At 36.5% G+C, this 141,493-nt stretch overlaps 14 protein-coding genes across 31 annotated transcripts in view; 9 read left to right on the top strand and 5 right to left on the bottom strand.

The window, feature by feature from the left end:
- Positions 1–3,240, top strand: part of LOC127810020 (aldo-keto reductase family 4 member C10-like) — a 9,197-nt gene extending 5,957 nt beyond the window's left edge. The window contains exons 3-4 of one of the 3 annotated variants that reach the window (XM_052349239.1): positions 2,499–2,642; positions 2,931–3,240. In XM_052349239.1, coding sequence (XP_052205199.1) covers positions 2,499–2,642; positions 2,931–2,990 — 204 coding nt within the window. In that variant the 3' untranslated portion in view covers positions 2,991–3,240. The other 2 variants (XM_052349238.1, XM_052349237.1) reach the window with 2 other exon arrangements.
- Positions 3,241–7,081: 3,841 nt separating this feature from the next.
- On the bottom strand, positions 7,082–10,889 carry LOC127810019 (phytosulfokine receptor 1). The gene has a single exon (XM_052349236.1). The coding sequence runs from the start codon at positions 10,444–10,446 to the stop codon at positions 7,393–7,395; it is 3,054 nt and encodes a 1,017-aa protein (XP_052205196.1). The 5' UTR covers positions 10,447–10,889; the 3' UTR covers positions 7,082–7,392.
- A 21,874-nt stretch (positions 10,890–32,763) lies between these two features.
- LOC127810611 (phytosulfokine receptor 1-like) lies at positions 32,764–35,256 on the top strand. The gene has a single exon (XM_052350172.1). The coding sequence runs from the start codon at positions 32,861–32,863 to the stop codon at positions 35,006–35,008; it is 2,148 nt and encodes a 715-aa protein (XP_052206132.1). The 5' UTR covers positions 32,764–32,860; the 3' UTR covers positions 35,009–35,256.
- A 6,330-nt stretch (positions 35,257–41,586) lies between these two features.
- On the top strand, positions 41,587–48,553 carry LOC127810609 (uncharacterized). 2 transcript variants are annotated; one of them, XM_052350171.1, is made up of 6 exons: positions 41,587–43,068; positions 45,636–45,691; positions 45,793–46,023; positions 47,298–47,589; positions 47,768–47,964; positions 48,112–48,553. In XM_052350171.1, the coding sequence occupies exons 1-6, from the start codon at positions 41,761–41,763 to the stop codon at positions 48,137–48,139; spliced, it is 2,112 nt and encodes a 703-aa protein (XP_052206131.1). In that variant the 5' UTR covers positions 41,587–41,760; the 3' UTR covers positions 48,140–48,553. The 2 variants fall into 2 exon arrangements, with proteins under 2 accessions (XP_052206131.1, XP_052206130.1); XM_052350170.1 differs by having other exon boundaries at positions 48,090–48,553.
- Positions 48,554–50,113: 1,560 nt separating this feature from the next.
- Positions 50,114–51,900, top strand: LOC127810613 (UDP-glycosyltransferase 92A1-like). The gene has a single exon (XM_052350174.1). The coding sequence runs from the start codon at positions 50,154–50,156 to the stop codon at positions 51,687–51,689; it is 1,536 nt and encodes a 511-aa protein (XP_052206134.1). The 5' UTR covers positions 50,114–50,153; the 3' UTR covers positions 51,690–51,900.
- A 465-nt stretch (positions 51,901–52,365) lies between these two features.
- Positions 52,366–71,793, bottom strand: LOC127810615 (uncharacterized). 3 transcript variants are annotated; one of them, XM_052350178.1, is made up of 6 exons: positions 70,669–71,793; positions 69,548–70,033; positions 68,629–68,751; positions 66,662–66,761; positions 66,061–66,158; positions 52,366–52,841 (listed from the first exon to the last, which is right to left on the bottom strand). In XM_052350178.1, exons 2-6 carry the CDS (start codon positions 69,848–69,850, stop codon positions 52,626–52,628), a joined length of 840 nt encoding a protein of 279 aa, XP_052206138.1. In that variant the 5' UTR covers positions 69,851–70,033; positions 70,669–71,793; the 3' UTR covers positions 52,366–52,625. The 3 variants fall into 3 exon arrangements, with proteins under 3 accessions (XP_052206138.1, XP_052206139.1, XP_052206140.1); XM_052350179.1 differs by having other exon boundaries at positions 52,366–52,835; positions 70,669–71,792; XM_052350180.1 differs by having other exon boundaries at positions 52,366–52,832; positions 70,669–71,792.
- A 93-nt stretch (positions 71,794–71,886) lies between these two features.
- On the bottom strand, positions 71,887–76,044 carry LOC127810614 (UDP-glycosyltransferase 92A1-like). Of its 2 annotated transcripts, XM_052350177.1 has the most exons (4): positions 74,222–76,044; positions 73,869–74,008; positions 73,518–73,586; positions 71,890–72,134 (listed from the first exon to the last, which is right to left on the bottom strand). In XM_052350177.1, exon 1 carries the CDS (start codon positions 75,906–75,908, stop codon positions 74,412–74,414), a length of 1,497 nt encoding a protein of 498 aa, XP_052206137.1. In that variant the 5' UTR covers positions 75,909–76,044; the 3' UTR covers positions 71,890–72,134; positions 73,518–73,586; positions 73,869–74,008; positions 74,222–74,411. The 2 variants fall into 2 exon arrangements, with proteins under 2 accessions (XP_052206136.1, XP_052206137.1); XM_052350176.1 differs by having other exon boundaries at positions 71,887–72,134; positions 73,518–74,008.
- A 2,436-nt stretch (positions 76,045–78,480) lies between these two features.
- LOC127810616 (2S seed storage albumin protein-like) lies at positions 78,481–79,204 on the bottom strand. The gene has a single exon (XM_052350181.1). It carries the CDS (start codon positions 79,145–79,147, stop codon positions 78,698–78,700), a length of 450 nt encoding a protein of 149 aa, XP_052206141.1. The 5' UTR covers positions 79,148–79,204; the 3' UTR covers positions 78,481–78,697.
- Positions 79,205–82,424: 3,220 nt separating this feature from the next.
- Positions 82,425–86,754, top strand: LOC127810612 (inactive leucine-rich repeat receptor-like serine/threonine-protein kinase At1g60630). Its single transcript, XM_052350173.1, has 3 exons — positions 82,425–84,276; positions 84,415–84,572; positions 85,834–86,754. The coding sequence occupies exons 1-3, from the start codon at positions 83,111–83,113 to the stop codon at positions 86,493–86,495; spliced, it is 1,986 nt and encodes a 661-aa protein (XP_052206133.1). The 5' UTR covers positions 82,425–83,110; the 3' UTR covers positions 86,496–86,754.
- Positions 86,755–88,463: 1,709 nt separating this feature from the next.
- Positions 88,464–93,822, top strand: LOC127809509 (uncharacterized). Of its 8 annotated transcripts, none has more exons than XM_052348343.1 (7): positions 88,464–88,651; positions 91,235–91,327; positions 91,444–91,540; positions 92,798–92,907; positions 93,070–93,120; positions 93,220–93,296; positions 93,420–93,822. In XM_052348343.1, exons 1-7 carry the CDS (start codon positions 88,631–88,633, stop codon positions 93,511–93,513), a joined length of 543 nt encoding a protein of 180 aa, XP_052204303.1. In that variant the 5' UTR covers positions 88,464–88,630; the 3' UTR covers positions 93,514–93,822. The 8 variants fall into 8 exon arrangements, with proteins under 8 accessions (XP_052204303.1, XP_052204305.1, XP_052204304.1 ...); XM_052348345.1 differs by having other exon boundaries at positions 88,465–88,651; positions 92,825–92,907; XM_052348344.1 differs by having other exon boundaries at positions 88,470–88,651; positions 92,729–92,907; positions 93,220–93,300; positions 93,420–93,821.
- A 2,019-nt stretch (positions 93,823–95,841) lies between these two features.
- On the top strand, positions 95,842–99,823 carry LOC127809439 (uncharacterized). 3 transcript variants are annotated; one of them, XM_052348225.1, is made up of 7 exons: positions 95,842–96,285; positions 96,919–97,018; positions 97,845–97,943; positions 98,032–98,128; positions 98,397–98,574; positions 99,175–99,246; positions 99,565–99,823. In XM_052348225.1, the coding sequence occupies exons 1-6, from the start codon at positions 96,113–96,115 to the stop codon at positions 99,233–99,235; spliced, it is 708 nt and encodes a 235-aa protein (XP_052204185.1). In that variant the 5' UTR covers positions 95,842–96,112; the 3' UTR covers positions 99,236–99,246; positions 99,565–99,823. The 3 variants fall into 3 exon arrangements, with proteins under 3 accessions (XP_052204185.1, XP_052204186.1, XP_052204187.1); XM_052348226.1 differs by having other exon boundaries at positions 99,175–99,250; XM_052348227.1 differs by having other exon boundaries at positions 99,175–99,254.
- Positions 99,824–101,943: 2,120 nt separating this feature from the next.
- LOC127809940 (uncharacterized) lies at positions 101,944–113,414 on the top strand. Its single transcript, XM_052349122.1, has 8 exons — positions 101,944–103,121; positions 104,258–104,357; positions 106,968–107,024; positions 107,786–107,903; positions 109,593–109,675; positions 111,541–111,602; positions 111,683–111,779; positions 112,894–113,414. The coding sequence occupies exons 1-8, from the start codon at positions 102,796–102,798 to the stop codon at positions 112,948–112,950; spliced, it is 900 nt and encodes a 299-aa protein (XP_052205082.1). The 5' UTR covers positions 101,944–102,795; the 3' UTR covers positions 112,951–113,414.
- Positions 113,415–114,651: 1,237 nt separating this feature from the next.
- On the top strand, positions 114,652–118,383 carry LOC127809627 (photosynthetic NDH subunit of lumenal location 3, chloroplastic-like). 2 transcript variants are annotated; one of them, XR_008025163.1, is made up of 4 exons: positions 114,652–114,750; positions 115,130–115,167; positions 116,712–116,946; positions 117,747–118,383. XR_008025163.1 is itself a non-coding variant. In XM_052348573.1 (3 exons), exons 2-3 carry the CDS (start codon positions 116,716–116,718, stop codon positions 117,852–117,854), a joined length of 339 nt encoding a protein of 112 aa, XP_052204533.1. In that variant the 5' UTR covers positions 114,958–115,167; positions 116,712–116,715; the 3' UTR covers positions 117,855–118,381. The 2 variants fall into 2 exon arrangements, 1 of the variants encoding a protein (XP_052204533.1); XM_052348573.1 differs by lacking the exon at positions 114,652–114,750 and having other exon boundaries at positions 114,958–115,167; positions 117,747–118,381.
- A 1,258-nt stretch (positions 118,384–119,641) lies between these two features.
- On the bottom strand, positions 119,642–135,942 carry LOC127809626 (protein SHORT ROOT IN SALT MEDIUM 1). 2 transcript variants are annotated; one of them, XM_052348571.1, is made up of 22 exons: positions 135,780–135,942; positions 135,498–135,612; positions 134,215–134,418; positions 133,061–133,351; positions 132,792–132,892; positions 131,784–132,542; positions 131,639–131,684; positions 130,676–130,768; positions 130,532–130,587; positions 130,074–130,191; positions 129,471–129,682; positions 129,309–129,372; positions 127,259–127,432; positions 123,580–123,610; positions 122,320–123,482; positions 122,117–122,191; positions 121,850–121,924; positions 121,270–121,722; positions 120,446–120,649; positions 120,280–120,321; positions 120,118–120,180; positions 119,642–120,027 (listed from the first exon to the last, which is right to left on the bottom strand). In XM_052348571.1, the coding sequence occupies exons 2-22, from the start codon at positions 135,573–135,575 to the stop codon at positions 119,938–119,940; spliced, it is 4,392 nt and encodes a 1,463-aa protein (XP_052204531.1). In that variant the 5' UTR covers positions 135,576–135,612; positions 135,780–135,942; the 3' UTR covers positions 119,642–119,937. The 2 variants fall into 2 exon arrangements, with proteins under 2 accessions (XP_052204531.1, XP_052204532.1); XM_052348572.1 differs by lacking the exon at positions 135,780–135,942 and adding an exon at positions 135,697–135,744.
- Positions 135,943–141,493: the final 5,551 nt, after the last annotated feature.

Raw genomic sequence — 141,493 nt, 5'->3', positions numbered from 1 at the left:
AAGATAATGACTGGATGTCATGGATCGAGGTCTCATATATCTAGATTTGGTCTCAAATGTATACAAGTACTAATTTTACATTTATTATTTTTACATATTGGTAAGGAAAATATTTATATTAACAAATCTATAATTAAAAAAAATAAAATATTTTTTGTTAAAAAAACCAAGCACTAAAAAATTGACAATATCGAGTGTATAAGTGTGACATAATAATGAAGTTTAATTTTGACAAAATTAAAAAAATAAAAAAACAAAATTTTTGAAATCTGTTTTTGTATTTTGATGTAAAATATTTGCTTTAAAAATTAATAGTTTTTGTTATCCAAACACTGAAAAGTAATTAAAATATTTTATGTCCAACCAATTATGGTGTTTAGGAAAAAACTGGGGTCTAAAAAACAAGAGGAATACTAGATATGTCCGTTTGTTTTGAAGTAAATGTTTCATTTTTTGGTGTTTGGATAACAAAGAAATGAGGAAAATATTTTGTAAACAAAAACATTTTATATAAAAATGTAAAAAATGTCTTGCCAAAATTTTTTGGTAAGTCATTTTTGGTTTTGAGACTGAAATTAACACATACACCATTAAACATTATTGGGCTATCTAGTGCTTGACCTTTTTTTAGAAAGTGAGCCTTGATGCAACGATAAGGTTGCTCCATTGTGACCTGGGGGTCACAAACTCATAGGTTCAAGTCAGGAAAATACCTTTTTGTTAAACAAGGGTAAGGTTATGTACAATTAAACTTCCCTATAGCTTGCAATAATGGTGCCTCGTGGACTAGGTCCCCCTATCTTTCAAATTTTTTTAAATAAAATATTTTTACATAAAAATAAAATGAAAACATTTTTTTTTTTCAAAAATAATTTTTTACACGAAATATTTTGTAAGGAACAATATTTTCTCAAACAATATGTAAAATATAGTTGTTCAACGTACATATTTTATATATGCAAATGCTGTACTATCATTTGTATACATTTGAGGGTTGATTATTTTTTTAAAATACAAGCCAAACATATGAAGATAATATGATAAATAATTTCTTTTAAAAAATATTGTTATATGAAAATTATGTAAAATATTTCACATTGAAACAAATAGAGCCATGGACAGAATTTTTATATAAAAATTTTATTTAAAATAATGTAGCATCATATCCATACATTCATAATGAAAAACTCACTAAAATGAATTATAATGGAAATCAATGTAAGTGTTACATTATTTTTGTAAATTTTATATTTAAAAATTATATAAACATGTTTTTTTTTTTTTTTTCAATTATTGTACTAAGGTATCTGTGTTTCTTGTGCCTGAACAGTAGAGTGTGTCCCCGTGCTCCTTACAAGACTTGCTTTGACCTAAGTTGCTTCGGCTGCCTCCTCAACCACTCAGCCCACTCAGCCTCTGCAACTGCCTTGACATATTGCACAATGTACATGTTCGTGCAGCCATCTTCCTAGAAGTAGTAACCTTGAGGATTTCAACCTTTCCATCATGTCCCACTTTTAGAGAGTTTCTGAGAAATTGCTCTAGCTCCAACTTGACCATGCCATGATTTTGTAGTGGGAAATGTATCATATGCAAGATATAAAAACTATTATAATTGCAAATTAGTAATTTCCCCACTAGTTTGAGAATTATAAATAAGTGCTAGTTGATGGAATACAGAATATATTGCTTTTGGAAATAAAAGATAATTCTTATTCTTTTAGTTTCAGTTTTTTCCCATGCATATTTTCGGTTGCATATAATTTCCGAACTGACACTCTTAATGTTTTCTTGTTTATAATATTTGTAACTCTTGAGATGGACTTTTCAGCAACAACCGAGGTATTTGCACATTTTGGCAGCAAGTGTTTGCACTTACGAATTAGAGTTTATATGCTGTGGGATGAACTTTGGCTTTCTCAACTCAAGCTTCTTATGGCTTAAGTTGTAATCTGCCCTTTTAGATTGAATGTTCTAGTTATATCATATACTCATGTTCATATGTATACAAGCATGCAAAATGCTCTGTATGTGTCAGCACAAGTATATGATATAACTGAAACATTCCATCTATCTGTAGATTCTTATTAGTTGCTTCTCTATAAGTTGAATTTCGTTTGAAATGATGTTTGTATCTGCAAATTGTTCATGGGAATATCATACTTGAAACTTTAATGGAATGTTGTTTTAGGGACTTTGAAACAGAGGAAATCCTCAGAAGTTCCTATCTCATCTTCACACGTCACTTTTCCTTTACAAGTATGTGTTTACAGGGACCTACATTTAGGACAGTCTAAAACTATGAGCAATCCATGAAAAACTATAGCACTCTGAAACTAAGAAGATTCTTGCACTTTTCATTGCATTATGCAGTAGAATTGAGGTTGTGACAGCATGTGGCACAGAGTTGCACCCATACTCGTCACTTCCCATGCATAAGAACTCTACAGTCAAAACGATGCTAATACCTTTTTGGTTATTCCTTTGATCTATTGTAGGTTATCCTGAGGTGGGGCATACAGAGAGGAACAAGTGTCCTGCCATGTAGTGTGAGGCTGGATCGGATAAGGAGAAATATTGACATTTTCAGTTGGTCTTTGTCAGCTGATGAATTGAACCGCTTGAACCATATAGAGCCACAGGTTTGTCTGTTTGGACATGTCCCTCTGAATACTCTATCAGATAGTGGGTTTATGCCTGGAAGTGGTCCCCTTCAAGCTGTGCACGAAATGGAAGATGATGTGGAGTCCAACTCTTGATGTTTAATCATATTTGTGTGAGATATAGTGTCATCTAACTCCAACTATGTCTTTATGCTATAATGCCTTATTCCTGTTATTTGTAACATATTCTCTTTGTGGATGCTGAATATAAAGTAAAAAAAACACATTATAGTGAATATAGATATAACATTTCCAATTTTCTTTCAGGGGTGTGGTTTGGTGGCATGTGGAGAAAGAATGATACTAGTGATGGCATTTTCTATGTGATCCATTATACTACTTGTGGAACCACCTGAAATTTTATTCTGACTATCATCCAATTATCCATACCCACTTGAAGATACTGACGGATTAAGTTGTTTAGGGTTTTTTTTTTTTTTTTTTTTTATCATTATCATTACTTTGATGCAGCAGATTTGGATTGTATAGGAAGTCCACTCATTGAGATTGAAATTAGAACTTAGCACTATTGTGCCTTTTAACACTATTGTGCCTACCCATCAACCAACCTATCCTGTTACCCAAGTTAATGGTTAGAAGTCATTTACTTGGCTCCTTATTCTCTGCTGGATTTCTCACTTTTCATAACATCAAACATCAATCACCATTACACAAATTTCTCCTCTCTGAAAGTCTTCATACCATTCTTTGTTGCCTGAATCCTAGTAAGAGACAATCATGACATCGAGAAATTATTATTTTGCGCCTCCAAGGTGCCACGTCAGCAACAAACAAACTGATGATTTGCTGTCACGTAAGTGTACTAAGGGTAAATTTATAAATACATTCACATCATATTCATAGTTATGTGAATATGTTGAATGTATCAACAAATTTACCCTTATTGACAAAATCATTTATTTGGTGCACTAAACTTTGCTGATTGAAAACATAAAATGATTTCACCTGAAATAAGCAATTGTGGTAGTGATTAACTTGCTGGTGCCGACCCTGGTATTCCTTGGTAGCAATGAGGGCAGGAAAAGAGCCATGATTGCAATTTGACTTGGATCTCTGTTTTTAACCTTGTCAAATGGAGGTGGTTGATTAGCCCTTACCTTTTTTTTGTCATCATGAGAAGGAATAATAATTTGACTATGGTCTCCCAGTTTTTATCTTATTCTGATGCTGGTTGATGAAGTTGTAATGATCTCAAATGCCACTTCCACCATCTTTACTCTAAAGCCCTTCTTTCTTAAGGCCGAAGCTTCACAAAGTCACAGGAATGATTTGTGGCTCTGTGGGGGCAACAAGCCATCAGTGATGTGGAGGATGAACTTTACATTATGATCTTTTGTGTATGGATAGATACACAGGCGCGCGCGCGAGCGCACACAATTATATATATGGTAAAAGGAGGGTACGTAGATAGGGATTCAAATTGACCTTGTCAAGATTCATTTAACAGTTTCTATGCACCTTCATCTTTCATATGTAATTAGAGATTATTTTTAACAACATTATCCATTGATCTTACTTAAAACTCTTATTACATGATGTGAGATCACTCAAATATATGGAGATTAAAATTCCAACTCAAAATTCTAAACATGCCATGTTAGTGAGCTACCACCTGGATGAGTGGTGATTATATGTTTAGCAGAAGATTTTAGGAAATTGCCATGGCAGCTTCGTTATCTGTTAGCTATTATTATTATTATTATTATTATTATTATTATTATGCATCGTGGGTCCTTTGTAAAAGTTGATTTTTATTTTAATCAGAACTGAACACGTGAGCCAATGATACTGGTTTGTAAAAGAGACGGATCAATTTAACTATAAAACAGAAAACCTAAACACTGGGACTGGGGTATAAGAAAAGTTCTTCTTTATGCACTGCTTACATATTAATAAGAAAAGTATTAAGAGACGATTTGAGATATGGGTGTCCATTCAATCGGTTCAATTAACAAATCGATCGAATTACTCAAATTAAATAGATCGAATTTTTTTTTTAAAAATTAAATTGAATTGACCGAATAGTTGTTCAAACTGAACAAATAAAAAAATTAAAAAGATAGAACTGACCAAACAAAAAATTTAGTAAAAAATAATGTCGTTAACTTCAGTTTACGATGACTTTGAAATTATATAGAATATATTTGAATATAATAGGTATATTGACTTTAGTTTACGATTATTTTGAGATTAGTATAATAGGTATATATATATATATATGAATATAGATGTAGATTAAACTACTAATTTTAGTATTTAATTAATTAGATGATGTAATGGAGAGTTTGAAAAGAGAGAGTCTTGAAATTCCAAGTTGAAGAAAGAGAAATGCAAGTTGAAAATGTGCACACGGGTAATGACCAGTTGTTGCTTCCTTCCTCGGACTTCTGATCTGATCCTTAATTCCAGTCTCCATTTGCGGTTTGGTCAAATCAATTACCTTAAATTAACTCATTAGCATAATCAATCTCCCTATTTATAGAACAACCGTTCAACCACCAACTTCTGCAGTGTCAGACGGTTTGGTCACCCTTAAGATTTTCTCTCATCTTCATTCAGCTTCTTTTATTATATTTCCTCTCCTTCAATGAACAAAATCTCATATTCACGTGGCTATTTCTTATATATTCATCGTCCAAATCTTTAGTTGGCTATTCCTTTTTCTTCTTTGCTTGTTAGTCGGCTATTATTTAATTTAGATTATCTTATAAATTTAATTTAATCTCATCGACTCTCTCAGACATTAAATTTATATTCTGAACGTGACATAGTTATTAAATTAAATTAATTTAATCGATTGAATGATAAACCAATTACCACGTTGGTCTAATTCAAAGCTAGTCGATCTTTGTTTTTCTAAATCTCCATATCAAATTGGTGAATGGCTTTAATTTTTAATTAAAAATGCTAAGTAGTCTCTAATTTTTAAATTTTTTTTCTTTTGTAAAAGATAAATTAGTTCATAAAAATTAAAAATGAACAAGGGTGATGGGTCAGTCCATGTCTACATAGACTGCCACTGTTAATTTCTACTAAAAATGAATAATATTATTTAATTAAAAATAAAAAAGAACATGGAGGTTCCTTAAAAATTAATCTACTATGTTATATATATATAAAAATTAATGAACAAGTGGTTTGACCAATGAGCCATTGATTGAACTAAGTAAGTAGCTTGACCGGCGGCCTGATTTTAATAGCTATGGTTGTAAATTTAATCCTCTTGATTATGATTTTCTGTATTCTGTTATAATATGACCGAAAGGAATTTAGGATTGAAAGTTTCTTTCATTTTCCTAGACAATTTTCTCTCCCTTGACAGATCCACAGTGCTTGAGCTTCTCCTTCCTTAGCCCTCGGATGGCAACGCCAACCAGAAAAGAAGGTTCAGGTTGGTGAGAAAATCTCTTCAAATGTTTAGCTAGCTGGAAACACACTGTTCACCTAATTTCAACAGCTGGCTTCTTTCAGGTGAATGAACATGATCACAGCCCTAATTATCCGAGTCAATAAATTCATATTTTGAAACCCAAAACCCACAGAAAAAGTCAATGAATCCCCCCAAATTTCCAAGCTTATTCATGAACCTTCATCAACGCATACACATTCATTGAAACCAACCTGTATGGAAGGAAAAACAGCAAGATGACGACTAGGGGAGCGAAAACTCCAGCGTTTTCCTCACGGGTGACGCAGAAAACGAGCTATGCAACTTTCACAGCTTTGAAAAAGTCGTGGCTAAGAGAAGATAACCAATTCATGCACTCTTCACAGTGTCATCAATTTACATTCTCTGATAGTTTTTTTCTCAGACTAAGAATAATCATGCTCGGCGAGCTGCTGCAACGCCGCTTGCACGAACAAGATCAGACAAAGTAATGCATAAAATCAACAAAGTGGTTCAGAAATGGGGAATGAAAGGGATCCCAAGAAACATAAGCAATCCAGAAATGGGTTCACTAACCATGCTGAAAGTCAAGTTTTCGTTCGTGCTTTCTGGTTTTTCCAGGTCAACCATTTAGCTAAACTGTTGCAATCTCTAAGATGTCAACAGTTGCACATTTTAGACTTTTTTTGTCCACTGTAGGACCAGTCTAACTACAGTTTTCTTCACTTCCCTTTGTTCTAGTGAAAATTTTCCGCGTTCCAGATGAAACACTCTGGTTCTTGATAGCTACCTTCTACTAACTGATCTAACTCTGAACAACTATATTCGAACGACACACCCATATCACACAAGGAAAAAAGGAAGAAACAAAATGTGCGGAAACAAACAAACCCATATCGAACACTTTTGGACCGTAGATTTTGTAGACATGCAATGGTAATACTATCTGAAACAAATAAAGATAGATAACCAAAATGCAGAAATATGAAAAGAAGTAAGCCTCCTGCTGTCTGTAAACTATGGAGCACCATGAAATAGAGAAAAGTAAATCCTGGAAATTTATTTTATACATGTTCAAGAACCAAGCTTCTCCTCCATGAAAGTAAGTAAAATAATCTAACAACTGAAAGCTTACAAAATGTTTTTTGTGCTTCTGTAAGATCCCTCTCTCGTTCCAACTTCTCAAGTGTGTGGATAGGTATTTACATCAGGATCTCAGTTATCGAAGATGCAACTTCTGATATGAAACAACAAATTTTCTTGAAAAGGAATGTGGGCGATGATTCTTTAGCCAAAAGGCGACAAATTCACACCATAATGTCAATAAGCTAGATCGAGATCAATGTTGTCAAGCCAAGAAACTAGCTGCTGAGTAGAAGGCCTAAGTTTAGGGCATTCACATAAGCAAAGGCAAGCTATCTCCAGAACCCGCAACATCTCCTCACTATGCTGTTTATCGTACACAAATGGATCAAATACCTCACTTTCCCTTTTCTCTCTCTTCATTTGGAGTACCCATGAGATCAAATCCCGGCTTCCTTTGGGCCTGCACATATCCATTGGCCTCTTGCCAGTGAGAAGCTCCAAAAGGACAACCCCGAAACTGTACACGTCTCCTTTATAAGTTGCAACAGAGGCTTGGCCATACTCAGGAGGTATGTAGCCTAATGTCCCAACAAGATCAGTAGTGACATGGGTGTCATATGGAAGTATGAGCCTCGCAAGACCAAAATCAGCTAAGTGAGCCTCAAAATTCTGATCTAGAAGGATGTTACTAGACTTGATATCTCGGTGAAGGATATGGGGCTCGCATGATTGGTGCAAGTAAGCAAGCCCTCTTGCTGCCCCTTGAGCAATTTGAAGCCTCGTATCCCAATCTAGGGACGAAGGCCCATCAGGTTTCTCATGTAACCAATAATCCAAACTTCCATTCTCCATATACGAGTATATCAGAAGCCTGTCACTTTTATAATTACAATACCCCTGAAGAAGGACGAGATTGGGATGCTGAGCCCTTGAGAGAGCTTCAACTTCAGCTCTAAATTCTCTATCCATCTGACCATACTCACCAGAGAGCCGTTTTATAGCAACTTTCCTCCCATCAGGAAGTACGGCTCTATAGACCAAACCGAAGCCCCCGCACCCAACAATATTTGCTTGATCAAAATGGTTGGTAGATTTCAGAAGGTCGTCAAGGGAGAGCTCTTTATTGCTGTCCTTATTTTGGAAAAGAACCACTAAACTTGATCCAAGTACTTCCAAATCCTTTACGCCAGCATCAACCTCCTCCTTTTCAGGATCCACCTCCCGTCGATTAGTAGCACGACACAAAATTAAAAGCATAAGAGCAAGAAGAAAAGCTGTCCCAAATCCGATCCCAACAGCCATTCCAATAACGGTTCCTTTTCTTCTCTTTGACTTTCCAGAATATACTTGAGGAACTTGTTTACTATTTGCACAGGGGGCGGCGTGCTCGCCACACAGACCTTGGTTCCCATCGAAGCTTGAATTAGGAAAGGTTGCAAACTGGCCTCCATAGGGGATCAGACCAGACAGTTTGTTGTAAGCAACACTGAATTGTGAAAGAAAGCTGAGGTTTGTCAACGAGACAGGTATAGTTCCCGACAGATTATTATGGGACAAATCGAGGGCCTCAATGCTTGACATATTTGATAAAGTTCCAGGAATGCTTCCAGATAAATTATTCCATTTCAGATCCAACACGTGCAGCTTTTTCAGGTTTCCAAACTCGGGCCAGATTGATCCATTCAGAAAGTTATTGGCGAGGGCAAGTGTTGGTGGAAAGCTCCCAATGTGATTATATTGGAATCCTCTACCACTTTTGTTTCTTTTCACGAAAAAGGGGAAAACCAAAGGATCTTGCAAGGAGACATCCCTGAAGATGAGACTCTGTAATCCAGTCAGGTTCTTTGGAATTTCTCCGGTAAAAGAGTTGTTTGACAAGTCCACATAAAAGAGAAACTCATAATTTCCCAACCAGGGTGGAAGCGATCCTTGCAACCGATTCCATGACAAATCCAACAACTGCAATTTTCTCAACCCACGTAACCACTGGGGGATCAAACCAGTGAGACCGCAATTGGCAATAATGAGAGCCTTCAGACTTTTGAACTGCAGGCTGGGATCAGAAGGCACCTCCTCATCGTGGAAGTTCAAGGTAAGAACCAAAGTAGTCAAATTCTGGCAATGCTGTAGAATTTTGAGGGCATCTGAAAGGTTATAAATGCTTGAGTTCGAGAGAGAAAGGTGCGAGAGGCTCTGGAAATTCCTGAAGCTTTCTGGGATTTGGCCACCTAAATTGTTCCGTGCAAGGTTTATAGTTTTCAAACGTGGACAAAGGGAAAGATTACCGGGAACAGGCCCGGTGAATTGATTAGTAGCCAAATCAAGCGAGACCAGATGGCTCATTGCCGAACAATTAACATCAATTGGACCATTTAAAGAATTGTTTCTCAGCCCTAGTGCAGTAAGAGTTCTAGAATTCGACAGAGAAGGCGGTATCCGGCCAGCAAAACCATTGGATTGCGCAAAAAATTCTTCTAACTTTGTAAAGCTATTAAACACATCTGGGATAGGCCCTGAAAACCAATTTCCAGATACATCCAAGTGATCAAGGTTAGAAAGATTACCAATGCCATTGCTGAGCCCCCCCGAAAGCCAGTTATCCGGAACAGCAAACTTGGCTAATTTTGGCAGCCTGAACAGATCTTCTGGCAGATTCCCAGAGAGGAAATTGGAGCCAAGGCAGAGGCTTTCCAATAAGCTGCAATTCCCGATTGATGATGGAATTCTACCATGCCAGTAACTAAAAGAAAGATCAATGACCCGAATTCGAGTCAAGTTGTTCCATATACCCTCTGGAAGGGATCCGCGGAAACCATTCTCAGAAATGTTGAGAATTAGGAGTGAGGGAAGGTTGATTTGCACTGGAATGGAACCTGAAAGATCATTGTTGCTCAAGTCAAGGTTCTCCAAATTGGGCAAATGAAACAGTGATGGTGGAATTGAGCCTTTGAAGAAATTGTGGGAGAGGTTTAGGGTTCTGAGCTGGTCCAAGTGGCCCAATGATTCAGAGAGGTTGCCTCTCAACTTTTGCCTTGAAAGGTCCAATTTGACAACTCTGCTAGAATTGCAGGTAATACCTAGCCAGTTACAGCAATTGGGAGAAGAAGAAGGAGAAGATGTTGAATTGCTTTCCCAGCCATTGATGATTCCCGACTCCAAACCAACCAAGAACCCCTCGAGCGCCTTGAGATCGTTGGAATTGCAAGTCAGGTTTTGGGAATTTAGAACCTGAACCCGTAAAGAAAACAAGAGAAAGAAAGAGATTGCGCACAAATCCAAGAAACCCATCTCAGCAACACAACATGTCCTGCAATTATATATATTTATATATCTAGAGAGAGAGAGAGAGAGAGAGAGAGAGGGAGAAAGAAATTAGTATTGAGGAGAACCCATTTGGGAGAGGACGAATTGTGATCCGGGTTTTATTGGTTTCAGCATTTCCGTGCTTAAGAATCAAAGATGAGGAAAAAATTGATGGCTCCGTGACAAAACAGAGCGAAATAGGGGGAGGGTTTTGTTGAAGCACAGTGAATGAAGGAAGAAAGATGGTAGAAGCAAAGCACAAGGGTAAAGGAAAGGACAGAGGCTTCAGAGAGAGAGAGAGAGAGAGAGACAGAGAGAGAAAGAGATGGCTTGGGTTATGAGTTTTGACTTTAAAAAAGGAAGGCTTTTGGTAGTCTAAATGAGATTGCTCTCCTCTTTTGTGCTCTTCCAGCCGTTGGCACTATACACCTCAGGGAAAGTGTTGCAGAGAGAGAGAGAGAGAGAGAGAGAGAGTTTAGAGTTGTTCACAGTAAACAAGCCGTTGGAGGGGGGTTTGGAATAATAATAATAATAATAATAATAATAATGCCAAAGACAGACTAATTTGGTTTTGCACTGAGAAATAATGATTAAAATCTTATGAGTTTTTTAAACGCTAATACTAAATAGTTAAAAGTGTCAACAAATATATCTTATTTTATATAATACGAATTTAATTATTATATTATATTATAGTTTAATTTTTAAATAATTTTATTAGTTATTGATAGACATATTGTATTTTAAACTATTTATTTAATTAACAAAATTACTTAAATACCACAATTATTTCATGAAAAATTAATGCAAAAGTAATTATAATTATTATATATATATACAAAAAGCTATCTTTAATATTTATTACATATACTCATAAATAAAAGTCAAAAGGTAGGTGATGACACGTGCCGGGCCGCCTCTCTTATCTCATGCACAGCCACACCACACCACACCCCCACCCTCACCACCCCCTCTGCTTTATGCATTATTTAATGCTTCTATTTGGACAAAGTTTGATCCAATGCTTACTGAATTCTCTTGTACGTGTAGTGAATTCTATTTGAGATTTAGGAAATTTTAATATCTAATAGTTAATGATGAGATACTTGCCTCCTAAAAAATTGAATTTTGTAATATTAATATATAATTAATAAAATATTTAATTCTTAAAAAATTACTTCTCTCTATAAATTAGGAGTTGTATTATATAGACGGTCAAATTTTATTCTTCTAAATGAGTCTTAACTAATTGACAATGTAATATGGGCGTGAACTTGAATTTAGACCTATTTTTTTGAGTCGGAATTATTGTTCTATTTGAGATAACTTTAAGTTTGAATCTTGAATTTATTATGAATTCAATTCTTAACTCTTTAGACTTGATTTTTACGATTGGGCTTATCGGGTGCTTAAATTAAATCTAGGCCTTCGATTTAAATCTTTTATGAGTGAGGAGTATTTTGGTGTTCCCCCTTTCGTGCTAAGATTTCCTTTAATCGGTTAATTTTTAATATTTCAAATTTAACGTTTAACACTACATACTAAATTAATGAGAATTTAACACCCCCAAATGAATTTGGAACCCATTAAATTCCCCAATCATTATTGTCACTTTCTCCCTTTTTTTTTTTTTTTTTTTCTTTGGGTGCCCAAACAATGCCTACGAGTTTGCGTTTGTGCGGCTTGACTTTTATTTTCCCCTAAAACTCGAATTCAAGATTTTAAATGGATTAATATTATCGTCTGTCACTAAATTAATTACAAATTTAATGGTTATTACAAATTACTCTAAATCATATTAATTATACATATATAAATGATCATCACTTATAATATTATATATATTATTATAAGTGGTATTAGACACTTTAGGAAACTTTAATTTATAAATCTTAAAATTATCTTAATTAATCTAATAGTTTACAAATCTTAAAATTGGGATTGATAATAATGTTATAAGGCTATATAGATATAAGGGTGAGCATAAAATTGGTTTAACCGATTAAATCGAACCGAACCGACTGATTCGGTTCGGTTAGCCATTGTTAACAATTCGGGTTTGTTTAATATTTGATAAATATTTTGATTAATCGGTTCGATTATGATATTTGGGCAAAAATACCTGTAAAATCGAATTGATCGACTCGCAGCACTACCTCACTTCGACTTCTATCCGTTGTCTTTCTTCTTTCTTCTTTCTTCTTTCTTGCGCAGGGGTAACACACCCGATAGCAATAGCCCTAGTCGAGAGACCGCGATCGCCTCACTCAAGTCACCCCTACCCGTCGTCAACCTTCAGGCCTTTCACTATCGACTTCTCCCCCAATCAACACCCAACCCCTACACTCGAACCCGATAGCCCGAGACCTAGCCCCCTCACCCGTGGTCGAAGCATCGACCCTAGCCCTAGATCATTGGTGGCTAACCCTCACCTCGCTGTCGCCGTCAGACCCAAATGCCTTCACCATCGATGATAACTTATCCCCCACCCAACACCCAGCCCACCCCCTACCCTGTCGAACGCGACAACAAACCCTAAGCCATGTCACCCTTCTCACCTCACTGTTAACGATCTTGCGAGTATCACTGTCATCGATTTGAGAAGGTAATACAATTTCGACAACTTAATCGTCGTGTGGTTTTGATTGTCATGTCCGACCTAGTTGATTTCCCTTGCTGTATGTTTAATCTTTCAATGCTTTGACTTGGCTTTGCGAATTCGTTGTTTAACTTGTTTCTGTTTTGTGATTTGGTTCGTTGTTTACTTGTTTCTATTTTGTGTTTTGTGATTTGGTTATGTTTCAGTGTTTTGTGATTTGCTATTTGTTTAACCTATAGATACCTTCCATGTATGTATTGGTTTTCTTCCATGTATCCAATGTTGGGATGTCCGTGTACTGAATGTTGAATTGATCACAAAATTAAAAAACGCAAAGAGATTGCAATCTCGTGGGGCTGTGATGGGTGAATATAGCAATCAATTTTGGAACAAAAAGCTTTTTATTGGATGACGAGGAGGAGGAGATTGAGGATGATGCCCCCATACTTTTGTCTAACTTTGAGCGATTAAGTTTTCCTTAGCGTATGCTCTCTGAAAAAGGAATTTGAATTTGGTTTCTTAGTGTAATAGGAACTCAGTAATCCACTCTAATTGTCATGAGTCAAAAATCATCTCAAATGTTTCTGTTTTGTTGATTTTCTATTGTTGATGATAGGTGGTTAGGAACTTAGAAATCAAGATGTATTGGGTTGGGCTGTTTTTCGGTTTAGTTTTTGGTTCGATTGGTTTAAAGGCTAAATCGATTAATTCGGTTCAATTTTTGGGCTATTTTTTTGGTTCGATTTTCGATTTGGTTAGTTTAAAGTTCAAATCGGTTAATTCGGTTAGTGTATCAAGTCGGTTTAATTCGATTCGATTATATTCAATGGGGTGGTTCGGTTCGGTTCGATTCAATTATATTCAATGAGATGTTTCGACTCGATTCGATAAGGTAAAGTCAGACGATTCAGTTCAATTATAACCGAATGAACACCACTATATAAATAGATAGATAGATAGATAGACTATACAACTTGAGTTGCTTATAATTAGGGTTGACGAACTGATAAATAGATAGATAGATAGACTATACAACTTGAGTTGCTTATAATTAGGGTTGACGAACTGAGGTTGAATGGCCAGAGATCGATATTCAGAATAAAGTTTAATTTTATCCTATATATAAAGTTTAGTCTACATAATTACAACAAATAATCAGAATAATATATATATAGATGTGACAGTTTGAGCTAGCGTTGAGTGTTATGAATTGGTAGAATTGAATTGAATTGAATTGAACGTACAGCTGCTGGAAGGCCCACCATGCATATATATATATATATATTGTCGTTGTTTTTCACCCTCTTTCGCTTCAGCTTTAAAATTTTCGACCTTATCAGCTTTGTCTCTGACATTACCCGGCCCCGACCCAACATACATGCATGCATGCAGATAATTAATTAATTAATCAACACAACTTATATATATATATTAATATATATATATTGGTGACAAATCGATCATTTGGCGAACAAATATTGACCAGATTATATCTAAAAGGTTAATTAGGTTGACTTTGGGGGCGGGGGAGAAACGGCTAAATTTCAACTATGGCTGCTCTCTCTCTGTCTCTGTCTCTGGATATATATATATATATATATCACCAGCTAATTAATAAGGACTGAGGCCGTATGGGCAAGGGCTACCTGTAAACTGCCATTAAAGCTCACATTTATTTCAACCGTCTTTGACATGTCGAAAAGTCTTGCATTTCTTTCTCTTCCACCTAACCAGTCCCCACAAACCCTAATCCTGATTAATCCCCCCCTCCCCCCTCTCCTCTCTCTCTCTCTATATATTGTCGACAGAGTTTCATTTCATTAATAAAAGCTTGTGTATTTATTGATTAATATATATTGATAAGTATATATATATATATATATATCGTGTTCTCAAATATCTCAACAACCAGTAGAATTAATTAATTAATGGTTTGAAAATAAGATATGCTAAATTATTATCATTTTAAGGTTACAAGATATAGAAAAATTCTAACACTATATTTATATAATTAAACACACAAGTAAGTAATGCTAATCATTATTGTCTTAAGCATTATTATCTTTAGGGCAATGATTAATATTTTACTTTTATGGGTGGTGTGGTTGGTCCTATCCTAATTAAGCATTTAACTAGCTACCAACATAATTAACCTAAATTAATTAAGCATTATATATTAACAATTCACATGGCACGCAGGTTTTCTTGGTTTAATATTTAATTTTATTTGTATCAAATGATATGAAAAAAGGTACCGAAATTAATAGCATGAACATTGAACAGTATTTAATTATAAGCTATATATATATATATCTACATATTCTATATGACACTATGTATATATAAATAGAAAAATGAAAGAAAGGAGAGAAATTCAACTGCTTTATGTCATTTTAGTAGACTTTTTATTTTTTTTTTTGTTTGAATAAAAATTATAGAGTGTATGTCGAGTCAAATGAGAGAGAATATAAAATAGAATCGAGATAGGTAAATAGGATAAGAGAGAGGTGACGATTAAGAGAATGAACGCACAAGCCTCAAACGAATGAAAAACAAGACCGATGATAGAAAGAATGAACGAAATCTAAACGTTTCCTCCCTTGACGGGCAACGAAACAAAATTACTGAAATGTTTTTTTCTCTTTTTGGTTACTTCACTTTAAAAAAAAAAAAAAAACTTTTGATCAACTAATTAAAACTGTGTATAATGTGTGACATTAATATAACTTTATTATGCTCTACCGACTGATCATTTCTCACTTCTAATTAGTTAGAGTTTTGACCTGCAAAAAGGGGATCAATTATAACAATAAAAGCTAGCCACATAATATTATATTATAAATTAAACTTTGATAAAAGGAAAAAAAAAGAAAGATAGAACAGTGATTTATTAATTATTAAAAGTGATATTGATACCTTTTGAGGATATATATATATATATATTAATTATATGTTCTGGTGAAAAATTCTACCCCCGGATCAGCTCCTTTTAAGAATTATCTATTAAATAAAAAATTAAATGATCATTTTATTCTTTTATCTCTCTCTATCTTTGTTTCTCTTTCTCACTCAACTCTCTTCTAAATTAAAATAGTTGAAATAAAAATATAAATAAAAAAAATGCAATAATGATTGTCGGCACCCATTTAAAGAGAAAGAAAGAAAGAGAAAAGAAAGAGATGACGACGACATGTTGGCCTAAGTATTGTGATGAACCTAGACCATTGTCTTCATCCACAACAAACCTAATCATCACTTGAGGGTTCATCTACGATAAACTCTGATTCATCATAAGAGGGAGTGAGAAAGAGAGAAACCACGATGATGATGATGAGGAATTCAAATGATGAACCCATGCTAGATTTGGATTTATCACAATAAACCCAAATTCATCACACAAATTAATGGGATGAAGATTTATCGTAGAGGGAAGAGAGAGAGAAATTTATTATCGTCGCTGTTTTCTTTGAACCATCACCTTGATTCCATTATTGTTTAGAATTTCATATAATTTTAGATGTGGAATAATTGTTTAGATCTAAAAAGACAATGAACTCATATCAAATTTGACTTCATCAAAGAAAAAGAGTTATCGTTGCTATCATTTCTGTCGTTCAAAACATTTTACATCTAGAATGATTGCCCAAATCTAGAATTTGGAACAATTGTAATGCTATCATCTTTGTTGTTGTGATCCACCAAAAGAGAGAAAAAGACACAAAAGGAGAAACTTGAGAAAATAAAGAAATAAAAATAAAAAATAAGAAAAAAATCTTTAAATATAAGGGCATTTTCATCAATTTTTAATGTTTAATGGGGCTAACTAACAGTATAAAAAAATTACAACATAACATTAAATCTTATTGAAACTCAAATGTATTTTTTCAAATGTTAAAAATACTTTTTATTATTATTTTAAACATAGGAATATCACATATAATTAATGTTTCCTACAATTTTTATATATATCATACACAATATTAAAATGACATCAAAATGATTATGAATTATAAAAAAAATTTACTAACATGACATTATTAATTATTCTAATGAGATTTAAAAAAAAAAATTACAAGGATGTGCCATTAATTTTCCCACAAAATGAGCCCCCAACACACAATTAATATAGATAGATATGTAGTGTAGTGCTTGGATATGTAAAAATAATTGTGAGTGGGGGGTAATGATAATATGTAGATGGAGCACTGAGGAATATATATATATTTATTATTATGCATTATATATATATATATTATAAACACAACATCTATTAATTATTATTAACACACACCACTTTTCTCTCAAATCAAATGTCCACCCAACACCAGCTAGCTAGCTAGCTGCAGGTTGCTTCTCAAATATTGGACAAAAATGGGCATTAATATTTGTTAGATTATTTTGTGGGAATAATTCATGTCAACCTACAATCATCACCCTTAATTGTGCCTATTAATCATCATATATATATATATATATATATTCTTGCAAAGGATCCATCTTATTATGGAAATGACAAATAATTAATTCACCATTATTATTATTTCAATATATATATACTAAATAATAAACTCATTAAACATATATTATAATAATTAATCAATCTCCTAGACATATACCTAATTAATAATTAACATGTTATGTACGAGTTGATCGAATCTTATTTATTAACTTGTCTCAAAAAAATAAAGAAAAAAAAATCCTTGATCTCGAATGATTCGAGATCATTGTAAGCATTTATAATATTATACAAACTCTCAACTCTTGAGATAAAAAAAAATTATATACACACATATATATATATACTCGTGTATATGCGTATATAATGGGGAATGAATGAATGTTGGTCTCTTTAATTAATTTGGCACTAAGTGAGTGTATGGTGGGGGATATATATATATATATATATATAGGGTTGTTTAATTGAACCCATCGAATTGGTCCATGCATGCACTGTGGTAGCACATTAAGTGAAGGAGATTGAATTTGCAGCTTCATGGTGGTCCACCTAGCCTTACTACCTATATATATATATAGTCACTACTACTCAATATATATATATATATATCTTATTCACAACTTTCTTCTTCTTCTTCTTTTTATCTCATGATAATGGCAGCCGCCGCCCATTGCATGCCGTCTACTCCATGGACACTCCATTTTACACGTTTTGTATAGATTATATATATATATATATGATACTATATATACTTTGATTAATTTTGCCTAATAAGTATAAAAATTAAGTTACGACTATTAATGTTCATCCAATCCAATAAACTTTGTATATGTGAAACATCAACTACATCTTTAATATATATATATATATATACATGTTTATATATATTCTCTTATATATGTTGAGTTATTTAATTATCTCGATCTAATTATATTTCAAAAAACCTTAAGATCATATTTAATATGTGTTCCCATTTATTTGACCCTTTTGGATTTCGTGTGTTTCCAAGTCAATTTTAGGTTGGTCAAACATAAGAATATTTTGTGCTTGGCTTGAATTTAGTTTTATCTTTTTGTGTTTGTTTTATTTTATTTGCAAAAAAAAAAAAAAAAAGTAAACCCTTTATTTGGTGGTCAATTTAGGGGAGGTGAGACCCTTTTTTTTTTTTTTACCTAAAAGTTGGCATATACCATTCCCAAATTAATATGAATAGCATAGAAATTAGCTACGCGATTGGACCAAATTGTTACTTGACCTTAAAGATGATATATATATATTAATTATACATGAAAAAAAAATTAAGATCCCACGCACATTTCTCTGGTTGCTTAGTTAACTAATTACCTTCTAGATGGTGTGGCAAATTAAGATCTCACCCACACCCAATGCTTGGCGCACTGCTAGCTTAGTAATAGCACAAATTACTAAGTCTCTCGGGTCACAATTAAGTCTATCAATTTGAGCTATCGAGAATTATACCTTTAAGAGAATGAGAAACGATTATATCTCTTAATTTAATCTCTCGAGAATTATACTTTCAAGAGAATGAGACAAGATTAAGTCTTTCAATGATTTTTGATGCTCAAATTAGTAATAGCACTCAAATAAAGTAATGATCAATTTCTAATTAGATAATTTTTTTTTAATCTATAAAAATCTTTCATTTATATAGACCAAAAGAGATGAGAGGAGAACATGTGGCATCTATTCTGAGTTTCTCAAGTGACATATTTTGAATATATTTTCAATATATTCGTGACATATTCCGTAAAATCTCAAAATATTTTTGTGGGTCTCGAGGAGGATTTCGGGTTCAGTAGGGTGGGTCTCTCAACAATAAGGGAAGCTCCTTAGGTGCATGATCACCATAACTAAATGGGCACTCGGTTATGGCGGAGTTGTGCTTTTTCCTCTGACTTTTCTTCCCTAGCTTGAGGATATATTTTCTTTCTTAGTTTTTCCTTGGCTTTTGCTTTCTCATCTGTTTAATTTGCTTTGTTTTTACTCACCAACGGACTATCTTCATGGCTTCTTATCTTTATGAGTGAGTGACCACTTGATCATGACATTGCATATCAAATTTGAAATTAAATTAAAATACATCTATCAAATTTGACTTAAGTTCTTTTAAATTGATATACTAGAGTTAGATTTGGAACGGAGGAGATGACATATATTTCATTGTCTGACCTGAATTTCAGACAGGTGACAGGGTTGAATTGGCATTCAAACTTCAATGTTCAAAATCAAAATTATTTTAATTTTTATTGGACTTAATCCAAACGGGTTGGGTTGCGCACTACCCTTTGTAAAGGTAGTGAGTTGGGTACTTTCTCCACCACCATTTCAATTTATTTAAGTATTTCTATATATATATATATATGTGTGTGTGTGAGAGAGAGAGAGAGAGAGAGAAAGAAGATCCATCCTTCCCTTTTGTTCTTTAACTTAGAGAGTGGAGGCTCAACCTTCATTTTATAATTATGCAATTTGCTTACCTTTTTGAAGCTGATAGTCAGCTTTGTATTTCTCTAATCTGATTGTTAGGTAGTAGGAAGGTAAATTCCTCACCAAATTTCAATTTATAGTTAAAATATTATTAAATTTTAATTTAGAATATAACTCCACAACTACTATTAATTGCCTTTAAAAGAGTCTAACGAAATACTGACGTTTTTATATTTTGATGCAAAGTTCAGTGATCTTTTTACATTCTTATGAAAAATTTAGTGACCATTTGTGTTATTCTATTCACATTGTCAATTACGTCAATATTCCGTTAATTTTTTTTTTAACAATAACCGACAATAGTTATGGAATTATATATTAAAATAAAATTTAATAATTTTTTTATACTTTTGTGCAAAATTTAATGACTATTTATGATATGTAGTTGGCCCATTTAGATGCTTATTGTGAGGTACTAAGGCTCCAAAATATTTTTTTTAAAAAATACCCATAATCGTATTTTTTGGATTTGAGTTGCATTTTTTTTTTGGGGGGGGGGGGGGGAAATTTTAAGAAAAAATTTACCCTTAAATTCAAAGAAATTAGGAGTAGAAGAGAAAAAAGAAACAAAGAAAAGAGGCTGGGCTGCTCGATGAAGCCCAAGAGTTAGCTTTGGTTGGGCAGCGGGCAGCGGCCTATTGGGCCGGCCCGAAACATATGTTAATTTGTTCATTTTGATTATCATTGTCCATCCATTCGAACATTAATGACATACTCCACGTAATAACGTGCATTTTTGAGAGTATTTTTGAAATATCAATAAATATTTATGGGCTACTTTTATAATTGCATAAATTTTGTGTGGGTGTTTTGTAATTTTAGAAAAATATAAAAAATATATTTTCGATTTGGAAACATATTTTTATTCATGAATAAAGATAAAAAAAATTATTTCTAAATTAAAATTTTTATTTTTTTAAATTTGTTTGAAAACTTTACGAAATTTATATTTATTTTTAGATTGAATAATTATTTTTATAATTTTTTATATTAAAAATTATATTTACAAACAAAATTATATTTTCAAATTTTGTTTGAATGCATGATGGAATTTTTTTATTTTTTTGATATTAAATTGATAAAAAATAAAAAATATATATTTAAATAAAAAATATCAAATGGTTTATCAATTTGAAATTCATAAATTATTTTATTATTCACACTAAAATGAATAAATTATTTCTTTTATCCTTGTCAAAATATATTTAGTGTATTTATAAATGTTATTGCTTAGATACAATAATAAATTTATAGTTCGAGGAGAATATTCGTCTTTGAGAGATTTGTAAAAGAGAAAACAATTAAGAACATGGGTGTCTCTTATGTAGACTCTCTAATATTTAAGTTAATTTTTTCGAAAAAGTCCGAAAACAAAAATATTATAATTTGAGTAGAGTTTTAGTTTTACTTTAACTAAACAAATCACTTCTTATTTATAGAGGTCGAAGTTGATAAGTAAAAAAATATTCATATCTTTAAAATCACTTGTTTTGAATTTTTAGGTAAATATATTGAAAGTGAGTTTAACATATTTTTATACTTTCGAGAAGGGCCTCCAAGATACTCGAGAGAGGCCTATATATGAAAGAGTTTTTGAGAATAATTTTGTCAGGAGACTTCTTTTTTAGTTTGTGGTGATGTGGCAATGCTGAGGAGTGAGGTGTCAGCGATGTGGCAGTGTGATGAGGCAAAGTTAACGTCTCTGTTAACGTCGGTTAAGCTAGGAATTAAAAGTGTATAAAATTATTTTGTCTAGGGATGAATAGTGAGCATAATTTAGTTGATATCCTTAAAACTATTTTTTTGATTAATTCAGAGACTAATATATGTATTAAGCCTAATTAAATATATTTATACATAATATATATATATACATGCATGGACACACAAATACATGCAAACACATATATACATGCATATACACACTTATATATATTATATATATGCAAACACAAATATAAATACATAGACTAAACCCATATTTCATTAAACATATAACGCATGTGTGATTAAGCAAGTAAACAACTGATCAAATATCTGACTGATCAAATTTATTAGCGGCTTTAAGTGTCAATTTATATCTCTTAAATATCTTTGCCTCTTTCCTTTTTCTCATCTCTCCTTGGGGTTTTGGTGCTCCTCTCTAATAATGAAATTTGTTGTTCATTTTTCCGAATTTTATTGCTTGTTCTTGCAATTGAAATTGAAATTAGAACCAACCCTAAAATTTTGAAGACGAGGATGATTAATGGAGGCCGTTCCCACTGAGTAGGCCATCCCGCGCTGTATTTGCGGCGAAACTTCTGTTTTGAAAGTAAGTTAGACAGATTCAAATCCCGGAAAGAGGTTTTTCGGTTGTCGAAGGTACGAGGTAAGTGATGATTTGTTGTTATTTTGAGCAGTTTGTTGACATTGATGTGCGGCTTAACTGCTTCAAGATTGAACCTAATTTTGTTGTGCTTCATGTTTTGTGCATAGACAGCAGGTGCACGTCGTTTTATTATTATTATTTTTTTGTGATTGGGCACTCCTATTCCAGAGCACATAAAGCATGTTATTATTGAACTGTTGAGAAGGGTTAAAGAATATGAGGATGAGAAGGAAAGGTTGAAGTCACTGAGTTTGAAGTGGCTGGTTGTAGCAGTGATAGTACTGTTGGTTTGTAAGGTCATTGTAAATTGATAATGTAATTAGTGGAGGTCATTTGGTTTTAGGTGAATGGGTGATTGACAAAAAGGTAGGTTATTAGTAATGGTGCTAAGTATTGAAAAAAAACAGCTAACTTTGTAGTGATAATTGTGCTGTGTCTTGAACAATCACTAATTTTGTTTAATGAAACGAAAGTTTTTGCCTCAAGTGTTCTTTTGAGTCCAATACTGTGCAATTCAATTCTTTTGATTGTTGGATGGTTTAGTTGCTTAGGTAATTGGTGTACAATTGGGAAATTGTGAGCTTACTTGTACCAGTAAGAAACATGTAGGTTCCTTTTGATCATTTATGTTTTTGGCTACTGATATAGTGGGAAGAAGAGCACTAGATCTGCCTTTTGGATCATTGTATTTCTTCAACTGTACATGAGTTCTGGAAAAATTTATGCAAGAAATTGAAATTTAAAAGGCTTCAATATAACAGTGAGACAGTACTTAACAGTGAGTGCCATTGTAGATTCAGAAAGCTGTGGATGACATTGCAAATTCTTCATCTAATCTACAAACTCCTGCAGATGACATTGCGGATTCTTTACTTCATTCATGAGCCATATTGAAGACTTGACTTGCTGAATGATATAACTTTCTAGTAGTATGGGATTGCTTCAAAACACTAGCTGATAATTGAAAAGAATATCACACATCAACCAAACCCAAACACTAGTATATTAAGAATTTATTATATAAATTATGCATGGTTAATATAATATTTAAGAAAATTGAATTCTGTCAATCAATATCAATTGATAAGATCAATTACTTAATAAATAAATAAACCTTAATTTAATAACCTAAAATTAAAAAACTAGGAGAATCTAAATCAAAACTTTCAGATCATAATTTGCTAGTCAAACATGAGTTACAGTGTACCATTGTTAACAAAAATAAAATATAGGTAACATTTGTAATTAAATAGCCAAAAAAAATAGCCCAATGTAATATAAGTAAACACTTGTCATTGCAGAGCCAACAAAAATGAGTCCTGCAATATTAATCTATCCAACAAACACTTGTCTGTAAACAAAATGGGGGTAACTTCAAAATATTTGTAACACTTCTCATTAAATAGCCAAGAAAAAGGTCTGAATATCTAGTTAACTTCAGCCACTTAATTCTTTATGCATTTGCACTGTGTTGTGTGCTTCCTATTCTCAAATGGCCTTCTATCTGATGCATTGGTTGATGCATTTGTTTGACTTCCTTGTGTAGCAACATGTAGCCTCCTGTTCATTTGTTGAATATCCCTTTGCTCCTGCAATTGTCTGGCAGTGAGTCAGCGACAGCAGGTTTGTTTGCCATTTAAGCTCATGTGGTTTGGGCCCAAAATCTCCAGTCACTTCAGGAGATTTTTGAATGTTAGCATGCTGGTTTGCGACTCTTGAAACTCCATTAGGATACTGCCATGCAAAGAATTGAAGTGTTCAGCAATTAACAATTAACTTGAACAGTATAATGGCATTATAATTTAGCAATTAAAAATTAGTAACTTAAAACACTTATATCAAAGGTTATCACCCCTCTGCTATCATTATAATTTAGACCATATGCTGTGGTAGTCTTGGATTTCTTGGCTAATGGTGGCTGGCTTGAATTTTTGGCTCCATTACTTATATTACTAGTTGATTCCATATTGTTGCCTGCACTACCATTTCTAGAGGCTTCTACCCCAACACTTGTAGAATGTGCATCTCTACCACTACCATTAAATGCTGTCTTTCCTCTACCAACCCACCAATTCTGCCTTCATACCTAGTTGTACTTCTAGATTCACCATCATAACCCACATCCGCATCTGTCTCACCTAAAGGAATTTCACTAACTACATCTCTTTTTCCTTGAGATCTTTTTTTTTTACTTATTGAGATCTTCTTTCCCTGTAATTTCTAACATTCTCCCTAGCAACTACGTACTCTTCATCAACATCACTCCCATCAATAGGCTCGCCCCTCACAACAGATCTCTTCAACACTATCAACTTCAGATGAACTAGCATCTGACTCAGATTCATTGCCTTCTTCACTGTCTACTTCATCTTCCTCAGCATCACTTTCTTTCTCACTACATTCTTCAATAGGGACTTGAACTTCCTTTCATTCATTATCTTCACTTGCACTATTTACTCCCTCTGCATCAAGATTTAATCCACCATGTACCTCTTTATCGATATTTACTCCAACATCTTCATCATTCAATTCAACACTTGCAATACCAACTTTAGGAGCAACCCTGTTATTCCCATCTGATTCAGACACATCATGGATCTCAACTGGAACAACAATTTAAATGTTTTGACATATAGGTGAAACAATTGCCCATCAATAACATTTATGAAGGTTTGGAACACAATTAAATCACACCACAACAATAAAAAGTCTTCATTACCATTCCCATTTACAATCTCAAATAGATGCCTTCAACATCTGTATACCTAAAAACCTTAGCATAATGATTCGAGTCAAATACAGACAGCTAATATGGATCCACATTCTCCCACAATGCCTCTTATCTTCCACTAATGTACTTAGGATTACCATCATTTACAAATGTGTCACCATAATGACATCTGAGGTGCACAATGCGATCTGCCATTCTGGAGAAATAAATAACATATTAATAAAAAATCAATATGGGGACCACATAGCACTAAATTTAAACAAAAGATTCCACATCCATTGAGAGGAAGATAAAATTCATTCTTTTCCAGCATGTAAAAGACCAATACCATTTCACTATAAAAAAAAATCTTAATCTGTCTATGTTGTTGCTAAAATATAGCAATTGAAATTTGTAGTACGAGAACGTTGCAAGCTTGCAGCCACGGCAGAGCAAGGCGAATAACTGACAGATGTTTACTCGTAGAAATAAGTAGCACATGCCTTCTGTCTCTAATTGTCTGGTAAGGGTGGTCTAGAAGGATGCCATGGCTCAGGAGAATCACCTTGCTATATCCGTGGGGTACCTCTAGTTGGGATATGGAATGAGCCTTCGGGTGAGATCCCAGATAAGGCTTCGGGTACAGTTTTGGTAAGTGATTAATCTGTCCAGGAAAAACTTCATGTGTGTTTCGGGCAGAACTGCACTCCCAAGAACAAGTTAGAAGGCATGTAGGGATTTCTCGCCCACGCATGCCATTTGATGCTTAAGTTAGTATATGAAGAAAAATGTTTATCTAGGAGAACCTATATATATTGGTTTCTTTGGGTGCACAAAAAATGAATAATGCAATTATTGAATATAAAAGATGTCCCTTATAGTCACATTGACCTTAAACGTAGAAGGTGGACACATGTCACTTGTGTATGAGGGTTGTCCTAGGTCAAACTCAGATGGGATTAAGAGGAATCCTCTCGGAGGACTTAGTGGCCTGAGAAGTCCTCCAAGAAAAGGTGACCTTATGGCGAGCTGCGAAAGCAGGTTTTAGCCTCTAAATGGCCTACCTAGGAGAAATTCTGAGGTGACAGAGGATATTTTCAAGTGTTATCTATTATTCTAGGATTAATATAATATCTCCAAGAAAGATTATAGCCTTGTTGTCTAAGGTATGGATTTTTGTAGTAAAATGTGGTTTATCCTGCGTAAATGTTATAGTATAAAATAAGATAGGATGCTTCCAAGTAAAGGAAATATTTTCGAGTGATGCAATGAGTCTTTGGAGAGGGATTAATTGTAGCAAGAGGAAGGAGATGGTTGCACAGATGAATTTCCTCTGGATGGAAGTGTGTTCCACCCTAAGGGATCTATTCTTCTTCGGGTGGAAATGAAGAGAATGTCCACCCAAAGGAATACGACTTAGGAGAATGGAAGGAGGTGGCAGACAAGTGGGGGCCACGCATGGCTCTTTATGGGATGAAGTCTCTGTTGGAATTAATGGGTCTTAAACGTGTGAATTGGAAGAGTCTCCAACTTGTAAAATGTCCTTTAATGTGGGAAAAGAATCCCGTATTGAAAATGTCTTATGATGCGCTCTAGTCACTAAAGTTGACTTACAGGAAGCTGGAGTCGACTGTCATCCGAGTAGGAGTCGATTGTCCAAGAGAGGCTCTAGATTAGATTGACTCTGCATAATAGGTTCTCGGCTAGGTTGACTATGGCTTTGCTGTAGTTGACTTTGACACATTTGGAGTCGACTGCCTAAGAGAGGTTTTAGGTTAGATTGACTCTATATAATAGGCTTTCGGCTAGGCTAATTATGGCTTTGCATAGTTGACTCCAACACATTAGTAGTCGACTATGGATGTAGGGAGTTGACTATGGAAGACTGGAGTCGATTATGGATGCAAGGAGTCGACTCCCAGTCCAGTTTTTGGAGAAAATTTTTCAAAAAATGCATGGTCAAGCGGCTTGATGACGTGGAAAACGGACTGACGTGGCAATGATGTGGCATAGGCATCTAGGAGGTGCATGCTTGGCGTGCCTCTATGCAGTGGGGTGCCAAGTGGGTGTTGAGTGGACACAAGTGTTCATACGGGATACGGGTGAGTGGACACGTTCGTTCGAATGTGAAAGATGCAAAGGAAGAGATATGTATCTTCGCGAGAGGATGCAATCTAGACCATTAGGTTGTTTCCAAATCTGAAAGGATGCGATTTGAAGATCCAAATTAATCTGGATGAAATGACATGACCTTTCATGAGTAGACACTTGGAAACTATAAATAGTATCCCCTAATTTCATTTCGATCATCCAAAATCAATTCGAGTTTATTGACTCCATACATTTCTTCTCCAATATACATTTTTGCTACATTAATCCTCTATTACGTCTACGTGCAAGAGTTTCTAATATCTTTTTTTCGGTCAAGAATAGTACGATCAAGTTTGGTTTTACTTGACAAAATTAGTATTGTGTTATACTAATTTTTGGAATAACTGTTATATCTTGAGAGACAGAAGTCTATTGATCTTTTAGCACCATTGAGGAGGTAAAATCTGTCTCAAGGAGATTTAGTTTGTCTTTGCTCACTTTCATTCAATTTTATGTTCCTTTTCCAAATCTTCTTTTATTATATAATTATAATTTTGTTTTATTATTAATGTGTACATTTTCCTAGTCAAAATTCAGATTTAAAACAACGGCCTCCGGGCAGAATCTCACATGGGAGGAGGGCCGTGACCGAAGCAGGCCGCATGCGCGGTTGGATGCTCGAGGGAAGGCCAGATGACCTTCCGAGTGGCAACAATTAGAGGGGAAGGTGGTCTGCACGTGCTGCCCCTTTAAAGGGAGAAATGGCATAAGGAAATTGGCAGATAGGTGAGACCACCCACCCATGGAGCACTTAACGGGGAGAAAACACCTTGCATGGAGGTAGGTGTATTTCAGGAGAGAAGGTCGCAGGCATGCGCTCCCCGGGTGGAACAATTCCACCGGGAGGAAATTTGGCCTTCCGGGTGGAACAATTCCACCCGGGGGAAATTCAGCCTCCTGGGAGGAAATTTGAGCCTCTGGGAGCAGCTCTTCCTCTCCCCCCACTGCGTTATTTGACTTTGCTATTTATATAGAGTCAGCCTTGTCAATTTTTTTAGACCATCCTATAATATATTGAACGAGAATACTTAGTCAAAGTATTTTGTTAAGTGGCGATTAATGGTAATTTATTTATTTTTTAAATTTATATCAAATTAAAGGTAATGATTAATTAATTATTAATTTTATTTTAATAATTATATTATAGTCTTAAAAATATAATATCTTAACAAATTCATAAAAAAATATTTAAGGTAGTCAAATGTTTAGATTTTTTAATACTAATTAATATTTAAAATATCACATTTTAAAACTATGGAAGAAATCAAAATTCACATTTTCAAAGTTTTGTTGTCATTGAAAAGCCCATATATTGAAAAACTCATTATTCCTCACATTTAAGAGTATTAATTTATATTTATAAAATTTATAAATCCTATCCTATAATAATAATAATAAAATAGGATAATCAATCAAAATATTTTGTCAAGTGACAATCAATGGTAAATTTTTTTTCCTTCAAAACTTACATCAAATCAAAGGTAGTGATTAATTAATTATTAATTTTATTTTAATAATTATATTATAGTATTGAAAATGTGATATCTTAACAAATCCATAAAAAAATATTTAAGATAGTTGTTATGGATATTTATCGTATTACTTCTTATGGACTAGGCATAATCCAACAGATCGGCCCAATCGCCTGAAGCCCAATAGGCTCAAAACCAAGTTCATCAAAACAAGCTCACATATCGTTGAAACCCGAACTTAGATTGCAGAAACAAGCGAGCTTCCAACAAGCTCATAGTAAGACTTCCAGCAAGCTCTCAGCGATATATCCAACGAGCTTCTTGTAATACTTCTAGCTCGCTAGCCTAACCGTTCAGTTCGTCGGTCAAACTATCCAACTCGCATAACAACATTGTTGCTGAATAACTAGAGGTAGGGACCCATTTACTTTATTTGATACAAACTAGATCCCTGGTAATATGGAATCCACTCCCGATTTTATGGAATTGATAAGGACATCTAACCCCCCTAATGTCATCTTTATACTTTTGTATTTTATGCAATTGTAAACACCATTCACTATAAATAGAAGTCAAAAATACCATTGTAAAGAGGAGATACGATAATAACATATTGTTGCTCTATCGGAATACTTAGAAAATAATCGTGGAGTAGACATCGTTCTGGTCGAACTACGTAAAAACCTCTTGCGTACGTTATATTTCCTATTCCTTGCATTTAGGCTAATTTCCTCATTACAGGTTTAAAAATCACGGTCTGTTGATTCTGAACGTTGACAATAGTCAAATGTTTGTGTTTTTTAATACTAATTAATATTTAAGATATTATATTTTCAAAACTATGGAAGAAATCAAAATCTATTTTTTTAAAATTTTGTTATCATTAAAAAATCCATGCATTGAAAAACTTATTCTTTCTCACATTTAAAAAGTTTTAATTTATATTTATAAATTTTATAAATAAATATAATATAATAAATAAAAAATAACCAACATCTTTGACGGTTATTTATAAATAAATATAATATAATAAATTAAAATTTTTATAAGTATTTTACCAAGTGACTATCAATCGTGAATTATTTTTTTTTTTCAAAACTTGCATCAAATCAAAGGTAGTAATTAATTAATTATTAATTATTAATTTAATAATTATAAGAAAACCATTTATTATATTATTATAGTCTTGAAAATATAATATCTTAATAAATCCATAAAAAAATTATTTAAGGTAGTCAAATGCATAAATTTTTTAATGCTAATTAATATTTAAAATATTACATTTTCAAGACTATAGAAGAAATTAAAATTCATATTTTCACTGTTTTGTTATTATTGTAAAAATTAAATTTCAATAGTATAAATTAAAAATTCGATCTTATTCTTATTAATATATTAAAGTAGGATAGTCTGCTAAAAGTATTTTGCCAAGTGACAATCAATGGTGACCTATTTTCCCTTCAAAATTTGTATTAAATTAAATATAGTGACTAATTAATTATTAAAGTAAAATTATTTATTATATTATATTTATTTATAAATATATTAGTATTGAAAAACCCATGCATTAGTATTAAAAATATAATATATCAAGATTTTTTATTTTATATAATGTTATGTAATTTAATAAAAGTTTTTTTTTTTAAATAACTTTTCAAAATATAGATGAAAGGATTGATTTTGTTAATTAAATCAACACTAGCAAAACATAATGGACATTGAAGGTTTGAGTTATGAGAGTTTGAGAGATTTCATATTTTGAAGATAAGTCAAAAACTTATAGCATTGCCAAAGAGATTATTTTCATAGATGAACTTATTTTTTTTTCTATCTCTTATAAATTTATTATTAATTATTTATATAAATTTTGTCATCAAGTTTATAGGATAGAAGAATTCATGCAACAATCAAACATTAGTTGGTTCGATCTTTTAAAATATTAATTTGTGAAGGACAATTGTATTTTATGCCTAATTTTATACTTATATATAATAATATAAAATATAAGACTATAAGTTATAAGTATAAGATAAACTTAATGTCAAAGACTATTGTTGTAGATGCTATGGACGAAAGTTTTTCAATATAAAATTTTATCTTTAGATCATTTACTAATATTTTGAGTGTAGTTGAACTTGAGGAAAATGAATTGTTTACTAAGTATAAAATTGATTATCCAATTATTTATACCCTTATAACTGATAACATTTTTTTAATTTTATTAAAGATATAATGAGAAAGATTGTTGGCAAAGATATTGCTAAGTGTCAATAATCTTGTGGAAGGACAAGCGATAAAATATGACAACCTACTTAATGTATTAATTATTCTTTAATGTTTTGAATGTTGATACATTGAATTAAGGGTATTCTTCATCATTACATTGAATATTAGACATTTAATTAAACTTAAATTTTGATAAAATGTTGATTATTAAAAGAAAAAAATTATAATTATCGGTTCTGTTATAATCATTTAAAATAAAAAATTTAGATTTTTATTCTTAAATTTATAAATCTATTTTGATTATATCTCCCGTGCATTGCACGGGTTTAACACTAGTTTTATTCTCAAATTAATTATTATTATTATTCATTCATTCATTATTATTTATTATTATTATTTTTTAAAAAAATACTTCAACTTATAACTAATTTTTTATTCCAACATACATATATAAACATATATATATATATATACATGTACACATAAAACTAATTTTTAAAAATATTTTACAATATAAACTATTGTTACCAAGTTACAACAATAAAACTTATTTGTCTCGGGATCGATATGAGTAAAAGCATCCACCACTATCAAGGGTCCAAGATATCATCAGTGGGGCTTCAAACAGATTTAGATTGAGTCGAAGTTGGAATTCAACAAGACATGAGTCTGGAATAGTCTCTAGAATCTCCTCTGTAAAGTGCCTGGAAGGGTTTTCGAGTGACAAGTGACGTGAGACCCTGAAAGGGTCTTCAATAGGTTGGTCTCCAAGGCTAAGGGCAAGCAGTCCAGGATTTAGCTTACGGACACAACAACAGTTAGAAGACCACGCGGGAGAGTCCCTCACGTAAGCTCTTTGACGACCAAGTCGGACAACGTTATAAGAAATATGTTTAAATGCATATCACAGATAATATGCATGACATTATTGATGTATACATAAATAATAATGAATGAATAATAATAGTAATTCCATCATGAATAGCACAGTTAAAATAATTGACTGGCTCCTGAGAATCGACTGGGCCTAAAGAATCGATTGACCCCTAAGAACCAACTGGACTTTAGAATTCTTGAGAGCAAAATAGAGTCATTATCCAAAAATGAATCCCCTGAGTGAGAGACAAGCCGACTATTTATAGAGGAGGGAGAGGGGGACATGTGACAACCCTTTCGAATTTTTCAAATAGCATATTTTTGAAATATTCCTAACATATTCTACAGTATATCCGACTCAAGAGTTTGAAGAAACACATGACTCTAAAGAGGAGATCTCGGTTGGCCACATTTGAACTGAGATCCACTCGATTTATCTCACTTGTGGCCACACCTGAAACCGAGATCCACTCGGTTATGAATTTCGGTTGGAGTGGGGGCCTTTAACCCAAACGGAGAGAGTCCTCTCGGCTGCATGCTCTTTCACTTTTGCCTCTTTCCTTGCACTTCACGGATTGCATTTGTGGGCCACTTAATTAAATATATTGGAAGGGTAGGCTTAATTATTTAATTCTCATGCTTCAATAAGCTTTCACGGGTATGGATGGCTCTCAACTTCAATTGCCAACCTTTAATTATTTAATTGATATCAAGCCTCAATTGTCAAGCTTCTTCCAATTATCTTCAAATAATTTTATGAAAAAATTAGAATAATTAAGTCCTGCAATTTGAATCATAATTTTTGCGTGTCAAATATTAAATTAGGATTACTTAACATTTTTTCTCCAAAGGAAAATAAAATAATAATAATACGATAAGGACAGAAGAACGTACGTTTCCAACGACCAAGCCCTCTCCCCCACCGAATGAAAACAGAAGACTTCTCTCTTCAGCAGAAGACTACTGCCGCTACTCTCTCTCTCTCCTCCGTTCTGTCCATATATAAATATGTATATGTATAACTGTGGGGATGGCGGCATGCTGTGTTGCTGCGATGGGTTTCTTGGATTTGTGGGCAATCTCTTTCTGTCTCTTGTTTTCTTTACAGGTTCAGGTTCTAAATTCCCAAAACCTGACTTGCAATTCCAATGATCTGAAGGCGCTCGAGGGGTTCTTGGTTGGTTTGGAGTCTGGAATCATCAATGGCTGGGAAACCAATTCAGCATCTTCTTCCTCTTCTTCTTCTCCCAATTGCTGTAACTGGCTAGGTATTACCTGCAATTCTGGCGGAGTTGTCAAATTGGAGCTTTCAAGGCAAAAGTTGAGAGGCAACCTCTCTGAATCATTGGGCCACTTGGACCAGCTCAGAACAATAAACCTCTCCCACAATTTCTTCAAAGGCTCAACTCCACCATCACTGTTTCATTTGCCCAATTTGGAGATCCTTGACTTGAGCAACAATGATCTTTCAGGTTCCATTCCAGTGCAAATCAACCTTCCCTCACTCCAAATTCTCAACATTTCTGAGAATGGTTTCCAGGGATCCCTTCCAGAGGGTATATGGAACAACTTGACTCAAATTCGGGTCATTGATCTTACTTTTAATGACTGGCATGGTAGAATTCCGTCATCAATCGGGAATTGCAGCTCATTGGAAAGCCTTTGCATCGGCTCCAATTTCCTCAATGGGAATCTGCCAGAAGATCTGTTCAGGCTGCCAAAATTAGCCAAGTTTGCTGTTCCGGATAACTGGCTTTCGGGGGGGCTCAGCAACGGCATTGGTAATCTTTCTAACCTTGATCACTTGGATGTATCTGGAAATTGGTTTTCAGGGCCTATCCCAGATGTGTTTAATAGCTTTCCAAAGTTGGAAGAATTTTTTGCTCAATCCAATGGTTTTGCTGGCCGGATACCGCCTTCTCTGTCGAATTTTAGAACTCTTACTGCACTAAGGCTGAGATACAACTCTTTAAATGGTACGATTGATGTTAATTGTTCGGCAATGAGTCGTCTGGTCTCGCTTGATTTGGCTACTAATCAATTCACCGGGCCTGTTCCCGGTAATCTTGCCCTTTGTCCACGTTTGAAAACTATAAACCTTGCACGGAACAATTTGGGTGGCCAAATCCCAGAAAGCTTCAGGAATTTCCAGAGCCTCTCGCACCTCTCTCTCTCGAACTCGAGCATCTATAACCTTTCAGACGCCCTCAAAATTCTACAGCATTGCCAGAATTTGACTACTTTGGTTCTTACCTTGAACTTCCACGATGAGGAGGTGCCTTCAGATCCAAGTCTGCAGTTCAAAAGTCTGAAGGCTCTCATTATTGCCAATTGCGGTCTCACCGGTTTGATCCCCCAGTGGTTACGTGGGTTGAGACAATTGCAGTTGTTGGATTTATCATGGAATCGGTTGCATGGATCACTTCCACCCTGGTTGGGACATTTCGAGTTTCTCTTTTATGTGGCCTTGTCAAACAACTCTTTTACCGGAGAAATTCCAAAGACCCTGACTGGATTACAGAGCCTCATCTTCAGGGATGTCTCCTTGCAAGATCCTTTGGTTTTCCCATTTTTCGTGAAAAGAAACATAAGTGGTAGAGGATTCCAATATAATCACATTGGGAGCTTTCCACCAACACTTGCCCTCGCCAATAACTTTCTGAATGGATCGATCTGGCCTGAGTTTGGAAACCTGAAAAAGCTGCACGTGTTGGATCTGAAATGGAATAATTTATCTGGAAGCATTCCTAGAAATTTATCAAATATGTCAAGCATTGAGGCCCTTGATTTGTCCCATAATAACCTGTCGGGAACTATACCTGTCTCGTTGACAAAACTAAGCTTTCTTTCACGGTTCAGTGTTGCTTACAACCATCTGTCTGGCGAGATCCCGGATGGCGGGCAGTTCACAACGTTTCCTAGTTCAAGCTTCGATGGGAACCAAGGTCTCTGCGGCGAACCAGCCGCCCCCTGTTCCAATAGTGGACAAGGAGCTCCTCCTCCTCCTCAAGTAGATGCCAAGAAGCCAGAGAAAAGAGGAGGCTCTGATTTTGGAATGGGTTTTGGGATTGGATTTGGGACAGCTTTTCTTATTGCTCTTGTGGCTTTTGGGTCCAACCAGTTCTGCCTGTCTCTCTGCTTCCCTTCCTTTGTTAGAAAGTACCTCGAAGGAGGTTGATAAAGAATACAGGTTTTATCAGTGCTTTTGCTTCAACGTTAATCGCTGGTTCTCTAGCTTTCTGCTCCTTTAGAATCATCCAAATTATAGTTCGTTATGTACACAGCCCTAGCAGTTGCATATTCTCTCTTTGCCAAACTCATTTCTCTCTTTTCTCCTCCTTCATCCATTACAGTTTAATCTTCAAGGTGAAGACTTGTCGCGAAGAATTTGAGAGAGGTTCCTTGGAGACATATAAATATATATATTTTTTCTCACAAAGTTGGGATTTAGGTTGGTTTTTATGTTACATTAACTATTAATAGAATTATTATATTATACACTTCAAATAACATAACAATTGTCCGATAATTGTAGAGATGGGATTCTGAACGTGTCCCTCCCTCGATTAATATCGTCAGACAACAGATTACCTTTATAATTATCAATTTTTTTTTGTTTTAAAATTTAATAGTAATATGTAAATAATAAATTTTTAAAATCAACCCTAAAGTGTAAGCCTTAAAAAACCTAAGAAAACAAGAAAAAATAGATTTTCCTTCCAAGATAATGGAATTTTATGAAAAAAAATAAAATAGAAAAGAAAGGCAGAAATAGGGCTTTCCAGACCGGTCTACTCTATGACCATCAAGCCCAAGGCTTGGGTTTGATTGGCAAAGGCCCATTGGGCCTAATATCCTAAAGTTTCAGTATTAAAAACTTCGGGCCGGCCCTAAACTTCATGCTTTTGCTTCTTTCCGTGAACAGTGGTCTTAACAATAACTAGAGGTGGCATGGGTTACGTGCGAGTAAGTAAATAAAAATAAATGCGATGTATCTTGAATCACGCTCTGCTAGTAAAAAAAACATTAATCTCAAGAAGAAATAATTCCAAAGAATTTTAAAGAATAAAAAAAGAAATCACAAAAGATGAGAGAGCTTCTCGTCTAGGCCTCTTAGAGACCCTTTATGAACTTTCGTTCAAGTATTAAGGAAGACTTTATGAAAGAGTGATAAGTCTCCTAGAGACCTTTTAAATGCGGTCTCAATTAAAGCATGCTAACAAATCTCTAAAATTGATGCCTTAAGAGGTAGAATAAATGATTTAAAAAAATATAGATATTTTCTTATCTCTAAGATTCAAATTTTATAAATACAAAATAATCTACCCCTCACTCTATAGATATGCAAAAAGTATTATATAAAATACATTATTTTCTTTTTTAATTTCTAACAAATTTAGATTAGACATCAGAGGGCTTACTTGGGAGACACCTCATCCCCGTTAATGATATTCTATTAATAAGATTCTTAAAAATTGAATTCTCTCGTAACTATAAATTTATTGTTATATCTTAAGAATAAAAAAAAAAATTAAAATTAAAATGTTATATTTAAGATGTGATGTTTAATTTTTGTTTATATAAATAAATTTTAATGAATAAATAAGCGTTGATATAATGGAAAGTCATTAAGTGGAGATGTCCAAGGTGGTTAGAAAAGGTAAAAGTGAATTAAATGGCCATAAACTAAGACATGAAAGCAACATCCTTCATGAAGACCCACCCAAATTCCCAAATTCCAAGATGTTGAAAGGACACGTTGTTGAATTAATACCCATTAAATAAATTGATTTTTTTTTTTGAATTAATTCGATGAATTATCAAAGGAACACCCAACCGTGTACCATCAATCACGTCTCTTTTTTTTTTATATATATATCAATTTCTTTATATTTCAATATTAATTAATTAATTAATTAAATTCATTATGAATCCTTCTTCAAATCCATTTAAAAGGGAATTTCTCAAGGTAAGTTAAGGTAAGGTAAGGTGGGGTTGGTATTTAGAGACATCAATATATACCCACTAACTTAATGACTATGGGTTAAAGAGATGATTTGAATTTAAGCATAGGCTTAGGGAAAAAATAGATCTTCCTTCCAAGATAATGGAATATGAAAAAAAAAAAAAAGAAATGAAATGAAGAAATGGGGCTTGAAAAAAAAGAAAACAGACCGATTTACTCTATGGACCATCAAGCCCAAGGCTCGGGTTTGATTGGGCAAAGGTCCATTGGGCCTAATATCCGAAAGTTTCACTATTAAACACTTCGGGCCGGCCCTAAACTTCTTGCTTTTGCTTCTTTCCGTGAACAGTGGTCTTAACAATAACTAGAGGTGGGATGGGTTACGTGCGAGTAAGTAAATAAAATTAAATGCGATATATCTTGAATCACGCTCTGCTAGTAAAAAAAAAAATTAATCTCAAGAAGAAATGACCCCCAAAGAATTTTAAAGGATAAAACAAGAAATCACGAAAGTTGAGAGAGTTTCTTGTCTAGCTCTCTTAGAGACCCTCTATGAACTCTCTCGTTCAAGCATTAAGGAAGATTCTACGAAAGAATGACAAGTCTCCCGAAGACCCTTTAAATGTGGTCTCAATCGAAGCATGCTAACAAATATCTAAAATTGATGCCTTAAGAGCTAGAATAAATGATTTCAAAAAATGTAGATACTTTCTTATCTCTAAGATTCAATTTTTATAAATAGAAAGTAACTTGCCCCTCTCACTCTATAGATATACAAAAAGTACTATATAGAATATATTATTATTTTTTTTGATTACTAACAAATTTAAATTAGGCATTAGAAAGTACTATATAGAATATATTTTTTTTTTTAATTACTAACAAATTTAAATTAGGCATTAGAGGACTTACTTGAGAGACACATTGTCTTCTTTAAATGTATTCTATTAACAAGATTCTCAAAACTGAACTCTCTCACAACTATAAATTTATTGTTATTACTCAACAAGATCAAAAAAATTTAAAATCAAAATATTATCTTTAAGATGTGATGTTTAATTTTTGTTTATATAAATAAATTTTAATGAGTAAATAAATGTTGATATAATGGAAAGTCATTAAATGGAGATGTCCAAGGTGGTTAGAAAAGGCCAAAGTGAATTAAATGGCCATAAACTAAGACATGAAAGCAACATCCTTCACGAAGACCCGCCCAAATTCCCAAATTCCAAGATATTGAAAGGACACGATGTTGAATTAATACCGGTCAAATAAATTGGGATTTTTTTGGAATTAATTTGATGAAATGTCAAAGGAACACCCAAACGTGTACCGTCAATCACGCCTCTTTTTTTTTTATCTCAATTTCTTTATATTTCAATATTAATTAATTAAATTCATTGTGAATCCTTCTTCAAATCCATTTAAAAGGGAATTTCTCAAGGTAAGGTAAGGTGGGGTTGGTATTTAGAGACATCAATATGTACCCATCTAACTTAATTACTATGGGTTAGAGAGCTAATTTGAATTTAAGCTTAGGTTTAGGGGAAATTTTAAGTGCAAATCCTAACCTATATATAATTTAAGGAATGGATTTCTTTTGGGGATCCTTGAATTCAATGAGACAAAATTCGGGTTGAATCTTTTTTTTTGATTAAATTCAGGTTTTGAGTTTGAGAATGAATTTGAGGGTTCAAATTTAAGGTTGGAGATGACACTCTAAGCCCTGTCCGATTGTCAATCGTATTGGTATTGAAAAAGTTTGTCCTAAAACTTATCTTGTCTAGTTGGGGATAGAAGTTCCATATTTTTTCATTATTTTAAAAAGTTTTAATTATATATATATATTTCTTAATATATATTTAATAAAAAATATTTTTAATGTAATTTTTAAAACATAAAAGTACACCTATAAGTTAGTAGAAAACACAAGTCAGTTTTTTTTTTAAAAAAAAATATTTCACAAAAAAATTAAAAACATTACAAATACAAAAAAAAAATCAAAATAAAAAAGAAGGATCTTTAAAAAAAGGTGATTTTTTTTTAAAAATTAGCTGAAATCTTAAATACCTAAACTCAATTAGGAATAAGCATTCAGTCAGTTTGATATTGAATTGTTTAAATTAAATAAATAATTTTTTTAAATTTTTTTTTAATCAAACTGACTAAATAGATGCCCAAATTAAAAAAATAAAAAAATTGAACTGTTTGAAAAAACTAAAAATACTAAAAAATTAGTACGTCATTTTTTATATTTTAATTAATTTAATTTTTTTAACACAAAAAATAAACCAAATCAAAATAATTAAAACATTCAAATTTAAAAACCCAACCAAAGCAAAAACTTGAAATACAAATGGAACCAAACTCAAGTATTAATTTTAATGAATTCAATTTAATTATTTTGATTTAACGGTCACCTTAAACTGAACTCAAGTGCCCCAATCAAATGTGCACAACCTCGGAAACAGCTAACAGAAAAATCAGACAGTTGTCCGTTCAGTTGGCTCTGTAATTGGTCAGTAGTTTAAGTATTATAAAATTACCTTAAAAGGCTTTAAATAGGATATTTGTGTGAAAAATATTATCGGTACATCATAGTGTATATTTTAGACTATATAATGATGTTCTAATATTTAAAATACCATCATTCAAAGTGTTGAGACACAATGAGACGAGACACATGACTAAAATATCCCTCATTCAAGGTAATGAGACGACAAGAGACGGTGATGTACAAGGGATATTTTTATCATTTATGATGTATGATGTAGCTTATGAAATACCTATAACGTGATCCTTTTGAATATGTACATATATGTATCGTATAATAAAAGTAAAAATATACAACACGATGTTGTACAATAAAAAAATAATTAATGTATAATGATAGATACTATAATTCAAATTTAACATTTGAGATATTGATGAATTGCTTGCCAAACCATGAGTCTCCTTTTTAGTATTATTAATTATTGACAATGGATGAGCTTTAATAATTTCTCATAATCATCTCACGCGTTTTCATCAATTAGCCAACAAATTAGCCAAAAGTTGCTTTGCAACCCAAAAGAAATTTTGTTAGTTGAAGCAAAGATGGCACCATTTGATTACAAACTTGATTGCTAATCTCTCATTAAACTCTCTCCTACTTAATTTTTCATCAAATCCCGCGATGAAAACCCACATGATATTTATATATATATATATTAATACAAATTTTAAAATTATTTGGTTGTAGGGTTTAAATTAATTTTAATATGAAGTAATTTTAAAATTTATATTAATATAAAATTTTAAATTCTTAAATAACATCACTTAATTAATATTAAGTAACGTTGGTGTGGTAATTCAAATATAATGATGTGTGAGTCATTCTATCAAGTTGTTATGTTAAAAGATTTAAATAAATAAATATAACGTAATCATTATATTTAAATTATCATATTAATATTATTTAATATAAATTAAATAATATTAGTTAAGAGATCACCTATCGAATATTAAAAAAGAGCTTATAAAAAGGTTGTGTTTGAAGAGGTATTTGCATTTGCGGCCAAATAATGGCTTTCCTTGCGTATAAATATATAAATAATATATATATAAATAATAATAGCATAGGCTGCAGTAACATAGATAAACATAATTTTAAAAGTTTACAACGTCAGATGTACCAATAAGAAATGTACACGTGGAAGGTTGTGACATGGTAACATAGGATATAATATAATTTAATTAACCAAGGATAAAATCTAGTAGTCTGGTTTGGTGAATCACACGATGAAAATGTCTTTAGGACTTTCAGAAAGGATGCTGACTGAGTTCGTGTCAACGAATGAATCAGACCTCGGACGTGTGCGACCTCCCCAACTCAACCCGACCCAAATTAACCGTTACCCAACTGCTTTTTCTTTTGATAATTTAGTTTGAACTTTTAAATTAATTTTAAGTGAATTTCCATTAATTGGTTTGGATATTTTGGGATGGGGTGGAAAGGGAATTTTCTAAATTTTGAGCCCCAAAAATTAAGAAAAATCCAATCCAACGCTAGACCAGGTCTCAGACTCAAGCAGGCTCTAGCAAGGGCAAGTTCATCCCGTGGCTGACTGTTTCAAATCAATGGAAAATCGGTCATTTATTGGTAAGAGAAAATAATATTCAAATTAATTAATTAATGATATTTAAAGTAGAGATTTAATTTAAGGTAAGTGAATTTTTAACTTTTCAGTCATCTTTTAATTTATGTTTATTATAATAATATCATTATTATAATAATTATGTCCTGCCTGAACATAATATTAGTGGATGAATCTCATAAACAATTTTACATAAATTACAATTTATGTAAAAAGGAAATCTCATTAATTAAATAGAAATGCTATTCGTAAATAGAAGCAGGAGGTGGGACCCATCCGGCATTATATAATTATATATATATATAACGGCCGGCGAAGATACGCTGACGTCAGGCGGCCGGTTACTTGAGAGCTCGACTTACCCAAACAGGAGACGCACTCTCCATGGGGCAATATCTCTTTGACTCGTTCTCTCTCTCTCTCTCTTCATTAAGCCTTGTTTGGTTGCACAAAAATTCATTTTGAATATGAATGTGATGGAGACTAGGAAATTTTGATACTAATATAAATTCAAGTGGGGATGGGATGGGAAGAAACAAAAATTGAAGTTCAATCTCTAATAAAACTTATAATTTTGTTTTATTTTCAACCAAACAAGGCTTTATGGTTTTGGCCATTCACCACCCGGCCCTTCAAATAGCAGTCCATTTGTCAGCCTCCTGTAACCGCCCCCCCCCATCTCTCTCTCTCTCTCCCCCCGAAGTCCATAGTTTTCTTCGTTGGGTTGGGGTAGGGGTTTTGTGAAATCTTCCTCTGCTCTCACAGTTCCCTCATCATTTTCTTGGCTTTTCTTCGTCAAGATCAAAGCAAGCAAAGCTCCTTTGTGGAATGGATTTATCGGTGCAAACGGAGAATGGGAATCTTGGTGCTACAGCCAAACTCGACGGGCGGAGCCCGGGGAAAGATTGTCATTCCGACGCCGGGAAATATGAACTCCAAAATGGAGATTCTGGCGGTACCAAAATTTCCCGAGAAAGTCCCAGGAAAGGGGAAAATCTTGTCAACGGAAACTTGGGGTCCGCCAACGAAGGAGTGGGTTTGAAAAGATATGATGCCGAGAATTTCTCCGATTCCGTTGGTGTGTCCCAGGATTCTAATTGCAATCTTGGCAGTGGCCTCCAAGAGATTACAAATGGTGATGATCACAGTACAGCTTCGGAGTTCTCCGATATCGTGATCGAGAAGATTGAGGGGGAAGTTCGCGCTGGAGAAGCTGGCGAGGAGATGCCCGCGATGGCCGGCCGGGCAGAGGAAATGGACGTCTCTGGAGAAAATAGAGACGATAGTCTGAAAACAAATGGCAACGTCGTGGAGATGGTTGGCCCTCATTCGCATCTCCCAAAGCCGGAGGCTCCGCCGGGAGTGACTGGCTCTCCGGCGGATACGGACGAGACGCCACCGATATCACGGTCTCAGTCGTGGCCGGAAAATTCCACCGTCGACGTGCCGGCTATTGGGAAGTTCATCCGCGAAAAGAGCAACAGTTTGTCGGCGGCTCTTGCGAAAAGGCTGTTGTCCCTAAAAGACAACCACGACCCGAAGCCCTATTCGAATTCGAATTTGAAATCGAACGTGACGGAGTTCAACCTGTCGGGACTCAAAGTGATCGTCAAGCAGAAGAACGGCGACAGCGACGACGCCAGAGGCGACCTCGAACTGAAAGGGCGCGTCAGCTTCTTCTCTAGGTCGAACTGCCGAGATTGCAGCGCCGTCCGTTCGTTCTTCAGAGAACAAGGGTTGAAGTTCGTCGAAATCAACATCGACGTGTATCCGACGAGAGAGAAAGAATTGGTGGAGAGGACCGGAACTTCAACCGTGCCTCAGATTTTCTTCAACGAGAAGCTGTTCGGAGGCTTGGTGGCGCTGAATTCTCTCAGAAACAGCGGGCTTTTCGAGCAGAGATTAAAGGAGATGCTCGGAAGGAAATGCCCAGACGACGCGCCGTCGCCGCCGGTGTACGGATTCGATGATCCTGAGGAGGATCGGACGGACGAGATGGTCGCGATCGTTAGAGTCCTGAGGCAGAGAGTGCCCATCCAGGACCGTCTGAGGAAGATGAAGATCGTGAAGAACTGCTTCGCGGGGGCGGAGATGGTCCAGCTCATCGTTCAACACTTCGACTGCGGGCGATCCAAGGTACGTCGACCGTCCGATCTTTAACTTATGCTAGGCCGCGGAGCACTTGATCTCTCCTTTACCCCGTTAACCTTTACTGGATATTTGTCTGTTGAATTTCAAATCTACCAAAACTTTTAAATTATTAGAGATCGCTGGCCGAACCGCACCGCTCAAAAAACGTACCTTTTTTGTCTCTTAAAGGCTTCATCTTGAGTTCACAGTCACATGGGTGGAAAAGATTTTACAAATCTCTTTTCTGTCCGATTATTAGAACACCATCTTTCATCATCCTCTTGGGATATCATCATATCAGTGAACTGAAAGCACCCTTCTTAATTCTATAGACCTGTACATTCATTTTGATCCCTCCCGTTACTAAATGTGGCCCAAGCAAAGCATTAGGAAACGCCTGTACTTTTATGACAATTTAACCCTATTTGACTCATTTTATTATTATTGTTATTATAATAATATATATATATATATAGATTGATAGATATAGAGTATATATAGTCAGTCTTCTTTCACTCTTTTCTAGAGCCAACATTAATAATGACAACCATGCATGCTGCATGATAACTCGGCCCAAGAACTTGCTTTAATGGCGGCAACGAACGGAGATTATAATATGACATAATGGGCCGGCACTGCTTCCTTTCTTTCATCATTCGGGAGATATTATTATAAGATAAGCCATGGACAAGTGATTTATTTTGCCAATCTTCTTCTTAATCATCATATTAGTTTACAGATTCTACTGGACTGGACGCAGTCAATTTTTGTTGTGGCTCGTATTAGCATGCATTGTAAATTGTTGCCGGCGTTTGTGTGTCTGTCTCTTCGAATTATCAAGGTGTTAAATGCTTCTTCGTTACTTAATGCATTTATCATTCTTGAATTTCGTTGGAATTAATATTGTTGAGTTAAGACTATGAATATTTGGTCATGTTCATATTGTTTCTGATGGTACTATGAAGTGGGAAGAAAAGGAAATGTGTGAAGAATTAAGAAAGGAAGAAAAATAGACGGCTCAACCACCCCGCCAACAAGAAACTAAAGGCTACAACTTTTTATTTGAATTTTGTTTTTCGATTCTACCCTTCTTCTCATTGACTCAAATTAACCACCCAACTCTAGCATTGTTACTGAGCTGTTGTTGATGAAACTTGTTCTTGCTTCTTGACTTCCAATTCATAGGTTTCAGAAAAGGCCGCTTTGCGGTTCACTGTATCCAGCCCATTGTTTTTAAAATTTTCTAAAATGGACTTCAACCTCAAGAGACCACTACTGTCATTGTTTTCCAAAAGATCATGCCCTTTTATCATAAGAAAGAAAGCCCGCCCCCCGCCCCCCAAAACTTGAAACTCACGAAAGGAAAAGGCTGAGGCGTCTAATTGCTAAAGGTTTTTTATGAGTGGTCCCTGTACGTACGGTCATGCAAAGTGCCTTAGGTCCACTGCCTTCTTCAGAAAAATTGTTTGACTCCCCTCTGTTCCCCACATGATTTTTCAGTTTCACAAGGCTGCAGGTTCTGCACCCATTTTAATCAATTGAGATGATAATGGGTGGATATTTTATTTTTTAATTTCTTACAACTAGTTACTTTACTCGATTTTTTAGGTTCTGCCAATTTAACAATATAAATATATTAGCTAAAAGGGTCCTCTCTCTCTCTCACACACACACACTCACACACATATATATATGTGTGTGTGTGTGTGTGTGTGTGTGAGAGAGAGAGAGAGAGAGAGAGGATAATATGAGTCAAAAGAGATTTGTCAACCAGAATGTAGTGAATCTGAGGATTAAAATGATGTGTATTTTGTTGATGCATCAACATTTAGGTATTGAACAGTGAATAAGAGCTATTGAAAGTGTCCATGGCCCATGGCAAAGGCAACACAAAATGCTTTCATCATTGCACTTTGCCTTGCCATATTTACTCTTTTCACTATGTTGACTATAAATTGATTTTACGTTGTAATGAAATTGAAGAAACTCTGGAAAATATTTAAACAGAGTCTTTGAAATGTTGGAATTTTAGCAGGTACACGTTTATGGATGGGATTGGGGGACAATAGAGAGCAAGCACTAATCCTGACACTTGAACTTGAGAGTAAATAATAGAAATGTACACTGAGGCCTTACACTTGATTCTAGCCACTGTGTGCGCTGAGGAAGTGGCGGTTCACTACTATGAATACGAGAATTAGATATTTCTGTTGATGGAAGGGACTTGAGGTGTGAGAATTTCTGTATGGTGTCTTAACAATGCTTGACAGAATGGAGGAAACCTTCGGGAAAATAAAATGGAACAGAGGAAATAACTTTTCTTAAGTAGAAACCATGTTTGTTTCCAACAACAGTAATATCTAGTTATGAAAATTTGGATTAACTTCCATCAATTTTCAAATTCCAAGTAATAATGCACTAACCAGTAGATGGTTGCTACTTTGTTTTTCTAGGATTATCAATCTTAAAAATTTTCTTCTGCTTTCTGTATTACAATTGTGATTCTGCTTGGACCAGTTTTACATGCTGCTTGTGTCCTTATTGCCTTTGCATTGTGAATTACCAAAATCCAGGCAGTTGCTATTGGAAAGGAACTTCTGAGAAAGCACTTCATCCATCACATCTTTGGGTAAGAGCTCTTCAAGAATTTTCCTGTAAGTTGGATTCAAATTTTTATTCCTAATTGTAGTTTTTAACTCTATGTATCTTTGCTATTGACCATATATACAGAGAAAACGAATTTGAGGATGGAAACCAATTTTACCGGTTCCTTGAGCATGAACCCTTCATTCCCCGTTGCTTCAATTTTCAGGGATCCCCAAATGATAATGAACCCAAGTCGGCTGCTATAGTTAGCCAGAAGCTCGCTAAGATAATGTCTGCTATACTTGAGTCATATGCTTCTGAGGATAGGCGCCATCTTGATTATGTTGGTATCAGCCACAGTGAGGAATTTCGGAGGTAGTTTTCAGAAACTTCCTTTAGTTTATTTTATTTTATCTTATTCATTTGTTGACGAAGTTACCTTAGCAGTAATCTGAAAAACTGCCAGCTTCTAGGAAAACGTAAAAAAAAAAAAAAAAAAAAAGATTTTCCTTACTCATGATTTCTGTGAAAATGTTTGATTGTCTTCAAATAAAGGGTCCCAGTTATGGGTTAATTTATAGGATTAGGAATGATTTATTAATAATTGATGCATCTCTATGATGTTGGGTGAGTGTATACTATCAGCTATCAAGTATGAATTAGTGAACACTATACCCCAATAAAACAAGAAAAATGAATAAAATAACACAATATAACAAGTTACATAGAAAGGCCTTGCTATTCGAGAGCAAAGCCAGACCTCCACTATCAATACTTACAATAGTTAGAAAGGATCTGGAAAATGGGTAAACAAGAATGAGGGATAACAAAAGAAAAGGGAGTAAGACAAGGATAATTCTTTCCCTTCCCCATTCTCTCTTGACAGGTTGTACTCTCTCAGAATGTTCCTTTTTGTTTCTCTATAAGGTGGAGACAGCTAGCTGGTACAATCGCCTATTGTTGATTCCATCTACTACAAGCCACAAACATTACAACATCAACCATTTTCTGATATAAATCAGTTACCTAATCAAATATCAAGATTCTGTGCTTGAGGAATGACAAGAATGTTATAGAAATCTTATTTGACAATACCCTTTTGTGTTTTGTGAGGGGATAAAAAAGATCCTTGATTTTAGGTGTTAATCTTTTGTGTCTGTTGAATGTCTCTTGCCAAGACGATAGATCTTTAACTTTTTTGTACCTCTTGCGTTGGGAGAGAGGAAAAGAGGATAAAAATATTGCATTATTCCCTATTTATGTTATTGCTCAAGTTTTGGTTATACACTTGAAGGGATGTTTTTCCTTGCTTAATTCATGTACCATTAATTGCTGTTTGTTTGTGGAGAAAATCATATTTTTATTATAGTTTTCCTTCTTTATTGGAGGATGTACACTTGTTAATAGTAAATTGACACAGAACCCATATTTGTCCCATGATTCTTCAATTTTCCCTCTTTGGTAGGGATGTCGCATGTCCTTTCCCTCTTTATCGGAGGGTTTTTATGCAAGTCTTATTTCAAGCAATTTCTTTGGCAATATTACCTAATTCGAATCTTATGATGACTGGTTGCTACTTTCATATCTTGTTTGTTTTATCCATGTAAATACAAGCTTCTCTAAGTTTACTGCTTTGATAAAAAATGCAGATATGTAAACTTGGTACAAGATCTTCGCAGATTGAACATTATGACACTCTCCACAGATGAGAAACTTGCCTTCTTCTTGAACCTTTACAATGCCATGGTGATTCATGCTGTGATTAAGGTAGGCCATCCTGGGGGTGTTATTGATAGGAGATCTTTCTTCTCTGATTTCCAATACTTGGTTGGAGGCTATCCTTATTCCCTTGCCGCAATTAAGAATGGAATCCTAAGAAGCAATCGGAGACCACCATACTCTTTGGTTAAATCCTTTGGTCATGGAGACAAGCGTTTAGAGGTAAACAGTTAGTTGTTCTTCTGGATTTTTTCTTTTTTTCTTTTTTTCATGAATATGATTCATGGACTAGACCTGTCTGCTCAGTATTTTTCTTAAAACTACTCTCTGAGCTTTTCTGGATATAAGTTTGGAAGGCATTGCCAATGCTGATGATTTCCTTACTTTCTGCCTACTCCAGCTAGTTTGTGCAAAACTCAATCCCCTGATTCACTTTGGAATCTGTAACGGGACAAGGTCGAGCCCAATCGTGAGATTCTACACTCCCCAAGGAGTCGAATCTGAATTAAGGTACGCAACGAGGCAGTTTTTCCAAAGAGATGGCATAGAGGTGGATTTGGCAAAGAGGACGGTATACCTCACCCGGATCATGAAGTGGTGAGCCATCACTCTCCTCCATAGATTCTCAGTTAGTTGCTTGCTTCCATTTTGAGATTTAAGGTTCCAGTGCATAACTTGAGATATCATCATCTGGGGCTCTGTTGTGTTCTTCCTCTCTGCAGGTTTAACATGGATTTTTGCCAGGACAAGGAAATGCTCAGATGGACATTAAGTTACTTGGATGCAACTAAAGCAGGTCTTTTGACACATCTTTTGGCAGATGGAGGCCCCATCAGTATCTCTTACCAGAACTATGATTGGTCTGTGAACTCTTAAACCCATTCATAGTGAGTGAGTTTTTTGTAGATAAGACCATACTTTTTTTTCTTTTCTTTTCTTTTTTTTTTGTCTTGGGGGGGGGGGAGGGGGGAAGATTAGTGTTATGCACCCTGCATTCGACCAGAGGTATTGGTAGAGAAAGAACAAAAAAAAAAAAAAGAAAAAAAAAAAGAGAAAGAAATTGATATAGGTTTCAAATGGTGTGGAAAGTTTATTTTAGTTTTGTTATATTGAATTCTATAAATGAACTTAGGCACCTACAATTACAGGTTCCCAATCATACATGTGCTTATAAATTTTAAGCAAATCTTTGCCTACACCTTGAAGGTGACTTTGTTGGTTATATTTTTGGATTATATAAATGATATTTTGTCTATATTTATGGTTTGGAAGATCCAATGATTTTTATGTTTGTTATTTGCTACCAAAGAGGGCAAATTTTGGTGATAATAACAAGGGTAATCATGGGTTTGGATTAATTAATTAATAAGACTAATATCTTAACAAAGACAGACAAGTACAACCCTTTTAACAAATTTATATAAGATGGAATCTTTATTATGCACTAAAAATATCTTCTTCTTCTTCAGCTTCCAACAAGGTACCTGTCCGTACGTACCGTGGCCGTTGGATTAGAGAATATCATGTTATATAGTATATATAATAATATTTTAAATTTGTTTGGATTGTAATGTACTATATAGAAAATACAAACATACGTATTTTAGAATATATCTTTTAAATATATTGATTTCGAATTGGAATTCGAATTCAAATTCAAATTCGAATTCTATAAAAATTGATTCCAACCAACTAGTCTTGATCTCTTGTTTGCATTGGACATTTCTTATCTTAACCGAAACAGATGTGACAACCCTTACTCTTCACATACATCCATGCATATATAGATATAATTTTATATTTTTTAAATATTATTATAAATTATTATTTAAATAAATTATTAATTCGGTTAAATTTATAGTTACTTTAATAATTATAATTATAATCATAATTAATAATTTTTTTTTAATCTTAACAAAATTTATATATATTTTATGTCTTTTTTAACTATGTTTACCAAATAAGAGTGTAACCGAATCGATTAAATTACTCAGAGGGATTTGACATGATTTAATTTAGAGGGAACAAAATAAGGGGTTTAATTAGAGGAAAATTTTAAGTTTGTTATTGGCTAAACTATGTCAGTGTCGAACAACATAAGCGGTTATATATGAATGTAACCGAATTGATCAAATTACTCAAATTGAACATATATATTTTTTTTAAAATCAAACCAACTTGATCGAATAGATGCTTAAATCAAATAAATTGAAAAATCTAAAAATTAAAAATATCAAACCGTTTATGTTGTCCGACACTGACGTAGTCCAATCAATAATAGACTTAAAATCTCTTAAATTAAATTCTCTATTTTGGCCTCCCTAAATTAAATCACGTCAGATCCCTTTGAGTAATTTAATCGATTCGATTACACTTTTATTTGACAAATAAAACTAAAAAATACATAAAAAGTATATAAATTCTATTATGATTAAAAAATAAATAAATTATTAATTATTATTATAATTGCAATTATTAAAGTAATTATAATTATAATTGAATAAACTAAAATTAATAATTTATTTAAATAAAAATTTATAGTAAAATTTAAAAAATATAAAATTATATGTATGTATGCATATATGTATGTGGGGATGGGGGGAGGGTGTGCCACGTCCGCGCGGGGGTGGAGTGACACGCGGAGGTGGGGTGACACGCCCGCACAGCATAAGAAATGCCCGACGCGGGCAGCAGATAAAAACTGTCTAACCAACATTCATCCAAAGTTCTCTATAAATACTAATACCCACATACCTATCTGGAGAGAGAGAGAGAGAGAGAGAGAGATGGGTGGTTGTTCTGAAGGACACATAGTGATGCTGCCTTTCATGGCACAAGGCCATCTCATCCCTTTCCTAGCACTAGCGAGACGAATCCACCAAGCAACTGCCTTCACCATCACCATCGCCAACACTTCTCTCAACATTGCCTACCTCAGCTCATCCATTGCCAAGGACCCAACTCTTTCTTCAGCTCAATCCCATCACCGGATCCGCCTGGTACCTCTTCCCTTCAACAGCTTGGTCCATGGCCTCCCACCCAACACTGAGAACTCCGAGGCCTTGCCTTTCCACAAAATCATCAATCTCTGCCGTGCTTCAGCTGCCCTTGAAGCTCCTTCCATGGAACTTGTGGCAGATATCACAGCCAAAGAAGGCAGGCCCCCGATTTGCATCATCTCTGATGTCTTCCATGGCTGGGCTAATCGAGTGGCTGAGAGATTCCAAACTGTGAATGTCACCTTCACCACTGGTGGTGCTTATGGCACTGCAACTTATGTGTCAGTGTGGCAGAACCTGCCTCACAGGTCCGCAGAGGCTGATGAGTTTCAGATTCCGGGCTTTCCTGATTCGACCCGCCTTCGCCGGTCTCAGCTTCATCAGTTCGTCCGAGAAGCCGACGGAAATGATTTGTGGTCTCAGTTTTTTCAGCCTCAGATTGGGCTTTCTTTAAGGTCCTTCGGCTGGCTAGTCAGCACAGCTGAGGAAATTGAGCCTCTTGGTATGGAAGTGTTGAGAAAATACACCAAGCTTCCTGTTTGGCCAGTTGGGCCTCTTCTTCCTCCAGCGATGCTGAACCATTCATCTTCTTCCAGACCCAAGAATCTAGGAAGACACAGTGGAAGGGAATCAGGGATTTCTCTTCAGGAATGCTTAGAATGGTTGGATTTGCGCCCGGAAAGCTCTGTGCTTTACATCTCATTTGGTTCACAGAACACAATCAATCCAACCCAGATGATGGAGTTGGCAAAGGGCTTGGAAGACAGTGGCAGACCTTTCATTTGGGTGATAAGGCCTCCATTTGGGTTTAATCCCGAAGGTGAATTCAGATCAGAATGGCTGCCTGAGGGGTTTGAAGAGAGGAGACAAGGCTTGTTGGTGAGAGGGTGGGCACCCCAGCTGGATATCTTGTGCCACAAATCAACAGGAGCTTTCCTCAGCCACTGTGGATGGAATTCAGCCATGGAGAGCCTAAGCCAAGGCGTGCCCATCATCGGGTGGCCCCTGGCGGCCGAGCAGACATTCAACTCGAAGATGATGGTGGAGGAGATGGGGGTTTGTATCGAGTTAACCAGAGGAATGCAGGGCACCGTAACGAGAGAGGAAGTGAAGAGAATAACAGAACTGGTGATGGACAACAAGGAAGGGAAAGGAGAGGAGATGAAGAGAAAAGCAACTAAGATTGGAGAGCTCATAAAAGCAGCATTAACAGAAGATGGAGGCCACCAAAAGGGGTCTTCTCTGCAAGCAATGGATGATTTTATTTCTGCCCTACTCTCAGCTCAAACCCAGAGGCAGAAGCAACTCCCTTCGAGTAACTGAAACTCTTCAGTTCAGTCCCAGGATTCTAGGCCCATTTCTAGGGAATCATCTGCGTGTTCTGGGGGTAACTATTCTATCATCATCATCATCATCATTTGACGGCTCAATTTCATGATGATTTGTTGCTATCTTAGATACGAAAAGCTTGTTCCTTTGTTCCTTCTCTTTCCTTCGGCAGTAGACTCAAATTCAGTAACGAATTCTTCCTCTCTGTCCCAAGCTTCTATTCTTAACCACTGAAACTAAAATTAAAACTAAAAAAAAAAAAAAATCAACATGATTCGATTTCTGCTCCGGACGAACAAAATCAACGGAACAACAGATGAAAACCTATATAGTTCACCGCTGGCATTGAAGATGGAGGCAGAGAGCGGAAGGCGGTGGCCGAAGCTCTATAAACAGGGCCTCTCTGATTCGTCGAAGAGAGAGGTAGAAGCAGTGAGTTTTGTTAATGAAGAGTCTGGAGAGAGAGAGAGAGAGAGGGAGGGAGAGCTGACCGGTGTAGCGCAGCTGTTGGATGAGTTTCTCCTATTTTTAATATATTTTCCAGCCTTTTAAATTTATCAGGGATTTACTTAAAATTTTGAGATAAATTATAAACCATTTTTTCATTAGCGTTTAAACGCACAATAAATTGAAAAAAAAAAAAAAAACTGAGAGGTAGTGACTCGAAAACTTAAGAAAATCTCAAGATACCATTTATAAGTAAGTTGGTCAATGAAACGTGCAATATGAGTTATGGGCATCCGACACAAGTTGATTTACATTCTTCCTCCATTAAAACGTACCTTCTGACCAAAAATTAATACAGAACAGACTTTTTCTTTGGATGGGAACTAGTGATATTGAAATCGGAGCTACTAGTGTCAATACATAATTAAAACAAGGGAAGATGAGTTTGATGCCGGCAAGCAAAGCAAGAGAAGAGAACAACAATCAAGCTGTTTTGGAAGAGCTAGCACGAGCAGCAGCAGCAGCGGCAGCTCTCTCTAAGGCCTTCAACCTGTTGGCTTCCATGCGAGCCTTTTGATCTTCCGAGATGTGAATTTGGCTAGAGGTGTTAGATACGATGTTATCTGGGGCTTGATTTGCTTGATGAGTAGCAACAGCATCACCATTAAATGCTGGAGACGGCTGCTGCTGCTGCTGCTGCTGCACAAGAACAACCAATACTTACTTGGAGAAACTAGAATTGTTCAGTTCAAATTAACAAAGAGCCTGCATAACTTGTCACCATGCATATATACATCACTACTGCAGCAAAACAAAGTTGGGAAATTAAACAGATTAAAAATTGATCCTTGGCAAGTCATTAGTTCTTGAGAACCAAGTTGATAGACAAGTTTATAGAATGAAGGTTAAAAGATTAAAATATCTTCACTTACATTATATTATATTTTTTTTAATGTAATATAAATAAATACATTTTAATTTTTTAACCTCTATTTTGTAAGTCTTTCTATTAACTCGTCCTGACTCAGTGTTCTTTAATTTTTTAATCTTTATTTTGTAAACTTATCTCTCAACCTGGCCCGATAAAAGAACTAAGAGTTAATTTCTTGTGTTGAAGGTTCTTCTGGGAGCTGAGAATACTCAATGACCGAGGACAGCTGGAGCTGGACGGGAGTGAGAGTTAGGCGGCTACTAAAGACCTCAAGCCATAATGTCAATGTGCAAGAGATGTGCGTAATCATTTAAAGTCAGCAACTCCATTAATTGGATGATGTTACATAGCCTGACAGGGGCAACGTAATTGGAGATATTATCTTCACATGGGAATCGGAAAAGGAGCACTCAGAGCAAAAGAGTTTATCGCTTAGGTTATGAAGGTGCCACAAGCATCCTCAATTTTAGAGCACTCGGGACGTACCCACTCAGAAGGCTATCACTTGAAGAAACGTCATTCTTGATTCCTCGGGGAAGAGATGAGAAGAAATCCATCTGTCACCTCAATTATCTCCTCCAATATCATCCCCTCCTCTCACGGTTATTCTTCATTTCACATGTCTAAATTTTTTTAAGTATTTTTTTTATTTTTTATTTTTAATGGCACCGATCTCGTTATAAATAATTTTATTTCTAATTCTATCTTTTTTTTTTTTTAATGACCACATATCCTACCTTTTTTTAATGGTCACACATCCTACGTAACATCTTTAACTTAATCTAAGAATTTTGATTAAATTTTTACCAATTTGCTGATGTACTTCTATTTCCTATCAGGCGGGCACATCAGGGAGACAGCTTGGGATTAAAGGTGGGCCATACGCAATGTGGTTTGAATCATGGTGAGTCAGGCCATGTGGTGGGTGATTTGAATTTAAATGCAGTGGGTCAGTTGGATTTGATGAGAGGTATTGGGCCTCATAGTTTGGGTGGCCTCACTCTCGTGATGACCACAATGTGGGACCATCTTCAAATTCCAGTGGGAGACTTAATGGGGGCCTGAGTGCGCTTAATATGGGCTGCGACATCATAAATGGGAGTGGGTCTAATAGGGGGTGTGAGGATGGTTTTGAGTGGTAAAGGTATAACAGGTCAACATTTAACAAGTGATCGTGAATAAGGGGGCACTGCCTAGTAAAATGGGTCCAAACCCAACATGGGCGAACTTGTTGCAATCAGGTGGCCCTCGGATCCCTTTGAAGCTTGAATATACGCCTCCCTATCGTCTGGAGAATGGGATCCCGATTGTTAAGACTCCGTTGACGTTGTGGAGGAAAATTCTCTCTATTGGATGAACACGCTTGTAGGGTATTTTATTGAGAATCGCCTTCCGTTCCCGGTGGTCCGCTCTATTGCAATGAAGTTATGGAAATTGATGATGTAGTAGCCGATCACCTTCTTCTGCCTCCACCCAAACACCTGCAGGGGAGACGGGGACTTACTCCCCCAGTCAATCTCCGACGATCAAGTCAAAATATATTCAACCAAAAAGCTAGTATAATTACTTATGCTCAATCCATCAAAAGGTGATCCGATCCCTTACCTTTACCCCCTTCTCTTTCTTTTATCCTTGCGTTGAGATCAAGATTCCGAGTAGAGATCTCCGGGATCTCTATCCCACTTTTCTAGGAATCTTATCGATATGGATTCCCTAATCGCAGCCTTCTCCGAAGAGTTCGGGATAGTTTTCTTCCTCCGTAATCTTCGGCGAAAGGATTAGTCCCTAAGACCTCGGAGACTTCCTTACCGAGCATCATGCCAACTGACGTGGTGATACATATCTGCTACATGTCCTTCTAGACCCAAACATGACAACATTGGCGAAGAACCCCCTCAGCGAACACGTGGCATGACTGCTATTGGACGCCTTCCTAGGGTATGGGAGTAATTACGAACCCGAGGGTATTCTCCTCATCATTTGCCCCCTCACTCCCTGAGCTCTTCGGTTCGAAGGGCTCGTGGAGTGCTAGAATCTCCAAAGCTCGAACTCTTATTATCCCGAGGGTTGGTATCTATGGGGCCCGAAAAGCCTATGCGTCTTTTTCTCTCACGCGTGTATGGAGGGCACATATATCAATTTTGCTCCGACGGTATTTTCTCTTCCCAATGCTCTGTCCAAAACTTTTTCGTCTTTTGAGCCGCGACAATCTTGGGTAGTTAATGCTCGTTATTACTCGCCCTTTGATCTTCTGTCCCTATGATTTAAACAGGGGTTTTCCACTATTCCTTTCTTTCTTCTGATTATTCTCCACTTCCTACCTATTGTCACACGGTCAGGCGTTCTCATCTTCTTCACTTTCCTTGATTAATCTCTCTGCAATGGCAATCACTGGCTCCGGACATTTCACCTCAACCGGTGTCGAGCTCGTAGAGTGGGAAAAGCATCCTACTGCCTCCATTACTTGCCAGTGGATGAGTGAGTCGGAATGCTAACAATTTCGAGAGAAGTACGTGATTCCTAACGAATGGGAGGTCGAGTTCAACACCCATCTCCGAGCGTGTCATCCCGTCGCTGGTCGACTCTGTGTTTACAAGTGCGCCTTTGATCGGGGCTTTTGGCTACCTCCTCGGGGGTAGGTTATGTCACTTCAACATCTTACTATCGCCCCTGCTCAACTTTCCCCTTTCGGGTGAAGGTATCTGATGGGCTTCATTGTTATCTGCCGTACTACTCGGGTGGAACCCACGGGAGAGCTCTTTGACTGCTTTTTTACCACCAATCGCGACCCCGGCGGTTGGATTTCGATCTCACCCAAAATCATAAAGGAGGGTTGCCTCCTTACCCCCAAAGAACGCCCCGAACTTGAGATCAAAGCCTCAACCCTATTGCATTCTGGCGGATCGAAAGACTCAGACGATTGGAAAGAGCGTTTCGTCTTCGTCCGTCCTCGATCAGCCAGCTCTACCCAAGAAATTTGGTCCTTAAGCAATGGATGGACTTTGGATACCAAGCACAAACGTTCGAGCATCGAGAACATCAAGGAAACTGTCGGCAAGCTTATGAAGGTCAACCGGGACTGGGTAGAGGGATGGCTTTCTAACCCAACTCTTACCAAAGCGGGTTTGGACGGTGTAAATTGTAAGTTTTCGGCCTTCACCTTCTTCTTCATTTCCCGCTCCTATCAGACGTTGACCTTTGTCGCTATTTTCTCAGTTGAAAATCTTTGAGAGATAACCTATTCTCCCATTACCGAGAAGACGATTTTGGACTTCCCGAAGAGTAAGGGCCCCTCGGCCCCCCCAGCGACAGGAAGACATCTGAAAAGGCTGCCCCTCCTAAGCGAGCCCCGAAGAGCAAAAAGAATAAAAAGTCCTCGACACCTTCCCGATCACGAAGAATGGTGGAGGGAGATCCTTGGACTTTCCAAGAGGCTTCCAAGAACAGCATCGATGGGGGCCCGAAGAACTTTTCTTCAGAGGCCCCCACCTCAAAAACCAAAGATCCACCTTTTACGCAACAAAGATCCATAGCCGTGCCTGCTCTCTTGCCAATCCCCTCCGAAAATGATACGGCAACCATCGCCCAGGTACTCGAAACGACTCGCACGGAAGCACAGAGAAAGCAAACTTCTGCAGGTACAGAGCCCACTGTAACGTCCCCCAACATTCCTATAAGTTTTGTGTTTAAGCGAATATTAACGCCACTAGCACCAAAGGGGCGCTCAGAATTGACGGGGGAGGCTTCGCTGGAAAGGGCTTCCGTGCTATCAACGAGGGAGATACTAGCGCGCCGGACAAAACGTCGTAGGGTGGAAACTGCACCTTCTGTCGCTACTATCCTCGAACCTTCGGTTCCTGAAGCCAACAATGCCCCCCTAACAACTTTGGCCCTTCAAAGCACTCCATCAACTTCGAGCGAACCAGATTACTGTGCCGTGATTCTAAGGGTATGACCATAGTCATTTCCTTTTGAATTCTTTTGTGTGGATAGATCTTAACCCTTACTTTGTTTCTGCTTCTCATAACCTTACGGGTTTCCAAGATTCAGTCTCCCGGCGAGAGTCCGAGCTCCGCGCCTAGATCACCTCCTTAGAGTTCGAGGTCGAGAGGCTCCGAGGGCTTGAGTCCCTCTCCTCCCAACTATCAGGTCTCGAACACCACGTTCACATTTTGACCAAATCTGTTGAGCTGACGCAAGAAAATGCAAGACTTGCCAACAAAGCCGAAGCTCAGGTGCGCGAGGATCTGGAGTTAATCTAGAGAAACATGCTCGAGGCTAACCAGGCCAATTCCCGGCTTAGGGAGGAACTGGATGCTGCGAAGGGCGCCAATGACCAGCTCCAAGAAAATATAAGGAAGCTTACCTTGGAGCTGAAGGAGGCCAAAAAAGGGCAGGTCGAGGCGTTGGAGTCCTATTCTCGATGCAAGTAAGACCTTCGCACCGCTCACGCTCAACTTCAATCCGCCCTCAAGGATGCCCAAGTAGCCTTCCAAAATGGTCGCGAGGATTTCCGAACCTCTGAAGCTTACACCGTGGAGCTGGAAGAAGTCCTTCGGGGCGGGTTCGAGCATATGAAGAAATTTACCAAGGAGCGTTTCCCGAACCTGGATGTGGACTCCATCCCTTTCGATGTTACTGCTGCCTTATCCTTCTTAGAGTAGATATCTTTGTATTCAAACCTTATAATAAAAAAATTTTAGCTTTTCGTCTGATCTTTGGAAATTTTTCTTAGCTACTACCTTGCTTTTGTCGTCTTGCTTTGCTTTTCATCGAGAAAAAGAAAAAACCCTTAAGGATCAGGCTTGATCGTTCGTCTTTGTTGAATACGTTATTTTGTTTATCGTTGTTTATCGCAGAACTTGATCTTGCCATTTGCTCCAAGGGTCCGGGGCCCCTAAGGATCATGTCTGATCCCTTTGTCTTTTTTGAGGGGTCAAGCTTCGCAATGATCATATCTGATCCTTTCATTTTTGTTGAGGGTTTATGCCCCCCAAGGATCGCATTCGATCCTTTCATTTTTGTCGAGGGTTTATGCCCCCCGAGGATCGCATCCGATCCTTTCATTTTTGTTGAGGGTTCGGGCCCCCTGAGGATCACATCCGATCCTTTCATTTTTATTGAGGGTTCGGGCCCCGAAGGATCGCATCCGATCCTTTTTGTTTTTGTCGAGGGTTCGAGCCCCCCAGGATCGCATCCGATCCCTTTATTTTCGATTTTAGGGCTCGAGGCTCTCCAAAGTTAGGCTCACTTTACTCAGGTGCGCCTTCCTGGATCTTTGGAAACTTTTACTCATAGGAGAAAAGGATAAGTTTACTCTTGAATAACATATGAAAATAACAAAGAAATACTACTGCCAGGACATATGGAAATAATAAAGAATCATTACTGGTAGAACTTTCTTAAATTCTGTACGTTCCACGCGTTTTTCACTGGAGTACCCTCAGGGGTCTAGAGTTTGTAAGCATCGGGGCTGAGGACCTCTGCTACCCTGTAAGGACCTTCCCAATTCGATGTTAGCTTATTTGCTTTTCGCGCCCCCCGAACATCTGCTTGCCGCAACACTCAATCTCCAGGAAGAAAATTTCGCGCCCTTACCCTTCGATTGTAGTATCTCTCAATACGCTAATTGTAAGCAACTTGTCGAATCTTCACCTGATCACGAAATTCATCGAGAAGGTCAAGGTTGTGCCTCAAATTTTGTTCGTTGGATTCGGGACTAAAAAGCTCCACTCTCAGCGTAGGTACCCCAATTTCAACTAGGATCAATGCTTCCGAGCCATAGCATAAGCTAAAAGGAGTTTCACCCGTGGATACCTTCACTATGGTTCGGTAAGACCACAGGATGTTCGGTAGTTCTTCCACCCAGCTTCCATTTGCCTTATTCACTCGCGCTTTTAGACCGCGTAACAAAGTCTTGTTGGCGAGCTCAATTTGTTCATTGGCCTGTGGATGGGCTACAGAGGTGAACTGCTGCCTAATTCCCAATGCCTGGCACCATTCTTGGACAGATCGATCAATAAATTGAGTGCCATTATCGGAGATTAGTACCCGAGGAATTCCAAAGCGACAGACCACATTCTTCCATAAAAATTGCTTCACATGTCGGGCGATAATAAAGGCCACTACATTGGCTTCGACCCACTTTGTAAAATAATCGATAGCGGCCATGATATACTTAACCTGACCAACCGTTGGGGGAAAGGGCCCCAAGATGTCAATACCCCATTGAGCGAAGGGGCAAGGCGTAGCCAAATGAGCTAGTGCAACCGTCGGTACATGGACCAAGTTGGATGTCCGCTAGCATCGGTCACGGGTCCTGACTAGCTGTTCTGAATCTTGTACCATCGTTGGCCAATAATACCCTTGTCGAAGAGCCTTTTGGCTGAGAGTTCGGGCTCCGATATGGCTTCCACATATGCCTTCATGAATCTCTCTCACGATATAATCTGCTTCGCGGGGCCGGATGCATTTGAGCAATGGCTGCGAAAATGACCTTCTGTAAAGCTCCCCATCGACTAACACGAAGCTTTGAGCCTTTCGTCTAACCTCCCGAGCTTCTGAATCATCTTCGGGGAGCTTCTCCTCCCTTAAGTACAACAACAAAGGATCCATCCAGCTAGGCTCGTCCTCCACACATAATTGATCAGCGACCTCTTCAATACTCTTCTGTGGCAGGGACTCGATCCGAATTTCTCGGGAGCTTATAAGGAAAAAGGAAGAGGCAATTCAGGATAACAGGTCCGCCTCCGTATTCATAGCCCGAGGGACATACTCCACCTTTACATGCTTGAAACACGCCATCGATTCTCTGACCATGGCTAAGTATCGTGCCATGTGGCCTTCCCGAGCTTCGTACTCTCCATTCACCTATTGCACCACCAAATTAGAATCTGAACTCACTTCGACGTTTTGAGCTCCCAGCTGTTCAGCCAATCTCAATCCTGCCAACAAAGCCTCATACTCTGCCTCATTGTTAGACACTCGGAATTCAAAATGTAGAGCGTAAGGCCATATCTATCATTCGGGACTCTTGATCATTAATCCTGCTCCTCCGCCACCCGAGGTCGAACTCCCATCTATAGCCACTGTCCATGGTCTTCGATCTTCCTTCGCATTTTCAGGAGTCCTTATCCCTTCGACAATAAAGTCCGCCAACGACTGTGCCTTAATTGCCAGCCACGACTTGTACTCAATGTCAAAAGTGGTAAGCTCCATTGCCCATTTTAGCATTCACCCTGAAAGTTCCGGTTTGCTAAGAACCAGCCTTAAAGGTTGGTTAGTAAGCACAATAATCGTATGGGCTTGGAAATAGGGTTGAAGCTTCATTGCCGAAACTATCAAGGCAAAAGCCAACTTCTCCATGGGAGGATACCGGATCTCCGCTCCCGTTAACCGCTTACTTGCATAATAAATGGGCCTCTATATCTTATCTTCTTCTCATACTAGCACCGAGCTTACGGCTTCTTCGACCACCGCCAAATAGATATACAATGGTTCTCCTGGCTTCAACTTGGTGAGAATCGGAGGCGTAGCCAGATGCTCCTTCAACTTTTCGAAAGCTCTCTGACATTCAGCATTCCATGCAAAGTTATTTACCCTTGATAGGACCTTGTAGAGAGGAAGGCCATTTTCCGCCAAACGAGAAAGGAATCTCCCTAAAGCCGTCATTCTGCCCGTAAAGCTCTGTACTTCCTTTATACTCCTCGGGGCCAGCATATCCATAATGGCTTTAACCTTTGCTGGGTTTACCTCAATCCCTCGGTGGTGTATTATGTAGCCCAAAAACTTTCCTACAGATACGCCAAAAGCACATTTCACAGGATTAAGTTTCACGTGGAACTTACGAAGGGTTTTGAAGCACTCCTGCAAATCTTCCGAATGATGCTCTGCCACCAGGCTTTTTACCAGCATGCCGTCCACGTATGCCTCCATATTTCTCCCGAGCTGGTGTTGAAAGAGCTTATTTACTAAGCGTTGGTAAGTAGCTCCCGCGTTCTTCAAACCAAAAGGCATCACTATGTAGCAGTAGGTTGCCTTATTGGTAATGAATGTCGTTTTTTCCTGATCCTCCCGGTGTAATGGAATCTGGTGATATCCCTGAAAAGCATCCAAAAAACTCATGAGCAAACAACCGGCAATCCCATCGATCAAGGCGTCAATCCTCAGGAACGGGTAGCTATCCTTCGGGCAGACCTTATTAAGATCAGTGAAATCAATGAAAAGCCTCCACTTGCTCTCCCCTTTGGGAACCAACACGATATTTGCTAACTAGTCCGGATAATCAACCTCTCAAATGTATTATGCCTTCGCTAACTTTGCAATTTCCTCCTCAATTGCCCGAGCTCTTTTAGGAGCGAAGCTCCGCTTCTTTTGTTTGACAGGTCGGGAGCCCAGTCGTATTCCCAATTTGTGTGTCATAACCCCTGGGTCTAATCCCAGCATGTCCTGAGTAGTCCATGCGAAGATGTCTGCATACTGCCTAAGGAGTGCTAATATCCGACTCCTGAATGGGTCTTTTAACTCCGCACTCATCTTTATACAACGATCTGGGCGATCTTTCTTCAAAGGTACTTCTTCCAACCTGTCCACCGGTTCTGCTGTTTTTAGATCTTCCGATCCTTCTAATAGAAAACTGACCTCCTTCGGGGGATCTTCTCCCTTCCTTCCTCAGGAATCCCTTCGGGGACCTGGAGCTTCTCCTTGCGACACTGTCTCTCTATCCTTGACTATGCCTATAAAGGCCATATAACATTCACGAGCTGAGCGCAAATATCCCTGTACTGACTGTAGGAAATTTCAACATCATATGGTACGTGCTAGGAATAGCCCGAAGGGCATTAAGGCCAGATCTTCCTAGAATCATGTTATAGGTCGAAGGCATGTCTGCTACCAGGATATCTAGCATGACTTGAGACGTTCGGGAGCTTTTCCCTACAGTCAGCGGGAGTTGAATGATCCCTTCCGAATATACTGCCTCCCCATCAAATCCCACCAAAGGGACCCTCGCTGGCCTTAGCTGCGCCATTTTGTACCCCATGCCTAAGAAGGCTTGCCGATACAAGATTTCAGAGGAACTTCCTGGATCCACGAGGATTCGCCGAAGCTCCCACTTCCCGAGCTCGGCTGTTATCACCAGCGGATCATTTCAATTCAGGTACCCCGGGAGGTCACTATCTGAGAAAGAGATTGGCTCAACATACCTCGACCTTTTTAACCCAATGGCTCGACCGCGGGCGCCTCCTTCGCCCTTCACGACTGGGACCTCCCCTGCAGCAAATGTATGGAATACTGGAGGCTGGGGATGATCATCTTCCCCTCGCTACGATCTCTCCCTTCGAGGCGAATGTCGAGCATGATCTCGATCGTCCGTCAGGTCCCTCTTGGGAGGACTCCTCGACCGCAACCGTCGGTCTTTCCTTCTTCGAGAATCGCCTTCCTTGGCCACATAACTACTTAGGAAACCTCGATTGATAAGCTCTTGGATCTCCTCTTTTAACTGGTGACATTCCTCCGTATCATGGCCATGATCCTGATGGAAATGGCAGTATTTATTCCGGTTCCTTTTATCAGACGGTGCTTTCATCGGTCGAGGCTTCTTCAGATAGTCTTTACCCTCAATGGTGGCAAGGATCTCTGCTCTTAGGGCATTCAGAGGGGTAAAACCACCTGAGTCCCATCGAGGACGATGTTTTTCCTTTCAGTCATCATTCTTCCTTTCCTCGGGGTGCTTCTTTTTGTCCTTCTTCTTTGCATGTTCTGCCCTCTTAGCTTGCATGACTTCTTTAGCATTTATGTACTTCGTAACGCGGCCCAAGATGTTCGTGAACGTAATCGGGGGCATTTTGGCTAATGACTGAGCAAAAGGACCGGGCCTTAGGGCGTTCTGGAACTCCACCATAGCTACACTGTGATCGAAGTTCCCAATGCTCAAGGCCTCCATATTGAAACGTGAAACGAAGTCTTTCAAATGTTCTCCTTGGTTCTGCTTTATATTTACGAGGGCCATGATGGACCTTCGATACCTTCGAAGATGTGTAAAATGTGCCAGAAAGCTGCCTCAGAGCTGCGCGAAACTTGCAATAGAATGGTGGGCCAAGTTTGAATACCAAGCCCGTGCATGCCCTTCTAAGGTTGCCAAGAAGACCCTACACCACATCGCGTCTGAGGCATCCTGTACCATCATATGAGAGGTAAACAGATCGAGGTGATCCATCGGGTCAAAGGTCCCCGCATAAGGCTTGATGGTCGGAATGCGAAGACGCTCTTGCGGTACAGCCGCCATGATCTCCGGGCTGAGGGTTAATTCACCCTTGTCCCCTAAGCCTTTCCAGACTTCGACTTCAGGGCAGCGATCTCTTCTTCCAATTGTCATAGTCTTCTCTCTTGCCGCTATTGCACGAACGACAAGTCGGAAGATTCGGTGGCCTCGCCATGCCCATCATCTTGCCCAAGCCTCTGCGGATTTGTCTCTGGCGGATAGGACTCCTCCTCCCTCGGTGGCTCTTGTCTTTCCTCCGCCCGAGAATACTGGGCTTGCTGGTGCTAGCGATCCAAGAAACTCGTGAGTAACTCCGTCAGTCGCTGCACCTGACTTTCTAGGAGTGCTATCCGATTAGGCGGGGGTGGAGGGCCCTCCGAACTCCGATCCCTCCCCGGCGGGCTTTTTGGAGGATTCTGAAGACTTGGCTCCAGAACAAGGTTACCCCTAGCGGCCCGAGATTGCTGTCTTCTTGTCGCCATTAAAGCAAAAGGAGATTGTTAAAACACGTCACAACTTATCGTGTTGAAGAGACAGAAAAGAAAATGTATCGGCCCCACGATGGGCACCAATTGATAATGCAGTAGCCGATCACCTTCTTCTGCCTCCACCCAAACACCTGCAAGGGAGACGGGGACTTACTCCCCCGGTCAAACTCCGACGATCAAGTCAGAATGTATTCAACCAAAAAGCTAGTATAATTACTTATGCTCAATCCATCAAAAGGTGATCCGAACCCTTACCTTTACCCTCTTCTCTTTCTTTTATCCTTGCGTTGAGATCAAGATTCCGGGTAGAGATCTCCGGGATCTCTATCCCACTTTTCTGGGAATCTTATCGATATGGATTCCCTAATCGCAGCCCTCTCCGAAGAGTTCGGGATAACTTTCTTCCTCCATAATCTTCGGCGAAAGGATTAGTCCCTAAGACCTCGGAGACTTCCTTACCGAGCATCATGCCAACTGGCGTGGTGATACATATCTGCTACATGTCCTTCTAGATCCAAACACGATAGCATCGGTGAAGTACCCCCTAAGCGAACACGTGGCACGACTGCTATTGGACGCCTTCCTAGGGTATGGGAGTAATTACGGACCCGAGGGTATTCTCCTCATCAGAAACGCCATGGGCTTGTTGAGTGGTTTGGGGAAGCCGCTTCATATGGATCCTATGACGGAAGACCGATCTAGTTGGGATATGTTTGGGTTTGTGTGGAGATGCATGTCTCCTCTTCTTTTCCGAAGCATATTTTATTGGATCAAGGCATTGATGAGCTCACAGGGGAGCCTAAGATTACGTGTATGCCTGTAGAATATCAGTTGATGCCCTCGGTTTGTCTCAATGCAATGTCTTTGGCCATAGTATTTCGAATTGCCCCAAGTCTACTAGTCATAACAAGGATGTGAACGTGAATGGTGCTGCCCCGAAGATTCGCACAACTCAGTGGAGGCCTAAGGGGAAGGTGGGAGTGACTGGTGCCCGGCATGATAAGGGAGACCAGGGGGAACCCCCCTCCTCCTGCATCTCTGGTTGCGATAGCTAGCTCAACTCCTAAGGATTTTCCTTTTCAGGTGAGAAATCAGGAGGTGTTGGTTGCTAACAAATTTTCTACTCACACAGAGGAAGATAGGAACATCCCTTCGCCTGGGGAGTTGGCTATCCCGATGAAGGAGTTCTTGTGGTGGCTGAGATGGATGTGGAGAATAGGGGGAAAAGGGAGTGTGTGGGGAGTGAGGGTTCAGTTTCAGTTTCAAACCGCTCGAACAGTTCCAGTAGTGAGTTTATTCCGATCAAATCCAGGTCCCAGCTGAAGAAGGAGCAAAGGAAACAAAACTCTATTGCTTGGGCCAAGAAGAACCTCGAGATTCCACCTGATCCGACTTGAGCGATATAGGCATTCTATGTCATGTGTTTTTCTCTTTTTGGTTTGTGAGTATCTTGTTTGTTAGGTTTTTTGTGTTGTCTCTTTGAGTGTTGGTGCACGTGTGTGTTTTGTTTGTTTAGCAGGGTGAATAATGCGCTTTGTACAGGTAGAGTTTGTACGTGACTTGAAGGACCAGTTTGCCCCTTTTTCTATTCTCTCAATGACCATTTTGCCCCTTCCCTCTCGAGCAACCTCTCATCTCCCCTTTCTCTCCCACTGCATTCTTGTCACTGCAACTAACCATCCACCGCCGACTCTCTCGCTGTCGTTCTTTGCCTCAGCCACCTTGCCTGCTCTCGCCACTGCAACCTCGTTGCTGTCGCCTGGCCTCCTCACTATTGCATCCTCCAGCAACCGGCTTGCCTCTTGTCGTCACATCACCGCTTCCAATGTAGCGGTGAGGAGGCGAGGCAGCAGCGACGAGGTTGCAACGACGAGAGGAGGCTAGGCGAAGAACAGCAGTGAAAGGGGCGACGACGGGTGATCAGCTGTAGCGGCGAGGAAAGGGGAGAGAAAGGGGACAGAGAGATAAGGGGGTAAACAAAAATCGCGATATTTTGACATCAAAATATCGTGATATATCGCCCTGTTCGCTCACTTGTTAAACTCTCCCTTATACAAATAGCATAACTCTTAGTGAGGTTTAGCCTTGCGGTCTTGTGTTGCCGATTGTGGTGCGGTACTCTTACTTACACTCTTACTTACAGGAAAAAAAAAAAACAGTATAAAGTCATACAAGTCAAGTTGCAGCAGAGCTGAACTACTAACATAATGAGAACAAAATAAGATGGAATATGCTTACTTCAGTTGCCTGCTTATGAATCTCTTGAAGCATGTCCTCTTGTAGATCATCAGTTTCATTGTTTTTCAAAGATGAATCCTCATGGACAGAAGTAGGTCCTACAGAACAGAATGACTTGAACTATAACTCCATGAAAATTGCTAGAATGTTAAGACATGTATTACGCACAATGATGTCCCTGTTAACTATATGTTAATCATATGGAGAACATAATAGAAAATTTTTTACTGCTTCAGAACACAGAGAATGAAGACCTGGTTCTAGACTATTGAAATAAAACAACATGAAGTTTTAGATGAAAGTCAATAAACACTACAACATAAATAAAACAGAAAACATTATACCATTGAAAAATAAACCCTATATATAGCAACAACAAAAAAAAAGAAAAAAAGAAAAATCCTTGTGAACAAGAACGAACTGAATGATTGTGGCTCACAAAGAAGAAGGGCTTACAGAAGTAATATATCATGCTCCCCTATAATGTCCTAGTAGCAAGTATATTCTGCTTCTACGCTTAGAAAATTTAAAAAACATTTAATATATGGTATCTAAACAACTATTTATGAAAACATTCCACAATAACCTTCATGTGAGATACCTTCTTCATTATTGGAGATGTCATGTTCAACCAGGGATTCATGAAAGTTTGTTGGATCTCCTCCATTGGCAACTTTATCCCGTAATCCTCCAAGGCATGTCTGCTCAAATAAGTTAACATATAAACAGGGATAGGTGCCGGGTAATCCTCACAAATATGAAGTTTTCAACCTAAAATCTAGACAAGTTAATCTACATGTTTTTACATCAGAATGCAAGTTAAATTATAAGAAAACAATAGTCAAATATATAACTTGTAAATACCAAATTCTAAGGAAGCTAGGGGTAATGGGTTAGGAATAATATTAGATGCATCAACACAGTATTACTAAAGTCAGGTAAAATCATTCAAGACTTAGACTCAATTTCCTTCCCAAAGTTAAAAGGGAATCCTAGTGCACAAGACTTCTCACTTCGTGAGGATTCTATTTGTGCGCAACCTTCCCTTTCCTTTTTTTTCTTTTTTTTTAGGAACAAGCTGTTTCTACAATTCAAACCACCCCATGACATTCCCGTCATAAAGAGGTAATCTTACCATTGCTACCACAGCATAGATAAGGCCCCAAGTTCTGGAATAAATATTTTTTCTATGAAATTAAATTTTATTGTTTTTAAAACCAAACCTGTAATTAATTTAATTTAATTTGTAAGAAACAACTGAGGTTTTTTCTTTTTTCTTTTTTTTTTTTCCCTCTGTCCATCAACTCCTTCTAATTGGCTGGATGAAGGATTTATGACCCTTTTTGACACTATTAAATAGACTCTTCTTAATGAGTGAAAGACACTATTATGCTTGACTGTCGAAGCAATATAAGATATGTGTTTTTCATTACTCAATCCCATATCAGTAGTCTATTGAGGTGATTTGGGCATATTACTTAGTATCCTTAGTATCATGAGCCTAAAATTTAATAACTCTTTCAAGTAAGTGCTCACCAATGGCCTATCACATAGGGGCAGATCAAGAGAAAATGCTTGAGATTGACCAGATTAGAACTATAGTGAGATGAGAATTATGACTTGGTAAGGACACCGAGGCACAGAGAGAGAGAGAGAGATGAGTTTGTCAAAACCAAAACCCCAACCTGCATTTATAACTTCCGCTGACAATTTTGAGTGAGGACATATGGTATTGCAAATTGGGGCGAGATTTGCGGTTTGATAAGAACATCAGGGCCTAAACGAAAGGGAACTTATCACAGCTCAATCTTACATCAAGAACCTACCAAACTTCAAGTCTTCAACTACTACTCTTCGGTGAGGGCATGTGGTATTACATGTTCAACATGCCAAATTGATAATGCAATAATTGAGCATTTATAAATTTCACATAATGTGGAAATGCTCTATGTTTAGAAACATAAATATCTAGGCATGTCACATTGTGAAAATTATAAACATCTTGAAATAAAACAAATAATTGCACTCAACAGCTATAGCTCAGCCTTTGTCACATAACTTAGTCACAAACCACTTTCATTTCTTAAAACTTCTGAAATAAGTATTGTCAAAGGATATGTTATTATCTGAAACCTTCACAGGTTGTAAAATTAGACCTATAGTTTGATTAAATCTTGTAGGAAACCAGAGGTTGGAGTACACATGTTCTTTTTCTTTGTACATGCAACACAATGGGCCAAAAAAGGAAGCAGCCCTCCCCCTGCTCATCCCCATTCCTCACAAATGATAGCAAAAGCCAATCCCAATTCTCCAGTACAACTACCAATTGGCAATTGGCAATTGCCAATATATTTTACCAGCAAAACTAATTGGCATGTTCAAGATGAGCATTTTGACACTTCATGGATATTTGTTGCCGAACACAATACTTATGTCAGTGTGTGTATGTGCTTAAAATTGTTTAAACTTTGAAGAAGTGTATTGTCCTCTTAGATGGGTTTGTCATGTAAAGTTCACTTATTTTTTATATAGTCCAGTCCCATTAATAAATAAAGTAATATGTTTTACCTTTACACGTCTTGTGGCGCCAACTTGTTCCACCTTGTGTACAAACTGATCAAATGAATAGTAGGGAAGCAAATGTGAATGCCATTGAGCGTATAAACCAATTAGGTTCCCCAGATCACTGACCTGAATACAGAATTGATTAACATGATTTAAAAGATATAAGATCAATCAAATAGTTCATGAAACTGCAATAGACAAGAACAATTACCAACTCTCCCGAAAGGGTTAATCAAATTGTAATTTCAAATAAGAACGAAAGTATCAGCACTAACAATTATACCAGTTAAGCATTTGATTGCCACTTTCAATCTAGTATGACTGTATAAATTAATGGACTGAGACAAGCGCAAACCCATGATGTGTACATTATAAAATGATGCTGTAAAAGATCATAGAAATTCGAAATTGAGTCACATTTGGAACTGGGATTTGTCAAGGAAATCTTACTTGATAGTATACCTTTCTATGGATATCTAAACCTGAAAAACTAACCATTTTGACAAATACACTATTATTTTTCTTGTCATCTACTAACCCCACCCCAGAAGTAAACCTTAAATGCCAGACCCCACCCTCATGGAGCCTGATCCTGCGCCCACAAAGGAAACCAACTGATTAATCGCTTGTAGGCTTTTTGTTTCTTTCTTTTCTTATTTCCATCCTCTCTCTTTTTTTTTTTTTTTCTTCTTCTTCTTCTTTTCAGTATTTTCTTTTCTTAGGCAAAAATCATAGTCCCATTGGCTAGATATCAGTTACCTTTCTTTTTCTAAACAAGCATAGATTCAAATCCTTTATTTTTGTTCCCAACCACCCTCCTTTCCTTTCCTTTTCTTTTTCCACAAAACTAATTTTCAAAACCATTGCAGGAATAAAAAAACCCAAATCAAAAAACCCTAGAACCGTAAACTCCACCGAGTACCTCATGTCCGCGACCGCGGAACTTGAAAGCGCGGGGAAAGTGGCGGAGGACGTAACCAATGCCATCATCGGAGAGAAGAAGCTCAGGCGTCAACTTAGGTCTGGTTCTCGGCACCTTCTTTGGCTTCTCAGACGGCTTTGGAACTGGACCCCCAAACCCTCGACCAGAACCTTCAGCACTGGCCTTGAATGCAGACGAATTGGACGATGGATTAGGGTTTGGATTTGAAGGGCAATCTCTGGACCAGTGGCCTGGCCGGCCGCACTTGTAACACCCCGTCGGCGCCGCGCCTCCCTGCTCCATTTCTTCTGATTCCGATCCAATTGGTCCTTCGACAGTTGCTCCATCTTCAGTTATATAAAAATAAATCTAAGGTCGAGAACTAGTTTTGGCGGGAATCTGAGGGGCCCGGTTCATGTGTGTCTCGGGTCCACCCGAAAGCCTGGGTCCAACCCGCATCCGAATCCTCTTTTTTTTTTTATTGCCCTGAAAATTCTAACATGAAATTTGCCGTCATTAAGCTAAGATTATTAACTTTATAAAACTGTATTTAAATTATTTTTAACTTAAAAAAATTACATAAAATGTAAATCTTCATGTAAAAAAATTTAAAAAAACAGTTAACGTATTTTTCAAAATATAAAAAAAATTAAAAATAAAAATCCTATGAAGTATTTAAAGTTATTATTCATAATTGAACATTGCAAATGAACTTTTTATTTTAACTCTCATGTTCAAACTTCTTGTTTTTCACTTTTTTATTTGATTTTTTAAAATATGCTCTCAATATTCATACCTATTCACTTTCTTGTCAACTTTTAAATATCTTAAAGTTAGAAGAAATTTGTATTTATATATCATGAAAATTCTTAAATCTTTCTTATTATTCGTAAGAAATGTAATTTTACTAGAACATGATGGTTTAAATCTTACTTTTTAAAAATATGAAATCTCATTTACTATATTTTAATATGTTAATTGATCCACCCTTAATACGAAAGACTCACCCAAAAAAAAAAATAGTTATAAACCTTTTTTTACTGTATTTTAGAAGTGCATTAATTACTAGACTCTAAGTGGATTTTTGTTAAATTCAAAAGTTTAAGTTGAATTTTTGATACCTAAAGCCTCTCCTCCCCCTCAAATGATTTTTTTCAACTTATAACTGTCAGAATTTTGTGTCCAAGTTTCAGTTGCTCGAAGCAGCAATTGCTTCCTTGCCTCTGAGATAGAGCTGCTGAGATAAAGGGGCAGAAACAAAATGGTCCATTGCTTGGAGAGAAGAACCCTTGCGATCACTACCCTCTTCTGTCAAAAAGTCCCATTTCTTTTCATCTCTTCTCCCTTCCCTTTCTTCTTGTCCACCACCAACTCTCTGGCTCTCCATAACTGAATTCCATCCATAGTGGCTGAGAAAAGTTCCGGTCGATTTGTGGCACAAAATCTCAAGCTGAGGTGCCCACCCTCTCACCAACAAGCCCCATCTCCGCTCCACAATCCTCTCTTCAAACCCATCTGGCAGCCATTCTGCTCTGAGCTCACCCTTGATGTGGAAGCCAATTGGAGGCCTTATCACCCGAATGAAAGGTCTGCCACTGTCTTCCAACCCATTTGCCAATTCCATCATCTGGGCAGGACGGATTGTGTGCTGTGAACTAAATTAAATGTAAAGCACAGAACCTTGTGGGTGCAGATCCGGCCATTGTAAGCATTTCTGGGGGATATTGCAGGTTCTCTACCACTGTGCTGGCCTAAAGTCTTTGAATGGGTAAGCATCCCTGGAGGGAGAAGAGGGGCCAAGCGCCCAAACAGGACGTTTGGTATAGTTTCTATGAACCTCCAAACCAAGAGGCTCAATTTCTTCAGCAGTGTTTCATAGCCACCCAAAAGAGCCTAAAGAAAGTGATATCTGGGGCGGGAAAAACCGCGACCATGAGTCAGTGCCCTCAGCTTCTAGCAAGAATCGATGAATATGAGACATAATGGCATGAATCGGGAAAACCCGGTCCCTGAAATTCATCTGCCGAGCGGTGGGGGAGGTTTTGCCACACCGACACAGAGGCTGTGAAGCCATAAGCACCGCCGGTGGTGAAAGTAACATTTGACAGTTTGGAAGCTCTCGGCAACATTAGTAGCCCATCCAAGGAAGATATCAGAGATTATACAGATCGGAGGCTGGCCTTCTTTGGCAGCAATTTCTGATTCAAGTCGCCTACAGGGATTATCCAGCGCAGCCGATGCATAAAAGAGATTGATCAAGTGGCTGAAAAGCAAGGCATCTGAATTCTCTGCATGACTGCATCAGGTGGCAAGCCATAGTCCGGACCGTGGAAGGGGAGAGCAGCCAGGCAGATTTGACGACGAGATTGAGCAGAAGACAGATCTGGGCCCATGGCAATGACTGAACTGAGGAAGGCAACGTTGAGAGGAGTGTTGGCAATGGTGATGGTAAAGGCAGTGGCTTGGTGGATATATGCCTTGCTAGCGCCAGGAAAGGGATGAGATGCCCTTGTGCCATGAAAGGAAGCATCGGTATGTGCTCTTGAGAGCCGGCCATGGCCATGAATCTACAGTTTTGGCTGAAATTCTGCGGCAGAAAGGAGAGCATATATATGAAAGTTGTCAGTCAACTGATGACAATGGAGCACTTTCTTAAGCAATGGGAATATTTTAAAACTCGAGCCAGCTCATGATTCCACAAGGCCATGCTCCCTTAAATTTGTTGCTAGTATTTTAAGGCCGACTCCAGCAGCTTGTTAAACGGATCACCATCGGCAAATTTAAGGAACCAATTCCAAAATCACATCTCCAACAGCACTAGTCATTGTCAAATTGATTCGTCAAATTTCTAGCAAAACTCAAAAAAGGTTGCTAACTGTGACAATTGAAATTTTTAAAGATAAGTCACTTTTGTTGGATAAAAGTGACTTATCTTTAAAAAATAAGAACTCTCCTATTTATAAAAAAAATGTTGGAAGTTTGTAATAAGCATTATTAGTATTTCAACGTTAACTAAAAACTTATGGATAAATCTTATCATTTGAAAGAGCTTGTAATAAACATTATTAGAGTTATCTGTTTGTGATTCTTTGTTGGGAATATCCCACGAGAGAGATCTCAAGGTCTCTCAGTGCTTCTTTCATCATTTTGCGAGATTGCTCCATGAGAATCTCTAGAGACCTTCAGAGCTCTGAGCTAGGCAATATTCTCCTTCAGCCTTTCTGAGTCTTTTCTTTTGTGGGTTTAGACCTTCGCTGGTTATCAATTAAGAGAACATTTGTTAATAAGATATAAGATAGAAAAATTAAGATATAGAATGTATTTCAAACTTTTATCTTTTTAAACAAGGGCGGATGCATGAGCAGCTCACAATTAAAAATAATTTTTAATATAAAAAATAATAAATTTTACTAATAATTCAATCAAAAAAAATTCCAGCCTACTCCAAAATTTGTGATGTATAATTTTATACCCAAAAAAAAAAAATTAGCCTTCTCCTACATAAATTTCTAAATCCACCTTTGTTTTCAAATATGTTTGTTAAACTTATCTGATCATTTTTAAAGAAATCATTAATGACCTCTTATCTTAATCTTTCAAGATATACTTATCTTGAGATCTCTCTCCTCTCAAGATAAGCATATCTTATTCTTTATAAATAAGAAAAAAATATAACATTTATATTCTCTAATGTATTTTAAAAAATTTAACAAATATCTTGATAAAAATCTTATAATGCTTTCTAACTTTATCTTGATGATTCCATATCTTGATCCGAAAATCATTTCGAGTTTATCTTGAAACTTCTTTATCTTACTCATTTTAACAAACGTTACCTAAACAAATAACCACTCACGATTTGGGGAAACAAACAGCCGAATGTGCACTAGACATTATTCCGTGCACAAAGTTGGGATAACATAACATAGACATCAAATTCTAAGACAGACTAACGCGAAAGTTTGCTCACCTCATGTCCGCCGCAAAACTTGAAGGTGGCGGAGACGTCACCGGCGCCGTTGTCGTACAGACCTGCAAACTGCACAGCCACCGCTTTGGAGCCTCTTTTGGCGGAAATATTGGAGGAAATAACTTGGGTTAACTTTGTAAAACAAATTAGTTTTATTTAGTAAAACAAATAATTTGTCTTTAACCCAAAATACTAATGCATTAATTCAAATTTTAATCTTACTTTACTTGTGACACTCTTGCTGCGTACTTTAGAATTTTATTCATTTACTAATTATTACTAAATAATTTATTCTGTTGGTTACTGTTCCATCACCAACGGCACCATCTCTGTGCGTTCTTGAGAGCTTACCGGAAGTTAAAAAGCTCAGCTACTCACGGAGCATAGAACTCAATTCAGAGTACAAGAAGCGCTTCCATAGCACAGGGATATATCACCACTTTATTAACGTAAGAGAGACAACATCTATCCCCCGATCGGCAATCAGTAATCTATAAGATGGATGATGCAGTCAGATTACCGTGAAGCAGCAATAGAGAAGAACAATAACTAAACTTGCCAGAAAGGTTACTGAAAATTTAACTTCAAACAAGGAGGAAAGTTTCAACACTAACAAAGTTCTAATTAAGCATTTTAAATTGGCCAGTTTCAATCAAGGACAACCAATGGACTGAGGCAAGCACAATCAATAAGGTGTACCATACCCTTTTTATGGACATCTAAACCAGCGAAGGAGCTTACTGGGCTAGAGTCGTGTTTTCCTCCAACAAGCCAGGGTCCGACCCGTCTCCGAATTCACTTGTTGCCTCACACATATGCATTACGCATTAGCAGGCAGAAGAAGTTCGTGACCCAAAGAAACTTACGGCCCCAAGTCCTAGTGCCAGCCTCTATCTATCTTGAGACAAGAGTGGCAATAAAATCATCCATTGCTTGGAGAGAAGAACCCTTGGGATCACCCCCCTCTTCTGTTAATGCTGCCTTTATGAGCTCTCCAATCTTACCTGCTTTTCTCTTAATCTCCTCTCCCTTCCCTTTCTTGTTGTCCATCACCAACTCTATGGTCCTCTTCACTTCTTCTTTCGCTATGGGGCTTTGCATTCCCCTGGATAATTCAATGCAAACACCCATTTCCTCCATCATCATCTTCGAGTTGAATGCCTGCTCGGCAGCCAGAGGCCACGAGATGATCGGCACACCTTGGCTCAAGCTCTCCATCGCTGAATTCCATCCACAGTGGCTGAGAAAAGCTGCTGTCGATTTGTGACTCAAAATCTCCAGTTGAGGAGCCCACCCTCTCACCAACAAACCCTGCTTTCTCTCCACCATTCTCTCTTCAAACCCTTCTGGCAACCATTCTGCTCTAAGCTCACCCTTGATGTCAAAGCCAATAGGAGGCCTTATCACCCAAATGAATGGCCTGCCAGTGTCTTCTAGCCCTTTGGCCAATTCCATCATCTGGGTAGGATTGATTGTGTTCTGTGAACCAAATGAAATGTACAGGACTGAACCATGAGGGTGCAAATCCAGCCATTCTAAGCATTTCTGAGGAGAAATTGCAGCTTCTCTGCCACTATGCTGGCTTAAAGTCTTTGAATTGGTAAGCAGCCCAGCAGGGAGAAGAGGCCCCGCGGCCCAAACGGGAAGTTTGGTATATTTCCTGAGAACCCCCATGCCAAGAGGCTCAATTTCCTCGGCAGTGTTGCATAACCACCCAAAAGAGCCTAAAGAAAGTGAAAGCTGGGGCCGATTAAACCGAGACCATGGATCATGGCCATTAGCTCCTTGCAAGAATCCATGCATCTGAGACCGATGAAAACGGTATGAATCAGGAAAACCCGGTATTCGAAACTCATCATCACCAACGGACCGATGGGGAAGGTTTTGCCACACTGATACATAGGCAGCGATGCCATAAGCACCACAGGTGCAGAAAGTAACATTTACAGTTTGGAAGCTCTCGGCCACACAATTAGCCCAGCCATGGAAGACATCAGAGATTATGCAAATTGGGGGCTTCCCTTCTTTGGCAGTGATTTCTGATACAAGTTGCCTGCAGGGAACTTCCAACGTAGCTGATGCGTGGAGAAGATGGAGCACTTGGCTAAGAGACAAGGCCTCCGTATTCTCAGTATTGGGTGGCAAGCCGAAGTCCGAACCATTGAAGGGAAAAGCAGCCAGGCAGATTTGATGACGAGATTGAGCTGAAGCAAGAACAGGGTCCTTGGCAATGACTGAACTGAGGTAGGCCACGTTGAGAGAAGTGCTGGCGATGGTGATGGTGAAGCCACTGGCATGGTGGATCTGTCTTGCCAGTTGCAAGAAAGGGATGAGATGGCCCTGTGCCATGAAAGGCAGCATCAGTATGTGTTCTTGTTGTGACCCACTCATGACTATGGTTTGGCTGAAACTCTAATCATACCGGAAGCATTTTCTATAGTTATATAGCGCTGGGTGTCTTGCCTACCAAAGTAATCGGCTTTGAACTTCAGCCGGCCAATGACTCCCTCACAAAGGCGATAGTCGCTATGCTAAGTTATGCACATATATCCAAAAAACCTGGTGGCCAACATTTTTCTTTAGTTTAAGAATACAAAAGCATATACGGATATGAGCCATGAAATCGAAGGCTGCATCATCATGCGTTCACTAAAACCACAATTAATATGTCGAAATCAATCGCTCTGCTTAATACAAGACAAAAAGGATGTTGGCTATATAGTTATCATTTTCCCTGACCACGTGGTAAGTTGGGGCCACATCAATTATTATAAGGTTGAGGTTGAGGTTGAGGTTGAGGGGTCCATTTAAGTGGTAATTTATTATTTTTTTATCTCCAAGCCTTTTTATCGGGATAAGAGTTTTCAAGTTTTAATTCACAGTTCGTTAGAGATGCAAATAGTTTAGGTAAATTTTAAAATATTTAATCAAAATTAATATAATTAGATCAATTTAATTTTTTTCACTTGATTTGAGTTCAATCCAGCCTAACTTAAATAAATAACATCAAAATCCAGTTATTAATTCATGTGACTTTGTCTTGACCCATTTTACTTTTACTTGTTTTTGTAGTTTTTCAAATTTATTGTAAGATAGCATGCGAGTATTTTGGTGTCTTCAAGTTTGAATTACAAATTTTTATATGATTGTAAAAATTTTGGAACAAAGAGACAACCCATTTAAACTTGAATTTAATTGAGTTAGGTTAGTTGAATAGTATTTTGCGATTAAGTCACTTCTAGGTCTAAGATCTTGGACTTGATTACGATTAATTTCATTCGAATTCATGTAAGATTCAAACCAAATTGACCAATGAACACCTATATTGGTTACCATATTAAAAGATTAGACCACTAAGTATGTGTAAAGCGAATCCTAACTAAAATATTATTTCAAGAGTATGACATGTTTAGTTCAATCTAGGGGAAGGTATGTGATAATGCTATTTGATGCATCTCCTCACAAGTAGGTAGATTTTGTCTTGATTTAAGGAACATTTTTTCTTCTTCCTGCATAAACGCGGCCTAGAATCTATTTCATCTCACTTTCTAACTTTGGTGGGGTAATTCAAAAATCTATATCTATATTTGTTTGACTTTTTGGTTGGGTAGTTTAAGAATTTATATTTATATATTTATATTTGTTTAACTTTTTGATGAGATAATTTTTGAATCTATATTTGTAACTTGTTTGACTTTTTGGTGGGGTAGTTCTTGTAAGTTGAATCAATATTTGTTTGATTTTTTGGTGGGATAGTTCTTGAATCTATATTTGTTTGACTTTGTGAGAGAATTATAACTTGAATCTATATTTGTTTAACTTTTTGATAGGGTTAGAAAATGAGATAAAATAGATTCTAAATCATTCAAGTCCCTCGGGTATAACTCGAATAGCAAAGAACGAATCGTAATATGCTAGTGTCATCTCAGTAAGTTACAAGTTCGAACTCTATTCTTCCCGAAACACATCGCTTAATTTATTCCTTGCATAATCAAGAACATGAACATGGGAGCATGCAAATACCAAGAACTAAATCATTCAATTTTGGTCCCTAATCTCGTCCTCTTTCATTTCATTCTCTACTCCTGATCGTTTCCATTTCCTTGTCTTTCTCCTTCCACGAATCCAATTTCCAACCAACAAGGCATCTCTATCAGGAACCAAAACTAAAACGCCCGAAATAGAAAAAAACAAAAAAAACAACGGAAAGAAAGGAACGAGACCTTTTCTTTTCGTCTTCATTTTTCTTTCTCCGTAATCCAACTTCCACAAACAGCAAGAATCTACAACAATGCGCTTCACATCAATCAGAAACCAAAACCTAATCAAGAAACTCAAGAAATGGAAACTCCAAAGAGAAAAAGTTAACACGAAACCTCACCTCATATCATCGACGCAAAACTAGAAAGCGCGAGGAAAGTAGGGGAGGACGTGGCCAATGCTGTCGCCGGAAAGAAGCAGCCACGAAACTCAAACGGATTCGGCGCCGCACAGCCGGCCCGCCACCGCCATTCGCCGTTTCCTTCGCTTCCTTCCTAATCCTAGCCATAGTAATTCAAATTGGTCCAAAAGGCTTAGAGTTAGCGCCACTCTTGGCGAGAAAAAGAATAATACAAGGAAATAATTGGGCCAGGGCCATGTTTTATTTTGGCCCTCGACCCACCTCTAAGATGGGCTCCGACCCGCTACCTGAATTAACTCGATTACGTTATGGTCTGTTTGGCACGATTGGTAAATTATATAAACATTTTTACAAAGTCTACTGCTGTATTACAGTTCTCTCTTACCCACAATCTTAATAGGTGCATTAATTCAAAATTTTATTTATTAATTAATTGTAACTAATTAATGTTTTTATTGGTAACTGTGGGTACTTGGAGAGTGTATTTATCAAGAATGCCAACTGTGCATCAATGGCGGCATCTGTGTTTGTTTCTTTGACAGCTACTGGAGAAGAAGAAGCTCAGCTACTCACTGAGCAGAGAACCAAATTTATTTGAAAGCTGGAAACAGAGAGAGAACATATAGACATCACCACTTAATAACACTATAGAGAGAGAGAGAGAGAGAGAGAGAGAGAGAGAGATGGCATAAATCTCGGATCACGCTACTAAGTAAATTAGTTACTTAGATTATTGTAATTGTGTGCGTCCAGAGCTTTGAAATGCATATATATCTCTCTAGGAAACCACTGATCGGACGTTGCAGCGGCGAGGACTCATGCGGCAGAGCCCCGGCAGGGTCTCGGCGGTGCGCAGCATCTCCCTGACCTCTCTCCCCTGCAGCATCCCTCCCTGCCGCACGTCATCGGCCGCCGCCATCACCCCGACGCACCGGCACGGCTCTGCCAGCTCCTCGAGCTGCTGGCAGCATCTCTGAAACTGCTCCCGCCACTCGTTTGGCTCCTCAACTAGGCTAATCCGGCTGCTCTCCCGCAGGTACTGCCTGCAGGCGTTGAGCCTCTGCTGGCTCTGGATCTGCTGGCGGCAGCGCTGGGAGGGGTCCTCCCGGCTGATGCCGGCCTCCTCCGTTTCCACCGTCGTGATGGTGGTGGTGGTGCGGTAGGCGGAGGAGGAGCAAAGAAGGAGGAGGAGGGCGGAGATAGACGCTAGGGCTTTGAGGGTCGCCATGAATTGGAAGGTCGCGGTGGTGGTGGTGGTGGAGGTGGTGGGTTAATGTAATAAGTAGAGGAGTCGAGGATGGTGCATGTCAAGTACGTGGCTGATTATGGAACCCCTGGAGGTGGTGTTTGGAATGGGGGGCTGCCAGCTAGGCTTGTTGCACGGATTAATTGGCGTGCCACGTATACTACACTCCCACGCGTCTATGGCTCTATACAACGAGAGTCCCAAAATGGTATTTAGATTTCTACATTCAATTTTAAATACATTATTACATATTGATTATTTTTACAATGTAACACCAAAATAAACAATAATACCAAACGTACGGTTCCTTTTATCTTATTTCTTTTTTCTTTTTTTTTAGGTATATGAACCTTTTCTTCAGCCAAACTAATGATAAATAGTGTTAAGATTGAATTGATATAAAAAAATGGATTATGTTATTTGTACAAAAGGTTTTTAATATAATGATATTCTCATTTGAGGACTCATCGTAATAAATTCGTTATATTCTCTCATCTTCTCTCATGCTCTCCTTCATTCTCTAGTAATCGCGCATCTCTCTCTTATTTCCCCTTTAGCACTACATCTCATAATTTTTCTCTCGTTGTGGCCTCGTCGTCCGTCACTATCGCCTCCCATTATTGCGTCGCCCTTGCCGCCAGCACTCATCGTTACATCTTTACTTGACTGACCATTGCCACATGCCTTGAGGCGACAGTCGGCTAGGCGAGAGGCAAAAAGTCTGCCAATTGAGGATACAACAAGCGACAGCAAGGACAAGGCAGCAACCAATGGCGAGAGGTGCTAAAGGAGGAGGAGAGGATAGAAAGAAGAAAAAAAGAGAGAGAAATAAATAAAAAATAATTATTAAGATAAGAGAGAAATGAGCAAAATAGTCTTTTTAAGTCACATGTAAAACTTTATCTATACAAATAACATTATCCTAAAAAAAATTCACATACTCAATGTTCTCTCTCCTCGACTAACAGTATAAAAATTATCAATCGGGACAAAGTATCGATTTTTGTTTAAATAGATAATTGAATTCCGAACAAAAATAAATAATTTAAATTTGGGATTTTTCTAAAGAATACTCTCGTTAAACGGCTTAATAATTTGCAACGTCTATATATTTTTTAATATCATGCATAATTAAATAATTACATTAACATATAAATATTATTAAAATTATCATAAGTGAACCCCTAAATCACACTCGAGTAAAAATGAGGAAGAAACTAGTTAGCATGCGTGGGGGAAAGGGCATTCATTGGGCAGTGGGCACAACTCCCCATGCCGCCTAAAGGCGGTGTCTAGCACTTATACCATATGTCTTCAGGGTGGTATCCCCACATTAATAAGGGACCTGTCCCTCTGGGACACCTTAATAGATTCTTACCAACAAACATGATTGGACCCCTTTTATTTTTTTAGTTAAATCTCATTTAAGCGTAATGAATAATTACCCAACTTCCAAAAAAATGATTAGTATTGTTATTGTTGTGACAGTGCATCTCTCACACGCATATATATTCATCCACCAAGAACATAGAATCTGTGGGTCTAACGTGCGGGAAATGACAGGACACAATCACACCCAACCAAACCAACCTCCTTGCTTCCCTGCTCATGCTGCATTATTTATTTATTCAATACATGCATGGGCCCAAAGCATTTGCAAATTGAAAATTAGGGCCTATGGTGGTTGGGCTAGTGACTAGTCAGTCTGCGTACTAGGAGGGAGGAGGAGGTCACCAGAGGCTCTTCTAGCAAGTCACGTACCAACATGCCAACTACTCTTGTATCTATTGAGAGAGTGGATGCGCGGGCGACTTTCGAATATGGCCTTTTTGAGACTCCCATCCTAAGGAAGTAGCCAACTCTGAAGGGAGATGTCGTTAATGAGTCACAACAACGTGACAAGTCGCTAGAAACATCAGCTCATTAACGGCAAGGAATGAAAAGGGCGGGAAAGGAAATCTTTTATCATTTTGAAATTTTTGACTATAGAAATTGTTCCTTTTTGACAAAAGGATAGTTGGATCTGAGTTTGCAACAACGATGGATGGTTCCTGACAAAAGGATGATCGAAGGCAAATTTGCAATGACAAGGGGTGAGCCTCGACAATCGGCTCGTCGGAGAACGGCCGGCACCTACAAGCACTCCAATATTCAAGTGAGTAAGAGAGTAAAAAGTGACAAAGTATCAATGAATCAGACAAAATAACATACATTATCTTTGAAGAGAACGAGTTTATATAGAAAGATGAGAGATTCTCCTACATGCATGCATCATGTGTTTGCATAGTGATAGGATTGAGTATTTGGGAAATTCCTAGACAATAGCATGACATCGACAGAATATTTATTAATGTAGATAGAATTCACCATAAATAGGGATGAGATTTACCAAAACAGAGGATAGGTTCTTGGGCAGGTGCACGGGTTCTCTAGCATACAACTATAATGATGCTGCTACAAGCTGGCGCAAGGCCTAAAATCAGACCAAGACTGGGCTTTGAGAGATGGACCGAGATTGAGCCAGGATCAGAAACGACAAGCAAAGACTTTTTATAGTTTTTATTTTGACTGAATAATAAAATAAAAATTAAGACTTTGTTTGTTCGTTAAAAAATATTTTCTCAAAAAACAATTTTGAATCAACAAAAATCAATGGGAGGTAATTTTCTAAAATTATAAGAAAAATCGAATAGTGAAAAAGAGTGCACAATTGGCACTTTCAAAGCTATTTTTATTATCCATAACTTTTACTATTATAGTAATTCATTATCAGTAAACTTGTTTGGGTAATATATGATATTATTATTTTTTATTTTTATACTATAGATTTGATTATAAGAAAAAAATATTGTAATTTTTTAAAATGCTAGCAAACACTGAAAAAAGTTTTTAATAAATGTAAAAAATTTCAATAAAATAAAACTTCTGTTGATACTGTATCATGATGGGCCAACTGCTAGATCTCCGGCGACGCTGATCCCACAACCGCCACCGGCCACCGGAGCCGGACACACACACACACATATATATATTATTACCCGGGGGGGTCTTTTCTGACCAAATTCAATTCAACTTCTGCTCAACTGACAGCTGGCAATAAAGGTCGTGGACACACATTCCCTTTGCGTGAACTCAACTACATGGGAACGCCAACCTTTATTGCCACGTGGACGATATGCCGTTCCGCCACGTGTACCTTGTCCCCAATTATTCATTACTTCCACTTCCCAGCCCAACCACTTCCTCTGAAGCCCTTCAATTCGCTCACCCATTTCCTGAGTAAAGCAAAGTCTGGCTCCAGACTGTGACATTTACCTCGAAATTTTCTGTCCATCTGATTAAATTTTCTCGTATTTTTTCCTTTTGGGTGGTGGGTTAATTTTCTGACTCAGAAACTGAGAAATCTTGTCTGGGGAACAACCGGATCCAATGATTTCCCAGCTTCAGGAGGGGCTGGCGAGGTTTTGTTTGAGTAGCCCGAGAAATCGAGGGCTTTTTTAATACAGAGAACGCAATATTCATGGCCGGATGGAGAGAGAGAGAGAGAGGGGGGGGTAAATAAGAAAGGTATTCTTGGGGTTTGCAAGTTCTGAGATGGGTTCACGTGAAGTTCAAGCTGTTGTGTCCGTGAGCAAGGAGTTCAAGAAACGAAGATCCTCTGAATTATCAATGTCGTCTTCAAGATATCGCCAATGGCGTGATAGGGTTTCCGCTCCTGCAACTTAAATGCTGGAGTCTCTGTTTCCATGGCTTTGTTTTTTTTTTCAATCACATTGATTACGGCTTAAGCCACTGATAATGACGCTTATTGGCGCCCTTTTGTTGGCGTTTCGTGGCCCCATTTGGCCTCAGATCCAGCGATTTTGATTCCAGAAAGCGATTGAGCAAAGTGCCATTACGCAAAAGAGGAAAAACCTTTTTTCAATCTCTGAAGGATTTCAATTAATGGAACTTTCTTCTTCTTCTTCGTCTTCTTCTGCTCTGTTTCAGTTGTTCTTGTTCGGTTTATCCTTCTGGATTCTTCTTCCTTTGTCGCATTCAGGCGATCTTGAAGCGCTTAGGGCACTGAAATCTTCGATTGATCCATTCGATTCGATGCAATGGCAGGGGAGCGACTTCTGCAACTGGCGAGGAATCAAAGAATGTATGAATGGAAGAGTGACGAAGCTCGTGCTCGAGCACTTGAACTTGAGCGGCGGATTGGACGAGACGATCCTCAACCAATTGGATCAGCTTCGAGTTCTCAGCTTCAAAGACAACTCCATCTCTGGCCAAATTCCTAACCTCTCTGGCCTGGTCAACCTCAAATCCATCTTCCTCAACAACAACAACTTCTCCGGCGAGATTCCGGCTTCGCTCTCCGGCCTCCACCGCCTCAAAGTCATAGTGCTCGCCGGCAACCGACTCTCCGGCCACATTCCGAACTCATTTGTCAATCTCCGGCGACTCTACGTCCTGTACTTGGAAGACAACCGGTTAACCGGCGAAATCCCTCCGCTGAACCAGATCAGCCTCAGATTCTTCAACGTGTCCAACAACCAGCTCTCCGGCCAGATTCCGGCTACTCCAGCCCTAGTCCGGTTCAACAAGTCATCATTTTACGGCAACGCTGCCCTCTGCGGCGAACAAGTTCACAGCCCCTGCACAAACGCCTCGGCCCCGTCTTTGAGCCCGGCCTATCCCACGGTTCCGGCGAAGAAGCATTCCGATAAAAAGAAACTTATCGGAATAATCGCAGGAAGCGTCGGCGGCGGTCTGGCATTGTTGGCGATTTTGATCGGCTTGTGTTTGGTTAGCAAGAAAAAGGAGAAGGAAAAGAGGGAGGCCGGAATGAAAGCCGCTGCGGTTGCAGGGAGTGGAGCGGCGGTGGAGGAAGGGGAGGGAAGCGGCGGTGGCGGCGGGAAAGGGGAGGGCGGCGGGTTCCGTTGGGAAGGGGAGGGGCTGGGGAGTCTGGTGTTCGTCGGCGGCGGGGATCAGCAGATGAGTTACAGCCTGGAGGATCTGCTCAAGGCCTCGGCGGAGACGCTGGGGAGAGGCACCGTCGGCAGCACTTACAAGGCCGTCATGGAGTCCGGCTTCATCGTCACCGTCAAGCGGCTTAAGGACGCCCGGTAAATTCAAATTAAGCTTTTAATATTTTTAGAAATAACAAGAAATTAAATAAAAAAAATACGGAAAATGTTAAATGATTCGAACTCGAGTATTAATTATTAATGTAATTGAAGTGAACTCGTACTACTGGTGGACAGGTACCCGAGACAGGAAGAATTCCGGCGACACATGGAGCTGGCGGGGCGGCTGAGCCACCCGAATCTGGTGCCGCTCCGGGCCTATTTTCAGGCCAAGGAGGAGCGGCTACTAGTCTACGATTACTTCCCTAACGGCAGCCTCTTCTCTCTCATTCACGGTAAACGCCCCCGTTCGCTCACATCCATCTTTTATTAATTTCAGTGATAATATAATAGTTAGTCTTCTTCTTCCCCAAACTTATAAGATAATTTAATGGCCAACAATCTTATAATATCTTTAATAATAATAATAATAATATATTACACATTACATATTAATAAAAAATAAAATATCTAAATAAACATTTTCAATCGAATGTCTACTAGATTTCGTTAGGCTGACATGTTGACGGTAACGTAATTGAATGATAGGTATTGGAGTGGCTTTGGAAGAAGTAGTTATGGGGGGATGGGGTGGCCGGAGGGAGGTGGCGGAGTCAGTGTCCGGTGGGTCCCCACCGTCTAACTTTTCTGGCTGGGCGACAGCTCAAGTGGGGGGTGGGGGTGGCCAAATCTATACTTGGCATTTAACTCAAATTAGATAATTAAATTGTTTGACGGGTCAACAAAAAGCAGCAGAGTCCCCTCCCCGCATTTTCCTCCTACACTTGAATTTTCAGTTTAAATAATAATTAATTAATACATACTACTTATTTGGTATTTTTAAAATGTTTTTAATTTTATGATTTGATTTTTCTTCTTAAAGAAATAGATTTGAGTTTCATATTATATTATTAAGTAGCCGCAGCATGCATTCTGTTTGTTGTTACGTTAGGTTACGTGGACGACCACCGACGCTTTGCATTGCAGTCGTCGTCCATCTGTCCCGCCGGATCTCTGAATCTCAAAATCGGACCCAATTTGATCTTGGGCTTGTCATTTTCTTGGCCGGGCTCACTCCCCCATGCCATCCATGAAACTAAATTGAAAGAATGTGTCCGAAAGCGTGCGTTGGGTTGGGTCCACGGCTGCATTGGGGACTGTTCTAATCTTTTAAAAATTCAAATTAACCCTTTCTTTTATTTATTTATTTATAATAATGGAGATTGGATTTGGAGCATCTCCATCTATTACTTTGTACTGACACTGGGTTCGTTTAGGAAGATGACAAACTTGTTGATCACATTGTGTTCCCCCCGCCTCTCTCTCTTCCTGTGCCTTATTATTATTATTGTCCTTATTATCGATTCCAACGGGAAGTAGTAAGTAATCTCATACTTAAAAAAAAGGGGGTATTAATATTATTTTATATAAACTGGATGATGCTTTTGCTTTTCGATTATACAAATTATATCTTAATTTCTTATATATATTATTATATATGAGGTGTCAAATGCTGCTCCTAATTCTAAACACATAAATGAATGATATTTTTGGCAGGATCAAGAACTTCCGGCGCCGGCGGCAAGCCCCTGCACTGGACGTCCTGCCTGAAGATCGCGGAGGACTTGGCTACCGGCCTCCTCTACATCCACCAGAACCCGGGCCTAACCCACGGCAACCTCAAATCCTCCAACGTCCTCCTCGGCTCCGACTTTGAATCCTGCCTCACCGACTACGCCCTCTCCCCCTTCCGCAACCCCGACTCCCCCGACGAGACCAGCGCCGCCTCCCTCTTCTACCGCGCCCCTGAGTGCCGCGACCCCCGCAAACCCCCCTCCCAACCTGCCGACGTCTACAGCTTCGGCGTCCTCCTCCTGGAGCTCCTCACCGGCAAGACGCCCTTCCAGGACCTCGTCCTGGAGCACGGCTCCGACATCCCTCGCTGGGTCAGATCCGTCCGCGCGGAAGAGACGGAGTCCGGGGACGAGCCCGCCTCCAGCAACGACGCCTCCGAGGAGAAGCTGGGGGCCCTGCTGAACGTAGCCGTGGCCTGCGTATCCGGGTTGCCGGAGAACCGGCCGGGAATGAGGGAGGTATTGAGGATGATAAGAGACACGAGGGCGGAAGCTCAGGTGTCGTCGAACAGCAGCGATCATTCGCCGGGGAGATGGTCTGACACCGTGCAGAGCTTGCCGCGGGGCGAGCATCTGAGCATATGAGTGACAATGAGAGATGAGATATCCCGAAAGTGGATGCATTTGCCTTTTTCCAATTTTCTTTTTTCTTTTTTGGCATATGATTTTTTTTTTTAAGTTTATTTTATCAAAGTTGGGGGGTTTAGTGTAAAGATTCTAAAAAAATTTTGTTTCTTTCTTTTTTAAAAAGTCTGTGCTTTTTTGTTGTGATTTTGTGTTTGCAGTGTGAACAATGAACCATTGATATATGACCAATTGAATTTTTGTGTAATTTATGTTCTTTTTTTTTTTTATAAGTAATCATCCATTATAATAAATTAGAATATTTTAATCAATTTTTATTTTATTACATTACCAACAGAATTATTTTGGTTTATTGCATTCCATTCCACTCTCACAAAAGCACTTGTTTTTAGTCATAAATTATCAAAATATTCATATTAAAGCTAATTACAAACAGTTACCTTGAGGATGGCAATATAGTAAATTTTTTATTTGTTGGGACAAATATACAAATAAAAGAAAGTGTTTTCGTAATTTTTATTTTGTTATTCTTCTTCTCGTTTATTTTTATTTTCCTATTTTTAATAAATTTAGTCGTTAGAAAAGCCGTCGGACTTCTCCCAACTCCATTTGTGGGAGTTTTTGGTGATTCCCATAGATTTAAAAGAGTGGGAATAATTATTGCAAAAATGGCCTGAATTTAATATCTATCCATGTAACACGTGAAGTACCATTATATCAATTGAGAGCGAAAACTAAACAAAAAGTTGCTAAGATATTTTTTTAGGTCAAATTCATAGTTTTTTTTCTTAATTTTTATAATTTACACTTATTAATTATTTAATTATCTAATCAACATTGTGTATGTAATAAATGTGTTATTAATCACGTGAAAACAAAATAGCAAAGTATCACGTCCAGTAACTATCAGATGATAAACTCATCAATGGATAAGCTATAAATTAAATGTCGAATAAAAAAATGAAGAATGATGAGTTGGTTATCAGTTGGAGCAAAGGAGACGGTTCAAGATCAGTTGATATGACGACGACCAACAGAAAACTTGATTTTTCCATTCGGGTCTATGAAAGATCAAAGCAAAGACGACAGTCAAAAAAAAAAAAAATGAAATGAAAGACCAATTAGGTCTTTTTTTTTTTAGATCACATCACGTGTAACTCATATGTTATTTTAAATTAAGTTAGACAATCAATAACCGTAAATTATAAAAGTTAAGTATTCAATATATGATATTTAAACTTTAATAAATAATAAAAATTTTATATAAAATTCATGAGAGAAAATATAAATTTGGGTTTCTTTTTTTATTTTGATAACAAATGTTAGGATTGATTTCCATTAATGGTGGGTGTTTCAAAATCGAGTGTATTTTTCTAATAACAATACTTGAATCATGTTAGATATATATTATTTTTGTATAACTTGGACTACACAAAGAGATATTATGACCGTCTCTCCATGCGTCTCTATGCGCCTGATCATAAGGGATATTTTTATCATTGATATACCTTTGTATAGTCTAAGGTATATACAAAAATATACCAATAATATTATTTTTTACAATAACATGACTCCCAATATTGATCCTACTATTGGTGACATCAAGCCCATCAAGAGTTGGGTCAAATCGATCTCACTTGTTGTGCCATCCAACAAACACATAATAATGAATTAATTCAAAACAATTCATACATCTCAAAGCATTTTGTTGGGCCATTCATGCTTTGTCAAACATTTTCCATTATTGCAAATTCAAATGGGAACAAAACCAATATTAATTGCTTATTCCCTTGCAATTACTTCCGTTTTTGTTGCTTTGCAAAGCTCCCACTCCCACTGTTATTGTCAATTCATCTCAAACTATATTATTATATGTCACGTTTGCGCCATCCATCAATCTTTATATTATATTGTATGGCAGCGGAAGGGGTCCAGCTGCTGTCTGCCGGCAGCTTGTTGGTGTCTTATTGACAAAGCATGGAGAATATTTTTACTTACTTTGCTACCGCCATAAGGCATCAGTTGAGAGAGAGAGAGAGATTGCTGTGTCGCTCGTGCTTTGGAAGAAGGGAAACCTCTCGACCGAATGTTAGGAGGAGGAGAACGACGACGAAGAATTTAAAGCTTTCTTCCCAATGGAGGACGTCTCTGTACAGGTCATTACCACCGGATACTCCACTCTCCTTTCTGTATTTTCCATTTCCACTTCTAGTAGCCTTCCCTTTAATTTCATCTCCTTATAATATATATATATATATATATATCAGTATATGTTTTGAGCAAGTAGATGTACAGTTTCAGATTGTTCTGTTTTTGGTTTGAATTTCTTTCTGATGCGGTTCTTTCTCGCGCACATTGGACCGTGAAATGCTAAGTAAAGCCATAGGGTGAGGAAGCCCCTTGATGTATCTTATGATTCTAATTTTGAAGCCCTACTTCTTCATCTCTACTTCTTCAGGCATTTCTTTTAAGCCTATATTTATAGACTGTTTTTGTTTGTTTGTTTGCTTCTTTTGTTTCCTTCTTTCTTGCTTTTTTTCTTTCGTCATGATAAGTCATTGGCCTAGGGAATGTATACAGACTGCAATTATTGTCAACTCAAGATATAGGCTCTATTAATTGAGTTCAGTAGCAGGCAGTAATAGCTCCAAGTAAATTCTGCAGAAGAAGGGTACTTTTAAGCTGGTATCTACTATATATATATATATGTTCCTGATCCCTGAAGGGTGTAAAATTGTAAATTTAAAACAAATTAAAGCAAAATAGCAAGAAAGCAAGAAGAGGGATCCTATATTACTGGTGCTAATTAAAGCTGCTGGGGAACTAGAATCTTCTTCTTACATCTCCAGAAAATGCCTTGTCTTGGCCAGAAATCCCATCACCATTCATTTACTAGTGCTAATTAAATAAACAAACAAAAACTCGTCAAAGTGAATATTAGATTACTTAAGTTTAGACACACATATTTCCGTTTTGAGGTAACGTTAAAAGAGTTCTAATTGTAAAGGGGCTGATTTATATATCTGAAACAAACATATTGATGAGTACTTGTGTGATATATTATCTCATATTATCTAACTTCTATATACTAACCTTTATAACCTTTGATATATGGAATAATTTTCCTGCTTCCACCCTTGCATGGATCCGATGTCCTTTCTGGATCCATTAAGTAAAATCAATTGTTCATACTGAAGGTTTTACCTATTAGCTCCACATCAAGAGCAGAAATGCTAGTGTTTATTTGTTTCCGTTGAGTAATTGTTATTTATTTTTAAGAACTGAAATTCAGATTACTGTAATACTATAGCAAAAGACTTGTTTGAAGAAATCCATGCTTGGTAGATAAAAGGCGATAAGAAGCAAACAGCTTTAGCTTGTTTAACGTTTTCCACAGTCTTGGTTTGGTAACACATCACATGCTGAGTGGTCCTGCAAGTATTAGGTGCATGCTTTTCAGGGACTGCTTGTCTAAATAATAGTAAATTATGCTACCCAACATGCGTTTACTTGTCTGAAGTTTTATATTTTTCTCCCCATGTAACATCACACAGCCCCCACTCTAACAAAACATCTTGTTTAATCAATAAAAAGAGTAGCATTCACAAACAAATTCTTTTATTGAATTTCTATGCAAAATATTGTGGTCATTCGTAGTTCATCCACTTCAAACTATAACATTTAACACTCACTAAGCTTAAAAAAAAAAGATTCTCAGCCACAAATTCAAAGTTTCAAAAAGTCAAAAATGATATTCATCTTGTCCTACAAAATATTATTTTTAGAATAATATTGCAGGAGCATCTTATAATCATAAATCTTTGTGATGATTTTCTTTCCCTCCTAATGATGGAATATAAATAAGTAAAATTATTCTAATCATGCCTTTTGTATTTAAGAGTTATATATTTATAACAGTACTTAAAAAAAATACAACTGTTGTATAATTTCTTTGGTGGAGAGTGCTAGAAACTTACCGATATTCAAACTTCTTATCTAGAAGGATAGTGAGCTATTGCCAAAGCAAATAAAATTTTCCTGTTGTCGAGGCAATTCCAGCACCTCCTAAATTTTCTAGGGAATATGAATATTGGTAACAGCCTATTGCCTAGAGCTTCTTTAGTTATATCACAATTGACTATGGTGACACCTAAAGCTAATTCTGTTGCCATAATTAATTTGAAAATTGAAACTTCAATTGAGAACCAAAAAAAATAGTGTGACCAGCTTTTAATGAGTTTGGTTAAACTAAGAATGTGTCTATACAGTTTTGAGTTTAAGCATAAAAAGTAGTATCTGTGGATAATCTTCTGATGGGTCAGGGGCTCTATTGCGCAGAATTAGGTATATGTATTTGGGGCTCTATTACACAGAGTTGTAATTCTTTTGTCATTTTAATATAACTGAGTCAATATCGAACTAGGCATATACATAAGGTATCACATATCCTATATATTCAAGATGTTAATTGTCTGAAGTGGATGCTGCATCAATTCATAAGATTTCTTGTACATATGTAGGCACAAAACCTGGATTGTTTCCAATCATATTCAATAGTTTTGAGGAAGTGATCGATCTTTGTGGGATGGAATTATAGCATGTTACTAACATTTCATAGTTTCACATGCTTCCAAAAAAGGCTTCTTTTTTTACATTTGAAATTAATTTCTTGTTGTAGTTTGTTTATCTTGTAATTATCTTAAGAATTTGGATTTAGCATAAAGTTTACGTTCTTGCAGATTGATGCCAAAAGTTTTGATAAAACTGCCACTGTAGTGGTAGATATGGACAGCTTGCAGCAGCCCACAGATAGAAGTAGCCCCAAAATGATAGTGAGCAATATATATAATTCTTCATTATACAAATCTTAGAAAAATTATCCTCCTACGTGGATAATTTACTAAAATTCCTTTCTCTTTCTTCCTCGCCTTATTGTCTGGCATTTTAGAGAGCCCTATCCCGGAAATGGTCTTATAGAGCTGAGAGATTGACAAATCCTGAGGAAGAAGACATTGATGAATCTTCGAAGAGAACTGCCGCAAAAGGTATGACCTATTCTCTGATTATTATATTTTTTCATCCTCTAAATGCCCTCAAACAAATGGGAATTCTATGATATTCTGATACAGGCATGGACCTGTACATGCATAAGCATTCTTTTTTTTTTTTTTTGAGGGGGGCTTTCTTTTTCATGATTGTCATTATTTAGTAAAAAAGCTCTAATCTTATAGAACTTTTAATCCCAGAGATATTGTTCATTCTCCTTTTCAATCCACTATCATAAACCCTTCACAGTCTTAAATTGCAAAACCTATTTATCTTGAATTTTTGGTAAGATCAGACTGAAGCTACGGCCGGATCTGTCACAATTATCTCATATATTTTTTGATCTTTAATTGTAGAATAGTTGTTTTGAAGAACAGCCATGTACCAGATCCAGAAAAGAAACATCTCTCTCCTAGTTAATTTGTTCTTTAAGAAAGAAACAAGCATTAGGTTCTTAAACCACACTGATACTTGATTGTAGGTAATAAAAACATTAGGTTGCGTTCTCTTTGCTGTTTTCAAGTCATTTTTAGTTTTCAGTTTTCTAAAATAATGAAAACGCGTTCTCTTTGCTGTTTTTAAAAATGCATTTTTGAAAACAAAAAAAAAAAATTGTAAAGAAAACTCAAAACAACAAAAAGTTGTTTTGAGTGTTTTCATTCAAAACAAACTCTAAACTCAAAATACATCTATTTATTTATTTATTCATATTTTATTATTGTAATGGAAAAAAATATTACAAAATCCATTAACTTTAAAATGTATATGTTTTTTTAATAATATATTAAAATTAAATATTTATAATTTACTTAATAATCAAATTTATTGAATAAAATATCATTAAAAAAATATTTTCAAAATTTCAAAGAGAACGCGTTTTCTAATTTTCTGTTTTGAAAAATAATTTTTCAAAATGATAAAGAGAACGCGTTTTCAATTTTCTAAAAACAGATTATCAAAACAGAAAACTGAAAATGAATTCAAAACTCAAAACTAAAAATTGAAAAGCAAAGAGAATGCAGCCTTAGCTTCTAAATGCCCCATAACTTCTTGAATTCTAATTAGCTCCACTATTGATGAAGGAAATCAGTTTCTTAAACCCTATAGAGATCAAAGAAAGCTATATATCTATACATAGTAATAATGAAATTTTCTTGCATCATCCTTTTTTTCTTTTCTTTTTACAGTACTAAATACACAGTTGGAGCCTTTGAAGCAATCATTACTAAGTAACAAATCTATGAATACAAATTCAGCTAATCAAGGCGGCTCCAATCTTTTAGATGCTGCTGATGGGAGGAACAAGAAGTTAAACCGATTTGTGGCCATCAATCCTAGGAAGATCCTTTGTATTTTTGCAACTCTGTAAGTCTTCTTGTTCTTATTTAGTTTCTTCACATCAGTTGTGATTAATCTACCAAAAGTCGGACCATCTTCCTTAGAACCTATATCACATTCAGTGTTGTTCAGCGAGTAGTTCACATTTGAAGTTATTTGAAGTGTGATAACAATCATATTATTTCTATGGAAAATGATATTCATACATAATTTTTGTACAGAACATGCACATAATGAAATGGTAATGGCACTTTTATTTTGTTAACAATCATAGTTTTGTTTGCATCGTATTCTCTTATTTTGTCATCTTGTATTAATAAATTTTTTATTATGGTGACAGGTCAAGCATGGGCTCTCTTGTATTGATATACTTCACCCTTGCCATGAATGTCTCATTTTGAGGTTTTTGGCTGGTTGGTAGGTAACATAGAAGACATATTTAATGTGTGAATATGCAGAGAAATGGAGGTAGACAACAGCTTCAGGTACTAATAATGTTTTTTTTGTTTATATATATATATATATAATACATTTCCATAGGCTGCTGGAGCTCAGTTATGGAGGTAGAGCATTGGACCATTCCAAGGTTCCAACCACCCATCCCTCTCTGTCAAATGCTTTAGACTTTCTCTAGAACCATCTGGCTGTAGATCAGTGAGAAGCCAACCACACAGCTGTATCTATATATATATATATATACTGTAAGATCAAGCTTCCTTCATCTCTGCTTGGTTTTGTGTACCTTCATGTTATTATCTAGGGCAATTGGGTGCTTAGAAAATTTGGCCACTGCAATAAATCAAACACATAATGCAGGCAGTCTTTGAACATGAGCACATGTACACAATTTTGTGCAATGTCAAGTACTTCTTGCTTTGATTCTTATGATTGGCTGGCTTCATGTTACATTGAAAGATTGCTTACGTCTTTCATTACATGAAAGTCGTTTATTTTACGGGAGTTAATTTTGTTCCCATTAAGGAGAACAAGTCAAATTCTGTGTTTAGTAAATTAATTATATATACATGCCCCAGTGCCATTTATGATATCGTATACCATTTGGTGACTATAATGTTTTAAACGAGATCCAACTAATTAATATTTTTATTTTTTTAAAAATAATAATTTCCAATTAAGTAAATTTTTTTATTTTCAATTTTTCATATTTATATAGATGTTTAAAGCCAAATACTCTTTTAATTTTTAAAATAATTAGAGAATAATTGAACATTTTTGGTTTTTCAATGTTTTATATGTTAATGGTGTTTAAGCCAAAATAGATAGTCTCTCAATTTTAAAAATAATTACTAACTAATTATTTTTGGCAATTACTTATATGATAATTATGATTAACATTAAATAGATATTTAATGTTACCATGAACATTAAACATCCGCAAAGGCCTTAAATTTTTATTTTTTTTCAATCTCTTAATCCTTAAAAATTGATAGATAATTTTTATTTTATCGTACAATATATATCAAATTTGACATCATCGAGAATTAAGGCTCAACTTAGAGATTTATATTCTTCGAAAAAAGTTTCAATGATCAGATTAGTATTTGAATTGTAAAGAATGAGCGTAAGAAAAATAATATTGAGTTAAAATTTTAAATCCTTATCATAATTGTATAGTTCAATTTATAATAGTTCGAACTTAATTTCCATTAATTACTCATGTGATGTGTGACGACTAATGCATTCTAATTCATTATAGAATTTATACCTTTATTAGCTAGAGAAAAAGATATAATGATACGCTATAACTTGACAAAATACATATTATTCAAAGATCTAGACATATGTCACCTAATTCTTGATAGAAATATTAAAAAAATTGATTTGTTTTGAAATAAAGATAAAAGTGAAAAAAAAAAACTATGACGACATAAGCGATACGGGACACGTATATCTCCTTTAATTTTTATCTTAGCCGTACATAATAATATATATGTATTAATCATAATAGTAATATATTATGCATCATCTAAGGTGTAGTGACTAAACCTAAGTTTAAATTGAGTGGTTGCTAGTTATTGATAATTGCCTGGGCGTGTAGTGCACCACTAGCTTTCCAAACCCAACTTATAATTACAATCTACTTTAGGCGTCCCTTCTTTCGGTGTAAAATATTTCTTAAGAGCGCATTAAGTTAATATATATATATATATATTTGTATATCAACATGTGTATGTATACACATACGTGATCAAATTTATATTTTTTATTTTTTATAATTAATTTTTTTATTATTTCAATTACACATTTAAGTATATATCTTCTAATTAATTTAATTCTTATATTTTTATTTTTTTATATAGCAAATTAAACTTTTTATTATTATGATTATATCTATGTATTTGTATTTTTGAGTTAATTTAATTTTATATATTTTGATGTATACAAAAAAATAAATAAAGTAAAATGAGTCAATTTAATTTTTTTTTTTTACACATCAAAATATAAGAGTTAAATTGACTCAAAAATGAAGACAGATGAATATAATCAAAATAATAAATGAAAAATACGGGTTGCCATACAAAAAAAATTCAAAATAAAGAAGTTAAATTGACTATGCATGATTGAGAGACGTAATTGAAATAACGAAAAGTTTGAGTTATTATAAAAAAAAATCAAAATATAAGGGATTAAATTGAGTCCTAAGTTCAAGAATATAATTAATTTTATAAAAAATTAAAAATGTAAAGACAAAAATATAAATTTTATCGGGCATATGCATCTAAACACATGCATACACATACATGTATATTCATAATTCATATGTTTATATATACATCTAACTAATTTTTTAAAAATATTTTATCATACAAGCAAACACTAAAAAATAAGATAAAATAATATTTTGATTCCCAAAACTTTAATTAAGAATTTGAGATAAGAAATCAATAAATATAATCTTCCTAATAATTCAAATGAACTACGTAGACGTGTTTGATACGGATTCAAATAGTGGATGGGAAAAGCATTTAGGAGGATGAGTGTGGATGCTGTGCTAGCATGGAAAGCAAAGAGAAGCAGTGGTTGATGAGAGGGAAAAGTTGGCATGGCAGAGCCAATCGTTGGAAAGTTGCTTTTGGGGTCGTTCTGGCGGTGGTTTTTTAATCCAGGGCTTTGTTTGTTTGGGTGGATTGAGCCCAGCAGTGGTGTTAAAGGAATCTACGTGCGATTTCTTGATTTCAGTCGGGCACGATAGATAGATAATTCAGCACATCATGATGTTTTCTGGAAATTCAAACACTAATCACAAGAATCCAAGAATAACTCAGGCTGGGGGTTCTTCTGCTTCTCTTCTTCTGGGTTCTGTGAATCGGCTCAAGCCCGAGACGGGTTTGGCCGTGGGGTGGACTTTCGAAGAATATTGCAAGCTGCAGGAAGGACTTCAGAAGTAGGTCTTTTGTTCCATGGCTTTTGTTAAATTTTGTCTTGAAGTAATTTTATCTATTCTTTTTCCTCTGTTTGACCACGTCAACCTGGTTGAGTAAATCCCCATTCTATCAAGTTCCTTGGAAGGCTTTTCCTGCCATCTCTCCGTGCTTGATTCTTGTACATTTTGTGGGTCTGCTTCCTGATTGGACAGTTGTTCCACCGTTACGTTTAATGATGATGGAATACACAAACTGTGATTACAGCTGATTGGTGAGCTAATGTTCTCGTTAGTACCTGCTTAGATTGTCATAAATGTTTTCTCTTCTTTCATTCGAAGGCTTGCAGCCCATCTGGAGACATCTAGAAACCTAGAATTGGAATTCCAATTGAATTAACGCGTATCTGGAATTCTGTTCAACTGCTTACTTGGGCTCTCCTGGAACTTGGAATTATGTATTTAATTTAATTTAACTATTTACTTTCTTGTCATCTCTTGTCTGCTCAGTCATTGCTGATAACTTGTGCTTCAGAAATTGCGTTGTGCAATTTCAGAATTTATTCGCCTTCCATTGCATTATCATGTGAACTGTACTTCACAGTGACAGTTCCTTTTGTGGTAATGCGGTTTTTTGTTTCCCAATGGAATTTGTAGATATGCCGATGAACCCAACATTATGAAGTACATTAAGATTGCAGCAACTTTGCGTGACAAAACTGTACGTGACGTGACTTTGGCGTCTAAGTGGTTTACAGTGAGTTCCCCCTGTTTCAACTTGCAGTGATGCCTTTGCTTTGTTTGGTACAAGTGACAATAATGTGATGACGTTGAACAAAAAATAAATAAATGCTTTCATCATTGTTGACATGCGTGTTCTCTTCATCACCCCCCCCCCCCCCCCCCCCCCCAAAACAAAGAAAAAGAAAAAACTCTACAGCAATTCGAACTTTGTCATATTAGGAGCTGCTGCAACTTACTGTTTGGACATTATACATCATGCAATTGATACCCATGCCCCCTCTCTCACTCTCCCCCTCTCTTTTCCTCCACCCTCTCTCCCTCTCTATCTTGCACTAGGTTTATCTTACTTTATACTATGGCCTAAAGCTTCTTTTGGTATGTCATAATTGCTATTGGTGATGCCTAAAGCTAACTCAGTTGACATGATTAATTTGACAATTGGACTTAAAAAGTCTTGAAAAAAAAAAACTAAAAACTAAAATAGTATGACCAGCTTATAATTAGTTTAGTTCAAGTAAGAAAGGTTCTTTATAATTTTGAGTTTAGCATTGGAAGTAGTCTCTGTTGGTGACCTTCTGATGGGGCAAGGGCTCTATTACACATGTAGGGCAGGAAAGCTGGATTGTTCCCAATCTTATACAATAGTTTTGGGGAAATGATCTTTGTGGGATGGAATTATGGCGTGTGAGATGGGACTCAACATTTCATGGCTTCATATGTTTCCAAAAAGGCTTTTTCCTCCCCTTTTGCATTTGAATTTAATTTCTCGCTGTATGTTTTGTTTAGCTTGTAATTATCTTTAAGATTTTGGGTTTAGCACAAAGTTCATTTTATTGTAGAGTGACACCATAAGTTCAGATGCAACTGCCATGGTAGCGGTAGATATTGAGAGTCTGCAACAACACTCGGATAAAACCTCCGGCGACCCCGAAATGATAGTAAGCAAAATATGTAACATAATTCCTCAACATACGAATCCTAGAAAGTAGAAACATTATCCTCCCACATCATTTTCTGTCATTGTAGAGAGGCCTATCCCGCAAATGGTTGTGTAGAGCTGAGGTATTGACAAATGCCGAGGAAGAAGACGTTGATGAATCTTCAAAGAGAACTGTAGCAAAAGGTATAACCTATTCTCTGATTATTATCTTTTCCATCTTCTATCACCCTTCAATAAATGGGAATTCTTTGATAAGATACAGGAATAGACCTGGGCAATATTCTGGATCCTTAGCTTCTATAAGCACCATAACATCTTCTATTCTAGTTTACTATTGATAAGGAAATCAGTTTCTTAAACCCTATAGGATGAAGGAAAGATACATATCAGTATGATAGTAATAATTAAACTTCATCCCCCCTTTTTCTTTCCTTTTCTTTTCTTTTTGCAGAACTGAGTACACAGTTGGAGCCTTTGATGCAGTCCTTACTAAGTGACAAATCTATGACTCAAGATTCAGCTAACCATGGTGGCTCCAATCTTTTTGATGCTGCTGTCAGGTGGAACAAGAAGTTCAACCGATTTATGGCAATCAGTCCTAGGAAGATCCTTTGTCTTGTTGCAACTTTGTAAGTCTTTCTATTCTTAATTAATTTCTTTAGATTAGTATGTTGGCAATAATGTGCACATTTGAATTGTGATAACAATCATAAAAGCACGATGATATCTCTATTGTTTCTCAGGAAAATGATATTTATATATAATTATGGTTGGAAGGTGATGGGTTAGAGTTATGGAAATAGCCTCTTGGCAAAGCAAGGGTAAGGCAATGTATAAATACAATCATTTCCCCCTACCTCTCAAAACGGAGACACCCTTTTTTACATAATGTTTATACACAAAATTTTCATAATTAATATGGCAATGACACTTGTACAATAATTATGAATCGTTGACAGATCTTTCGTTTCTATACGGGATTAAAAGGAAAATGTTATTTCTTCCGAACATTTACAATAAGGGCAATATCAATAACATATACTACTTAAATGGTTCATTTATTTCAAAGTTGTGGGATGCAAGATTGTCATATCAATCTAGTGAAACATTCGTCTTAATTTTTTTTTTTTGTTTTGGCATGACATTACCTAATTTGGAATTAAATTTTTGCTTGTGAAGCATTATCCTATTCTAGAGTGATATTAATTAATTGTTGTTCATGGTAACAGGTTGAGCATGGCCTCACTAGCATTGTTATACCATACCCTTGCCGTAAATGGCAAATTTTGACGGTTTGGAAGGTTGGTAGGTAACATATAATATAATGGCACTTGGTAAAATATATCAAAAATTACATAAAATACTCTATACATTTCAAAAATTACATTTATCCTACTGTTTAAAAGTTATATCAAATTAAATTAGTCACGGCTATTAGATTTAGACCACACCGAGATAATCTTTATAAAAATCTTTTGTTTAATAAAGGGAGATCAGTGTGGTGTTCAAAAGGTGGCATTTATGTTGAAACAAGCAGAGAAATGGAGGGAGACAATAGCATCAGGCACCAATAATATCTTTCGTTTTTATTTATATTATATTTCCCTTGGCTGCTGCAGCTCAGTTATGGAGGTCGAGTACTGGACCATTCCAGCCCCCTCTCTGTCTCTCCAATGCTTTAACTCTCTCTAGAACCAGCTGGTTATTGAAGATCACTGAGAAGGCAAATGTTTTAGACTGTGCCAAACACTGGATACACGATCGAGCCTGTTTATATCTGCTTGGTTTTGTGTGCTTTCAACACATCTAGGACAGTTGGGTGTTCAGGAAAATTTGGCCAGGCAATTAATCAAACGCATTGCAGGCAATCCTTGGGCATGGACTTGCACACTATCTTGTGCAATTTTAAGTACCTTCTTTGTTGAGCATGAAGAACCAGTCCATATTTTGATTCTTGTCTTTGGTTTGATGTTAATGTTAACACCACAAGATTATGGGACTTGAGACAATAATTGCATATAAGCTCACCGGTTTTAGATTGAAACAAGCATGCTATATTTACCAACTCAATGTCCACTATCCAATATGGTGTGACAATGAATTCAAACTTTCCCATCTTATTACCATATATTTGTTTTTATTAGACAATAAAAGAAAAAAAATATATTTTGTTATATGGAGTATCATAATTCTTTACCTTATAAATGTTAAAAAAGTTTATGTGGGACATAGTAAGTTATATGATATTGCGAAAAGAAAAAGAATAATTCTATCAATATAATTTTAATTAATAATGGCATTTGTGAGAGAAAAATAATATTTTTATCAAATTTTTAAAGAAAAAATGTGCTCTCAAAATAACGAGATAACAAATTGTTAATATCATCAATTTATGTATTGTTAGGGGATAATTTGACATGATTTTTCTTTAGGGCACTATATATATATCAAATTAAGGTACAATCACATCATTCCACATGAAATTTAAGCATTGTTTGATGGAAATATCAAAAGGGGTTTGATTGAAGGCCATAATTTTTGGTGAGCACCTTCCATGCATTGGTATTTGTTTGCTTTGCTTTTATTTTGTTTGATATGCAGATGCTAGTAGTTGCACTGTTAATGGAATATGGAGATCCAACTCATCATGTGAACCACTTTACTAACATGCATTGTATTTATTTAAAGTGAAACCATAGAAAGCCAATGTGAACCAAAGGAAAGCAAGGTTGCCAAAATTGGATGTGTAAGCAAATCAGACCCAAAAAGAAGGCATCCAACTTGCAGATAAAAGAAACCAGGCCGTGTATGAGCCTCCAAAAGCAAGCACACAGTTGATATATGCACTATAAATCTAAAAGATAAATTTGAAAATCCGAGTCAAAGTAAAGATTACTCTTTTGAAATTACGAAAATAATCTTTTTTTTTCAAGTGATAAGAGTCAGTTTTAGGGGGGGGTAAAACGGTTGGCATGCATCTCCCAATTCTTTAAAAGCAGAATTATGCCAAGTGGTTAGGTGGGCCTTGTATTCTAATATTCTAAGTCTCCTCTGGATGAGTTGAGAGGCTTGAAGTTTGTGCCTTTCCTCCATCCATGGAATCTCCGTGTGGACCTCTCTCTTCTGCGTATACACAATTCTCCATTGAATTGAAGCTATGTCTATGTCTATGCCTACTGCCTAGCTGTTAATTTGCATCAAAATCAAAAGAAAGAAGGGGCTGTGGTGCTACCAGACATCATCATCTGCCATGCCCTTTGCAGATATGGTCCCAACAAGAGACCCCCAACCATGCTGTCAGATTCTTTCCTCTTCTTCCCCCCCCCCCCCCCTTCCTCTTCTTCCCCCCCCCCCCCCCCCCCCCCCCCCCCCGAGTCAAATAGTGACCATCTTCTTCTTCCCTTCATAAATTTCACTCCACCCTTAAAACAAATAAAATGCCTTTTAAGAGCCTTGTATGTTACTTTTTTAATATTATTCTGGCTATGAGAACAAGTTTTCTTTAAAATACAACAAAATCCTCTCTCTCTCTCAGACAATTAAGTGAAAAAGATAATTGTTCATCTAATGAACAATTATTTCAACTTTTTATGTTAATCTACATAATCTATTCTAATAGTCATGACCACCCTTTTCAATGAACACAATTTATAGTAACAACATGCATAATATTAACATTTTAACAGTGTGCCAATGAGTAGGAAAAAGAAAAGGAGAAAAAGAGCTAATTAATCTGTGTCACAATCCAGGAAGCATTGGAATTGGATTGAGCAGAGGAGTGTACAGCAGCAAAGAAGCAGCAAAAACAACATGAAGAAGAAGACATTGAAAAAGGCCAGATATGAAAAAAGTGATATAATAATAATAATAATAATAATACAATAATAATTATGTGAAAGGGGAAAAAGGTGGAGAGTCCACAATAATTGGCATCAAATGCTTATTGGGATTCCCACTGTTGCTGAATTTCAAGATCTGCACACACACACACACTCTCCCATCCCCACCCCCACCCCCCCAACCCAAAAAACCCAAAATCAAAATTGAAAAATTAAAAAAATGAAATCAAATTGAAACACCAGCAGGCAACAACTACAAGAGTAAACAAAATCATATATATTCTCAGAAACACCCCCCCACAAACCCTAAAATTCCCCTTCTTCCCATTCTGTTCCTGCTCCCCCATTGGCTGAGTTTCATGGAATACTATTATTGTTGTTGTTGTGAGCATATACAGCCAAATCAAAAGCAGAGCAAAAAGTAGTGAGTGATGAGATAGAAAAGGCAGCAGAGCCAATTAGGGCTCCGTCGGAAAGTTTATGCACTTATAAAAAGGTATCCCCTTCTCTCCCTCTTCTCTCCTACCCAATTTAGGGTTCTTCGTTATCTGTTACTTTTATTGGGAGCTGGGTTCTCTTTTGTTTGTGCGTGTGTTTTTGTTGGTTCTTATGGATTTTCCAAGGATGGAGCTGCTTTGGTCTTGTTCTGCCGTGGATTTTAAGGCGGAGCTGGTCTTTGGCCTAGTGGTATGAATTTTGGTTCAGGGTTTTGAATCTGGGGTTTTGTTTGGTTATCTCTGGTTTGAGTTTTCGATTATTGAGCTGGAATCTTTGTTAGACCACGAGCCCTGGAGTTTTGAGAAGTTAAAGTGGTCGAGCTTTTGGAATCTTGAGCAGTGCCTTGTGTTGAGGGATCTAGGTGGACTTACTTTTCTAATAATAGTTGAGTTTCTAATCTTCACACGAGGCGGAGGTTTTACGCTATGTGAAGAGTTCACGACGCTGTGGTTGCTCTCTTGGGAAGTTTAGGAGGGTTGAGAATTGGTAGCTGTTGAGGAAATTGGGGCGGAAATGGCAGCTGAATCGAACTCGGGCTTTCGCCATGAGGGAGTTTTGGGCTCTGCTTTGAGCCGGCACGCAATTTCGTTCCAGTCGGGAGCTATAAACAGCACATCTGAGATGATCCCGATGGCCAATTACTATGGGGTAAACACTACAGTAGGCATGATGTTTTCTGGAAATTCAAGCATCATTAACAACAATCCGAGAGTAACTCAGGCTGGGAGTTCTTCTGGTTCTCTTCTTCTGGATTCTGTGCCAGGGCTCAAGCATGACACAGGTTTGGCTGTGGAGTGGTCTCTTGATGAGCAGTGCAAGTTGCAGGATGGACTTGAAAAGTAGGTAGTTTATTCCATGGCTTCCGTTGAATTTCCTTTTAAAAAGTTATAAGTCTTATCTTACAGTATTTTAATTTATGCTTTTCCTTTGTTTGATAAGTCACCCTGGTTGAGTAAAACTTCAGTCTCTCAAGTTCCATGGAAGGCTTTACATGCTATCCTTCTGTGCTTTTTCTTGTACATTTTGTGGTTCTACTTGCTGATCAAATGGCTATTAGTATGCTGTTGTGCCATTACTCTTAATGATGATGGAATGCATGAACTACTCATGTAGCTGATTGTTGAGCTAATGTTCTAGTTTAGTGCCTGAACGAGTATTAAATGGCAAATAAGAAGATGGTCATAATCACTGTATTTTCTGTTTGCTCTTTGAGTTCTGTGCCCAGATTTAATTTCTTGGTAAGAACTTCATTTCCAGGTAATTAATGTTTTTGGAGCTCTTCATTCATGAGAAAGGGACTTGTGCAAAATGTATCTCAGAGAGTAAGTGATAAGATTGAAGAACTGTGAGTTCAGAGTGTGGAAGAGTGGGGTTGTAATTGCCAGGTTTGTGGAAGAAGATGAGGGTTTGAATCATTAGCTGTGAGAAATGGTGTTTGTGGCAAGGTTTAAAGAGGCTTGTGGAAGAGAGGTAGTTGTGGTGGTGTGATTGGGGTTCCAAGGAAAAGCAGAGAGATGTTAAAAGAGAAATAATTATGCAGTCACCATAATGCTGTTGTTATCTTTATGGTTCTCAAAACAATTAATATGATGTTACAAATGAAGTTTAGTCATCATTTGACTATCTGTTGGTTAAGATTTAAGAATGGTTATTGATCTTGCCAATTTTCATATTAAAATCCAAGGGATGCGTAAATAGCCTCTCTTCTTTCTTTTTAAAGGCTTAAGGAGTTGATACTTGACCTATCTTTTCCTTTAGCTCTTAGGACTTGGATTTATGTATGTACTGTCTTGACATCTCTTGTCCACTCAGTAATTGTTGATAATTTGTGTTTCAGTAATGGCATTTTGTAATTTCAGAATTTATTCATCTTTCATTGCATTACCATGTGAACAGTTCTTCACAGTGACAGATCAGTTATTTTTCTGGGAAAATATTAATTCTTTTTTTCCCCATTTTCTAATGTAATTTGTAGATTTGCGGGTGAACCCAGTATCATGAAGTACATTAAGATTGCAGCAACATTGCATGATAAGACCGTACGTGATGTGGCTTTGAGGTGTAGGTGGATGACGGTGAGCACCTCACTTGTAATGATTCCCTTGCATTTTCATTTGGTTCAAGTAACAATAATGTGATGGCATTTAATTAGAAAACAAAAGAGAAGAGGTATTTTGATAACTGTTGACATGTGCGTCCTCTCCCCCCCCCCCCCCCCACACACACCCTTCACAGACACACCCCAAAAAAATAATCATCAATTCAAAGTATCATATTAGATGGAGCTGCTGCTTCTTATTTTGCTATTGTACATCACACAATTGGTACCCCTACCAGCCTCTCTCACTCCCCTCTCCATTTACCTTTAAAATCTCTCCTTCTTCATCTCTCCCTAGGTTTATCTTATTTTGCGTTATCTATGCTTAGATTTGGCTCTAGAACTGCTGACCCCACATAGTGGGATTAAGGCTTGCCATGTTGTTAGATTTGGTTCTAGAACCCATTTGATCAAAACCCTCTTATATGAATGGAGCAGGTCCTAAAGTATTTTAAAATTTGTGATCTTTTCTGAATTTAATCCTAAAAACTATTTATGCAAATGGAATTAAATTTCAGTTCAATAAAAGTAATATACTTCACTCTTATGCCTCAGCATTTTTTATTCAGTTGACATTATTGAATTTCTTTAACTTTTCCTTCATGTAGGCCACTCTCTAGGTAATATGCCACACCCCACCAACCATTCTCTTTTAGACATGTTTGAATAACCAAAAAACACTATTTTATGATGACACTGAACCTGCTCCCCTTCAGATATAATGTAAAAGATTTTCATATTGTTAAAAAATATAGTAATTTTTTTTAAGTGATGTTGATGTCACTTAAAAGTGCTAATGGAAGGATATTTATGCATCAGTCATCGTATTGTTAATATACTTTTTTCCTTTTGGGGGTTGATCGGCCAACTGAGTAATCCCTCAACAGTCCTATGGTTAGTTCCATGTCTTACCTTCACATTTTTACTTATGATCTTGCATAGTGCGTGTTATCCTCTTGCCCTGCAATGTAGATTTATTGGGTTCTCTAATATTTTGGTGGTGTTCTTTAATTGTTTATGCTTTCTCTTTTGTTATCCATTAAGAAATTTAAGTAATATAGATTTTGATGGAAACTAGAAAGATGTTGTAGAATATACAAACACATGTTTCCAACATCTATATTTAGCCGAGGGCAGCTGGCCTCAAATGTATAAAACCCAAGTATGGCCTTCAACACTGCTTTGGTCCTTTGCTTTGTGGTTTTAATTGCCTTCGGCATATATCTATGAAGTTTAGCTGTGGTTTGAAGTTGGGAGAACCTGCTCAGCACAATCAGTTAAATTGTAGTTATGGACATTCTTATGTACTTCTAGTATTTCATTGTTTACATTGACAGCAGATTCAACTGTGAGTCTACACCTAATGAAATTATCCTTTTATTCACTGGCTATGCTGCTTTAGCACATATTCGGTGTCTAAAAATAGGGAGAATCCATCTGCATGGACAGGTTGGAAGGACTTTGGCCTTCGTTTGCTCTTTCTCATCATGCCCTTTTTGGTTTTCCTCTTCCCAATAGATGTTTCAGCACTAATGGAAGTATTCTAGTTTCAAACTAAGATCTGTACAATGAGGGAACCACTCTGGCACCTGCTTTAACTTTTTGAAGATCATAGAAGAATGCAACAACTGGCATGTGACAGTTTTTCATCCCTTGATGGTGGGCTTGAAGAGAGTTAGAGGGTTGAGCATGCCATAGCATTATGATCTAATTATCTGGTGTTATCTCTGGTGACCCATGTTAGCAGTTGCAGGTTATACTAATGATCTTACAAAGAAGAGGGAGAAATACAAGCATTTGAATAAATAATGCAAGATGCAAAAGTTCTGTTTTTTCAACATGTTATATTAAATAAATGGATTTTCTGACTGGGAGTAGGGTGTGATATATATTTTAATTGCAAAAGCCAGCAAAATGTTATGTCTGATTGAGACATCATGCGGACCACAAATACATAATCTACAGTTGAGGTATATCTGATTGAAACATGTGAGAATGGGTAGATTTTTGGCTTCACAACTTGTGGGCCACATAATCAACTTGCTTTTGTTGTCTTCTGTCTGGCAACCTGTTGTGCATTTTTATCCTACCTACTCAACCCCCCCCCCCCAAACACACAACACACACACAAAAAGTATATATTATGTATGTCTAAATCTAATAAGTCTTTAAGATTTTACCTTCTCTTCCCACCCCTCACATGATCAAAAGAAAAAAGAAAAAGAAAAAGAAAAAGGAAAAGGGCCAGTTAATTATCAAAGGCATGATGTATATTTAATTCTGATATGATATATGTTGTTCAGTTTACGAAGATGTGTGCGTGTGCATTTGGAAATATTTGCAATGGTCACCTCTCTTCCACCCCCTACCCCATGCACCCACCCACATGACACAAAAAGAAAAAAGTAACAATTAACTATTGTGATGTGTATATCTAAAAAAAATCAGAGAGGTAATTATTGATGTCATTTGGTGTATATTTAAATCTAATATGATTTATCCTATGCACTTGTCAAATTTATGCTTGTTTATTTTGTGCATTGGAAAAATATTTAAGGACATGATATAAATGTCTCATATTTTGCAGAGAAAGCGAAGGAAACCAGAGGAATATAATTCAGGGAAGAAAGTAAACAGCAGGAAGGTATTCATTTGAGACAGACTTATGTTTCTTAGGTTTTCTTCTGTGGGACTCATTAAAAGCACATGAATTGTTTCAGCTTGAGACTTAATTTGAAACAATAGTGAGTTTTGTAATAAAATATACATCCCAACCTGAAACTGGATCTGCATCTTGACACTTCTTATAGAAGGCAGAGGAAGTCGCCAAAGGCTTTTGATTCGGCAGTTTAAATTCTTCTGTTGCATTCTATTCAAAGAGCTGAATCTTTCATTACGCTGGTAGGTTGTGGTTAGTCATATATTCAGATCTTTTCTTGATTTCAATTATTAACCATCTTCTTTTTTCAAATAAATAAAACAGTTTTTTTCATGGTTTATTTTTAACAAGGAAAAAGCTCTTGCAAGCACTTTGACTGCTTAAGTTTGCTGATTTAACAATATTCACCATTTCTTTTTGTCCTGATTATGTTATAACCTTAAATTTTCTTCTAAAGAATTAGGCTTTGCATGAATTCTGGTGGAAGAGGGCTTTGGTTAGTAATATGGTTGCAATTGGCTTGCCTATGTTTTGCTTATTTTATGTGTGCATGTGAAACAATATATATATACTACCAAGATAACAGATTAAATAAGAAGACACTATAGATAGCTTAATGTTTGCAACTCCACTTGCACAGTGGAGCAGCAGAGATAGGATTGTTTTTTTGATTTATTGAATAAACCAGCATCTTTAAGATGTTACTTGATTGAGGAACCAGTATTCTAAAGATCATGCTTTTCCAGGATAAATTGGTTGAGTCATCCTCCAAGGCAAATGTATCTTCATTTTCACCATCTAGTATGGCTGCACATTCTTTGATTATGAACCATCTGGACCACAGTGAAACTTTACCTTCTGAAGGTTAGTGTTCTATATTCCTTTAACAAAAGCCCTTGTTTATGTTTTTTCCCCCTCAAGGTTCTTGCAATTCAAATGATTGGTTTTGGTAACATTAATAAAAAGAAAATGGGAAACAAGTATGCCTAGAAAGAGAAAATTTGAAGCATTGTTTTTTGGACATGAAACACAAATAAGGTAGCATAAAGTTTCAACGTAGTAACATATACATATGGATGCTGTAGGAAACTACTTCACATTGAATATTATTTTTAAGATGTTAGTTGTCAACTTGTCATGTGCTTCACTGTGCAATGCTTTTTCTACTTATTGATTTAGTTTCATTCAAGTTTCATTTTGTATGTTTTGTTGTAAATGACCATATGTATATATATGCGTGTGTGTGCGCCTTATACTTACATACTTACATTCTATCTTTTTATTTGCTTTTGGTAGTAAGTTAATAATTGTGAAATGCGACTTTCTTTCTTTCCAATTTTATGTTTTAATATTGACTGGAATATTATTCATTAAATAATATAAATTATAGGGCTAACATACGGCAACAAATCCCAAGGCTCAATCCCACTAGGTGGGGTTGGCTGCATGAAATTTTTAGCTTTCTAATCATCTATGTCCGTATCCATATCTTCTACAAGAACATGTTAAAGGGTTTCTCACAAGTTGTCTTTAGTCTTACTCTTTTTTTCTACCACAAGCTTCTTCCACCTTATCAACCCACCTCACATTTTCATTTATTGGTTTTCTTTTAACATGTTGGAACCATGTTAATCACGATTAATGCATCTTATCTTCAAAAGGCGCCACTCTTACATTGTTGTGTATAATGTTTTTCTAGTTCTATTTTTTTTTTTTTTTTTTCTTGTATGGCCATTCATCCTCATCTTAATTCCACTCATATTTTGCAATAGTGCTAAGGGATGACCTGGTGTACTAGACTGCTTTCTTTGTGAAGGTCAATGGAAGGTCATTTTGAAAGAGAACCTTCTCTTTACAAAGATAAATAACGAAGAGAAGTAATCTAAATAGGAAAATTAATTACTTGATGCAACAAGATATCTATTTCTATTTTATTAAATATGCAAATGCCAGATTTGATGTGTGAAACCCTGTCAAACTTTCTTGTTCCTAAAATAGCCTCCAATATTTTACATAAGAAACAAAAATTAATCATGTTAATGAGATTTGAATTTATGACCTCTCTAAATTACAATAAAATTGTGACAACTTTATCACTGCACTAAGACTTATTTTGTTTAAAATTGTCTAAAAAAATAAAAACTAAATTTCAACTGTTAAGCAGCACCCAATGAACCTTCATTCGAAATTTTTTATTTTTTTTATTTTTACATGCATGGCATGGGCTACCTCTCTAATATACCAAATCCAAATCAAATCCAGAAAATTTAGTTTCTAAAATATGTTCAACTCCTTAAACCAAGAAAAATTACAAGAAAGGAAGGCAGCATGCTTGTTTGGAATACATGTAAATAAAGATTCTACTCCCTAAGATGGACACTTTTCATTGAACTGGACGTCAACCATAGCCTTTGTTTTGAGTTCCCTGATGCTATTGTCCTTTAGCAGTTGTACAACAGCTGGAGCAAATGTCTCTTTTTTTTAATTAAATATCTTTCTTCTAGTTTTTCTGGTCTTATCTTATGCTTTTTTTTTTTTTTCTCTTGATCCCAGGATTAAGTGGTAGAACAAGGCATCTTTTGGAGCAAAATAATCAAGTTCTTAGTCAAATTTCTGCAAATCTTTCTGCATTTAAGGTGAATGTCAAATTCTCTGTACTTTCATAGTGATATGCATATTTACCCTTCAAGATTAATATGAATTATATTCTGATTAAAAGGACATTTTACAATAGAGAAATGCATCAGTCCACAATTCGTTGTGTAACTTCATCTTTATTCATACATGCTTTGCACTATCCAAATTGTTTGTATTCCTAATGATTAATCAGTATTGCAAATCAGTTTTATCTATCATGGTATACCTTATTTGGCAAAATGTTCTGTTCTCTTTTATTTTAATTATTTTCTGAACATACTACCGGCTGCAAGGATTCTCATAACTGTAAGTTCTAGTTGATATATGCCTGCACTGTGGAGAAATTTCTTCATTCGGGCTCTCACATTTATCATGCGTGCACATGAAGAAAATGCTTTTGTTTTGGGAAATAAGAAATTAATGTTTGGTCATAATCAATTAAGGAAAGATGGTCTTCTGTATTATGTTTATCTTTACTTATTGAATCCATCTGCGTTATAATTTCACTATGTCCAAATTAGTTATTACGATTGCTGCAAGTTTATTTATTTATTTCTTCATTTTGATTCTAACTAGTTATTTAATCACTATTCTGGATTCATTAGATTGGCATTGGGGGTTCATTAGATACTTAAATTGTGCTATTTTCATGAAAATGTATTATCACAAACAATACTAAAGACACAAGTTGTTTTTCTATATGATGGTTTTGCTTTCTAAAGAATCAATTGCTATTGCTATATGAATTAATATATACACATAGATTCATATGTATATATGTATATATCTAGGAGGAGCTTTTTTTCAAAAAATAATGTCACGTCAGTTTGTAGCTTGAGGGGCATCTCCTGACTAACTGCAAGCATTAGGTGGCTTTACAAGTCCCTGTTGGGATGTGGCACTTCACATTAACGTGCTTAGCTCTATGCATACACAAAGAGAAGAAACTTACCAGCTCTTTCGGTGCCCATATAATGTAGTCTATAAGGTGGGCAGAAAATGCTAGGGGCTGTTTGAGATATTATCAATTTTTGGCTGTTTGTTTTCATATTTTTATGTTATGTCCGTTTCAGTTGGAAAAAACTGGAAACTGAACCTCTATTTGAGAACAGTCTGATTTTTGTGTTTGTGTTTAATTTTTAATATAATTATATTATAAATATAACATTAATAATAATTATAAATTTATCATTTTAATATAGTATATTGTTTTATGATATATTATTTTAACTTTTTTAATAATATAATTTATATTATAATTCTAACAAGACCTTTGCTTTTCACTTTTGTAGCAGCATAGTTTGCTTTAGGAGCAAAATTAAGTTTTTAGGTGAACCCCAAGGGGGCAAATTATTATTTATCCTAAGCTAGAATGTGCTAGTTAACATAAGAACTTTGTAATTTGGATAAATCAGGTAAATAAACATTGATCTAATCTGATCCCCTGTATAGTTTCTGATCCTCCTCTTCATCAGGAAGCTTGCATAATCAACTGTTGAAATAATTCTAGAAAAGTATCAGATTTGTCCATTTGTTTTCCTTATAAATGACTTAGTATGTTAGATTTAACTAACTGATTGTTGTTTTCCCCAGAAAATGTGACATCAACTTCTCAATGTGCTCTTAGTCTTAAATAAATTGGAGAGATAATGTAATAACATACTTTTCCATTTCATGACTAATTGAAGTGTGTTCAACTTGTTTTTTCTTTTTTTTTTCCCAGTTTTAATTTTTATAAACTACTTGATTTATACTGATGATTAGCTGCTATTGTTTCTGCATGAGATATTAAATGCTCCTCTTGGTCCACCTGAGAGAACCTCAGTTTGTAGCTGACATTTCATTTTAATACTTTATCAAACAGTTGCAGGATAATATTGACCTCTTTTTTCGCACAAGGAACAATATAGCTATCATCCTAAACGAGTATGTGATAATCATTCAATATACTACTGCTGTTACTTTTATTTGATTTCACATTGCTAATATTTTTTGTGGACTTGCAGTATGAGTGAAATGGCTGGCATAATGAGTCAGATGCCACCACTGCCTGTATCCATAAATGAGGAACTTGCAAATAGTATATTGCCTAATACATCCCAGGTAATATCTCATTTAGTGTTGCTATTTTTTGAGGATTCCCTTTTATTTGGTCATTAAAAGAATTGCTGAGGTACATATACGAACCTTATTCCCTGAATAATATTGAAGTTTTTGCTTTGTACTGGAGACCCCAAATTTGTTCTGGAAAAAAGTTATTGAATCAAGCTTCTCTTTTTACCTCTCAATCCATTGCCATGTTATGTTATCCTGGCACAGTCCTCTGCTTATTTATTATCCATTGATATATTTTCCCAAGCTGATCAGTCCAAGTTTTGTCCTCTTCGTAGCAATCAATGTTAGGGTTATTAAGAAGTCCAGAGTCAGTTTTCTTTTATGGGCCAGATTTGGCAAAGCTAACAAATCATTTTTAGTGTTCTATAACAGTTAAGAGATAATTGGTTTATTATGGGGCCAGCGGTACTGTTTTATTCTATAGCCATTTATTAACAAATTGAGAAGTGATTTATTTTGTAGCCCGAAGATTTCATTTTATAAATCCATTAAACTGATAAAATATCGTTTACATTTTTCTGGAACTAAGACCTGTAGTTACTTGCCAATTCTTTGAAGATATGCTGCAGGAAGAGATTAATTGTGCAAAGCAAATATATGTGCCATTAGCTCCAATATCATACTTGACTGGGCCTGGTAGTATGAGTGAGTGATTGTTATATTTGCAGTCTTGGTGGTATTTAGATAAATTCAACTACTTGACAAAGTCTTAATACTAAATTCAGCTGGTTCGAGGCTAGCAATTGAAAATAACGTTGCAGAACATGCACAATGACGTTCTCAATAGATCCGATGGATTGAATCAATTATTCTGTTTCATTTTTTTGTGATGGTCAGGAATTCTGACGGTGTAAAGGGTGTTCTGCAAAGTAGCTTACATGAACTAGTTATGTTGAACCTGCTAAAAACTAGATGGGGTCTACCTTGGTCCATGAATGTAAAGGTTTATGGTTTCAGATGAGTAGTGGTATGCCATAATTTAAAGTCGATGGGAATGTCTAGGTTATGATATCAAGCTTGTTAACCATCTCTTGGACCTTATCAATGGTATGAAAGCAACTTAACTTTGCTTTAACACAAAGTTGTCCTTTTTTGTTGCCAGGCAATGATATTTGGCTCAGCAAGTGGGATTCATCTGAAGCAGGAGCCCGGATGCTAATAGCAAATCCTTGTGATCGAGTTTGACTTGTCGGTCTGTGTAAGTACAAAAATTTTTCTGCTGTAAATGCGCAAGAAGATAGTAGGGAGTCTTTCATCCATGTACAAACATGCACATCAACATATTGGGTCCGGTGATGAGAAAATTTGTAGAGAGAATCACATTTTTGGAAGCTGAAAATTCTACCTTATGGATAGTGAAGTCCAAGCACCAACAATAATAAGTGCACAGAGCTGTCAGTCGTCTGTGGGGGGCTCCGAGGAGCGTGTCTAATCATAGGAAAGAATGTGTTTTTACGCTTTAACTGTTGTTAAGGCCTTTTGTGTGTATAATCTCCTTGGGGAGTGGATCATTTTTGGTGCTTGATTTATCCGTATTAGCTGTAGAATGTTACGATATAGCAGATGTGGCTTCTGTCATTGTCCTTAATGGATCCATAAATATAGTTTCTCTATATGTCGTCACCTTCTGTCTCGATGTATATTATTGTCCTCTTGGCCTTCCATTGTCCATCCATGGAATAGTCTGCACGCTTGGTGGGATTGGCCAATATTTTTAAACTCACTGGACTCTTAGCCGCAAACCCGTGTGCCCCTCAGTCTCAAGGGACCTCGAGGCTAGAAAGTTGGCTGCAGAGAAGGCCGCCATAGCCTGTAGTTAGTACGAGAACAACCCAAGACCTCTTGGGGATTCCAAAAACTTGAGATCTATTCAGTTGGAAACAAAGGTTGATAAGGTTGCATTTGCAAATGAAGCCGAATTGTATGACCTTGGTTGAGAGATACAAGCGAAGCACGTGTTCTATATACGGCGTTCAAACAACCAAACTATTACTGCAATCCGGAAGCAAGCAAGCAAGCAAGCAAGCAAGCAAGCAAGCAAACTGGTGTCCTGCCCGGCTTGGGTTGAAGACAAATTTGTTAACTTCTTGAAAATGATGTTCTGTTCTTACTAATTATATCCGTTTATTTGTCCTGTCTGTCTGGCATTAGTCCGTTTTGTCCTTTCTTTTTTAACTTATTTCTTTTGATGATATTCACTCCTTAGTCTGCTCAACACAAAATGATAAAATAACGAAACAGCCGTGCCAAACACTTTTTTAGAAAAAGAAGAAGACGACTTAATAAAATTAAAGTTGATGATTATTATTGGTGATGTGTAAGAGAAATAGAGGGGGGAAAAATATATTAATAAATGGATTAACACAGTTTATTAAATGACTTAATAACAACAGAAGGTTGTAAGAGATTTGCCTACAATGGCCAATACGACTCACAAGCTGATAAAAAAAGTTGTAAAGGTCTTGTACAAAATATTTGATTTAAGTATCGAAATATTTGATTTAAGTATGAGAATCTTTTTATAATCTTTGATTGTTTCTTTATTTTTTTTCTTGTGGACTCAAGCGTTTAGACGGACGATGATATTTCTTGTCAAATAAATTTATTGTTGTATTTTAATAATAACAATTAAGAACCATGAATTAAATTATAAAACTAATTCTTAGGTTAACTCAATTAACTAACACCCCATCAAGAATCAACTAACAAGGTCATGATAGTCATTTTAATTATTATAATTAAAAAAATAAGTAAAGACGAAATGATCATTTTATTGTTTCTAACCGACGCATTGAGTCGGCCCAAAAACGAGGTTCTTCATACGACAACTGTAAAATAAGAGACGAGAGGCCCCAGCGCGAGCCGCCGCTTCCAAATTCCAATACCTTCTCTTTCATATACACATACATAATATATATATATACATACACCCATAATATAAATCTTTCAACAAAATCAGGTAATCGGTATCCGTTTACGTAAGAGATTCCTATTATTATCTTTCACAGACCCAACTGGGCTTTAAGATTTTTGAGGCGTCACTGATCACCCAAAACTCTGAAGCAACCCAATCCTCACACCCTTCTCTCTACAATTATAGCTAGAGAGAGAGAGTAAAATCCGGCAAGCCAATGGACTGAAGGCAAAAACAAATATCTCCAATTTTTTTTTTTTTTTTGTTAGTCCCGTTCTCAACCTCTAATTAACAGCGACGATGATCACCATCATTGTGATTATATTGTTGATAATGAAATAGGATCATCGTTGGTAGTGCATTGTTTTATGTATTTATTGTGGAGTATCTATTGAATGTTTTCTTTAATCTGTATTTCGTATAGGTGTACGGACAAGTTGTGCTGCCAGCGGCAATATCCAGGTGGGTATTTCTCTGTTTCGGTTTTTCGTCTCGGTTTGGCACTTTGTCGTATCGTACTCTCGAAACACTCACATGTGTATGTATATATGTATATATATCTGGGTTTGTCTCTTCTTGCCTCTTGGTTGAGTTGATTGTTTTGATGACTACAATGGAATATCTGGGTTTTTTTTATTTTTTGGAGTGGGTTTGGGAGCAAAATGGACAATCTGGGTTTCGAATCTTGAGGGAGATGCAAGTGGGTTTTGTTTTTGTTTATCTTTCATTCTTTTTTTTTTCCCTTAATTTTTTGGTTTTTTCTTCCACAGTGGCTTCTTTGATGTTGATCTGTGACAACTGTTAAATATTTGTTTGTGGCCTATATTTGAATGATAACTAAAATTGCTTTGAGATATATATACACCCTTTGTCTTTAAATGGAAAAGAAGTTGATTTCTAGTTAATTTATCTCGGGAAATCTTGATTAGCAACTTCTCCTCTAGTGTCTCTTTTGGATTATATGTAGAACTAGGGTGTCTGGATTCTTTCGTTCACTTCCTGGCTTCTGATTTTGACTGATCAATTTCATATGATTATCAACTCACACAACGCATATTTTCACATAATAGTTGAAACACAGTTCAACAGTTTTCTTTTGTTTTTTCGCTCGCGATGCCCCTTATAACTCGCCCTTTTGAATTAAGTGTCATATAACTAGAAGTTTTTCTACATTTATTACTAAAACTTTCTCGCCGACGTTTATTTCATCATTTAAGTCAGTTTTCCTGTTACCTTAATCACTTGACCTTGTTATGATCACCCTTTCATTTGGGCTAGCTTTGGCAATTAATCACTGTAATCTGATAAGAGTTCACCCCAAGGTTGTGATGTATTTGATGCATTGTTCAACATAGATTCAAGTTAAAAACATTTACAGCTTATAGTGGCTTTTGCTTGGTTGCTTCACTTGGCAATCCAATCCCTCAATTTAAGCCACATCTGCATGCTGTGGAGAATGCTAGACGATACCCAAGTTTCCTTTTTTTTTTTTTTCTTTCCAAATTTGCGTTAAGACATGGTTTACTATCCACATTTGATTTTAGTTGCTGTAGATTCACACGGTTGGATTCAAAACTTTGCAGTCTGTTTATACTTGGTTCTAAAGTAATTGCCAATTATTTCAAACCGTGGATGTCAATAATATGCTTGATGCTTTCTATTGGCTGGCAAAGAAAATTCAAGGCCTTGTGAAAGCGTGTTGGCATATAAACACTATCAAAAGAAATGTGGATTCGGTACATGGTTTTTTTCTTCATTTTTCTTTCAGTTTTGCTTTCCAAATTTCTGATGAGAAGGTACTACTTCCATTTTGAGAAGGGTACATGAAACAATTTTTAGTGGAGTGCTTTGTTAGGTGGAATTGTGTGCCACTACTCTCCTTTTTGGGTTTCCTTAATCTCAAGGGTTTTGATAAAAGTGTATGCTTTCCTTGTGAGATGAGAGAATATAATCTTTGTTTCCTTTTTAACTGGATTACTTGACTACGACTTGGATTTACTGTTTAGGCCCATGGATCTGAAGGGGAGTGTTTATCGAATTAGGAAGTGTGCATTTGATTTACTATCTCTTTGGAGCGACCTAATGGATGATGATGAGTCGTGGGATTTGATGGGACGGGATATTCAGCTAAAATCAACATTCCTATACCTTGATTTCAATAAGGTGATCTCTGGTGCACCTCAAGATCAGAAGAAACCTCTTACCGAACTTGCCAATAAACTATTTTGCTCCATTGAAGAGGTAATTGGTTATCATTGAGCACCTTAAATTGTTGCCATCGTTCTGAAGTAAGATGGAACACCATTGAAAAACATGTAATTTATATCGTTCAACATCTAATTTATATTGACTCGCCATCACATTTCTCAGAAACATTTTCCTTTTCCTTCTGCCTTTAGATTAGATTCTTCTGTTTTCATGTTGATGGATTATCATCTTCTTCGTTGTGTTGTTAATGATGAAAAGTTTGAAAGTAGGAGTGAGTCATGGAATCTCTTTTCACTTTTTCCTTGAATCACTTCAAATGGCCCACGAATTTTATTTACATGGTGTGAATGTTGTAGGCTACAAGAATGATAGATAAGCCAATATTGGATATTTGGACTTTTATGTGCTCATAACGCGTGTTGTTTTCTTTTATTTTAGAACCAAACGATGCAAGTTCCCTTGGCATGAATATCTAATTTAGTTGCAAACTTCACCCCGGAGAATATAACAGGGATACTGTTCATTTTCTATGGAAAATTCTGTTACTAAAAGAGAAAACTAGATCACCCAAATAGGCATTGTAGTTCATATACATACATGTTGATATCTTCGTCGAGTAATAAATATGGATAGGTACAGTTGATTGCTGTAGTTCATCAATGATAAATCTTTAGAACTATGAATCCAAAACAAACCTTGTCCTAGATTGGCCCATCCATTTCTTTTCCATTCGATTTGAGTTTATATTTGTTTTGTATACAATTACACAACCTTGCTGGTTTTCCATGTCATGATCATTCATTATTGAGCACAAGTTTCCTGCCCTTGTACAGTTGGACCATGCTGTGAAACTTCGAAGCATGACGTTGACTCAAGATCGATACAATGAAACTGCCGGCGTGTTAGAAGAGGTGATAGCACTGGAGCCTCCGGGCACTTGACTTTCTTTCTGTTCTAGTTCATGCATGAGTCTGAAGCTTCCATTATTCTACACATCTCTGCTTTGCATAGAAAGAGTCCTTACATTAAGGGAAAAAGTTGTAGCAGTTTATGGACAATTTGCCTGAATCTTCAACAGTATGTGACTACGCTCTGTATAGAAAGAATTCTTTGGTCTCTGTATGAAGTTGAAGAAAATTTTACCAACCAATTCCCAATTTCCCATATTTAGGCATGATTTGAAGTCCTCAAAGAGCAATTGCTTGGCTATTATTATTGGTGTTTGTAGACAATCAGAAAGCAAGAACTGATGCCAACATGAAGCTCAGATTGATCCCATTTTCATGGTTTCAGTTAGATTGTTTTTAGCATGAAATGTAAGCAAATGCAGTAATTAGATTATACTAGGGTGTGTAAAAATAGAAAGCACGTAAATGTAAAAGTTTATGTGAGGGGAAAGAAGCGGTAACCTTTACTCATAATAGTAAAGTTGTTCTTACCTTATGTGACTACAAATACGACATTCACAAAATGAGTAATCATATATACTTGGAAGTGTCTTTAAATCAAGAAGTTTCATGTACCGAAAATTTCTTTTATACATACATCTGATATATAAATTTATTATCCATATAACATATGGTGGGCGGGGCTTCAAGTGTTTTTCATTAAAAGTTGATTGATTGATTAACTTTCACAAGCAGATTGTGATCTTGATATTGAAAGATTAGGAAAAATGAAAAAGAAGTAGAAATCAAAAGCCATGTTTTAAAACATATTTTTCAAATAAATTATTCATTTGACAACGCTATGAAATTTCTATTGTTATGAAGAACACTCGGTTCTATAAGAATCATTCGTTTTTATATGAACCGCTTGCTTTAAAAGGATGAATTCATGATGCAATAAATAAATCAGCATCATTCTCTTATGTATGGGAGGTTGATTTAATATGTTTGTCGTTGTCTGCCTTTTTATTATTATTATTATAATTCATTGTTAACGAATGATCCACGGGGAGGAGATGGTAGGTACAGCCTACAGGAGGAGGGAATATCATAGCTTAGCTTAAGAGAAGAGTATCATTCCAAGTTTCCAAGATGCTGTTTTTCAATTGTTATTACTTAGTGCCCTTTTATTTTTGTTTTGATATTTTTGCTTATTTTTCATGTTTTTTTTTTTATCATAAAAACAACAATCATGTATTGATTGAATATATATATATATAAATCTACAAAATGACATAACACACCTAAAATTCGTAATAATTTTATTTAAAATTAACAATAATTTATATCAATGCCTACCCAAAATTAATAAGACAAATACGAATTTTACCGAAAGTCAATAGATCAAATTTTTTTTTTTTTTTTTTTTGGGGTGGGGGGGGGGGGGAGGGGGGTAAGATTAGTTGTTGATGCTCAACATTTAGGCAAAATGGTTCAAGTTTTAGTTAGTGTTTAAATGAATAATAATGACACAAGCGCCTCATTAAATATCTTAGCCTGATATGCTCAGCGCTTGAACGGGGTCTATAAGTTCTATGTTCACTTAGTGCCCCGGCAAAGGCAATTTACCATCAACTGTAGCCTAAAATTGCATTGCATTTAACAAACAGCCCCTCCTCCGTCGTGCTCAGTTCATTTGACAATAATTATTTTTTTAAAAAGGTCATAACTACAACTACTTTCTGAAAAAACTTATTGCCAGGCAGGTGTTAGTGTTACCCTGATTTTCTAATATACACACACACACACACACACACACACGCATTTAAAAAGAAAAAACAAAAACCACAACCAATCAATGTTTCCTTAATTTCTTCAAAAAGAAGAAAGTAACAAAACCGGACCGGACCAAATCAAACCCAACCCTTTTGATTGTATCCACCCAATAAGATCATAATAAGAAGGATGTTACTAAAGCAAAAAGTTCTTTCCTCAATCCTATCAAGTTATAAAGCTCTGCAAAGTTCCACCCCAACACATCGACAAGAACCTTCCAAGTCAAATGAAAAAGAAATACTGGACTCATCCTACTGAGCACAAAAAAGAAAAAGAAATACTGGATATAACAACCATACACTTAAAGGTCAGTCATTCTGACCAGCTTATTATAAAGGATATGGTCATCCCGCCCAGTGTTGCTCTCCAAAAGGGCACTTTGGACAAGTTCCTGTTGCAAGAAAACAATTAGCAACCAAGATTTTTCCATTTTAATGTCAACAGAAGAGACAAAAAATGGATGGAAGAAGAAGATACCGACCTTGACATCTCTGTGTGAGAGGAACTTCCTTAAGTTGTGGATAATCAATCTCATATCTTCAACCTGAGGAAGTAGACAAGTAAACAGATAGTATCCGCCACGTGGATTTAAAGTTACCGACATGACGAGAGTAGAATAACATGATTATACAAAAGTGATTACCCTGATATAGCCCGCCCGATTTCGATCAAAAAACCTGAATGCCTGTTTTGAAGGGAGTCGGTATCAACGGGAAAGAAAAAAAAAAAGAAAAAGTGGAGAGCACAGAAACAAATACTTTGGTCACGACAATAAAATGGACAACTAGGGGAACTTTTCCCAAGTATACCTGCAACAGTTCCTTGTCAACAGTGACTGCCTTTTCTTTTTTGTTTGTCTCCATCTTATCTACCTTTTCTTTTTCCTCGGAACCTGACATAGGCTTGCTCTCCAAGGTTTCCTCAGCAGATTTCTGTTCGGTGACCTTCACATCCTCATTTACCTTATCAGGCTTGTTATCTGCTGCATCCGCCTTCTCCTCTACAGAATTTTCCTGCAAGGGAAATTATACTTGATTACAACACAAAAACATAGATCAAATTAACTGATTGCATAATAAAAGAGCTGATAATAATACAGTAACGAGTCAAATAAAAGGTAGATAAGATACATTAGTTTGATCTATCTAACCTTCATCCAATCTCACCTTTTTCTTCTTTGCTAATGTTTGGTACTAACTTTTGCTCGTTCAGATATACCCTTTTCCTTTTGTTTTTATGGCATAATTTTTTAACATGCTTTTCACACATTGGAATGCAGTTCGCATATACTTCAAATCAAGAAAAGTAATATGTTATCTTTTTGTGCACAGAATATAATCCAGTGGCTAATTAATTATTAACTTGCTGCTTCTCTCTCCACAAGATGAGGAACCACCTAGAGTGGAAAAAATTTTAAAGCCAGCCCTATAACACGTAACTTTGAAGAGCAAAAGACACGAGGTTGGAGAAAGCATAGCACAGGAAAATAGAATATAGATAATCAATGGAAGAAAAAAAACTAAACAGCAAAATTATCCACAAGAAAAGACATGCAACTTGATAAAGGTACACAGCCAAGATATACTTGATGCATAAAGATCAAAACAGATGAAAAGCAAGTGGCAAGCTTTACCTCATTCACGTTATCATGCTGCGGGCTTGAATTCAGCATTTCTTCATCTTCCTCTGGATCTTCCTCTGGATCTTCATCATCCATTCCATCATCTCCCTGCTTCACATTTGCAGTCCCACCAATAGAAGAATCATCTTCCTGATTCACATTTGCAGTCTCACCAACAGAAGTATCTTCCAGCTTCACATTTGCAGTGCCACCACCAATAGAAGTATCATCTTCCTTGACAATGGGTTTGCCATCACCAGGATCAGCAGCAACATGTGTTCCTGTTTTAGCAGGTTTGGGTTCCATGGTTGCCTCATCAATCTTCACACGCTTTGTTGATGGTTTTTTATCACCTCCCTTAGAAGTCTCTTCACGTCCCTTAGGATCCTCTTCACCTCCTTTAGAACTCTCTTCTCTTAGTCTCTTACGTTGATTTCTTTTCATCACAAACTTTATGCGCAATTTCTTTTTTCAAAAGAAAAAGAACAAAAGAAAAGGTAAGAACAGGAATGCAAGCATATAAAGTTTTGGATCATAACAACCCTTCAACCGAATAAAGCAATAAAAATAGTTATAAACTGCCTCAACAAACCTGAAGAAATGCCAAAATACGACAACCCATTTGATACTGAAGCATTTCATACAGTGATTCTGCAAATAGCGAAAGCTACACAAGGGAACCAGAAAAAATAAAAAATGATTGACATTATTAAAAGAAATGTAATCTCAATTCAGCATTACGAACAAACCAAAATTTAACAAATCAGAAGAGCATAGAGAAAGACATAACAGCACCTAAAGGCGGCTGATCAGAAATAAGGTATAATGTCTCCTTAATGAGAAAAATAGTGAAACACACCTCAAAAGTTGACTCTTCAACATCCTTGTCAGTATAATCCAAAAGTGAATCCAGTGAAAATGACAAGGAACGCAACTGTAGCAGAGGATTTTGCATTTAGATTAGTATACTTGCAGGCATCATAATTAGCACATGAATAAAATATTCGCCAATATCAACACAAATTACAAAAAGCAGCATGGTCCAATTTTGATTTAACCTACTTTAGAATCCTTGCTTCCAATTGTTTGGAGAAACAATCCAGGATGCCGAGGAGGATCTTCAGGCTGTTTCTTCTCTTTCACCTCTTTGTTTGTTTTGCTTCTAGACTCCTCTTTTGCTTTGTTTTTTTTCTCCTCATCTTTTGATTGCTCTCTTTCTTTTGATTTTGCCCTTTTGTCAGCCTCATTACTGACTTTTGTTGTTGAACCACTTTTCTTCTCATCAGCCGCCTCCTCATTCTTAGCTACTTTCTCAGTCTTGCTTCCAGTTTTACCAGAATTAACTAAATCATCTGGGTTCTCAGGGGTTACTGATTTTGAAGTCTTAGCAGTAATTTTATTTTCTGATTTTGCCTCACCTACACTGTTCTTGGCATCTGTAGATTGATCCCCTAAAATATTTGAATCACTAACCACTTCAGCTACTTTTTTCTCATCCGTGTCATTGTCTTTCTTCTTGTTGGCAGCCCCAATGTTAGTTTCTGCACCAGTTAGCTTTCGCTTGGGCACCCTTTTGATTATTTTTTTCTTTACAGTGGTTTTTGGAGCAGCATCTTGGACCATGGGAGTACTGCTTGAGTCTGGATTATCCTTTGGTTTATCTTCAGGAAACTGAGGTCTGTCATCAGCTTTCACCTCAGTCTGCATGCCTTCATTTTCCTTTTTAATTGCTTTTGCCACGGGGACTTTTTTCACAACTTTCTTTCTTACAAAAGTTTTAACAGGAGCAGCATTAACAGATGACTCATCTTGTTGAACTGTGGTTTCTGAGTCTGGAATCTTCTCTCCTACATTCTTTTCATCCAGCTTACCACTCTGGTCATTTGGGTCCTCTGAACCATCTTTCTTATCAGCAACCTTCTTCTGCTTGACAATTTTCCTTATAATTTTCTTTTTCCCCGTCTTGGCACTGCCAGCAGCCTGAACACCCACACTCCCTCCCAACTCCTTTTTGTTGACACTTTTTCCTTCCTCTCCTCTTTTAACCCCATCTTTTTTCTCTGACTTCTCATTGTCACCCCCCTCCTCTGCTGGATTCCCTTTCTGTTCATGGACATCTTTCTGCTGCTTGCTGGCATTTGCTCCTTGTCCAGAAGATGCAGACTCAACTTTTTTCTCTGATTTGTCCTGCCCCTTCGCTTCTTTAGGGGAATCAATTTCCTTACCTTAAGTTGAAAAACAACAGGCAAATTAACAACTCAAGTAAAAGAGAAATAACCAAAGAAAAAGGGCCACAACTTACAGGGTAAGATTTTTCATTACCTTTTGTTCCAGCCTTCTTCTCTCTGGACATCTAGAGCAAAAAATAGCAGATTTTAGTTTCTAGATGTTTATCCAATTCTCACTCCAAAACATAGCAAGGGAGGAAATCAAAGAAAATAGATAACACACCTGAATGAACCTGACAAATTCTAGGAACTAACATTGCACAGAAAGGTAGTTCATAAAGTACTGAGAAAATAAGTGCACACGTCTGGAAGATAATTATACATGCTTTATGGAGGAATAATATTTAAAAATATCTAAAATGTTCCCCAATGGCCTGACTCAAATCCAATGCAAACCATATATCAGGGAGGACAAACAAGAGGAGAATTTCTTCAGTTCACCTCCTGATGTTCTGAAGGCATAATGGTAACAGCTAATAATCAGCATCTTTTGTTTGGCTCTGCACTTCTTGCGATTTATAGATATGGCTACCTGCTTCAAATTCAGACATTTGAAGCTGAAGAACTAGAATACAAAATCTTCAGTTCAGCTACAGATCAGTGTTAAATCTTATCTTCAACTCTGTTACGAACAACACAAAAACCTAACTAGACTCCCAAACCCAATCTTTCATCCATCTTAAGGCACAACATCAAACAATCTAGGATCGTCAACCTTTTCCAGAACTATATGGAGCAGCATCTTTAAGATGGACCCAAAACAATCAAGCAGATAATGAAGACAGCACTATTATAAAAAATAAATAAATATTGAATATGTTGAAAAAGAAAAGTAACTGATAAGGTAAGCACTTCTTTTAGCAGAAAACATCCCCAAAAGGAAATGATTTTAGATTGATTCAACCATGGTCCTAATGAGTCCCCCCTAGCAGTGCAGCTACAACATTATTTAACATAAATTAGCATACCAACGATTTAACTTGAGGCTTTAAAAAATATGATGCAATTCTTGCATCACATTATATTTATATATGCACATATGTATCTTAAAATCAACCAGATAATCCTTTAGCCACTCAACTCCACCAAATTGACAACCAGGTCAACACTTTTTTTTTTTTTTTTTTTGGGGGGGGGGGGGGGGGGGGGGGGTGTTGCGCTATTTCCAAATGAATTGCTACTAGTCATTTGTCATGTTTATGTAGTTACACTTTGAAGTAACTATTTAGATTCCAATTTATAAGTCAATACAATGTATAAATAAAAATTGCCAAAAGAAGGGCATAGACCAGTAATATATCTCTACATACATCAGATTTTCCCTGCCTATACATTTTTTGGGCATAAATATTATTTTGAAGTCAAAAAATGAGGACGAGTGTAAAGATAAGGCTCTGATTCCAAGGAACAAGAAAACGAGTATGACTCATTTGTGACAATTAGTCAGGGATGCCACTCCTTTAAAAGCTCCAGTATTCCTTCCACACCAAAAGCTCAACATAGCACACAAAGGAATAACATTCCATATGCTCATTTCTCCTCTTTTGTAGGGCAACTACAACCCCAACATGCCAAGAAATCTGCCAGTGATGGGGGAATAACGGAATCATCAGTAATTTTCTCTAGTTATTGCTCATTAGAGTATATTACAGTGAAGCAGTTAACATCGAATCTACCTCCTAATCTTCCATATTTCTTTTAAATCCCAGAAACAAGTAAACCTCCCAAAAGAGGACAAACTAGCACTGAAGCTTCTTTTCACTCCTCAAACAGGTGAAAATCCATGACCTCACAAACTATCTTATCAAAATCTCATTCTATTTACCATCATCCAGATGTCAAATTTGTTAGTGTCTACATATTTTTGTCTTCTTTGTTTTCAGGGAACTTTGTGGAGAATGAATTTCCAGGTATACGACCCACTTTAGCAATTTGAGCTCCTCCTGTTCAACATTGCAGAGACTAGACCTCAGCCAGTTTTTTAACATAACTTCGGCATTCATGAGATGATTATTCAAGTTCAACTCTTATTGAAGTTGTTGGAACCTCTAAGCAACTATCATTGTATCACCTTTTTGTTCAAGTTTTAGGATTCCTCCCCCTTTCACATACATATCTCAAAGCTTCTAGCCTCTTCCATGTATCCATACCAGCGTCATAGGAAAATAGCATTCATGGTTGGAGACAAGATTTAATCCAGCCATTGGATAATTAAATTTCTTGGGATAGTGTTCAACTCTTTCAGTGAGATTAGTGTTCAACTATTATTCCCATCAAAGTATGCACCAATCACGAGCATCTCAATATACCACCACCTTTAAAAAATAATGTACCACCTTAACTGACAATAATCAGCATTATTGTCTGTTTTTATATGATTACTTCCTGTGGAGATTATGTGGAGATTACGGGTGGTTAATTAATTGCCTCTTTTTCAGCTATCTAAATTAGTGTGTTTCTTAATTGCTAAGTGTTGGAATTCTTTGATCTAAAGTTTGTTGGATAACTAATCCCACAATCTATGGGATTGATTATAATCAATCTTAATTGTTGGGATTGATTGATTGATGTAATTAGGATTCCTTCTTTTTCCTTAGTTATAGGGATTTGATTGATTTCTGTCCTATATATATATTGTAATCATGTGGAAGAGAAATGATATACCAAGTTTTCTCACAATTGTTCGCTAAGTTTCCTCAATACTGTAAATTCTGTAAAGTCAAAGTGTTTCCTTTTGTGCAGAGGGATAGATCTTTCTGCTTAGCTGTAAGTTACCTAATTAGTATAGATGTATCTTCTCAGTCTAGGTTTCTTAATTAGCTGTAGGTTTCCTAAGTCAAGATTATACTCTGTATATTTATACTGATCAAAATGATAAAGAAATCAAGTTCTTCTCAAATATTTTTGCATGGTATCAGAGCCATCCCTAACCTAAATCCTAAATCCTACACACCCGTAATCTCCACACTTTCTATCTTCAACCAATAATTCCCTTGAAACCACACCTAGACTTTTCTTTTTTCCTCTCTTATCCGTATCCCACCTAGCATCCTCCAACCTCAATGCCACACACGTAATATAGGCATAGATTTAGTCCATCAGAACCACAATAAACATCTCCCTATATACAGATGTGTAGAATAGTATCACTTTGAAATCCATGTCTAGAGTAATCGTGGTGCCTCTCCTCTGTGGAATTAAACCTCTATTCTCTTAAGATCTATACACTCATAATGTATCTTTGAAAGTCACCCAATACTTTTATTATCTTTACAATGCAAGATTAAACCATGATCTATGTAACTTTAAAAATCAATAGTGGATTCCACTTCATGATTTTCTGCAACACATCAAATCAACAGTAATAAGAGACATATTTTGGAATTTAAGTGTTGGAGTAAGAAAATGTCAATAGTTCTACTCAAGAGTTTCAAAAATTCATCATGTAAATTGATACTCCACTTGTTTGGAATAAATCAGGATTCAGGAAAAAGAAAATGCAAATTTCCAGCTGCCTACTTTCTTCACAGTCATGTTGAAGTCTGAATGTCCAAGGAGAAATATTCTTAAGATTAGAAAAATCACGACAAAGGACCAAGACAATCATGATGGAACCTAAGAATTTTGATATCAACAAGTTCCACATATAGGCAGCAAAAAGAGCCATATATTTATCCAATATGTCTGCTTTAAGTATTAATGTATCTGAGGAAGTTGAAAAGGCACAAGGAAAAACTAGCAAGCAGTGATGTGATGTTTCAAAATACATATACCTCTTTTCTCAGGGCAAGCTGCTGCTCTCTCTCAGCAATAGCCTTCTTATGAGCAAGCCATTGGTCTCTCCATTCTTCCATTGAAGGAAGACAATCTGACAAATCAGGAACATACAATACAGTGACTTCCTTATGGCTAAACAGCCCATCCTTCCCAACTCTGTCATAATGTATCTGCAAAATTCAAGTAGAATAAGCTTGCAGCAGTCATGCCTAGTGTGCAAGAAATGAAGTAGCATATCAAATTGATGCCTCGAGACCATGAGAAAGTATTAAATATTAAAAAATAACTATGCCCTTGTACAGCAATCTTTGGACTTTCTATAAGAAAGTGTATCACACTCCATATTCAGATTTTTAGTATAATATTCATCTAGAAAACCTAGATTATGTATATAAGCTAACTGTTCAAAACTCACAAGTAGTTCTGCTTATATAAAGATTGACCCTCAGGTGGCCAAGTGTTCTCCAATGTTGCAAAAGAGCACAGTTAACAGAAATAACTAAAATGATTGTGCACAAGAAGCCAAATGATAATATATTGATGTTGCATTACTCTGATACAGAAACGTAAAAGGACAATTTTGTGGATACTTTAATAAAATTTTTGGTCTTTAGTTTTTTTAATTATTGATGAACACAGCAATCCAGGGATACTGCCCCCCTGATTCCAAAACCAAACATTCACGTAAATCAAAATAGAAATATAATATCTAAAAATTCCTCCTATCCGCGTGACTTGGACTCTCATCTAAAAGCCTGAACTACCCACTTCAGTCACTGAAAAAGCTAAAGGGGAATGGCATGTGTGTGGTTTGGCATTCATCCAAAAAGTATCTGCATGACTTAGTTTGACATAACTCACTATGCGGAAGTTATCCTTTTATACTAGAAGGATCCCCGATCTCCTTGGATCTCAGCTTCAGCCTCGTGAAGGGCATGTGGGACCAAGCACTATTTGAAAAAGAAATATGGAAAACAAGGTGACCTGCAATTTTAGGCCTTGCCCATGATCACCTCAAGCTTGCCCACTTCAGTCACTGAAAAAGCTAAAGGGGAATGGCATGTGTGTGGTTTGGCATTCACCCAAAAAGTATCTGCATGACTTAGTTTGACATAACTCACTATGCGGAAGTTGTCCTTTTATACTATAAGGATCCCCGATCTCCTTGGGTCTCAGCTTCAGCCTCGTGAAGGGCACGTGGGACCAAGCACTATTTGAAAAAGAAATATGGAAAACAAGGTGACCTGCCATTTTAGGCCTTGCCCATGATCACCTCAAGCATTCCCTAGATTGGCCAATGTACCCACACTGGAGCCATGTCCGCACTCCTACCTGCTTGAAACAATCATACACAAAGATGCAGTCCGTGCCACATTTTAACAGGAGACCGGCAGCCTTCCTTAGATGTCGAGAGGATGTGGCTCAAAATGATGAGACCTGGGGCCCCACCAAGACTGTTTTGCCTCTAACAAAGGGTAGAGAAAGAGGGACCATCTCCAAGTCTCCCCTCTTCCTCTTTACTCCTCTTCCAACTTGAGGTGCTGTGAAGTGTTCTTCCCATTGATCAAAACTCAACATAGCCCTAGTATACACTTCACATTAAATGTAGAGTATTGCAATCCTTAATCCCACTATAAATGTAGAGTATTGCAATCAAGAAACATGTTAAAATATAAATGTAGCCAAGATAAGGATATTAACATGTAACAGTGGGTGGGAGGGGGGTAGCATTACTGGGAAAAGGTTAGGAACAAATATTGAGGTAATAAAGGTAGCATTCCCTATATGCAAACGGTTGTCCCAAAGCAAGAGGGACCATGCTTTGCAAGAGTTGGGTGAGGGTCATTTTTGTGTGCAACCTTACCCTAACTTAGCAAAGAGACTGTTTCCTCTGCATAGACAACAAAAGAAGAGGATGAAGCCGAAATAGTTTGAGCATGCATGATATAACACCATTAAATGACCCAACTAGAAAAAGTAACATCCTTTACTTTCACTACGCAAAGCTTACTGAATCTGAAATTAGAGAAACATAAGAAAGAATACCTCAAGGAAACGATTCCAGTGCTTGCAGTTTCTCAAATCAAGTTGGATCACATCCTTAGCATATCTGAAAGAGCATCAATCAATTCAATGCAGTTAAGTATAGTTAATGTTGGGTTCTTTACTAACTATAAGAAGATACAGTTAATAGAACGATGCACAGACCTGAGAATAGTTCGAACCAAAGATGAGTCATCAACCGATGGATCCTGCCCATCAACAGTGTCCCATGGGCCTCCAATTGCCATGAAAGAACGATCTTTTTTAAGAACTGCAAACCTCAAGATATTGCACAGATGGGGTATTCGGTCATCATAACTTTTTTCAGAAGACAGCTCCTCCAAAGCATTTTTGCTAAGTCCACTCATCAAAATCATCTGATCCACACAACAAAAAAGATGAAGATGGCTGAGAAGAAGAAAATTATAAAGCTGAATGACACATATTCTGATACAAGCATAAATAGTAAAGAATATATAAGAAGGAACAAACAGTAACTCCATAAATGACAACATAGCTTCTATATAAATTCCTAAAGTACCAATTCATTTAATCTTCTAAAAGAACCAATCCACATAGAATCTAAATCTTGTTTATGTTACATAAGATTAAAAAAAAAACAAACTTCTGGCTATAAGATTCCACATTTATACCAGCAGCTCTAAACAAATGTTGAATATCAGTCCACTGAGTTCACATATGAATTGCAGTAACCTGACACATTTACACCAACAAATACTTTTAATTATAAAATCAGCTAAAATGTACCTTTGCATTCCATATGGTATTTCCACTTTCCAATTTGACAGGTTCATCAGCTGAAACTATGGCAGGTGGCTCCTTCTGTTCAATCCCAGTGCTCTCTTCAACAAAATCATGCTCAAAACTGTTCCATTCCACACACCACCAGAGGATTATACTTTTCTATCTCAGTACTTTATGAAACAACTAATTAACAATATATTTTTTGCTTTAGCAAAGGCAATAGGTTAAAGACAAAAAGAACTCCACAAATAAAAACCAACTTCCAACGAAAAATAAGAGAGATTATGGTCATCCTTCCCATCCCCCTTCTTTTGGAATTCCCAACACTAGAAGAGCTGATACCAAAAAAGCAGAGACCTCTCACATCCTATTGTGAGCTCAAATAATTAATAACTGAATAAGAAAAAGGTTTACAGCCGAAATAATAGAAATTACACAGGAAAATAACCGAATCAAAGTACCTGACAGGAGTATGAAATGAAAGTTTAAAATTCTCCCTTGGCCAGTTGACCACCACCTACATAAGTTAGAAACAACAACAATAGAACAATAGGATCAAACAATTTAAAGTGGTTTTCAGTTGAGATAAAGATCAATCAAAAGACCTTTGAGAATTCTGGAGAAGTAAAAAGCCTGGGATATCGTTTATCCAGTGACAGATAATCCCTTTCCACTTCCACCAAGCTAAAAGAGTAAGCCTGCATTAACAGCATTGACTATTAGAAGGATTTAAAACCTTAAATGCTCAGAAAGTATGCAATCATAGAGAACAAACAAAATTAATTTTATTTGAGAAAGAAATTTACATACATCAAAAACAAACTCCTCCAAGAACAAAAGAAGATAATTTTTAATCTCATACAACAAACTCCTCCATTTTTCTAGAGTTAAAAAGACTTCCCCTAAAATGATTTTTTTCTCATTGGGTACTGCAATTATTGACAAAAACAAAGATTACATAAAGAACACAAAAGACACTAACAAAGTGTTCCCAGATTCAGGGTCGAGTTCCATGTGTTCTGTACAAAATTTAAGCCATGAGACTGGAACAACAAAACCAAGGCTTCAAACGTAAGCAGCCAAGTTATCCCAAGAAGTAAACAGTCGAAGCTGAGCCAAAGAAATACAAAAAGCAAAGTGATACAAAAGAAATTCTCAAAGGGCAATGGTCAAAAAGAAATAGGAAAGGTATCAAGTTCATAAGAGTGGACATTGATCCTCAAGGAAATAGAAAAAAATAACCACAGATGCTCAAAGAAGACAGCATTAGATGGAAGAGGCAACCAAAACTAAGCCACATGAGTAGAGGAAACAAGCAAAAGTGAGAAAGAAAATAGATCAATGCCCGTTGAGATTGGGAGTAGACGTTCCAAGGAAGTGAAAATCAAATTTGGAGCCTCAAAAAATTGAAAAAGAGGTACTCTATTAACGACCAATACAAAAGTGAATAGCACGAGCATGGACGCAATGGCCTTCAATACCAAATGTCGCAGTGAAATGCTACATCCTTGCAAAGGAATAAGTTCTCATAATCATTTTATGATCAAGCTCTTACATAGCCTTTTTACCTTGCAGATATATTCTCTCCTTTTTTCTTTAACAGGTGAATGACGCCTTCAGAATGACAGAACACCAGGTTAGTGATGAAGGCTGCAAGCTATACAAGCAGCTACATAAACAGAACTGGACACAAAAGTAAACAGCAAGATCCACCTATGCAGAGCTTCATGACGTGGTGAATCTCTTCGTGAGGCCCTGACGTCCTTTGCTGATAAGGAGCCATGCCGCTCAGCCCGGTCAGTAGAGATTCTGGACGGAGTTCGTTCACGCCTAGTTTCAAGACCACGTTCACGCTTAATTAGTCCACGTTCACGTTCACGTTCACGCTCACGCTCTCTCTCCCTCCGCTCCAAAATGCGTTCCCTTTCACGCTCTCTTTCCCGTATACGTTCTCGATCTCGTTCCCGTTCTCGTTCACGTTCACGTTCTCGTTCACGTTCTCGTTCTCGTTCACGTTCACGTTCTCGTTCCTTCTCCCTTTCTCTGTCTCTTTCTCTCTCGTGGAGAAGCTCCCTACGACGCTCCTCTTCCCTCCGGTCAAGTTCACGAGCATATCCACCCCTATCATCTTTATGTTCATCGATTCTTGAATGGCCACCACGTGGCAACAAGCTACTTGGATAGTCCAAGTCAAGAGATGCACCGTGAAGCCCTTTTCCTGTAGCATAGTCCCTACCAGGAGGCAGGCTGACTCCATAACTTGGTTTTGAAGAACTTTGAGTAAACATAAGATCCTCCGCATTTCTCCGTGGTGCTGCCCCTAAAATTGATGGAGTATGCTGTCCACCAAATGATGAACCACTTAACATTGATAAACTGCGAGGATCTGCCTCCACTCCTCCACCGTAAGGCATGCGATCTGGTGCTGTATGGTGAATGGCAGCCCCCCTTGCTGCAAGATAATCAGCTTGTCTGCCAGAAACGCGTTGCTACTCAGTGCAATAGAAAAATATGGTGCCATCTACAATGTTGTGCACAAGAAAGTTGTGCACAAACTGTTTATTATTACCGCTGGAATAGGTTTTCTTATCATGGAAAACACCATGGTTGTGGGCAGAGGTGCAAGGAAAGTACAGGGTAAGACTGAAAATCACGTTACCAAAATCATAACATGTAGACACTAAACCATGTATCCAAAAATTGATCAGCAAAAAGATATACCTGGAACCTCCATCAAGAGAAGCAGATTGGAGTGACTGAACCTTCAGCATTTGCTCTTGTCGAAGTAGTGATGCCTGATCCATGCGATCGTACAGGTCTTGCTGTGCAAATATGCATTGTACAACCATGGAGAAGATCAGTGTGTTGAAAATTAACTTTTGAAAATAACCAGAAAAAAACTTACCTACTAAATTGTAATAAATAGAAGAGCCATTAGTTTCTTAAATAGAAAAACCAACGGAAAATAAAAATATTAAAAGACACTGCACCTGATGCTTATGACTAAAATTGATGGAATCACCATATCGGGCTGTAGGTATATTCTGCAAGTCCTTCCCCACATAAGGACTTGCCTGCTCAGTATATTGGCGCCTATCAATTGATGGATAATCAGAAATCTTATCAGAGAATAACTGATCACTTTTGTGGCCATACCCATGGGTTGGTCCTGACATGTAGTCACTAGATTTGAACCTAGGTGATTCTGGCATAGCTGAACCAAAACCACTGCGACTTTCCAGAGCAGATGGACCAACTCCTTTGGCAACATTTACAGGAACCTGCACAGAAGAAGATAGTATATAAGCATACAAGTCAAAAAAATAGTCCAGGATGGTGGACCTGAATAACACACAACTCAATGACCCAAAAGCCATGTGGCTAAATTGCCAAAACAGGGTGAGGGTCGGAATTGAAGTGACTGGAGTGGACTCAATGGACAAAATAAATCATGTCCATGGAAAGTGGGAAGTCCTGTGAGAATATTCCGTTGTGCTCTCTTGCAATAGAGTGCAAGTGCATGTCTGAAACTGAAAGACACCTCAGGTTTGAAGGATGGACAAGCCACACAAAAATAAGCAATGCAATACAAAGCCAATAACTCTGAAGTCAACTAGTTTGACCCGCAGGCCCATCAATGGACTGCCAGCACAGTAATTCACTTGCATTAGTCAAATGCTTATAACCTACAAAAAAGTATAATTGCAAGCCTTACCTCTAAGTTTTAGACATCAACATTTTCCTAACAAGAAAGAAGGCACAACCAATAAGGAAAACAAAGTCCCTCAAGCACACATATGAAGCTATTAATACAAGAGATACAAACATTTATAAAGAGACATATAAACACATCATAGTTCAGGGAAATTTAAAACATGATTCCTTTAGGTTTCACCAACTTTTTTATTTTTTGTTTCTAATAAGATCACTAAAGTTTTATGGAGGATATCGTATGGATAGAGATGTACAGAGGCCTGGAATTCAAATAGCCAACCCAATTCGTGGTGTTAAGACTTGTGAATGTTGTTGTAAGACCCTTCAAGTTATCTCAATGCCCATAAATTGTGCACGTCAAGTTACTAAAATCAGATTAAGCATGCCAAAGATAATACTCAGATATCATAATAAATAAAGTTTGGCCAACCTGTTGCCCACTGCTCAAAGTAGCAGAACCATACACAGAGCTATACTGCCCACCATAATGAACGGCAGTTGAGGGATGACCTCTGTATCCAGTGATATCTGACTCCTGAGGAGCCCCTAGAGCTGATGAGTGTCGAGAAGTCATAGAGTGCTGTGAAGCCCCATCCGGTACAACGCCAGAACTTGCAGAATAACCAGGTATCAACTATCAAAAGCATGAAAAAGTTGTTAAAGAAGCAAATGGTGAAGGAAGAAATAAAAACAGCAATCAAAATCCTTAATCCCACTAAGTGGGGTCAGATATTTGTAACAAGTTGCAGTTTGGTTTATAAAATGCAAACATTCCATCTCAAGTTAGCAAATTAAGTGTCACATTGTGATAGCTTAAGTCAAGATTTGTGAAGCAGGTAACAAGATCTCCTGAAAGACCCAATTCAGATGAAATGGAAAATACTTAAATTTTTGCACTGGAAAAAAAATTAGTGAATCTTTTAAGTCTCTTTTTTTCAACAACCAGGCATGAAAATCCCCCAATTTGTAAATGGGACAATCTAAGATAACCATGTTCATCATTTTCAAGGGTAACCAAATAGGCCCTTAGTTGCTTACCAAAATCCCAAAACAAATTCTATCAAGGGAGTTACCTTTTCTATAATGGATTTAGCTTTTTTCTAGTCTTTCCCATAACAGTGTTGGGTAACAAATCACTATTGTCATTTTTCTTGTGAAGACTGAACCATTTAAGAAAACTAAACTCCATACAAACCCCTGACGCTTCAAATCTCACCTTATATCAGGGATTTTTTGTATTTCCATTAACGGTTTTGCACAATGAATCAACTATGTCCTATTTCTTCTGAAGACTGAACCATTCAAGAAAACTAGACTCCGTATAGAACTCCAGGCACCTCAAATCTCATCCTATATCAGGGTTTTTGTAGTCTCTTCTGTAACACTTTTCAAAACAAAATCACCTGTTTCCTATATCTTCTGAAGACTGAATCATTCAAGTAAACGAGACCCCCATGAAAAACTCCAGATGCCTCAAATCTCATCTTATATTAGGGTTTCTTTTGGTCTTTATCATTCAAAAAAACTAGACTCCGTACAAACTCTTGTCGCCTGAAATCTCATCTTATATCAGGGTTTTCCGCTACAAAAATATTTTTAAAAGAATGCCAAAAATCTGAAATCTTTCCAAACGTAAGCCCAGTAACCAAATAGAGCTATCATATAGAAGATACAAATAAATAAAGAACTGAGAGTGATAAATGAGAAACTTACACTCTGGGTATATGCGCTTTGAGAAGCATAGGGCTGCTGCTGTTGCCCGAACGCATTGCCCCCTCGCGAGGAGTACATCCTCACTCGCAGCAAATAAAATTCAGATTAACACTTCCTGCACATGTGAATATACCAATTGTAAACAACTATAACCATATAAATCTATACGCGTTGAAATATGCTAATTTCGTCGATATACGGGCACATCCTGCGAAACCCTAGCCCCAAATATGATTACCAACAATTCAGAGCAAGCACGAATACATAGGTAGCGAAAGTCACCTGCGGCAAGAACAAGGACCGACGATAGCAGGGAGTCGAATAAGTAGCGAGAGCGAAATTGGAACGGCGAAGAACCGAGGGTTTTTGACCTGGCTCTGGCTAGGCCGATAATTATTGCGTGAAGATTTGGTGAAATGGAGTGTATCGCTACTTATATTAGGGGAAATACAATGGGCTGCAGCAATGAGATTGAAGAAGGCTATTTTAGGTAATTCATAATTGTGAGTCAAGTTGTGCCTAAAAGACTTTTTTCAGGTTTGAAAATCATTTTTGAGCAAAATATATTTTTTTTATTTTCCAGTGTCTAGAATAAAAATACATAAAAGATAATCAAAAATTAATTTCAACTGATGACAACTCCAATTTAAAACAAAACACAAGTTGTGAAAAACGAATTCCTATTTAATAGAAAGGAAGTCGTTTTCTCTTGTCTTAAAGTGATTCTCTTGACATCATTTATCCTAAATCTCTCAATTAATTTTTTTTGTATTCGTCGTAGTTATCTATTTGTCTTGCCATCGCTATTCAGGTCTCCCTCTACATCGTCATTTGGCCCTATCATTTAACAATTTATTTGTTTAGTTTTTCTCTCTCTATCTTGCTCTCTCTTCGACTCTCTCTCTCTCTAATCAGTCATATCAAGCACCCAAAAATACATTTTAATAAAATTATTTTTAAAAATTATTTTATTTGAAAATTATTTTCTCTCAAAAAAAAAATACTCCTCCCTCCCGTATAAGTAGAGTATTAAAATATGTTTAGTTCACTGAACTTAAGATGTTTTGTTGTTTAAGATTTTTTTTTAAATTTGTAAGTTAATAAAATATTTGAATATAATATATTTTGAAGTTGTCAATTATGCATTTATGTCTTTTGTTAAAAAAAAACGTTTATAAGTTATTAAAAGTTATAAAATAATTAGAAAGGACATATAACTTATTTTTACAAATAAATCTATAGAAAAACAAATATTTAGGTAAAGAATTTAATTAATTATTTTTTGTGACAAAATATAACATATACCATGATTAGTTAAATAATAAAGTTGATATTTGTTAATTCAATTAATAGCAAAAATATCCCAAGAAGGAGGTGAATTGGGATATATATATATATATATCTTGACTTCTTGTTCAAAGTTTCTGCTTGAACAAGTTTCAAAATATAGTATACAGATTTAGAAATGTAAGTTCATGTTTTTAGCTATTTTGAAATTTTCAGCTTGTATTTTGAAATACCAGATTTAGCAAAAATGTGATCTTCTTAAGAATGAGTAAACAATAATGTTTATAATCAATATACTCGTTTGCTTTGATTAAAAAGAGTTTGAGCAATGAACAATAACGAAACAAAAATAATTTTGAGTACACGAGTATTTTAGAGTGGTTTAGCACAAAGTCTAGTCCACTACCTTCAAATCTTCCCAATTGAAGGATTTTCAATTCCAATCACTTTCAACAAAGAAAACAAGAGTTTTACCAAAATTCATCCCAAAACCTTTACATACAATAAGTTTTTAAGGTTAAACTCAAACCTCATAACAAATGGTAAAATAAAAAAATAACAATTTTACAGTACAACCAGCTTTGATATCAATAAATGCTTTACCAATGGTTATACAAATCTCTTACAACAACTTGAGAGAATGAGAACTAAGAATAATAACACTTCTTTTACACATTCAATGGAGAATAATAGAGGATTCTTTGCTTTGATACCTCAATAAATGTTTTTTTGGTTATGTTCTCTATTTTTTGATCTTCAAACACTTGTTATTTATATGAAGATATAGAATTTTGGTCGTTTCTATCCATTAGAGACAAGATTTTACGAAATTTGAGACTATGTTTCGAAACATAACTAAGTGGGTTTTGAAACATCCCAATTAGCATTGAGGTTTCGAAACATATACTCCATGTTTCAAAATATCCAACTTTACAGTTGGCCCTACCGATTGGGATAGCATTTAATACAAGACAAAAACATTTATCTATTAAGTTTTGCAATGATTACACTTTTTAAAATTGAATTTGCTTTCACAAAAATAGAATTTAGAGTTTTGAACTGCATTTAGATACAAGAGAAAATATTTATGCAAAATATATTTTAAATTTTCTTGTACTTACTGTAAGAAATGACGAAGATTTTGAAACATAACATGCATGTTTCGAAATGTAATATTCAAAATTTGAAACATAACATACATACTCAGAAAACATTGAAAATATAGACAATAAGTTTTGAAACATAATGCACAAACTTTAGATTTTTCAAATTTTTGAATTTTCAAATCAAAACCATACGTGCATGTTGCAAGACATGATTTCAACACATTAACTTTCTGGATTTAATTTTGATTTTTCATCAAAATCATTTTCTCGTTAATCAAAAAATATGCCACAACAATATTTAGTTAATAAATATGGTTTAAATCTATGTTTAATTAATAAAATTATATATTTTATATATAGGTACTAAAATCATATATATAACTAAAAATATATAAACATATGCTGTAAAATATATATAACTAAATAAAAATTTATTGGCAAAAAAATAGATAAATGTGTATATATGTATATTGTAATACACACACGCACACAAACACAATAGGTTGTTGATGATAGTTGGTGAGAGAGAGGAGTGGTTGTTGTAGTAATTAAGGAAAATGATTAAGGACAATAGAGGAATGACAAAAACAAAATTAGAAAATGTTAGGCAAGGCGTTTCAAAAAAATTATTTTTAGGATAGTAATTTCTCCACTATATGCAAATGGTTTGTTGAAAATCCTAACTCTAATATACAATGCCTAATTTTAAGAAATCAAAATTGCATTTTTTGATCTATTCTACCACTAAGAACTCAACCCAATAATGAGAGAAAATATAAAATAAATAGATAAATAACTTATAGCAAGTGAATGAACATGAACAAGAGTTAATTGTATTGGGTGTATTTGTACCTCAAATGTCCAAATTATTTATAGACAATGAAAGGCTACTTCCAATAGACACAAAAAAAAAAAAAAAACACAACTTAGAGCATGTCTATTAGGAATAGACTTATCCATTTGAGAAGTCTCGACCCTCCAATTTAAAGGCATGCCCTTTAAGTTAAAGTTACATTAATTCACTTTCTAGTCGTTACATTTCCAATGTTCGGATTAGGAGTCAGCTCTTAGGAGTAAGAGTCGACCTGGCCGAGAGCTTAAACTGATAGACACTCTTTTGGATAGTTAACTCCCGCACGATGATAGTCGACTCCAACTTTCTAGAAGTCAATTTTCAATAAATAAATCATAAATTTGATATATATTATTATTAGATAATAATAATAATAGTAGTAGTAGTAGTAGAAGAAGAATAAGAAAAATAAAAATGAGAATACACAAACCGAAAAGATGTTAGATATTTGTGTAACACATAACTAAAGATGGTCAAGGCTTGAACCTTTAGAATGATATGAATATAATATTCACATTCGTGTTACACACGAGTTTTTTGATTCTGCAATCACATTTTAATCGGTCGTGCACTTCATCTTGGTTTAACAAGTACTCTCAAATTCACCAAAATCCTTAGAAAATAGCCTTTTACTTTCCTACTTGCATAGACAGTCTAATAAGGGGTGTTCAGAACCACTTTATCACTTCATTGTAAATTATGAGAACTGTTAATAACTAAGTTCAACCTTATTGTTGTGGAAAATTGAAATTGCATATAGCCAAATACAAGACATTAAAGGAATAGGGCTTACACATATTTATTTTACCCCACTATTCCTTAAACATATTATACACTTCAAATGTAACCTCAACATTAACATTTTAAGGATAATTCTTGATTAAATTGCCTTTGAACTCTTATATACATGAATTTTCAGTAAAAACCAACATTCATATGAAATAGTAGAATTCCAACAAGACTATCTCTTTAAATTGGTGATAGTCTCATGTTCTTCACGACTTTCACGATTTTTCACCTAACAAAAGCTTTGTAAGAGGATCCGCAAGCCTTTGATCCATAGGAAGACACTCAATGGATACTTTACCTTTTTTAATAAGATTCCTTACATGATTATACCTCGTTACAATATGTTTACTATTACTAGACATTTTATTTTTATTTTTTTAGTATTATGAATTGCAACTTGATTATCACAATATAAAATAATAAGTCCTCTACAAACCTCAATAAATGAAATACATCTCATAAATCTCTTAATCCACAAAACAATTTGCTAGCAATAGACATGGCAATAAATTCAGATTCCATTGATAATAATGTAACACAAGATTGTTTCTTAGATGATCATGAAACTATATCTCCTCCTATAGTAAATAACCACCCACTAGTGGACTTAAAATTTATTCTATCGAAAACCCAATTAGCATCACTATAGCACTCCAAAACAAAAAGAGTGCATTTGTAATGTAATTCAAAACTCAAAGTATGTTAAATATCTCATTAACTTATCAATAGCTCTCAAATGCTCACTACTTGGATTACTAGTGAATCTACTAAGTAAGCTTACAGGACGTGCAATATCAGGCCTAGTATAATTCCTAGCATACATCAAATTACCAACTATTTTAAAGTACTCTTCTTGATTTATAGGATCACTATCATTTGGTATTAAGTTATTATGAGGATCAATAGGAGCTTTATTGGACTTGCAATCAAAATATTTAAACTTTCTAAGCATTTTCTCAATATAATGTGATTGAGTAAGAATATATCCATTTTCTCTTCTAATCACTTTTATTCCTAATATCACATCAACAAAACCTAAATATTGAATGTCAAATATTTGAATAAGAAAACGTTTTGTTTCGTTAACACAATTTGTTCTAGATCTAAAGATTAGCAAATCATCAACATATAAAGTTATTAGAACTTTATAATCATTGGTGTATTTAAAGAAAACACAACTTTCTACTTTGCTACATTTAAAACCAATAGATTTAATATTTTTCTTAAACTTTATATACCATTGTCTAAGTGCTTGTTTAAGACCATATAAAGATTTATTGAGTTTACATACCTTGTGTTCTTCTCCTTTTACCACATAGCCTTCAAGTTGTTGGATATAGATTTCTTTATCCAACTCATCATTAAGAAAGACCGTCTTGACATCTATTTGATAAACTTATAAATTGTAAGCATGAGCAATAGCAAACATAATTCTAATAGTAGTGATCTTAGTAACATGATAAAAAGTTTCAAAATAATCAACACATTTTTTTTTACTATAACATTTAGCTACTAATCTTGCCTTATACTTATTCATACTACCATTAGGTTTAAGCTTTTTCTTTAAAACCCATTTACAACCAATAGTTTTGGTATTAGAAGGAAGATTTGTCAAAGTCCAAGCATTATTATCATGAATTGACTTAATTTCATCATCCAATGCCTTTTTTTAAAGATCGGCATCAGGCAGAGACATAATAGATCTTTCTCAATCCTAAGTACTCTCTTACTTCTCCTTAACTTAATAGCCTCTTGGGCATTTGTACCAATAGATGTACTAAGAGAATGATCAACCACATGTTTGGACAAAACATTAGAAGATTCTAACTCATTTGACAAATCTTTCTCTAGTTATAAACTATCAATATCTTTAATAGTTAAGTACTCAAAATAAATAGCATGCACAACTTCAAACACACTATTAGTATGCAAATTAAGAAATCTAGATGATTTACTATACA

Source organism: Diospyros lotus, chromosome 9, assembly GCF_014633365.1.
Source record: "Diospyros lotus cultivar Yz01 chromosome 9, ASM1463336v1, whole genome shotgun sequence".
NCBI lineage: Eukaryota > Viridiplantae > Streptophyta > Magnoliopsida > Ericales > Ebenaceae > Diospyros > Diospyros lotus.
The sequence above is the reverse complement of the archived record's forward strand: the minus strand, read 5'-3'. Positions and strand labels throughout refer to the sequence as shown.

What these genes read in the sequence shown, in the direction of transcription:
- LOC127810611 (XM_052350172.1), top strand. Translation starts at nt 32,861, where the DNA reads ATGGCGGCATGCTGTGTTGCTGCGATGGGTTTCTTGGATTTGTGGGCA.
- LOC127809940 (XM_052349122.1), top strand. Translation starts at nt 102,796, where the DNA reads ATGGCAGCTGAATCGAACTCGGGCTTTCGCCATGAGGGAGTTTTGGGC. An exon ending in TTGCAGGATGGACTTGAAAA is followed by an intron (nt 103,122 to 104,257) that starts GTAGGTAGTTTA and finishes TGTAATTTGTAG; the next exon opens with ATTTGCGGGTGAACCCAGTA. An exon ending in ATAGCTATCATCCTAAACGA is followed by an intron (nt 111,603 to 111,682) that starts GTATGTGATAAT and finishes GTGGACTTGCAG; the next exon opens with TATGAGTGAAATGGCTGGCA.
- LOC127810614 (XM_052350176.1), bottom strand. Translation starts at nt 75,908, where the DNA reads ATGAGTGGGTCACAACAAGAACACATACTGATGCTGCCTTTCATGGCA.
- LOC127809626 (XM_052348571.1), bottom strand. Translation starts at nt 135,575, where the DNA reads ATGTACTCCTCGCGAGGGGGCAATGCGTTCGGGCAACAGCAGCAGCCC. An exon ending in TTGGTTCGAACTATTCTCAG is followed by an intron (nt 129,373 to 129,470) that starts GTCTGTGCATCG and finishes ATGCTCTTTCAG; the next exon opens with ATATGCTAAGGATGTGATCC. An exon ending in TTGACAAGGAACTGTTGCAG is followed by an intron (nt 120,322 to 120,445) that starts GTATACTTGGGA and finishes CCTTCAAAACAG; the next exon opens with GCATTCAGGTTTTTTGATCG.
- LOC127810615 (XM_052350178.1), bottom strand. Translation starts at nt 69,850, where the DNA reads ATGGAGCAGGGAGGCGCGGCGCCGACGGGGTGTTACAAGTGCGGCCGG. An exon ending in TCCGCGGTCGCGGACATGAG is followed by an intron (nt 68,752 to 69,547) that starts GTACTCGGTGGA and finishes TTCTGTATTCAG; the next exon opens with GTCAGTGATCTGGGGAACCT. An exon ending in CATCTCCAATAATGAAGAAG is followed by an intron (nt 66,159 to 66,661) that starts GTATCTCACATG and finishes TCTGTTCTGTAG; the next exon opens with GACCTACTTCTGTCCATGAG.
- LOC127809509 (XM_052348342.1), top strand. Translation starts at nt 88,631, where the DNA reads ATGGAGGACGTCTCTGTACAG. An exon ending in GAAGTAGCCCCAAAATGATA is followed by an intron (nt 91,328 to 91,443) that starts GTGAGCAATATA and finishes CTGGCATTTTAG; the next exon opens with AGAGCCCTATCCCGGAAATG. An exon ending in TTTGTATTTTTGCAACTCTG is followed by an intron (nt 92,908 to 93,069) that starts TAAGTCTTCTTG and finishes TTATTTCTATGG; the next exon opens with AAAATGATATTCATACATAA.
- LOC127809439 (XM_052348225.1), top strand. Translation starts at nt 96,113, where the DNA reads ATGATGTTTTCTGGAAATTCAAACACTAATCACAAGAATCCAAGAATA. An exon ending in CCGGCGACCCCGAAATGATA is followed by an intron (nt 97,944 to 98,031) that starts GTAAGCAAAATA and finishes CTGTCATTGTAG; the next exon opens with AGAGGCCTATCCCGCAAATG. An exon ending in CTTTGTCTTGTTGCAACTTT is followed by an intron (nt 98,575 to 99,174) that starts GTAAGTCTTTCT and finishes TCATGGTAACAG; the next exon opens with GTTGAGCATGGCCTCACTAG.
- LOC127810613 (XM_052350174.1), top strand. Translation starts at nt 50,154, where the DNA reads ATGGGTGGTTGTTCTGAAGGACACATAGTGATGCTGCCTTTCATGGCA.
- LOC127809627 (XM_052348573.1), top strand. Translation starts at nt 116,716, where the DNA reads ATGGATCTGAAGGGGAGTGTTTATCGAATTAGGAAGTGTGCATTTGAT. An exon ending in TATTTTGCTCCATTGAAGAG is followed by an intron (nt 116,947 to 117,746) that starts GTAATTGGTTAT and finishes GCCCTTGTACAG; the next exon opens with TTGGACCATGCTGTGAAACT.
- LOC127810019 (XM_052349236.1), bottom strand. Translation starts at nt 10,446, where the DNA reads ATGGGTTTCTTGGATTTGTGCGCAATCTCTTTCTTTCTCTTGTTTTCT.
- LOC127810612 (XM_052350173.1), top strand. Translation starts at nt 83,111, where the DNA reads ATGGAACTTTCTTCTTCTTCTTCGTCTTCTTCTGCTCTGTTTCAGTTG. An exon ending in AAGCGGCTTAAGGACGCCCG is followed by an intron (nt 84,277 to 84,414) that starts GTAAATTCAAAT and finishes ACTGGTGGACAG; the next exon opens with GTACCCGAGACAGGAAGAAT. An exon ending in CCTCTTCTCTCTCATTCACG is followed by an intron (nt 84,573 to 85,833) that starts GTAAACGCCCCC and finishes TATTTTTGGCAG; the next exon opens with GATCAAGAACTTCCGGCGCC.
- LOC127810609 (XM_052350170.1), top strand. Translation starts at nt 41,761, where the DNA reads ATGGATTTATCGGTGCAAACGGAGAATGGGAATCTTGGTGCTACAGCC. An exon ending in TTCATCCATCACATCTTTGG is followed by an intron (nt 45,692 to 45,792) that starts GTAAGAGCTCTT and finishes CCATATATACAG; the next exon opens with AGAAAACGAATTTGAGGATG. An exon ending in CACAGTGAGGAATTTCGGAG is followed by an intron (nt 46,024 to 47,297) that starts GTAGTTTTCAGA and finishes TAAAAAATGCAG; the next exon opens with ATATGTAAACTTGGTACAAG.
- LOC127810616 (XM_052350181.1), bottom strand. Translation starts at nt 79,147, where the DNA reads ATGGCGACCCTCAAAGCCCTAGCGTCTATCTCCGCCCTCCTCCTCCTT.